Source organism: Salarias fasciatus, chromosome 4 (genome assembly GCF_902148845.1).
Source record: "Salarias fasciatus chromosome 4, fSalaFa1.1, whole genome shotgun sequence".
Taxonomy (NCBI): Eukaryota; Metazoa; Chordata; class Actinopteri; order Blenniiformes; family Blenniidae; genus Salarias; species Salarias fasciatus.
The window spans coordinates 6438009-6576595 of record NC_043748.1 but is presented as its reverse complement, the minus strand read 5'-3'; the positions used below and the strand labels follow the sequence as shown (position 1 = coordinate 6576595).

General features: G+C 46.5%; 12 protein-coding genes and 1 non-coding gene across 22 annotated transcripts in view; 6 read left to right on the top strand and 7 right to left on the bottom strand.

The window, feature by feature from the left end:
- arhgap44a (Rho GTPase activating protein 44a) overlaps nucleotides 1–2017 on the top strand; it is a 21137-nt gene extending 19120 nt beyond the window's left edge. For 3 of the 4 annotated variants that reach the window (XM_030090660.1, XM_030090663.1, XM_030090659.1), the window contains one exon: nucleotides 1663–2017. In XM_030090660.1, the coding sequence (XP_029946520.1) occupies nucleotides 1663–1817 (155 nt within the window). In that variant the 3' untranslated portion in view covers nucleotides 1818–2017. Of the gene's footprint in view, nucleotides 1–551; nucleotides 604–1662 lie in introns of all 4 variants that reach the window. The other variant, XM_030090661.1, reaches the window with a different exon arrangement.
- A 3648-nt stretch (nucleotides 2018–5665) lies between these two features.
- LOC115387800 (RING finger protein 222) lies at nucleotides 5666–7161 on the bottom strand. The gene has a single exon (XM_030090669.1). The coding sequence runs from the start codon at nucleotides 6826–6828 to the stop codon at nucleotides 6202–6204; it is 627 nt and encodes a 208-aa protein (XP_029946529.1). The 5' UTR covers nucleotides 6829–7161; the 3' UTR covers nucleotides 5666–6201.
- Nucleotides 7162–10893: 3732 nt separating this feature from the next.
- On the top strand, nucleotides 10894–18194 carry ndel1b (nudE neurodevelopment protein 1-like 1b). The gene is made up of 9 exons (XM_030090668.1): nucleotides 10894–11006; nucleotides 12721–12817; nucleotides 14459–14612; nucleotides 15294–15442; nucleotides 15560–15696; nucleotides 15809–15976; nucleotides 16105–16196; nucleotides 16495–16640; nucleotides 16743–18194. The coding sequence occupies exons 2-9, from the start codon at nucleotides 12732–12734 to the stop codon at nucleotides 16831–16833; spliced, it is 1023 nt and encodes a 340-aa protein (XP_029946528.1). The 5' UTR covers nucleotides 10894–11006; nucleotides 12721–12731; the 3' UTR covers nucleotides 16834–18194.
- Nucleotides 18195–18283: 89 nt separating this feature from the next.
- LOC115387798 (acyl-CoA synthetase family member 2, mitochondrial-like) lies at nucleotides 18284–26495 on the bottom strand. 4 transcript variants are annotated; one of them, XM_030090666.1, is made up of 20 exons: nucleotides 26364–26495; nucleotides 24510–25141; nucleotides 24365–24390; nucleotides 23895–24222; nucleotides 22759–22902; nucleotides 22175–22370; nucleotides 21844–21972; nucleotides 20918–20971; nucleotides 20629–20747; nucleotides 20374–20536; nucleotides 20183–20278; nucleotides 19946–20097; nucleotides 19775–19866; nucleotides 19623–19699; nucleotides 19426–19533; nucleotides 19197–19348; nucleotides 18972–19113; nucleotides 18756–18866; nucleotides 18598–18666; nucleotides 18284–18520 (listed from the first exon to the last, which is right to left on the bottom strand). In XM_030090666.1, exons 5-20 carry the CDS (start codon nucleotides 22878–22880, stop codon nucleotides 18470–18472), a joined length of 1833 nt encoding a protein of 610 aa, XP_029946526.1. In that variant the 5' UTR covers nucleotides 22881–22902; nucleotides 23895–24222; nucleotides 24365–24390; nucleotides 24510–25141; nucleotides 26364–26495; the 3' UTR covers nucleotides 18284–18469. The 4 variants fall into 4 exon arrangements, with proteins under 4 accessions (XP_029946526.1, XP_029946527.1, XP_029946525.1 ...); XM_030090667.1 differs by having other exon boundaries at nucleotides 23895–24042; XM_030090665.1 differs by having other exon boundaries at nucleotides 23895–24042; nucleotides 24143–25141.
- A 9379-nt stretch (nucleotides 26496–35874) lies between these two features.
- Nucleotides 35875–42163, bottom strand: metrnla (meteorin like, glial cell differentiation regulator a). Its single transcript, XM_030090454.1, has 4 exons — nucleotides 41847–42163; nucleotides 40073–40461; nucleotides 36710–36769; nucleotides 35875–36577 (listed from the first exon to the last, which is right to left on the bottom strand). The coding sequence occupies exons 1-4, from the start codon at nucleotides 41948–41950 to the stop codon at nucleotides 36264–36266; spliced, it is 867 nt and encodes a 288-aa protein (XP_029946314.1). The 5' UTR covers nucleotides 41951–42163; the 3' UTR covers nucleotides 35875–36263.
- A 23021-nt stretch (nucleotides 42164–65184) lies between these two features.
- Nucleotides 65185–85088, bottom strand: tbcd (tubulin folding cofactor D). Its single transcript, XM_030090110.1, has 39 exons — nucleotides 84905–85088; nucleotides 84771–84821; nucleotides 84584–84681; nucleotides 84337–84438; nucleotides 84052–84198; nucleotides 83629–83684; nucleotides 82463–82595; nucleotides 81757–81802; nucleotides 81435–81567; nucleotides 80823–80953; nucleotides 80677–80737; nucleotides 80497–80571; nucleotides 80202–80296; nucleotides 75604–75760; nucleotides 73511–73568; nucleotides 73394–73423; nucleotides 73011–73096; nucleotides 72203–72283; nucleotides 72040–72113; nucleotides 71823–71940; nucleotides 71547–71607; nucleotides 71433–71455; nucleotides 71311–71342; nucleotides 71164–71226; nucleotides 71002–71078; nucleotides 70686–70767; nucleotides 70454–70572; nucleotides 70262–70350; nucleotides 69896–70036; nucleotides 69364–69447; nucleotides 68887–69045; nucleotides 68656–68794; nucleotides 67079–67200; nucleotides 66837–66914; nucleotides 66671–66757; nucleotides 66493–66580; nucleotides 65589–65698; nucleotides 65434–65518; nucleotides 65185–65336 (listed from the first exon to the last, which is right to left on the bottom strand). The coding sequence occupies exons 1-39, from the start codon at nucleotides 85086–85088 to the stop codon at nucleotides 65325–65327; spliced, it is 3567 nt and encodes a 1188-aa protein (XP_029945970.1). The 3' UTR covers nucleotides 65185–65324.
- znf750 (zinc finger protein 750) lies at nucleotides 76401–80141 on the top strand. The gene is made up of 3 exons (XM_030090111.1): nucleotides 76401–76537; nucleotides 77948–79201; nucleotides 79293–80141. Exons 2-3 carry the CDS (start codon nucleotides 77964–77966, stop codon nucleotides 79825–79827), a joined length of 1773 nt encoding a protein of 590 aa, XP_029945971.1. The 5' UTR covers nucleotides 76401–76537; nucleotides 77948–77963; the 3' UTR covers nucleotides 79828–80141.
- Nucleotides 85089–102039: 16951 nt separating the features above from the next.
- trnaf-gaa (transfer RNA phenylalanine (anticodon GAA)) lies at nucleotides 102040–102112 on the top strand. The gene has a single exon. It is a non-coding gene; the product is annotated as a tRNA-Phe (tRNA).
- Nucleotides 102113–111634: 9522 nt separating this feature from the next.
- fn3krp (fructosamine 3 kinase related protein) lies at nucleotides 111635–113746 on the bottom strand. The gene is made up of 6 exons (XM_030089772.1): nucleotides 113556–113746; nucleotides 113162–113313; nucleotides 112994–113085; nucleotides 112761–112843; nucleotides 112550–112672; nucleotides 111635–112437 (listed from the first exon to the last, which is right to left on the bottom strand). The coding sequence occupies exons 1-6, from the start codon at nucleotides 113694–113696 to the stop codon at nucleotides 112099–112101; spliced, it is 930 nt and encodes a 309-aa protein (XP_029945632.1). The 5' UTR covers nucleotides 113697–113746; the 3' UTR covers nucleotides 111635–112098.
- Nucleotides 113747–113957: 211 nt separating this feature from the next.
- On the top strand, nucleotides 113958–115720 carry arl16 (ADP-ribosylation factor-like 16). Its single transcript, XM_030090067.1, has 6 exons — nucleotides 113958–114085; nucleotides 114640–114695; nucleotides 114772–114888; nucleotides 114985–115100; nucleotides 115271–115438; nucleotides 115474–115720. The coding sequence occupies exons 1-5, from the start codon at nucleotides 114010–114012 to the stop codon at nucleotides 115434–115436; spliced, it is 531 nt and encodes a 176-aa protein (XP_029945927.1). The 5' UTR covers nucleotides 113958–114009; the 3' UTR covers nucleotides 115437–115438; nucleotides 115474–115720.
- Nucleotides 115721–116298: 578 nt separating this feature from the next.
- Nucleotides 116299–125953, bottom strand: epn3a (epsin 3a). Of its 4 annotated transcripts, none has more exons than XM_030089955.1 (11): nucleotides 125668–125953; nucleotides 123140–123895; nucleotides 121000–121118; nucleotides 120273–120350; nucleotides 119794–119886; nucleotides 118664–118747; nucleotides 118406–118535; nucleotides 118142–118303; nucleotides 117964–118047; nucleotides 117648–117884; nucleotides 116300–117529 (listed from the first exon to the last, which is right to left on the bottom strand). In XM_030089955.1, exons 2-11 carry the CDS (start codon nucleotides 123723–123725, stop codon nucleotides 117252–117254), a joined length of 1851 nt encoding a protein of 616 aa, XP_029945815.1. In that variant the 5' UTR covers nucleotides 123726–123895; nucleotides 125668–125953; the 3' UTR covers nucleotides 116300–117251. The 4 variants fall into 4 exon arrangements, with proteins under 4 accessions (XP_029945817.1, XP_029945815.1, XP_029945816.1 ...); XM_030089956.1 differs by having other exon boundaries at nucleotides 121000–121094; XM_030089957.1 differs by lacking the exon at nucleotides 120273–120350 and having other exon boundaries at nucleotides 116299–117529.
- A 3894-nt stretch (nucleotides 125954–129847) lies between these two features.
- Nucleotides 129848–131089, top strand: rasd2a (RASD family member 2a). The gene is made up of 2 exons (XM_030090114.1): nucleotides 129848–130392; nucleotides 130503–131089. Exons 1-2 carry the CDS (start codon nucleotides 129891–129893, stop codon nucleotides 131006–131008), a joined length of 1008 nt encoding a protein of 335 aa, XP_029945974.1. The 5' UTR covers nucleotides 129848–129890; the 3' UTR covers nucleotides 131009–131089.
- A 512-nt stretch (nucleotides 131090–131601) lies between these two features.
- rsad1 (radical S-adenosyl methionine domain containing 1) lies at nucleotides 131602–134877 on the bottom strand. The gene is made up of 9 exons (XM_030089863.1): nucleotides 134585–134877; nucleotides 134364–134497; nucleotides 134084–134288; nucleotides 133654–134019; nucleotides 133519–133582; nucleotides 133302–133449; nucleotides 132947–133001; nucleotides 132666–132769; nucleotides 131602–132560 (listed from the first exon to the last, which is right to left on the bottom strand). The coding sequence occupies exons 1-9, from the start codon at nucleotides 134714–134716 to the stop codon at nucleotides 132407–132409; spliced, it is 1362 nt and encodes a 453-aa protein (XP_029945723.1). The 5' UTR covers nucleotides 134717–134877; the 3' UTR covers nucleotides 131602–132406.
- Nucleotides 134878–138587: the final 3710 nt, after the last annotated feature.

Sequence of the window (138587 nt, the reverse complement as noted above, 5' to 3'; positions counted from 1 at the left end):
GGAGACGGTGGACGAGTGTAGGACTCTGTAGGACTTGTCACTCTAGACATAAAACAATACCTCTCCCCTTTATGACCGTCCCCAAACTAATTCCCGAATGAATAAAAGTTGCCTTTTAGACACAGATGCCTGAAAATGACCCGATGTAAACAGAAACATTTCTGCGCTCCCGCAGTTGAGTAGACCTCCTGACCTATGTACTCATTGCTTGTGTTATGTGATGATGTTTCTGGGTAATGTGTGGAAACATCAGAGAAGCATAGCTCGTCCTGCTTGTATGGAAGTTGCCATTAGATTCATCATGTGCTCTCTGTTTATCTGTGTTACCCAGACCCCCAGTCGGCAGAGGTAGGTCAGAGGCTTGCACAGTTCACACCAGTCTCGTACTGCGTAGCAGGCGTGGGGAAAGTAGCCAGACAAGCCCCCGCATTGTATCTTCCAGTATGATGTTCTGATGATGAGGTGTTCTGTCAATATATACCAGTCCTTCTGTCACTTTGTTATATTTATCATTCTCTTGTTCCCCCCTGCTACTATTGTGTACCTTGCAGCTGTGTGAGGCCAGAGATTCAGTGTGGGCTAAGTGTGAGGGGGACTTTTAGGGTAAGCCAGACCGCCCCCGCCCCATGCACTCCATCTCACTGCCTGGCCTCGTACTGTGGATGCCTCTGGGGTCTCCTGCAGCCTGCCTCAAATGCACCGACCCATATCTCTCGATCGGGATGCGCTCCCTATTCCCTCTCCGGGCGAGGCGACATAACTGTCCCTCCGCGCTGTGTTGCAGCCCAACCAAAGATGCACGGCGGCTTAAGGATTTCCCAGAGTGCACCACACTGAGCTCACATTGCAGACGTCATCGCTTACAAAGGTCCATCTTAAAAGGCCCCGTTCTTTCGTTCCCCATTTCAGCCCTATACTGGCAGACATCTCCCTCCAATGCCCTTCCCATCAGTATGGAGGGGCTACAGGTAACCCCCCCCCCACACTCTTTCTTTGCCAGGTCCATGGCTTTTTATAACCTCCGCTTCCTCTTACTACACTGCCACGCTCCATCTCATTCCTACACAGGAGTAGCACTCAGTCTCCGCTGCTTCCAGCAAATGAGCGGCACAGAGAAAGACCTGTACTGGTAGCGAATCCTCTACCCAGTCCTCATGAGACCTCCATTGTTACTTTAAGCCCACTTGGTGTCTTGGTGCCATTTCTTCCACAGAGTTCCACACACATCTTGTTGCCTCTGTGTTGGTTTTACCTGACCAGTGTTGTAAACGTGTACTGTGTCATCGTGCAGTCATTCTTGACCTGTTATTGTATTTTATCTGACAAAGTATCTGTTGTTTGTTGTCTGAAAAGACAAAGAAAAGCTGTGACATACAACAGTAGTCGGCGGTGTGACTCGAAGCCACACTGGAAATATCCCTGTGTAGAATGTGAAGCACATGTAATGTACCGATTCCTTCAGGGTAGACATCAAATGGCACTTACCAGGAGTTCAGACTCAAAACGATTAATATTATTTCTGCTCTCTTCCATCTTTTTTTACACCTCATTATCATCATCATCGTCATCTTATGCCCTCTTCTCTTCCTCTTGTTGCTCATCGTTGCCATCTCCACTATTCTGCTCATCATACTCACTTTTTCCCATCACGCTCACCATTAGATATCTTCAATTATGAAATCCCCTCCATCAATGTCAATCTGGACAGCCTCATCGATGAGTTCAGCGGTGCCCCCTGCAGGAGGTCCCTGGCAGTGACAGACTCTCCGGAGGGGGACGCTGTGCCTGAGGAGGAGCCCCAGAGCACCACTCTATGACCTATGACCCCAAGGCATCAGTTACCAGCACCCTCCGCGGTTGTACATATTCTAAAACTGTCGCCACCAAGGCCTAACGGAAACACAAACCGGCCGCGCCAATGCCCGCCCGAAACCAGAACACGAACACGAACCCTCCCTCACATCCGCTGCAGGCTGCAAAAATGTCTCACCTCTTACGACTGCTCGCTAGTTCATTAACGTGACTACAAAAAGAAAACACCAAATGCCATTGAGGATGAACAGTTGCCTTTTGGAGGAAAGACTGGATTATAAATGAGTATTCCATTGAAATATTTTTTTTTCTCCTGCTTTGTACATCTTTGTTGTTTAATGCTGTGGTTCTCTATTTTTATGTCTTTTTTTTTTTTCCAATTGATTTATTTATTTTGTTTTGCCTTATTAGAACATGCAATCAAATTGCAATATGATATTCACAAGTTGTGCAACTTCTTTGCTTAGGGAAACTCAGAGCCTGACGAGGTGAAGGAGCAGAGCCCGTCCTCAGGGTGAAACCGAGACACGGAGTGAGAGTGCAGTCTGGTTGTGTTGCTCACAGGGTAATCTAGCTTTGTGCACATTAGGAGCATGCCGAGCCCCAGAGGGAGGCTTTGCATGCAGGACGATAGATTTTAATGCAGTTTTCTTCTTAGCGTCACCCGCCCCGCCGCCATCTTTGCTTCCTCTCGTCTGTCACCGGCTACAACCGTAGTTCTTTATCTGACATTTTACCTTCGTGTAGGTAAGCTCACTTTAACTCACTTTATACCAGCACAGTATGAGAAGAATGTTACTGTATTTCAAGTTTTTTGTACCTGCATCTGCTATCCAGTTTGGAAGAAAGCACCATGACGTGTTTTGCATGACCAAGCCAATAGGACCGACCTGCTTCTAATCAAAGGCCTCTGAACGGCAGTGTTTTATTTAGTGTGAGTGTTACTGTAGGTGAATTTAGGCCCCGCCCCCCTCGTGCTGTTACACTTTGATAACAACGGATGGATGACTACACTGCCTTTAAGTTCATACGATTCTCTCTCTTAAACTTTGTTTCAAGTGCTTCAGGTTCAGTGAACTTTGACCCAAATGTAAATACGGAGACTGTACATACAAATTATGTATATAAAGCTGAGAGGAAAAGTATATGTAAAATGCATATCTTGAATATATAATAACAATAATAATAATGTTTGTGCTGATATTTATCGTGTAGAAAATGTAATGATGAAAATTTGATGTTATTTTTGTCCCCTGCACACGATGAACAGGTTTACTGTAGATTCATATTTTTTTTTCCCACATTATCACCAGGTAACTACGATGCTGCAGCAGATACACAGAAATATTCATTTTTTAGCTTTGACTTTAGACATCCCAGAGCACTGAAGATTAAAACACTAATGCCATATCTCCTTATTATTGTTAAACTATTTCTCAGCGTTTCAGAATAAATAAGTTTGAGCCCACTTTGACCATTTAAATTGATCCTAATGAAAATGAATGCCGTCCTGAAATCTTTATTATTAAACTGATGAAAACATGCGACCAACTTCTCTAAATTCACAAAAAAAGTTTTTCGTGTCCTTTGCTGGTATCCCCACTCTGAACAATTAATCAAGAGATAAATTCCTCATATGCCAGATGCTGCAGTGTCACTTCTTTCATTTCAGAGAAAATCTCTTAGGACAATAATTTTGTCAATTAAAGTGCAATTACAGTGTTCACTGATCCACCTCAGTTCAAAAGTGGTCAAAGTCACCTTCTCCCCCCCACCCCCCCCAAACCTACTGAAAACAAGCCATTAATTTCATTGCAAAGCAATTGTTCAGTTTGTTTAATGTGTGAGTTAAAATGCTGACTAAATGAGTTCTTCAGTAATCTTTCTTTCCAAAAGTGATCCGTGGTATGCCTCGGTGTGTGTGTGTGTTTTCAATGGACTATGTTTATAAAGATTTTGGTGATGTTGATTATATTGATAGTTGTGGTAATTATATGACAACAATTGCAAGTGCCCTCACACTGGCTGTTATTTTGGAACTATAGGCATAATTAATGTGTGTTGGAGGCTTTTTTTTTTTTCTTTTCTGTGCTGGACCCATTAATTTATACCAGGAGGCAGGAGTTTCTCTGAATGTGACCGACTTCGATTTCCCACGGTAGGCATAGAAAAGTTAGCATTTGAAGAAAAAAAAAAAAAAAAAGAAAATGTTAACTGGGGCTTGTAGGCATGTGTTTTTACTAGTACAGCACAGTGTTACTGTAATTATTTTTATTCACCTTGACTGGAACTTAGCGCCACTTTAAAGCATGCACTCATGTTCATTATAGGTGTGATTATTATGCTGCTAAAGAAGACAAAAAAAAGGTGTCTGTACTCCCCCATAACACAAGTCATAACTTCATTTCTCATTTTAATCATTAGAATTGATTTTTGTGCACAAAATGGTACATATGACCTTTTTTTTTTTAAATCAAGCTTTGTAATATTCCCTATTTTACTTTTATCTGACTCACCTCATCACCAAATATATTGGTCAGTGCTAATGTCAAGCTTGTTTACATTTTTGTGTGTAAGGGAGGGGGGGGGTCAATTGAAAAAAAAAAAAAAGTTAAGATAAAAAAAGAGCCATGCATGCGCTTAGATAGTCTTTTGATAATCCATGTTTTGTGTCAATCACTGTCTTTTTAGGGATTGTAAAGAAGGGTAATGAATACAATGAAGAGATGGATTCTCCAGAATGTGGATCGCGCTGAGCGGTCCTTTGTGGGGTTTTGAGCAATACGGTGGAGGAGTGGAAGTTGCCTGTGGACGTACTGCCTCCTTCTGCTTTCACTGATGTGCAAACTGAAACCTGCCGCTTTTCGAGCCTACCATGCCCACCCCTCTCCTCCTCTGCTTCTCTGCATATCAAGTGGAACACAGTGTGTACTGTGAAGCCTACCTGCAATCCTAATCAGAATGTCAGAAATAAATATATAAATATATATATTAAACTCTACATTTGTAATAACTTCATCTGGATAGTGTTGGTTTTATTTCGGCGTTTTTTCAAAGCTTCTTTTGCTGAGTAACCAGCTTGAAAGTTTGCATGTTCGAAATATTTCCATCTTTACTGATAGATCTTAAATATAACAGCATGGAACATCTCTCCACAACACATCTGTTTAGGCTGAATGAGTGATGCTGTTTAAGTCTAATCCCTCTAATATGTACGCAGTGGCTTGTCTGAACTTGTGTTGCTGAATAACCGGATTTTTCTTTCATTCTTCATACTGTCATAACTGAAGCACGTCTATTTCTTTGCTGACTTGGAAGCTGGAAGGTATGTCAGTGAATCAGGTAAGAGCAAACAAACGGACACCTCAGGTGGAACCTGTGGGACTGGCTCAGCAGGATGGCTGACGGTTCTGCCACCGCAGGAAACTGGGAGTGTACACACGTAGTATAACGTAGAGTTCTGACCTGATGAACCCTGATGTGTAAACAGCTCCTCAGTTTCACCTAAATCCCTTTAAAGTGTCAGTTTGGTTTACATGCGTATGCAAGTTTTTGTGTGCTGGAATTAACGCAAGTCTGTTATCCTCATTAAATCTGATTTCTGTAAGAGTTAGTGGTGAACTAACGCAGCATCTCTCATTACAGCAATTAACCAGAGACAGCTCTTATCTCCTTCAGACTGCTGGCTGCATCACTTACGTATTTCTCCCTGGCAGTTTTAAAGGCAGCTCTTCTTACACTGTCTACAAAAGCATTACCAAGGGAGTTTAACACTACCTCTAATTCACTTCAACTATTTATACTGGAAGTGTTTCCACGTTGGATTGTTTCAGTGTGAGAGAGGAAGTCACTGAACCAAACTCACTTCAGATGAAACATGGTCATGTTCTTGACAGGAGAAAAGCAGACAAACTATTTGGAGAGTGGGGTAGAGGTTGTTGCTCCGTGGCTGTGTTCCAAGTTATTGTCTCCTGCTTGGAAACAGGGATTTTAATGATAATATTAACACAACTTCAACAATAATGTATTTCATTTCACAGCTTCTTTTTTCTTTCTTTGAACATTCAAAGTATTAAAGTCTTTAATTCTACATTCAGTGTGGTCACTTTCGACTGCTTATCTTTTTACATTTCTGAACATAAACTTCTCACAAAAACCAGTCCAACATGTCACAGACAGGAATGTCAAACAAAGAGCCTCAGTTGCTTGGTGATGCCAATAAATGACACGAACATGGATGTAAATCCACATTCTGTCCTTAAAACACAGTTAATATCATAAAAGTAGTCTGAATAGTTTCATTCTTCAGAATACTCCTTAAAGTTAGTCAAATTGAGAAGATTTTAAAAGTCACTTGTTTGTTCCCCACTCGAATTTTGTTCCACTTTGTCACGCCAGCAGAATCCAGGGTAAGATCACAGCCACCAGAGCCAGGATGGTGAACGCTGAGAGCAGCACCAGCAGGCACTGCGCGGTGGAGCACACCCTGCGCCTCCGCCGGCGCTGCGGGTGAACCACGGTCATCACCACGCTGAACGAGTCCTCCTCGGCCATCGGCCTCCCCTGGGCGCTTATGATGAAGATCTGCGACGCGTTGTGCCCGGGACTGACCAGCCTCTGCCTGCGGACCCGCTGGGAGATGCCTCTGAGGCAGCGGGGGATCCAGCTGAGTCCGTTCCTGCGGGGGTTCCCGGAGGCGCGCCGCGCGCCCTGGAGCTGCTCCGGCGGCAGAGGGACGGGCACCTCCAGGGTCTGGCCTTCACCCGCATCCTTCTCCGCAACGAGGGACAGAAGAGACTCCTTCTGCCGCTTGATGAAGGTGAGGTGTCGGCAGATGGGGCAGGCGATCGTCTCCCGGATGTTCCCATCGCTGTGGATCCCCACCAGGGTCTTCACCAGGCAGTCGTGGCAGAAAACGTGTCCGCAGCTCAGCGTGCGCTCGGTTCCCTGGAGGCTCTCGTAGCACACGGGACACTCGTGCGCGTCCTGGTGGTTCTCATCCTGGTACATTTCCATGCGTCAGAAAAGTTGGTAAAAGTTGATCCTGACTTGTGTTTTTCGTCTGGAGTCGTCTCTAAGCGGCTGTGACTGTCTCCGGGCTGTGGGTGGAGGCTCCGCTCCGCTGCCTGGTTCAACAGGGTCTTCCACCTGCAGCAGGTACTGATCCCCTAATCCACCGCAGACAGCTCCAACTCTGAACAACTGGAAACTGTCCCCGGAACGAAAAGTTCTGTCAAAAATAGTTTGTTTCCATTTAAATCTTCAGTGATTTGTCAATATATGTCGTCCTCCATCCAGACAGAATAAGGCATCTCAAAGTAAAATCAGTCAGGTCAGCTGGACTTACTCAAATGTCTTGGGAGATTTCTAAAGCTTGCTGTAATGTCTCTTACATTTATATAGTTCCACTATTGATATGAAGTAACAACAGTGATTCAATCTCATCACCTGTTATCTTCTGTATAATCATATCGATATACTCTAAGTCTTTAAATCATTAAATATGAACATTTTATAGCATTTTTGTGATGACAGAATTTTCCATGAATAAAGTCTCCTTTATGCTTTTTTGTCTTTCGAAGTCAGTTAATATGTGATTTGATGAATAACTTCGTCTATTTCTGATTTATGTTCCCTGGTGATGATGATGATAATGATGATGATGATGATGATTATTATTATTATTATTATTATTATTATTATTATTATTATTATTATTATTATTATTATTATTATTATTATTAGTGATGATAAGTCATAAGTGAACATGATCTGGAAAAAAATGTTAAATCCGGTATTCTTTGCGTCACATACCCAACTTGAAGTGTGCTTTTTGTGGCTCTATCATCACGCCACCTTGTGGCCCTTATTGTCATTGCAAACAATATATTCCAAACAATTTGCTCGGATTGGAATCATTTTGAAACACGTATAATTGGAGTATTAGAAATATCAAGAAAGTATTTTTACACTAAACTTGATTACCTATTTTGTATGCTTCTTTATACAATATATATATTGTTTAAATAGTATCTGTTCTTTTACACTTTAGGAAATAGGAGGCTTTAAACAGAATTTCACCAGAAATAACAGTTGTATTGAATATTTTTATATTTTAATTGTTATTCAGTGTTTTGATCTCCATCACCAGTGCAGCAACAGGAAAAGTCTCAGCTGGCACTAGAAGCTGATGTTCAGACTTCTCTACGATTTAAAGCGGGCGGTAAAACATGACCACAAATGCAAACAATGGCACACAAGCAGCAGCATGCTATTCTTTATTCTTTATATTGATATTATTTAATTTGGGTAATTTAAGACAAAGTGTCCGTGATATAAAGAGATTTGTGCCTTATGGAAAACCTGTCTCCAATAACTTCAAACTTCAATGTGTTGATGAGCTGACTTACTATTCAAATGTTTTTAACCACTATTTTCCTCATTCCCAAATGTTTTTTGTTTTGTTTTGTAAGAAGTCTGTGGTCTACGACATTCAGCTAAAATCCAGTTTATAATCTAACGAGATTGTTACTCAGCAGTCTTTTCTGACCTTTATTGTTGTTCGGAACTTTCATTCTCTTTTTTCTGCATTTTCCCTGTAACACACTTACAACTTTACACGAGGTGATCAAATTTAACCAGAGTGATTGTTTTATCAGTTTTACTGCAGTATGTTGTACAAAAAGTGCTTCCTTATGTTATTCTTCCTGCTGGACCAGTCTGAGTATCACTGAACATTCAGCTTTAGAAATTTTGAACTGAAAAAAAAAGGATAAAAATCTCAATTGGCAAAGATGTATGGGTAAATTAAAGTCTTATTAAGGATGCTCACCAGGACAACATTCAGGAACATTGACCTGATTTACGCTGATAGTGGGATTGTCCTCACTGGCACACTGGAAACAGAACAGAGATGTGATGTCATGGTGCCATCAGTCCACCAAGTGGCAGGATTTACTGTGTCTGTCTGTGAGTCAGCTGAGGTGGGGTTTGCAAAGTTAACATGATCCTGTGGAAAGTCTGGAACACTGAGTTGGTTAACAGTGGTTGAAGATTACATGAGATAAAGAAATTATTGAAGCACTGAACCTGGTTACACACAGCACCTGCTGAAATGTGTTAAAAGAGATCAGTGCAGCACTTAGTGGGCATTTTACCATAAAACGATAAACTGCATCTGGAATGTGAACAAGAATAAAGGTCACTCGGTATTCTATGGATTAATGCAATGAATGCTGCTACTGAAATAAACATTAGGAGTGAATACACCTTTAAAACTTTTTAAACCTTATTTGTGTTAAAATGGGATCAACACATGTCAGAAGAATTATCCGTTCACATTAAGGTGTAGTAGTTTTACGGTGAGAATACCCCCAGTTGGAGTTTGAGTTGTGCTTGTATTTTTTTTCTTTGTGGAGTTTGAATGGTGTGTGCATAGGTACTTTGGTTTTCTCAAACTGCCAAAAAAAAACATGCATTTGAGGCTGATTATTGACTCAATCTGGCCTTAGTGTTAATATAAAAGTGTGTGTGTTGTCGTCTGTCTCTTTGTGTAAGCCTTATGTAGACCAGCGACCTGTCCAGAGTTTCACACACAGTCATCTGGGATCGGCTAATGCACCGCATTTTAACAACCTGAATAAAGTGGTGTGGAAAATGGCTCAACAAGAGTCCATTAGGCAAATTAAATTTTCAGGTTAATGTCACATCTAATTATCTGATTTGGTATCTGTGTCCTGCCTCAAGTCCATTATTATCCTGACAGATTCACCAGAACTGAATGCCACTATATGAAATAGGGGTAGTTTTTTTGAGTTGGCAGACAGATGCTTAAAGACGATCATGACTCAGTGAAAACCCTCCCCGGATGCATCTGAAAACATCTACTGCTCAGTTCAGACAATGCTGTACGCAGCTGGGATACAGAAACTAAATTACTTACAAATTTAAAAATGATGAAGCATCAATAACTATCACCAATTGTGGTGATCTTGGTTGTTAGTCTTTGTTCATTTGCACTGTGACAGGAGCAGCTCTCCAGTGTTGTTGTACACTTTATAAAAATATCACAACAATGAAGTCTTTCTATTTCTGTTTCTGTTATAGGTCTCAGGAATAAAAAAAAAAGTGAAATAAGGCATACAATTTAATCTACTGTTACTCTACAAACATGCATTTTTCTGTATAAATTCATTAATAGTTGAAAACACCTTCCAGAAACATTTCATGTTTACTGCCTATCATCAGATATTCACAATGACCCTTTAAGAAACCCAACAAACTTTCCCTCAAATTTTGTGGCCCACAACTGTGGCTTACTCTATGGGAAGTAATTGCTTTCCTTTCCGGACCTATATAAAGCTAAATTATTTATTCATGTCATGTCCAAATATATCAGACTAAGGAATGAGGGCGAGCTAAGAAAGACAAAAATATTAACAAAGCTGTAAATGAAATGATATGCAATGAATATATTGGAAAATCATGTTTCCTCCATAATCCCCCTAATTCTGACTTGATATGTTGCATGGTTTAAGTAACTGTTTTTTTGTTTGTTTGTTGTTTTTTTTTTACTCCTATTTAAATTTTCTCTTCTTGTTGTTCCTTGATCATTTTTTTATTTTTATTCTTATTACTGTAATGCTTATTGATTTTGCGCATTTCCCAAAATGCCCTCTCTTTCTTCTCATGGACAGTCAGGTTTTTTGTCAGGGAATTATAGAAGCAAATTTGTCGTTTGCTAAAGAAGCAAAGTGTACAAAGGAAAGAACACTTTTTTTTTTATTAAGAATAATATTTCAAAGAATCTATCCCCTCCAATTTTTTAAACTTAAAACAAACTTGAGGTCTTTAATACTGTCACACATATGGGCAGATAATTTAAAAAATAACTATATATTTTCGAAATTTCCTCTTATTTTTTGGGAATTCTATTTATTCCTGCGGTCCCTGTGGTCGCCATGGAAACCATTGTGCCGTAAACAGCCAGAAAGGTGTGGCGGCTCCGCCTCTGCCTGGCTCTGACGTTCTCCAGGGCTGACGTCAGCACGTACGTCCATGTCTGGATTGACGTTGGTTCCGGGAGACACGTTGGCTCTGGTCTCTCAGTATCACCGAGGCCCGGGACCGGGAGGCTGCGCGTCGCATTACACCGAGACGAGAGGACACCTCGGCCCCTTCTTCCACAGTTACAGGTACCGAATAAACAGCGAAAACGTTACAATTCCGCGTGTTTAATCAGTCATTTGATGGTACAAATACGCCGCCGTGTCAAGCTGAAGCTCTTTTGTGGCTACAAACGTTACGAGGATGACAGCTCGGTTTTCGGTCTGTACAGGCGTCTGTAGCTTTTGACAACAACAATCATGTCGTTCCAGATTTTGCATTTTTCACTGTCTATTTCACAGTAAGACGTTTAAATAAGCTGCAGCCGCTTTTAAACCAGCTGCTATAAAACCACAGCACGTGACTTTACAGCTAAATTAGATATCAGTATGAATTTTAATTATTTCCGTTTATTAATTCCTGAAATGTCATGTAGAGGCTGTTAGATAATTTGGTATTAATTGATACTGTAAAGCTTTTACCTGATTTTATTAACCTCAGAGAACACTGAGAATACTTTAGGAGAGAGAATAATATGAGTAATTCTTCTCATCCCTCTCTAAGGCCCCATCTCTAAAGATGTGGCTCCATCACTGTGTTCACTGAAATCTATTAGTAAGCACAGTGTCATCCGCTCCAAAAGAGGATGTCCGGAGAAGAGTGTGAAAGGCAGCCGTTTCTCTCTTCTTTTGCCCTCTATTTTCAGTGTTCACATTGATCCATCTATGTTGGCTTTCGGCCATGGCCAGCACACACATGAGACCAGGGACGCTGACACCACACTAAAGGTTGCTGAAATAATGAATATCTACCAGTGAGTCTCGGCACATTATGATTCTGATGCTCAGATTTTCTGTCACTGGAGCATCAGATGGATCAGGCTTTCCTTCAGTACAGGGTTGGTTTCTGTGTGTGTGTGATACACAGGACCAGCAACAGCTTGGGAAAATTTCTATCTCCACCCCACTTTTTTGTAATGTTTTGGTCTCCGGCTCCCTTTCAGGAGCAGTGCTCCCACACGTGAGGGTCCTGTAGTCTGTCGATGACGCGATGTCGGAGGAATGTTTGCAGGGAAAAGCGGGCGGCCTTGACTCAAAATCACCATCCTGCTGAGTCCAGACCTCTTTCGAAAAATAGTATTCTCTTCGAGTCATGACGCATCGATCATGCTTTCAGTATCACACCCAGTGGACTCCATTTTAAGCATAGATTAAGAGACATATATATAAAATTCAATAATTTACTGTCTAAAATCCACAGACTGTTCAGTTTGTTGGGGTTTCCTCTCGTATGTCCTGTGGGTGCCCGACCCATCTGCAGGAAATCCTTGTGAACTCAGATCAGATTGTAAATGCTTCTGGAGCTACAGAAGTGGGAGGCAGCTGCTGTATCCCCCTAAACACACACACACACAGACCACACCACACCCAGCTGCTCCAAGCCACAGCTTCTACCAGATGTATTTATTTCCTGAAAACAGTCTTTTTGACTCTGCATACAACAAAGAATGGCACTGATAAAGTGCTGTAGTTTGTTTATAATATTTCACATGTACCTGAAGAGGAGCTCACAATGACAGGCTTTTTTTTTTTTGAACAACCAGACATTCAGATCTTGATTTTGTTTGTCGCGCAGTCATGAGATAAGAAGGGAATGCACCGGGCCGGATTCTACATGCCAGAATCAGAAAAGAGGAAATGTGCTCTCCTGCTTTTGATATAACAACTATTTTGGGTTTCTCTGTAAAGTCTCACTGTTATATATCTCCAGGAAGCTCAATGCCAGTATCTCTGTAATTTCCAGGGTGCCCTGACATGGAAACAGAGATGATTCCCAAATTTTCGTCAAAGGATGAGGAGGTTGACTACTGGAAGTCTCAGGCCCTCAAATATAAGAAAAGGTAGGAAAAGTTTGTCTGACACATGTCTGGATTTGTTTGTTGTATGAACTGAACGGTTTAACAGATTTGACAGTACACGGGCAGCATTATGTTAAGGGACAACTCACTGCTTTTAGTAAGCTGTGTCTTGTTTTTTGTGTTTTTCTTTCCAAAATTGTATATCTAATAATACGTGTGGTCTGTCTTCCAAGAACTTTAAACCAAATATCTTGGTACAGTAATTCCAGCACGCAGTAGACAGATCATTATTTGTGGATTTGATTCTGTCTGTAGTCCTGAAAGTCCTTGTTACATAATCTCTTCGTCATCTTCAGCCAAATGTTTTCGACATGTTTGGAAATGTGAAGTCAATGACCGGGCCGACTTGCTCCCACAAACCCGCTGACCAGCTCAGTGTCTACATCTTGGCCTTCTCAGGCAGAGACCGCGAGGAAATGTTGAGACAAAACAGCGGAGGAGCTTAAGAGTGCAGCATGAGCGGTTACGGCATTCTTCCTGCCTGTCTTTTCTATTTGTGGACTTGGGGCTCGGTGTGTTTCCGGAGGGAGGTCGAGACTGCACAGGAGGGGTTAAAGTCCCCGCGGTTTTCTAGGAAATGCCTGCTGAAGGTACATTTAGGAAAATAAACCACACTGTGGAAAAAGTAACTGAGTAGTTGGTTCACCATGGCTCCTCCGTGTGCCGGAGCAGCACCATGTCTATAAATTACCCTCATTAAAAGCTATTTTTCTGAAGCTTGAGGTTTTTTTTTTTTTTTTTTTTTTTTTTTTTTTTTTTTTTTTTATCATTTTGCCGTGACTGCCTTAAAGGACTTTATTTCCAGCTTTGAAGATTTGAGCTATTTCTGTGTGGTCATTTTAAACAATGAAAGTCCGGGGCTGGACAAACATAAATCACAGGGCCCTGCGCGCCGATCAGACGGCCTCTTTGACTCTGGTATGTGTGGAACGACCCGACACAACAACCGATTCAAAGATTCCTCTGTGAGAGCGGTCATTATCCCAGCACGAGTCAGCTGAGCTCAGAACCTCGCTCTTATCTCGACGGTGAAAGACAGTGAGGACGGATGTTAATTACATAAATCCGGAGATTGTTTCTTGCTGCTGGCCTCAGATTAATTACTGAAACGATTGTGTGTTAAGCCGGGTCAGCCCGGTGCAGTGTGTGTACACACACATACTGTGTCTTCGTCCTTATCCCTGTCCTGTTTGTTTACCCTCTCAGTTTCTCTTTACTCTTGACCTCTGACCTCCTCCATAGCTGAAGACACATGGCTGCCGGCCTGTTTTTCTCCCGAGCTTCCTCTAAAGCGCCTACTGTCACAGCTGGCTCTACAGAGACGTATATTTAGAACGCTTAGCTCGAAAGTGCCGAGTCCACGGCTTCCTGTAAACTGAAGGTTAAAAATAAAAACCCTGCAAATCCCTGACCAGGTGTTTCATCGGGATTTATTTCTGGCCATCAGAAAAAGAAAGCTGCCAGAACGTACCTGAGCAAAGTCCGGGACAAAAGCCTGTCGCTTTTCTAGAGTTCATGCCCACCGTCATTCAGCCGGACAATGGTGGGCAGCAAACAGGGCCGCTTTTATCTGACAATGAGCGTTAATGCTGTTCCCTCATTGTGTGTGTGTGTGTCATCCAGTTGCCATGAGGCCCAGGAGGAGCTGCAGGAGTTCCAGGAGGGGAGTCGGGAGCTGGAGGCTGAGCTGGAGGCGCAGCTCGGCCAGGCCGAACACCGACTCCGAGACCTGCAGACCGAAAACGAGAGGCTGAAGAACGAAGTGGCCAACCTCAAAGTCAGTGGACTCGGGAACCTCCGGTGTCCCTACTTTTGGAGCTCACCTTCTTTTATCGTCTCCAGATTAGGACGCTGATAGAGTGAACGTGTTGTTACTTAATAGCTTATCTGCTCTCTGGACCCAGAGCACAAGGTGCAGTGACATCCTGGCACAGTGAAGCCGTGCTTTGAGGTAATCCCGCAGCACCTCTTAATTGGATGTCAGGATGAAGAGGAAGGAAATAGAAATCTAAACGGACAAGGCGGCTTGTTAACATGAAGACTGCTCAGAAGTGTGACTGTTTACATCTTCGGTTGTGTGTCCTGTCACTGTGCCTCCGGGACCACAGTCATACAGTACTGTGAAGAACTAATCAGACGTCCGGAATGACAAAGGATCAAAAAGATCTTTTGAAAGTCAGATGTGGCAGAAAAAACATCTTGACTGCATCATGATTCAGCACTTTTTTCCTCTTTTGTTGTTTCTGACAAATAGTATCTTCTCACAACGTTCCTCAGTAAACAGTTGGCCTTCAGTTACCAGTTAGGCTGTTGTTAATTATGCTCTTCAAAATGTTTTTGATCGTCATCGGGCCTCACTCTGTCATCTGAAATTGGCTCTATGAAGTAACTGCTGAAGAAATCTTTATTTTCCTCATTTACTCAACCTTTATTCTGTTCTTCACTGTGTCCACTTCAGGAGAAGCTCGAGCAGCAGTACGCCCAGAGTTATAAACAGATTTCGATGCTGGAGGACGACCTGGGCCAGACGCGCAGCATCAAGGAGCAGCTCCACAAATACGTCCGCGAGCTGGAACAGGCCAACGACGACCTGGAGAGAGCCAAAAGGTCAGAATGCGATTCGATCATGCATCATGAATCCTGTGTGTTATCTGGCAGATTTTGTTCCACCTGCTGCAGAAATTGGAGTTTTTTTGTTTGTTTGTTTGTTTACTTTAAATCTAGAGCCACAATAGTGTCTCTGGAAGACTTTGAGGGCCGTTTAAACCAGGCCATCGAGAGAAACGCTTTCCTGGAGAGCGAGCTAGATGAGAAGGAGTCTCTGCTCGTGTCTGTGCAGCGGCTGAAAGATGAAGCACGAGGTGAGGACGGAGCGCAGCGTGACCTCTTCTATCTTTTGCATGCAATTTGCAGCCCGTACGAGCTGGTAAGTGGTAAGCTTTCCTTTTGTAAGCGTTTCGTTCTGCTCCGCAGACCTGAGGCAGGAGTTGGCAGTCCGGGAACGGACGACCGACAGGATGTCTGCTCCCAGCTCGCCCACCTTGGACATTGACAAGATGGACTCTGCCGTCCAGGCCTCTTTATCTCTCCCCGCAACCCCCGTAGGGAAGAGCATCGAGCATGCTTTCATCAGCTCGAAAGGTTGGAACTAATCCTTGTACTTCTGGACTAGAACAGTGACGTGCTGTTCTCACATGGACGTACAGTCGTTGACTGAGTGTGTTGATTTTTTTTTTTCTTTTTTTTTTTTTTCAACGTTTGTTTTTCAGCTTTGACCAATGGCTGTGGGAACTCGTCCCTCACACCTTCGGCTAGAATCTCAGCTCTCAACATTGTTGGTGACCTGCTGCGAAAAGTCGGGGTAGGGGTTGTTTTTTGTTATGCTGTTTTCTATCACAGAGCAGATTTCTAGGTTGTTTTCAGATATGAGCACAATTAGACGACCATATAACCAACTTCCTGAAGTTGTTATTGAATGGAGGATCACTCTGTAACTGCCTGAAACAAAATATAACTCCAGTCCTGTCCCATGTGTCATTGTTGATTGTGAAAACACGCCGCAAGCAGTGACTCTAAATAGGCCGCAGCAACAACGTGTTCTTTTCACCAAGATGCTTTTTTTGACTGTACGTTGAAAGTGTTTCTTGTTTTCTTGCTAGGCTTTGGAATCCAAACTCGCCGCCTGCAGGAACTTTGCCAAAGATCAGGCAGCGAGGAAAAATTACTCCACAGACAACGGCGCACTCATCAACAGCAACGCCACCAAGTTCTCCCACCCCATACACACCACTTACTTCGACAAAACGTGAGTGTTCCTTCATCCTAAAGAGAACGGCCGGCGCGTGGTTCTCCTCACCGCACTCGCTTGAGTAACTCGTGTGTGTGTGCGTTGTCGTTGCGCCCGCAGCACCGTTAACGGACTGGACCCCAGCTGTCTGACCTCCAAGACGACGTCCAGAACCGTGTCGCCGCCGGGCATGCTGCCTCTGAGCGTGTGAGGGATCCGCCCGCCACGCTAACGTCTGCCGGGACGCCGACTCGCCGAACACAGTGTGGGAACAAAGAGGACACTCGTGAGTGCACGAGGGAGTTAGACAGAACGAGCGGTGTGTGTGTGTGTGTGTGTGTTTGCGTGCGCGCTTGGCCGTTTGGAGTGTGTGTTTTGGAGCGGTGAAGGCTCAGGCTGGCCTGGAGTGTACAGCTCGGTGTCAGTGCACAGCTCTGCAGGTTGACGGTCCCGCCTCACACTAGCGCATGAGCCTGAAGCTGCCCCGTCCTCCGCCTGTACGAACGTCGCGGCGCCGCGCCGCTCTCCAGTCGTCACCTCTCCGAGTGGCACAGCTACTAGGATTCCTCTGTAAACTGCTCCCCCTGACAAAAGGTCCGCAGCGGACCACAGCTTCTTGTCCCTCCGTCTGCCTCTCCTTGCGTGTCGACTCTATAATTGCACAATTGAAACGAGTTTTTTTTTTTTTCTTAGAATGTATTATATTTAAAAAAGGGATATGTTCCTACTTGGTAATTTATATTTCACAGTATGCTTTAAATTGCTGTTTTCCTGCACGGGTGCATATGTGAGGAGTGTTTGGAGGAGTCTGTGTGACCGAAGTGAATGTCTGTCTGACGCCACGTCGCCGCCGTTCCGTCGTCCCTCTCTTCACCGGCTGGAATCCTCCAGGAATTATCAGCCGACTGTCTTTTCTTAGCGAAAGCTGCACATAAACTCACTGCTCCTCTTTCATTTGTGCAGCAGTTCAGAATATACCTCAGTGGGATATCCACTGTCATTTTCACCATAACATTTCGCCTTTATGTAAATGTTATGTTGTTTTTGCCTTTTTACATGTGTATTTATCTCATTGTGACACGCTGTTGATTATTTATATGAAATATGTATATGAGATGATTTTGGTTTCAGAAACATCCCCATCCTCACACAAGAGGGCAACATGTCGAGACTTGACCCCTGATGTCTGAGTTTATTTTGCGTTGTGGCCTTTGTGTTGTGCTCCACCGTCACTGTTTGTTTAATGCGTTGCTAATTTGGAATGACTGATCTTTAACAGGTTTGATATTCATTCAACAGCTAGTATTAGTTATTATTTCATGATATGCGATGTCACTTTGGGCACAGTAGAAGCCTGTTACTGAAATGTTTTTTCTACAGTCCGTGTATATAGAAGTGTAATTTTGCCTACCAAATTGTACATACTGACATTTGGCATTACGGTCTATTTATTTCAGATTCTGTATGGCATGTGATCAGAGTTCTACTGTCATACAGTGGTTAAAGCCATTGTGTTAAGATTTAAGATTGTTTGTCAGAGCTGTTTAAATAAAGATTGAGATGATAAATGTGTTTCGGTCATGTGGTGTTATTGAAAAAGACAAAAAAACATGCTCTTTTCCAAGTTTTTCATGTTCACCATCAGCGGTATTTCACGCTCAAGATGTATTTTATTGCTACAGGAAAATCTTCAGAAACTATAAAATTATTTCAAAAGGTGACAGATGAAATATATCAAGATACAGTAAAACGTTGGAGTGATAAAATCCAGAGTAAAAAAATAAAATCCAGTTGCAGTCATGTAGTCTTGGTGCGAAGCACATCAAAGTCCAGCAGAGGCTGCATGTTTAAAGACCTAATTTCTTCTCCATTGCTTCCTTTAATTCATTCTTCTTGATCTAGAAAAAAGAAAACAAAGATCAGTTTTACTTCAGCAGTTTGACAACTAATATGTGCTGTTTTGAAGAGAGTCTACCTTTCCCGAAACAGTCAGAGGGTAGCTGTCTACAAACATCACGTACTGCGGGATCTTAAAATGAGAAATCTGCAAAATGAAAAAGGGAACAAAACGTCACTTCACCGGCCGTACAGCTGAGCTCCGAGCTGACGGCGGTATGTGTGATCCGGTCTCACCTGGCCTTTGCAGAACGCCCTTATCTCCTCGGTGCTGGAGGTTTGGCCGTCTTTCAGCCTGATGCAGGCGCACACCTGCTCACCCAGGCGCTCGTCTTTCACCCCAACCACCTGGAAGCAGAGACGGCTCAGCCATTTCCACGCTCACCGTCACCACACACACACTTTGATATCGGCGGCAGGGGGGAGAACAGAGCGCAGACGGCCGGCGCTCACCTGCACCTCCTGCACTTTGGGATGCTTATAGAGAAACTCCTCTATCTCCGCAGGGTAGATGTTCTCCCCTCCGCGGATGATCATGTCCTTCATGCGCCCCTCGATGCGGCAGTATCCCAGATCGTTGAGGCTGGCGGTGTCCCTGAAGGCGGAAACGCTCCTCTGCTGTTTCATCCATTCATTCACATCAGCGGAACAATGTCTCAGGTGTCGAATGGATCTTACCCGGTGCTGTACCACAGGTCCTGGGAGATGACGTCCCTGGTTTTCTGGGGCTCGTCCCAGTATCCCAGCATCACGCAGGGGCCCCGGATCAGCAGCTCGCCGGAGGCCCCCAGGGGGACCGTCTCCCCCGTGGCGGGGTCCACCACTTTCGCCTTGAGGTCGGACAGAATCACGGGCTGAGAGCGGAGCCGGTTTCTCGGCGAAGGCGTGCGAGGAGAGAAGAGCGTACCTCAGTGTGAGGCATGATGCACCCCACAGTGTTCACCTTCAGCTCCTCGTTATCGTTCGGAAATCCCAGAAATGTAACAGGGCTGTTTTCAGTGGTTCCATAACCGATCTGTTTGAACGTGACACAACACATACGCCGCTTCTCTTATAAATGTCACTGAGTTACCTGAAAAAGGAACAGAAATGCTAGAAACTCACGGTCATTTCTTCAAATTTCATAACTGTTTTTATTTTTCTCATGATTGCTGGAGGACACGGGGATCCTGCCATGACGCCTGAAACAAAACAGGAAGTCTCAGAATGACAGAACATACCATAATACACAATCTGGTAGTCTCCACTCCTCCTACCTGCTTCAAGCGATGACAGATCATACCGGTTTGCTTCTTGTTGGCCCAGCATGTCGGTGAACATGGTGGGAGTGCCGTAGACCACAGTGCACCTGAAACGAAAAACACATTAAATGTCCCATAAAGTGAAGTGTGCAGGGTGAAATATTAAAGAGGTGCGGAGTGCCGTACTTTTCGTTCTGAATGGCCTCTAAGCTGCGGCGGCCGTCGAAGCCTGGCGAGGGGAACACCAGCGTGACGCCGTGCACCGCCATGCACAGGCCTCCCAGCACAGAGCCGAAGCAGTGGTACATCGGCACAGACAGACACACTCGCACCTCCGGCTGACGGACGCAAAAAGTACAGTTACTCTCATTTCACTGTTGTCTTTGGTTTTCAAAACACAAAACAAACCAAAACAATACTCACCCTCTTGTCAAAACCCATTCGAAGGCCCACGAAATACGCATTATTTACAATGTTGAGGTGAGAGAGAGTGGCTCCCTTCGGTTTCCCAGTGGTGCCCTGACACAAACACACATCCACCAAGCTTCATTCAGATCCGGGCTGCATGGCCCTGCTGCCTCCAGCTGTATGTCTGGCGCCGTGCTGCAGCTTACTGATGTGAACTGGATGTTGATGGGGTCGCCGGCGGTCAGCTTGCTCTGGAGCTCCTGCAGCTCCTTGACGTGCCGACTCTCTCCCGCCTGCAGCACGTCGTCGATGTGGAGCATCCCCGGCTGTCGGCTGTCCGTCACGATCACCATCCGCAGGTCTGGCAGCCTTCAAAGAGAAAAAAGCGCTTATCTCTGCACTGCCTTCAGACCGGCATCAGATCTGCAAAGTGAAAGCACCTCTGGGTTGTTGAGTCATACCTGGAGCTCTGGATCAGGCCTCCGGCCGCCGTGCTGATCTCTGGGCAGATTTCCCTCAGCATCTCGCAATAATTCTGGGTTTTAAAGCTCGTGGGACACAGGACGGCTTTACACTGGATCTAGACGCAATTGAAATATCTAAATATATGAAGTGTGTAATATCAATGACATATTGTTGAGAAACACATCCTCATAAGATAATGACTATTCACTGTGAAGATATTGCAAGGAAACAACCTTAAACCTCAGGATTAAACACTCATACTTGCAGTACGAGGTCTGCCGTTACCTTCTGCAGAGTAAACTCCACTTCGTTCAGCTGATAGGCTGGATTCAACGACACCTGCAGAGTGGAAAGACAGATATCTATCACAGCTCTTCACTGGAATTGTTTCAGATTTACACATTTTGCATGAAACATTGTGTATCTTTTGTGTTTTAGAGATGCTTCATGTTTCGATGCATTTTATTAAACTTGTAAATATTTCAAAAATCACTACAAATATTAAAATGGCACTCTTTTTTAGATTATTTCGCTCTGCACAAAAGCATGCTCTGCACACAACAAAATAAGTTTATATAGTGTTATTGCAGACAGCATGCAGTGAGTCGAGTAGATCCTGAAAATTCCTGAATGAGTGATTTTAGTAGTATCAGCTCTGTTGTAAGAACCGCGCACCAGTTTTATGGAGTGTATTTTGCCCTCCGACATTGCTGCAGAAGAAGAAACGAATTTGCAGTTTGATGGTTTTGAGCTTTTTTTTTTTTTTTTTTTGTTCGGCAGGTTTCGCTGTAATGTTTTACAGCCGATCTCGATCGTCACACTGAACCACTTCTGTTCTCCAGAGGACAGATCAAACTCACGTTTGAGGTGCTTTAGCTCTGAGACGTTCACGGTATGTGTATGTTCAAAAATGACTAATTATTACTGACAAAACAAACTAAATTCATCAGTAAACTGAGAAGATTGAGCAGCTGATAAAAGCCTGAGTAGGAAAAGCACACGTGTCAGTCTGGCACATCCTTGAATTCTGCAACAGTCTAACAGTAAAACTTTAAACATGATTTTAAAAACAACAATAAGAAAGTTCCTCAGTGTCTCCCTGGAAGGTTCATTGTCCTTTTTCAATCAAACGCCCGATGAGAGAGCGTTTGATAAGGATAACACAATGCCACACTGTGACTTTCAGATGCACTCGTACTCTGTTTGCTCACCATAATGATTCCAGCCTTGGCTGTTGCAAACTGAAAGAGGATCCATTCATAGATATTCGGCCCCCAAATCCCCAGTCGATCACCTTTCTCCAGTCCCAGAGCCAGAAGACCTGCAGCTACCTGGTCAACCTGTAAAGAAAAGAATTTAAAAAAAAAAAACACTGCGTTTTTCACTGCATTCAGACCAATTCTTTTGATTTTTGCACAAACATATTCCGACAAACGTTCAGATTTCTTAAGGCAAGCATTGCAAATGTATTGATTTCCTCCAAAATCAACAAACAATCTTGCAATCAGTGAGAGGACTGAAGATGGGACGTCTTAGACGCACATCTCGCTGAAACTGTGCAAAGGTTTTCCTGATGCCGTCCTGCTGCAGGACGAGGGCTTCCCGGTCGGGCCAGCGCTGCACCGTGGCGTCCAGACACTGGGACATGGTCAGGGGGAGCAAGGGGGTGGAGGACGTCCCGTTCACATAACTGGTGGTCAGCGAGGGCTGGTGAGGTGGGCTGTCCACATGAAGGGGCCTGGCAAAGGAAAAGGATGTTCAGCAAAAACATACAAGGGTCAGCGTGAGTTATTCATTCACGGCAGCTTTTCAAAGGGCTGAAGATAAGGAGCACATGTAATTCAGGGTGACTTCTCAGAGGAGGCATGAGGCTCTTTAAAGCCTCTCATGGAAATCATGCAGAAATAGCCGGGATCATTGTCAGTCTGAGAACCGAAGCATGAAGCAAGTGGAATAATGAATGAAGAAAAAAAGCATAGTTTCAATTAAAAAAAAATAACTTATTGTGTAAAAGAAATATCAGTTGCTCACTTTCTTTACAGATAAAACCAGTGAGAGCCAAACACAAGCATTCAAACTATTTTCTCCTTAAATTACCAAAACCTTGTAGTATTTTTGTTACTCACCGGCATTTCGTTAGTGACACTGTATAACATAACTTCCACGTTTTGCTGAGTCTGAGTCCATTAAAAGATCTGAGCGTGCGTCCGCAGGACCTCAGGACCGTGGAAGACATCAGCATCGACATCGGTCCCTCGCCGTCACGCAATCTGAACACAGGAGGTGTGAGAGTAGGAAGCACTGAGGCCTTATCATCATATGAGTGTGTTATATACCAAGAAACTGAGGGGGTTAATGTTTAACCCCCACTGGTCCTGATTGGCCCACAATGCACCTGTCTCCATCTGATGGTTTGTCTTTGAGTGTGTGGGGGATCCTCCCACCACAAAAAAACCTTTGTCCAGACTGTGGCGATATGATTTAATGAACAACGACCACTTGGAGCTACTGTTCTGTTGTGCCTGTTGCCATCGGCTGCAGCGTCAGATCCTCTTGGTTAAAGTTGTAAATCATACCGTATCGCTCTCGCTCTCACTCCTGCAAAGACTTCTGGGACTTTATTGCCATGGCCTTGGAATACCCCGAGATTACAAAGCCAAAAAAATACACTATAATGCCTCGCTGAGAGTCCCTGTTACAGCGTAGACGAAGAAAGAATTATTTAAATGTCTTCCCCTTTGCCTCCTTCAACTCTTTGTTCTTGACCTATAAAAAAATATCAGTTTCTCATCTATGAAATCACATCGATCTTAGATGATACCTTTCCAACTCCACAAATATCACATAATGTGAATATATTTGAATAAAAATGAAGCGATACAGCTGACCTCTGATTCCCAGTACTTTGGACCTTGGTGATTGTATCAATGATTGAATATCACATTCCCCTGTCAAAATGCTCTTATCTATTAGTGGACCTTTAACCTAATGCAAGCTCAATTCTGCTCACACAACTTATTTCTTTCCCTGGAAGCAGCGAGAGCAGAACTCAGCACGAACGTCACAGCAGCAGCCATGCATCAATACATTCATCATTCCAAAATCAGGTGGCTAAAAGTTGGACAGAGCAATAAATAAATGAAAGGAAAAAAAAAACAAAACAGGCTGGTATTAGAAACATTACAAAAAAAAGGAAGTAAAATTCTTTGCCATCACCGGTTAGGTGAATCCTTGCTGCCCTCTAATGGTGCCACACTCTCACCTGAACTTCCTGCACTTTGGGAAACTTCTAGAACAGATCGCCAGCAGGACAGATGAAGAGATATTGATCTATCTCAGCAGGACTGATTATCACTCCTGTTACGTGTCCCTCATTGAAGGAATACCTCAGACTGAGGCTGACGGTGTCACTGTGAAAATAACCATTGTCAAAGAAGGGAATGGAAATTAGTATTTGATTACAGGTTCTTCTTACATATTTAAAGTTTATTGAGTCATTGAGAAAATTACCTTCAATTATTTCTTTCAATAAGGGCATAATAGACAGCTGCTGTGACACATTGCCGACTCATTAAGTCCTCCACACGCACCTGTTTTTAGCATAAAATCATTTCCAGTTGTGGAATGATCTGCGCCAGTGGCTGTCGGACTTATTGATCTGTATCGGCTTAGTCATGCACATTTATGAACCCAGATTTAAACAGAAACTAATAAGAGCGAAACTATTTTCACCTGCAGAAATCAGCATCAGGCCTGATCTGAAAGAATCAAATGTAACGTAAATTCACGAGAAGAAGACAGCTGAAAAACTGACATGCAAACACCGACAGTAAGATTTTATTGAGGTGTTGAACGTTTACTTAGAGGCATATATCACCTTTCACCCTGCTGCCAGATCAGGATTAATGAGGCTTTGAGACAAAACTTGTCTAGCAGGAAGGCTTGAGCCCAACCGGGAAGGACAGAGAGACAAGAACTCCGCTTTCACCTGCAGCCCGTAACACTGGCTACGTGTAAACCAATGTAGGCAAATCATTGGATCAGATTTAGTCGCTTTACAAAGCCCAGAAGGCAAGGTGTAGAAGGAACTGGTTCCAGAGAACAGAAGAATGTAGTCTAATTGTGTGGCAAAAAAAACCAAAAAAAAAAACCGCTAAGACATTCTTCAAATTTCACCTAGAGAATTACTTGTCCAACAAAAGGCACAGTTTGTTTGCTCCTAAGAAGGAGGAGACGTGGTTTCAACTCTTAAAAAGACATCTTTTTTAATTAATTAAATAATATTTTGCTCAAAAGGAAACACTAATTAAAATGCCACACATTAAGGGGGGTCGTGGATGGACGAGATCTGTTGCAGGAGAGGCATCCACCAAGAGAACAGAAATGAACTTAAACCATGCAAACAGACACTCTCAGTCAAATGACCCCACTCCCAAGAAGACAGCGGACAGAGCGGGAGGACGCCACCACCAGGTCACCAGCAGCACCGCCACCACCGGCCTCCAGCGCCTACAAGGGAAGAGAAATTAGACGTTTAGTGGATTCCAAAATAACAGATAAATGAACCAAAACCTAATGAAAATATGCCAGTAAACACATCAACACCCCTACACTAACATGTAACACACACTTTGGCACATTCTCAAGCTGTTGAGACACAGCAGCACCTTGAGTGAGGAAAAAAAAAATCTGATTTAAACTTAAGGTGAGGACCACACCGTGAGGACCACGCTTTATAGCGACGCAACAGGCGTATGATTTAAATAATTTCTTCAAATGTCAGTCTTAGAAACCAAGTGATCAAGATAAGTAATATTTTAGTTGAAATAACATTTAATTTTATTTATTGATTTGTTAAAAAAAAAAAAAAAAAAATTATAAATGACATGTAGTTATCTTACTATTATAAAAATCATGGTCCTTTGACTGTGAACCGACAGGTGGCGCTGTCCACTCCAGCTGCCCACAGAAAAAAGCGCGGTCCTCACGGTGCGGTCCTGACAGCGCTGCAGACACATATCACTGGACACTCCAAAAACTGAAGATGAAAGTGAAGTGATGCCGCCTCCATCTCAGTTAACGTGTGGTTAAAGTGAACCAACAGCTACTTAAAACAAGTCAACAAACATGATCTAAACGTGCCTGATCTCACTGAATAAGCTTCCTAAAAGTCTGGCATTAAAGGATCTGGGAACCACTGCAGATTAGACTGTCAATCACGTTTCCTTGCTCCCCAATTAAGAAAGTTTTAACACTTTATATACAATATGATGTTGAGTGATCTTCAGATAGACTGCCTGATCTAAATCAAAATACTTCTGATTTTTTTTCTTTTTAGTTCACAACAATGACTTGAGGCTTTATATTTGTTCTTGTAACAACTTGATTTATTCCCAGTCAGTCCTCTTGTCTGTACATGTTTACTCAAAGAAAAGTCTGACAAGAAAAGATGATCCCAGTTTATCATCACTAATTCCACAAGGTTTTAGCTTGTTAAACTGTAAGTGGACTTAATTTAGTTATTTAAAAACCAATCAAACCCAGACTGGATCAGTTGAAATTAAAATGCTAATAAGAGAACCCTGGGCCACACTGAACTGAACACTGTGTACCTGCACGCGCTCGCCCTGAGGGGAAAGAGAGAGAAGACTTTACCTGTGGAATAAAAAAAAAGAAGATGGTCCACCTGGCAGCATCCACAACCCCGTAAAGAGAGACAGAGGACACCTACCGCAGCCTGTCCCGGAGCAGCACGCCAACAAAACACCACCCTGACTGAAACCGACGACCGGCGGGGGCGAGGCGCGTGCAGCCACACCTGCCCGCCAGACGGCCCTCAGCCCGGAAGTGACGCTCCGGTGATAACTGGGGTGTCGAAATGAAACTGGTGGGAGATGCACACCTGAGGAGTCAAACGGAGTGAAATGGTCCAGTTACTGTTGTATTTATAGGAGTTAAATGTGATGAATGAAGGCTTTTCAGACCTTAGATTAATGACTCATAAATAATTTGGACTTACATAACCTCAGCAGGGTTTGTTTTCATTTTAAAGGTTACACATAACACCATTTCAGAGGAAGTGAGACAGAGGGTGATGAGCAGTTTAGAGGACCTTAGTTCTGATGAAGACAGGAAGTGAAGTGACTTTTTGCGTCAGTGCAGATTGTGTGTCCGTGTGGCATTAATGCTGTTTCTTTCCCTCTCTCTGCTCAGGTTCTGAGCTCAGATGCAGACGTGTAAACTGGTTTAAAAATCCACAACAGACAATGAGGTTAAAAAGTGCAATTTTGTTCAGGCTTAGTTCCACTTAGACAAATCCTGGTTAGACGAATGTGGAATTTTCCAGGAGCGTCGATGGGTCACAATGATGATGAGCACAATAGATGATTTTGCAACAAGAGTGCTTATCATGCACCCAAATACTAGCAACTTCCTTTTACAGTTGCATAAGGACCTTTGATTTCATCACTTTCCGATCACAGCATGCTGTGCTTTTCTTCTGTACTCCCATGAAACACGTCTTAGGTCTGGAAGCGTTGACTCATCTTATTACCACCAATGAAGGAGGAAAGACTCTGCTGTTGTCAGATTGATAATCCAGTCACTTCAGCAGGATGTACTCTGCCTTCACCAAATACTGAGCCGGTGGGATGAAACAGCGGACCAAACTGATCGACACAATTCAGTTGATTATTAAACTTAACATTCAACATGAGCTAAATAAAGAGGGGACGGTGCACATCTCATCTCTCCTGTCTTCTGAAAGCACCAAGTTTATTTGCTATATTTACCATGAACAAGAATAAAATTAGGTTTTTAACTCCATCTTTTGCAGCAGGCATAGAGCTCTGCCCAGACAGTCAGTCTGTTCTGTCACTGTTTAGCAGAAGTGGGACCAAGTCATTGATTTATAAATCACAAGAAAGTCTCAAGTCTTCGCCCTCAAGTCCAAAGTCAGGTCTCAAGTCCTACGCTTTGAATTTTGAATCCTTTCAAGTCATTTTAACAACAAAGCAATGATACATTTAATTTAAACAGTACATGTATACTTTTAAAATCTATATTTGCTGAAACAAATGTGATAAACAATTGCATTGAGTAGCTGTTGCTGATCTTGTATTTACCTCAGCTCAGTGTGTGTGTGTGTGTGTGTGTGTGTGTGTGTGTGTGTGTGTGTGTGTGTGTGTGTGCGTGCGTGTGTGTCTGAGAGAAAGAGAGCGGGTGAAACATAAATACATGAACGTAACACTGAACAGGTTTGTACATTAACTGTTATTTAAGTGTCCTACGTTGCATTGCATTTGCAAAAGGCCACATGGGGATGAGTTTAGGGGACGTACCGGTGTTTGATATTGTGCAATAAACATTTTTTTTTATTTCATTTGACTGTTTTTATTGATTTTGACAAAATTATTCCATAAAATGCAACAGAGTACGGAATACGCTTTTCGACAACAGAAAATGTTCTTTCAAATGTTATTTTAGAAGAAACTATCACACTCTCAACTTTTTACGAATATAAATAGCGGCTGTGTGTTGAGCCTGAGGAAAATATTGGCCTGAGGACCAAGAATGAAAATACTCAGTCAAGCTTTGATTGTTTTCCTTCAAGCACTCAACAGTTCATCAGATTAAAAGCAAAATACAAAAGATATTTTTGAAATAACCCTGTACACATCTTATTGATACACAGAACAAATAGATAGCCAATCCTTTTGGAGGGTTGAAGCATTTAACCACTTCAAGAGAAATTCCAGAAGAAGAAGGTTGCTGGAGCAATTCCTGACCTGTCATTTAGCTGTGGGAATTCCAGCCTGTCACCAACAGGTGTCACTGTTGATGCTCGCGTATGTTAAAATTCCAGTTCTTTATTCCTGCATTCAGAACGTGAAACAGAGAAATTCTAACAACAAAACATCATCATCATCATCTTTGCCAGATTTTCTTATGAACTTTTATGCCGTTTAAAAAAAATTCAAATATTAACTTCATAATTTGTCCTGAAGTTACAGAACACCTGAGCTGGCATGAGGAAGGCTGCTTTGTCAGAAACGTGATCTCCTTCCACCAGATGACGAGCGAAGACTTGAATAAGACTTTCCCAGAAGCAGAACTGGACCACCAGGAAGCATCCGACCAGGAAACACAAACCCATTTTTGTAGGGGATTTTTTTTTTTCCCCACTACATCTGTGAAAGTCTTTGTTTTTTTGGCAGCTGCTGAAAATATTGTTTACATTTTGACAACTGAATAAATGAGTCAAAACGAAAACTGGTACAGTCTTCTAGGTGTTTCGTGACCCATGAAACAGGTCAAAGGTCATCAGTATTCACAATCCCTACACAAACACCCTCGCAGATCCCTCGCAGGCCAATAACTGTTATTCTATTACCAAGTTTCTTCTCATGCGTCTGAACTGAATCTGATCTCTCGGTCGTTGTTTTCTTTCTAAATTTGGTTTGAATCGGCCTCCAGCAGTCGGAGGAGATTCTGCCCGTTGTGGATTCACTGATGGGTTTTTAAGCACACGCCGGGCCGGGCCGCGGGGTCGGTGTTGTGTTTGGGAAAACCTAAATGACTCGTTTTCTCCTCTTCACACACGCTTGAACGAACACAGGCGGTCTCCAGTTACACGGGACACGTTCAGAATCAGTGAGAATGTCCTTTATCGAGTCTCGTTCAGGTTCTGTTATGACTGCAGAGTAAACCTACGTGTGACCACAGCTGGAAATATGAGCAGTCTCTCTGGGATCGGGGAGAAACTGTAAATACAGAGGCTGCTTTCTGTGCTCGCACTATTATTATGGCTTTTGGTTTGCGGGTTAATACTGCGCATAACCTCGTCCGCCGACCCAGACAGAATGATGATCATGACAGGAATTTACCCAAGATTCAACAAAGTCATTCACTCTTCATTTTGTGACTCGAACTGTTGCTGGAATATACTTTTCTCCTGCAGGGGGCAGCATTTGAGCAGTCAGGAGTCTCTTCCTCACCGCAGAGTCATTTGGAGATTATGAACCACTTTTTGACAGTGTGGAGCCCATTTTACTAAAAATATCAACTATTTTCTATCATTGCCAAACCAGTGTATTGATCAGAGTCCACCTGGAGTGCATCAGAAGACACGTTCAAGATGAAAAAAACAGATTTCTAAACGACATTCCAGGTCCACATCACTGAGTAGTTTTGACTGATTGAACTCTGACCTCCAGGTTCCACAATGCTCCAAACTGTGAGTCATTTGTCCTGACCTCTATAATAGGGATGTGAAACTGTTTGTGGTGCTGCCAGAGAAAATCCCCACAACCAGAAGACTAAAATGTGAAAGAACGCATCAGACTCAAAGATCTAAGGCTAACTAACTTTTTTTTTCTTTTTTTTTAATCTAATTTCAAACAAAATAAATGCATTTGATATTTCATAACTATTGAAAGTCCATTAAATTACATGTATGTATGTGTAGCTGTATGCGTGTTTGGACCAAAAGATATCATTAAAATTGGCTTCATGTTGAGATTATAGTTATTTTCTGTAGTAACGGTTATTGTGGCATGATTTTACTGATCCGGCACACTCAAGGCTCAAGGCCGTATGTGACCTGAAATGTGTTTGACGCTCCTGATCTAAAAGGCCGTCAGTGTTTTGCCCTGTCTTGCAGCCGACCTTAAAAATTATATAGTCACCCCAGAACACACTTCAGAGAACTAACTGTAATTATTCAGCTGGCAGGAAAAAAGTGTTCTGAAAGTAGCAATCCAAGGCCAGACTGTAAAAGTAAAACTCATTACATTACATTATGAAGGGAAAATAATAAAGCAAATCAATTTTTTTATCCTTCAGTCTAACAGTCAATACAAAACAAAGTGCATAAAAATACTGCTAAATGAATGGCTTCGGTGTGAAACTACGTCGGCAAATATACCAACTTCCAAATGCCAAGAAGCACAATAAACCCTGTGCTGTAACTCCACAGTATAATATCCGAGCAAGAAAAACACTCGAGTGTTTCTGGAATAACAGAAGTAGGTGTGGAGACATAGGAAAAATGTGAGTCTTTCAGCCAGCTTCTCTTTTTTTTTTTTTTTCTCAGTAAGACCAGGGAGAAAATATCACTGTCAGCACTCTTGTGAGGCTCCTGCACCCTCTGCAGCCCTCCCTCCCTCCCTCCCTCCCTCCCTCACTCTCTCTGAGATTTCCCCACATTGACATGTTGTGCATTCCACAGCAGAGCTGCAGTAATCCCCCCAGGATCTGCAGGTTATGTCACACCGATGACCACTTGTCTCTTCTCTGTGTGAACTGGACGCGGCTGCGGTGCAGCGTGAGCGCATGCAGCGCAGCATTACTGCTTTCTGCTGAGCCTCACAGTCAGTTGCTTTACAGCGACTTTCGCTTTTCCCCGGTCCCCAGCAGGTCCCTCGCCCCCGACGGAGGGTCACTGGCCGCCACCTGACCCCCGGCCCGGGCGCACGCAGGGTGAGTGCCTGACCCCCCGCGGCTCTGCTTTCCCCTGCCTCAGCCGTTCTGCCCCCAGCTGACCATTCAGCTGTCGCCAACACTTGTCCTCTTGATAACGGCTGCCAGGCCTCAGCGGACTGTTTAACGGCCAGTAATGATTTTCCTCAGGTCCGTCTGCCCCGGTTCAACATTAACGGTTCTCAGTTAGCAGCTTTGTCTTTTTTTTTTTTTTTTGTATTTACTTCTTGCAAATAATTACCAAATCTAAACTTTTCCTCTCTGTTGAACTGACGTCACAGATCTGGAGAATAAGTGATGTTTTGAAGGCGCCGCATGATATTAGACTTTCCTCTTAAGAATCAAGTCCACAATAGAAAACAGGAGGATTCATCTATTCCCCGTTTTCCTCATTTCCCCCCCCCACCTCAGGAATCGATCCATCATCCTCTGTCCCCAAAGCAAACAGCCCACATCCGCTCCTGTGTGAAAACCTAAGCGTTGGCTTCCTACCTATCCGTCACCCGGCCTATTATCCCCCTCATTTAGACATCCATCAAACGTCATATGTTCAATTACACAATATATCACGCTCCGCGCTCGTCCCGCCGCTGGCCGACGATCTTTGTCACACAACAAATCCCTGAAGATGCGTGTTTCCTTTGGAGGCCAGGGGTTAAGGCCTGGACGACTCCACATTCTAATGGCTGAACTTAGACAGGAACCATTTTTTTTTCCCCTCTCACCCGAAAAGGCCGCAACCCAGGTCAGAGGTCACGAGGGGGCCGGGCCGGTTGCCAAGGAGGAGTCAACCGGCGACGCAAAGCCACTGGTGCTCATTGGACTGTGCAAACACGCAGCTCTGCCCCTGCGCCTGTGAATCTGACAGGCCTGAGAGCGGCGGAGCCGGCGCCGATCGCATTGTCCCAAACAGACAAGGAGCAAGTGTTGATGAGTGACGGCTGGAATTGAGCACATAACAACGCCGCCTTTCAGCCGCAGGATTAAGTCAAGATAGGTGCTGAGACCGGAGAAGCTTTTCTTATTCAGATTTGGGAATATGTCTCCAGTCCTGTCCGTTCAGTATTAATAATACGTGGAATGAATCTTCACGTTCTGATTCTCCCAGTGAGTCAAGTGAGCGCCGATAACTCAAAAAGCGCTTCATCAACTCTCCGTGGCGTGGTGACATCATGAGAAAGTCGTACCCCCGTTGACAGGGCCCGCTGTTGCCATGGGGCCGTGGAGACGGCGCCGCGGCTCCCAGTAAATGAAGCTTGTTGGGGGAGGGGACGCAAAGGCGAGTAAATAAAAGTGCCATTTGCTGCGTGTTTGCTCGGCGTCCTCCGAGCCAAATTCTGCCTCCGTTATTGGGCCGCCGGGCGCTGGGGGAGCTCCCAGCGGCTCGCCGCCACCACCACGGACCCCCCACTCTGGAAGACACTGGCGTGTTTGCCGAGGGAACAGAGCGCCCTGACGCCGCCTCCGGGAGCCATGCGAGCCAACGGCGCCCGCACACATTCACCGATTGAGAAAAAGGACGACACCGGACAAAAGGGAGAGGGAGGCGGTCTTGTCGGGGCAGACTTCAGCGGCCGATCGCCATTCACTGGCAAGAAATAATCAGTCGTAACACAGACATCAGCAAAGAGAAAAGGAACAGGGTGATGTGTTCCATCACATGCATGGACTCCATTTTCATCAACAGGCCAAACGTCTCGGTCCACTTTAGACAGAAACATGTCTCTGCTCCCCGATCGTCTCTGATACCCAGTATTAAGACACACCGTGACCCCGGCCGTCGCATTTTGCGGGAGACACCCAACACCCTGGTCCTTGATCCCGCCGTGCTGCTTTGTTGCGGGGAGGCGGGGCGAGTCGGGGGGCTGCGAGGCATTTCTCCACTGGGAAACTCATGACCCACCGGGGATTAACGGCCCAATCTGGGAGGCTCCTCCGCTCCGCGGCTCGTTGACCCTTTCCTTCTGATGTGTTCATCTCTGGCTGTAGTGGGGATGAAATCACACATGAACACTAAAACATCAACATCGTGAATGCGTTTTATTAAAGGAAACTTAGATCAAGACGACTATCTGAAATTTTCAGGCCTGAAAATGTTTAAATTTGATTTTCAAATGTGTCACTATCGTGTATTAAAAGAAGATATTGTGCAAAATACACAATAAGAACTATTAGATATCAAAGTACTGTGATTTTGGTAGGTTTTGCCATTTTATAAAGTTTCAAAAAATAAATTTCTCTTCTAACACAAACAAGTTTAAAGTGTTTTAGATGCAACACTGGTGTTTTTGTGCAGCTTTTCAAAATAATACCATGAAAGATTCATTTTTGCTCAGTCTGGTGAAGAAACAAAGGCCTTTCTTGTGCCTCTGATTTAGCACTGAGGTTCTCTGAGCGAAGTGTGGCCTCAGTGGACGAACACACAGATTGAGTTTAACGATTAAACGCCGGCGGAGAAGGGAGGAAATGACCCTGACGAATCACAGCGACCCGCTCAGTGTTCAGGTGAATCCGATTCGAGGCCAGAAGAGGACGTGAAAAAAAAAAAGTGACTATTTTTCCATCCTCTCCCACTTTGGACGCCACAGAACAAGTTTGAAAGAAATGTTTAACGAGGACAAGCAAGAAGGAGAGCAGCAAATCGCCTGGAGCACGGAGCAGCTGAAAAAAGTCATTTATCTGGACAAGAAAAACATCTTTCCTCAGGTTTGTGACAGATTGGTGTCGCCCATGTGACACGAACAAACTCTTTCAGCTAATGTGGAGGAATAAAGCATAGTTTACAGAGTCCACTGAGAAAAACACCACATTAACCAGAACTACTGTAATTTTGTTGGACTTGGGGACTTTTTTGTTTGGAGTTTGCATGTTCTTGCTGTATAAGTTTTCTCTAAAATCATCCAAAACCATTTATTGCCCATAATTGTGGATTCAGTCTTTCGGTCTTATCATTTATAGGCGTGTTTGTTTGGCTTTACTCTTGACGGAGGGGGCAAACATGTCAGATATTAAATGGAATTTCTTACAATGTGTCCCGAGAATGCGTCCCAGCGGCGTGTCAGATGGAGGCAGTGGCGCTGCAGCGTGGGTGGCGGCTATCTGGCTGCTGGGGCGGTGTGTTTATGTGTGCTGGAGTTAGGGCCACGCGCACAGTGCAGGCACACACACACACACACACACACACACAGAGAAAAAAAACCACAGAGACTCTATTGATTCCGGCTAATCAAGGCGGCGGTGTGTGCAGGGAAGAGCCGCACGCGCATGTGTGTGAAGTCAACACATTCCCCGCATTCCTGCACTTCCCAAAGAGCCATAAAATATCAGCCACCGCACTGAGCCGGGAGGCCTCCCCTCACCGCCGGGGTCCCGCTGCCCTTCTGTCTCTGCCAAGTGACTTCGCACTTTGTCATGGCCGAAGACTCCTGCACAAGTTTTCTTTTTCTTTTTTTTTTCATTTCTTTCTCACTTCAGCCCTTCTTAATTCCACCCACCAGATGACCATGCAGTGACTTCTGCCTGAATCGCACAGACAAAACAAAGACTTTATGTATTTGTGTCCGACTTCATCTGATCCCTCTGAGCCATTAATACAATATATCAACACATTCACTTTCTGCTGACTGCTTAAAGAATCTTTTAATGTCTATTTCATGTCATTTGTTGGAAATGCAACATCAGTGGCTGCAAGAAGTTGGACGGCCTGCCTCGGCCTCCCGGACTGAGTTTGACGTCAGCGATGTCCAGTGTCGTTATATGAGAGGTCTTTGTGTCCACAGGCGCTGAAGTGCAAACAGACCAAAATGACTGGCAAAGGACGCTCCAACAGCCGGGACAGCTGGACCGGTGAGGGAGCCGGCGGCCAAGCGGCACCCATTGACGCTCCTCTCCATCCTACGCCTCCACCTCCGAGGAGGCTCCTGGTTATAAAGCCGGAGCGAGAAGGTTCGCAGTTAGGCATCGTCGCCATAGAAACTCTGTTTGGATTTCCCAGTGAGCAATTCCAGGACCTCTGGCTTTTCAGCTGGAATTCAGACAGTCAATTGAATGCAGAGTGCCGTCTGGGGGGACGATTGTCTGTGTGGGGCAACCCGCTGAAAGACACTGAAGGTGCATTTCCGTTTAAGAGAAAAGACACAAAAAGAAAAAGAGAGAGAGAGAGAGCGCGCGAGAGAGCCTTACCACAAGCTGGCTGCCTTTTACAGCATCACAACAGCTTGAACCATTCCTCATGTTGAATTTGAGTCAGCGAGGATTCAAAGGTTTCATTTCGTCTACCTGCCAATCAAGCCGAGCCTGGGTTTTGGGGAGCGCTCCTCTCTGCTACGTGCCTGCACCGCACAGGGCTGCATTCACTCCTCTTGCTCCCTCTCATGCGCTGGAACAAAGAGGCCTTTCACATTGACCTTGACACACGGCCACCCCATCACCACAGGAACCGGCGCAGAGGAATCCGCCCCGACGCTCCGATATCAATCTCAATCTCTCTGGGTGCCGCTGGCAGACAGTCCCAGCTCCGCAGAGGTGAGGAGGCTAATGCTCATCATATGACTCGCCTTAGTATCCAACAGAGAATACCGGGGGAAAAAACTGATATTTTCTCTTTATGTGGAATCAGATTTTGTTTCTGAAATGTCAACATTTGAACTTTTTTTTTCTCAAGGGAAAAACATTTATTTATTTTTTTTGGTTCACTTTTTTCTTTTTTACAATTGTACAACCTGAAAAAAAAAAAACACATTCAGGCATTAAATTGCAAATCCTTTTTTAAACAAAATAAGAACCTTTCACTTTATACACTTCGCTCGTAAGAAATTCAAAACTGTACATCAAGTTTTTCTTTGTTTTTGTTTTTCCTTTACAACACACGGCTTCTGTACAAATATTCATTCACATTTTATACAAATAAAAAAAAAGGAACATGGCGTCTGCTACATTTGAAACCTTGCAGCTCCTCGTGTGGGAGGAAGGCGGTTCGGACACACGCCGCGCCGCGTCCCGACTCCGTGTGCTGCTGGGAAATATCCAGGAGCTCCATCCTGCGTCTCCGAGGCTTTGAACCCGAGCCAGTCTGTTCTCCGCTCGCGGTCCAGCTCTGCTCCCGACTCAGGGAGGACGTGGTTTTCCTTCTAAGCGCGGGGCGGCGAGCCGCTCAGTCCGTGTCCATGTGGCAGGGGTTCGTCCCCCGCCGCTCCGCTTCGCGGTACAGCCGCAGGAAGTCTTTGTAGCGCGGCGCGCAGCCCATCCAGGCCTCGCCGAACCTCACCGAGCCGGTGAAGAGGAACTCCCCCTCGCCGGCCCTCGCCCCGCACTGAGCGGGCATCTTGATGTGGCCCGTCCAGCTCCGGGCCCTCACTCCGCCCGACACGAACACCTGGGTCTTCTGCCTGTGGAGGCGGCTGATCGCCACGGTGACCGACGAGTGCTCCTCTCGCTGCTCCACCTTGGTGATGCTGCCCCGCGCCACTGCAGAAGATAAGCACAAACATCCAAAAAAGTGAGATTCCCAGACTAGTAATAATTATCTGTTTCATTTAAGCACCAAGTGGAATAAATCCAGTCACTCTGCAGAAGCAGGAAAAATAAAACATCACTTACCGAAGTCATTGGTGCAAACTGCGAGGAGCATGTCGGCGTCGCTGCAGGGCTGGCAGGGCGCTGAGGAAAAACACAGAGAGAGGTTGATAAGTTAGGAGGAAAACGCAAACTGGAAACGTGTGGGATTTCTTTGGCGCTCGTCGGCGCAGATAGAAATATTGGTTGACGGGTCCGCCGCTCTCCAGTTAAGAAAAACACACCACTGTGGCCCAAGACAGCCACGTTTCTGACACACACACACACAGAGCTGGGGTCACACTGATCTCCCTCACCACACATCTCTGTTTATTTACGAACGGCCGAGCAGGATTCAGCCGTCAGGAATTTTACAGCAAACAGAGGTGAAAATGCTGCCGAGGATAAAAAAAAAAAAAAAACAGTCAAACATCAGTCGTACGGACTGGAAAACGCTTCAAATGTTTTCTTAACCTGCTGCTCAGAATTAAATAGAGGCTCAACATCCCCGAAGTGTAAGCATACACGCCAAATTCTGTCAAAAGGAACAAGAGGTTTTGAATGTGGATCAGGGGAGCAGTTTGCACCTATATATCTCACAGATGTGTGGCGGTTAACGCTCCGGCCTCACAGCCAGGACACGTTCGCCTTGAGTTCAGGTCTTTCTGCAGTTTGCATGTATTTGCATGTAGGTGGGTTTTCCTAAAGGTACGCTGCTTTCTTTCCACAGTCCAAACTAATCAATAACAAGAACTGGTGACTCTAAGGCCACGTTTATACATATTTACAAAAAACTGCACAAAAACCATTAAAAATTTTTACTTTTTCTTCTTGGCAGTAAAGAAAAATGCAAACAAACTCTGATAAAGTTGAATCAATGTCTCAGGTATTATGAAGAAAAGTGAAAAAGTCTTCCCTAAGCATCTATCTTCGTCACAGATGTCACCGAGGTTGCTAAACCTCAGATTGTGTGTGTTTATGGCCCGTGGGGGCCGGTCGGTGAGCTTTCACATCACAGCAGGAGGCCATTCACTCCCCGTGACAAACAAGCAGCAGATGAACGGGACGAGGAGGGCGGCGAGCCGGAGAGGCCTCCTCTCTGACCCGAGCTGCTGCCGCCGCTGCTGCTCCGGGCCTGCTGGGAAATCCACCGAGCAGGAGCGTCAGCCCGAGCAGATAAGGGAGAAAAGTGTGCCTCTTGTCGTGTCCGTCCGGCTCGCGTTACACGGCTCAGAGGATTTGAACCTAATGACTGAAGGGGAAATTATTCAGTTTAAATGAATGGGCCTCAGCCTGAGGCCACATTTCACCTCTGACTGCAGGACGGAGAGCCGTCCCGCTCCCCTCCTGTTTTACAGCCGGAGAACGGGCCCTAAATAAGAGCAGTGAAGGCCTTGATGAGTTGACTCAGGTGGTCCTGAGACCAGGGCGGCTTTATTAGGCTGGAGCCTGCTGAGGCGCTGCTCGGTGAGGGAGCGGCTCCAGCAGCAGGTGGGCGGAGGGAGAGTGATCGGTCAGCAGCGGGGGACGGAGTGGTCATCTAACCAAAAGCATTCACTCAGGTGGAGCTGCAGCTCTGGAAACCCCCAAACTTCACACGACAGGTCAGGAATCCAAACACCGACTGGCTAATCTGATTCCTATCTTCAACCTTTCTCGGTCACGTCCGAATTATTTATAACTGAAACGGAGGCGTCAGCGCCGAGCGTGCTCTCAGGTCAGAGAGTGGAGCAACACGAGGCGCTGCCGCGTCGGCGGAGGGGTCGGGGGTCAAACCGCCACAAGCCCGGATGGCTTAGGAACAGCTGGAGAGTCGGGACACTTCAGAGAGGCCGACCTCGCCCAGCGCCCCGAGCACAGCGCCGCTCGCTTTGAAGCGAGCCGGCGTGCCGCCGCCACACCGGCCCAGGCCGGCAGACACGGACCCGAGTTCATTTCTTCTTCTTCTATACTTTTATCTGAAAGCTGAGCAGGAGCTCACGTGTCCAACATGAAACAGAACCGCAGGAAGGGAGCGAGAGCCGAGTCAGCAGCCGTCTCCTGGCCCGAGCGCACCGATCAGAACCACTTCACAGGAGCAGAGGAGGGCGAGGACTGGAGGGATGGTGGGGGGGGGACATCGAAGCGTCCCGGCAACATCTGGGTCCAGAGACATTCCTCTGGAACGGAGCGCGACTCTCTAATATCGCTCAGCACAGGCGAAAACCACTTCAAACCAGCAGGGAGAGCGAGGGCTGATTTATGGAGGGGGGGGGGACGACAAGGAAAATACTAGAATGATAAATAGACAAGAGAGAAATTAAGAGGTAGGAAATAGTGAGGCTGAGCGAGGGCTGGAAGAAAGGGAGAATAATTTAAGTGAGCTGAAAGGGAGGCTGAGGGAGTGACAGCAAGAGGAGGAGGAGTGGGGGGGGGGGGATAAGCTTATGTGCTTCTACAAGTTCCTCCCAACATCTGGTGCGAGACGCATTCCAGCTCGGTGGTGAGCAACTCAATCCCAGCTCAGCGGGTCGGGGAGAAGAGGGGAAAAGGAAGGAATTAAAAAAAAAAAAAAAAGAAAAGAAAGAAGAAGAAGATGAAACCAGTCGATCCACAAGTTCAGACGACACGAGACCACTGTCTCTGTGAATCACCCCAGCGCTATCTCAGCCCCGGATTACAGAGCGGGACGGAGCCCGACACACTCATGTGGTCAAAACAGCTTCACGCTCGCACCTCTACGTTCAACTCTCCCTCTCTCTCTCTCTCTCTCTCTCTCTCCCTCTCTGCCAGATGATGACGCAGGATGTGGATATGCGAGGCCAGAGAGCCATTAAAACAGATGTGGGCCCTGATACTGCTCATATTTTGCTTTTAGATGGAAAAACACAAGAGTTGCACAGCTTGAAGAATGTGCAGGTTTGGCAGGTACGCAGCGTGAAAATAGACGGCTGTTTTTCATGGGAGGCCCTGCGCCCGGCGGCGCCCCTCCACACACAAGCCGTCCAGAAGAAGAAAACAATTAAAGCTCGGAGCATTCTGCAGGCGGACCAAGCGGTGAAAACAGATATTAACATTTGATCCCACAAAACTGTCTGGTGAAGCATTAGAGGCTTCGCATTTTGATGTTTCAATGCTCGCAGTGAGCGTCTGACGTGAAGTGTGTCTTTCCAAAAACCCAAATGTACAGACAAAGCAACCAGGAAAAAACGGCCTCTGGCTTCGGTGGAGGCAGCAAACCGCTCAGTTTCCTACTATTAGAGTCCAACTTAATAAAAGTTTCCGCCAGTAGATGGCTGCATTTAGTGCGCACAGCACACACACACCACAGGAGCAAAGCACAAAGAGGGAACAGATCACACACACACACACACACACACACACATCCACAAAGAGACACAAGCAGAGGAGCGGAAGGACGGATCTTACCAGCAGGTGAGAGCGCCTCTGCTCCGAACTTATTGTTGACCAGCTCGTACTGGAAGGCCGTAATCCGCCGGCTGATGTCCGAGCGCGGGACGGCCTCGATGAAGAGCGCCCCCTCCTGGATGCTGAAGCAGTGCACCCGCCCCTGAGCCTGGTCCTGCTCGCGCAGCAGCAGGCGCAGCCGGCCGTTGCGGTCCAGGTAGACGTTGGTGCCGCTGGAGTCCGGCGAGGGCTTGATGCAGACGGAGAGGCGGGCGGCGGCCGGAGAGACCGTGTTGGGTCGGAGGTTGACGATGATGGCGCCGGTGGGATACAGCCACTCCAGGGAGCCCTGCGAGCAGCGCAGGTACACCTGCTCCACGTCACGGGTGTGGCCTTCATGGGTCAGGCCGCTGGAGGTGCAGAGGCAGAGGAGAAGTCAGCTCACGGTTTCATCTCCCGGCTGCACAACGCACAAAGTCTGACTCACTGATCTCCAGATGATTTTTCTGGTCATTTACAGCCTGAATGAAGTGACCGAAGTGAAGCCTTCTGGCAGCGCGTTAAGACATCAGACCACATTCCTCCGAAAGCATTAAGGCCGTGTGCAAGACTGGCTGCATGACCAGTCACGAGCCGGAGCAGCCAAAATGACCTCAGCTCCAACACACACACACACACACACACACACACACACACACACACTCCCCACACCACATTGTTCCACCCGGAGCTTTGGCAAAACGCACCACTGGCAGGCTGCCCTTGGGAAGAGTTTGGAGGCAGAAGTGGATGAATGGAGGGACACAGGGGCTTCTGGGCAGACAACAGCAGCAACAGTAGCCGGGCCTGCTGCATGCAAGTGCAAATGCAGGTCACGCACCGAACCTCCCCTTGCTTTCAAGCCACCAAAGAGACTGGAAGAGACTTGTCCGGGCAGCACTTCGGACTCTGGCGCCAGCATGACCAAATGACTCCCTCCAGAACTTAATGCCTGGTCAGGGTTTGAAAACTAGAGTCTGTCAGTCATTCTGTGGCAAAGCCAGCGGCAGGAAGCCATCAGCAGTCCACCAGCATGCGCATGCCAAGCTGGCGGTTTGACTCTGGAGAAGAAACGCCCGGTTTTCCTGAAAATCAGATGCTGAAATTCAAATTCGCCATAGATCTTAAAGTAACCTCACAGCACATGCTGAGCATCTGCAGCCAGAGCCCCATAACCAGGCTCTCCTCAGCACGCCTCTAATTAAGTCCTTTTCTAACTTCATCACTCCTGCATGCAATTAAAGGAGATTAGCCAAGGGGCTCACTAATGAACAACAGATTATTGGTGGAGAGCTCAGAACCACCCCTCCTGACTGGAGGATGAAAAACAAAACCGCACTATTGGAGGCTTCAGCTCTCAAGTGCAGAGAGACTTCAGCAGATGTTGGATGGAAGGTTTAAAAAAAAAATCCAGTTTGAGCTGCCTGAGGAACCACAATTTGTTCAAAACGTATATATCGACTGTGTGCGCGCGCGTGTGTGTGGACTTTAATCCCAAGAGCAAAACAAAAAGTGCTGTTAAATTTGCAAATAAAGTTGAGATTAAAAAACACATCTTACTGCAATAACATGCATTAAGTGTAATAACACTATAGTAGTAAACAAAACATGTTTAGTTAACGATCGCACGTGCCTCTTCGGTTAGATTATCACATAACAGATTCCATCAGGCAGTGGGGTTAATAATCTGCAGTTTTTGCGGTTTTCGCTCGCGCTCGAGCTTCAGGTCCGGGCTGCAGCAGAAGCAGAGTCTCACCTGCCCTTCCAGCTGCACTGGTCGCTGGAGTACTGGCACAGAGAGGTCCGGCAGAGGAGCAGCAGCGGCAGCAGCGAGGCCAGCAGCAGCGTCGGGGTGAGCATGTTTATCTCGCCTCACTTCTCCTCTCCAGAGAAACCGCGTTCGAGTCCGCCGCCGTCCCTCCGGCTACATGGCGTTTCCATGAGCTCGCGCCGCTCCCCGCCGATTCTTCTTTTACTCTCGAGAGGTTTTTTCAGATTAATAAATAACTTTTTTTCCCCCCTCCACCTCCTTCCAAAGTCCTCGCGCGGCGCTCGGTCCTGACAGCGGCGCTCCGTAGACTGCAGTGAGTTCAGGCTCGCGCTCCACGTCACACCCCATCCACTGGTGCGTTCACGTGCACCGCTCAGGCTCAGACCCGCGAGCTTCACTCGTTCAACCCTGCACGTTTCACTTCAGCTTTGTGCAAAGCACTTCATGAAAAGTCAATAAAAATGTATGGTGCTGTATGCATTCTGCCATGGAAATCACGTGTCTGAACCGCTTCACATTTAAAAATATGTATTGCCTTTAAAGGTGAGCTTTGCAAGTTTAGATGTTCAGGAAGTATCACAGAGTCAGTATCCTTGAAGGAACTCTCACTTTCAAAACTGAAGGTAGCTTCTGTCATAAAATAGCCATGTCTTGACAAAAACTTTACCATTTTAGAAAGTAGGTACATTTTATTAAAGAAACTTGATTTTTTTAAAATGAAAACTGCCTTTCTGTTGACATTGTTCTTGTGACGTTGATGCTCTTGTTAAGGTACACCACTGTTGCCAGATGTTAATGAACTGCGTTTTTTTGAGTCTGTCATTCCAATACATCCTGCATGAGGTGTTACTGCTGCAGGGTTTTACCACTGAACACGCATTAAATGAAACAATAACTGTGATTTGTGTTCAATAGCTTTGTTAGTCCGCTGAGGTGGGGGTAGAGTTGCCCAATATCAGTGAAAGTTCCGATAGTTCTTGAACGCATCATGAAAGTTGAAGGGAACTTTAATCGTCAATATTTAGTGCTGGAATTTTATTTACATCGTTTTAGCAACTTGCGTCTTAATTACTGGACTTGATAATTTCTGGGGGACCTTTTCTTTGCAACAATTTTTTTAAGTTGTACATTTTCCTTTCGTTATTGATTTGGCATTCATTAAAATGAATAATGGATAAAAAATATGCTACTGACAGTGCTCTATTCAACAAAAAGTGCACAGACAGAGTTAACTATCAGTTTATCACTGTTTGCATGTTGATGCACCTCATGTATTCCCAGTGTTGTTTTATTTATTTATTTATTTTTACTGCATTCAAATCACAGCCAACAATAACAAATTTCATCTGCAGGATTAATCTTAAGCCCTTCTCTTATACGTGATTACCACACTTGTTTTTGAGTTTGAATCAATTGTGTGATATGTTGAAAAATGAAGTGGCACAAAGGGCTGAGTAGAGATGGTGGTTTGACGTTTTGGCTGCAGCCCCAGACATCAGCGAATACTGGCCGAGTGGAGGGAAAGAAATGAGGCCCCTGGTCCAGTACATGCACATTGCTGTTTCATGTGAAGCAGTGTAATGATATGCTTGGACGTATAACGCTGTGTGATTTAAGCTCGATCTGCAATAGATCAAACCTCTAATCTCACAGTCACTGTAGATTTCCACTGAAAGCATTTCAACCCTTCAGTAATTCATCCATTCATCTTCCAGGCCTGCTTGGAGCCGTGGTGGAATTATATTATTACTCTAATGTTGTTATGTTTTTATCATCTATAATGTAATAAAGCAAAAGTTCAAGTGATCAGGTTTGAAGCCACCTCAGAGTTTATGAGTTCAACTAAAGCTGCTTGGATTTACGTAGCGGTGCGGATCCGTTACTGCAGAACCTTCGGGTAAACACGCTTCTCACTCATGGAGTCGTCTGATGTCTCAGGAAGAAGATGTTTGTTGTGTGGAAGCTGCTTCGCCTGGGAAAGAAACCCGTCTGACGAGGAGCGCTCCAGCAGTTGGTAACTGCTACTCCTAATCTCTGGTTTCCAAGAACGCAGGCATCAGTCGGAGCTGGCTGGCGATCGCCCCGCTCTGCGTCTCCGACCCGACACGCAGGGTGCGTGTACGGGCCTGGGCCCCTGCCACCCAAAGGCAGCACGGTTGACAGTTAGGTGAAACTGCACAAGCCCCCCCCCCCCTCCTCCTCCCCCGAGCCGTCTTGTGCAACTTTTCCGTCTTGTTTATGTAATCTGGATTAGCTCTCTTCGAACTGCAAGTGGTCCAGCAAGATCTTACTGATGTCGTGCTTTTCGTAATTAAGATCACTGAAAAAGATTGCTATTTTGAGTTTGAGATTGTTGCAGATAAAATATTTCATCTGAAAAAGTCACTGTTGGCCTCCAGGGAGCCGTGCTCAACTTTTCCACATTCTCTGTCATTTTTCAGCCCAAACAAGCGACAACAACATGTGATCCAGAAATGAACGTCACAAAAATACTAATTATGGCGCACTGGCCTACAGAGGCACAGCTCCGCTGCAGTGGCTCGTCTTGTTATTGCAGTTGCTCGATCGCTGGCCGTGTTTGTTGTTTTCCCACTTGTTGAAGCGTAAAAGGAGCAGGTTGGGCTCTCACTCTTCACCTGTCAGAAGACCCAGGGTGTTGTTGTGGGGGAGGGACGGACCTGTGACACTTTACAGGAGGCTGGAAAACAGAGAGTTAATCAGCGGGCGCTCTGAGAAAAGCCCCGGGAGGCAGTGAGGTGAAGCTTGTATGAGAGGATTGGGTCCATTTTGTCGACATGTGAAGATGTCAGCGGAGTTTAATTTAGTGGAGGGAGGTGCTGGAGGTGTTGGGGGAGGGCAGATCGGAGCTGTTGTCCCAAACTCTGGCTGAGAGCGAGACGCTTTCATGCCGGAAGCTGAGCTCCAGGTGAAAAAGCAGTCGTAAAGTTGACAGGACGTGATTTTTATGTGTTTACATTCGAGGTGTCCTCATCGCCACGTCTCTTAACCCCCCCCCCCCATCTCTTGTATTTGCCTTTTATATTAGTTTCTCAGTGTCGAGTCAGACTCCAGGTTTTTACTATGATTTCATGTTTTTGTAGCTTACTGAACAAACCTATTGTTCAACGCACGCCGTACAACGAAAACAAATCTCAGCCGAGCCATTGTTCGCTGCGGCATGTTCCTCTCCTCTGGGTTTATTTATCCATTTGGCTGGAGTTAATTTCTCAACAACTCCCCCCCCCCCCCCCCCCCCCTCCCCCTCCCCGCCCCCGACGTTAAACCTCCTGCTCAGTCAAAGAACCAGTTCGATGAATAAGCAGCGAGTCTTTCTCTCTTTTGTTTTTTTTTTTCCCCCTCCAGAGCCAGTCTCGGCCTGTTTCTTTAAGGCGAGTATCTCAAGGAGATAAACTATAAACTGCAGTCACACAAGCATGTCCGATATCTGGTGGTATGCGCAGGCAGATTGGAAGGCGCTGATACCATCGAGAGGGCGTCTGCCTGTCATCATCATCCCTCTCTGGCTCCTCTCCAGACTGTCAGAAATGCAGCTGAGCTCAAACCTCCATCACATTCCTGCCGGTAAACAGGAACCCTGTCATTATCAAGCGCCGGCCGTATCTGAAGACAGTCGTGGTGTTCGTATCTCCCCCTCTACACCTTCAGCAGTGTTTTTCCTCTGTGTGCCTGACCAACACGGCGACGAGCGACCCGGGCGATCTCCAGTGTGGAAATATGCCGGAGGAAAGTGACATATTTGAAATATGCAGCAACTGGAGCATCTCACTCAAAATTCCCTGAAGTTTTTGCGGGCCGGCGAAGACAAAGGCCGTCTTTTGTTTTAGGCCCGATGGTGATGTTATGACTTATGTGTGTGCGCTTGTGCAAAGAGAGGAGAGCGCACCGGAACACAGGGCCAGAAAACAGCGTAGCTGTGGAGGTCACGGTGGTTTTTGGTGACGATTCACCAAGGGCCATACTGGAAGCCATCGTTCTGCCGCCACAGACGGGACGACTTCCGCTCTCCAGATTAGCCTCGGAGATCGGATTCTCATGGCTTCCTCTGGCCCGCGTCCCTCCTTCGTCTCCGTGGCCCGGTGACATGGGAGCTTCCTTGATGGGTCCTCTTATTCTTTGATTTGCTCGATTAGTCCGGGATGCCGTCCACAAAAAGCCTCAGCCATTCGGCCGGCTGATACCGGCTGACAGCCATGATAGACTCAGAGGCCGAGGGGGCGGGAGGGAAGGGGCAGGAGTGCCTTCTTTTGTTGGATTGTTCGCGTTCTTTGGCTCGCACAAGGAGATCGGCGCTCTGTCTGTCCACATACGCCGGCAAAACCTCAGCTTCGAGCATCGTCAAGGCTCCGGCAGAACGTCTGAGCATGAAAAATGTTGCTTCCACCGCCGCCGTTTGTTCTTTTTATAGGTTAAAATTAAGTTTTCTGCAACGTCAATATAAATGAAAAGCATTATGATGAAATTTTAACATTGCAAGGCTTTTTTTTGACTGTGGTCAGACATCTGACAGTAAAGATGAATCTCTTCAGACTCTCAGGGTATCTTCAATTGATGGTTTTAATTATGAACTTCTTTATAGTTGGAATTAAAAAAAAAAGATCTTTGTACTCATGGCATTTCCCATGTGGTTCTGGGTGAAAAGAGAATGGAAACATCTAACCATAAGCACATTTGTTGATCTGCGTTTTGACGTTATATATAAACAAAAATAAGACGGCTGCAGCCGCGGCGGTGGAAATGATTACGCACAGACGAGCAAGTGATGCTGTTTGGATGCACTTTACAACAACACGTCTGTTTTCTGATAAAGTGTGAAACAAATCCCAACATTTAAGAGGAAGGTGGGGACGAGTGTGTGATTCAAACTAATGTAACTGGCTGTGATGGAGGAATGTGTGTTTCTTTCACATTTGATTTCCATCTTTTAGGTAAAATCTCATCTCATTAGTAGAGGAAATGCCAGTCTGTTGTTGTTTTTCCACGTGCAGATTTTTTATATTAGCGCACAGTTTGCCTGGAGAAAGCCGCCATCGCACTATTTAGAACCAACAATCGGTCTTGTCTGGGTTCAAACAAAGCAGGATGGCTGTTTATGGAGATTTTTCACCCAGTGGTCTCGTTCCTGCAGCGATACAGAGGGGGCTTTAAGATCCCCTCGCTCTCCGCTGAATGGATCTCATTCTGCGTGTAGCGAGGAGAGCCAGGGCCTGACGCCGCCGCCGCCGCGGTTCTGCTTCAAAGGTGACACTTGCGTGGAGGTGATTGGTACTAACACACATGAAAGGAGATAAGAAGCTTGTATTCATTACGTTTTACGACTCTGGCTTCAAACAGAGGGGAACGCCGTATATTATCACACAGCATGAACGTGACGTGCAGCCTGGTTTGGCAGTACGTCGTTCAGTTCCTTCAGATGGACAAAAGCAAACCTATGGCGGCTGCAGAACTCCAGAGAGGAGATGAAAAGGCCTTTACAGAAGCAGCGTTTGGCTTTTTTCTTTTAGGAGCCAATGCAGGAACACGGCGGCGCAACAAGGGAGCCTCTGTATATAATTATGAAAGCTCATTTCTATTTATATCAACGCTCCTCCCTAAATCGTACAAATTGCTCCTTTGAAGTGAATCAAAATGCTTCGTCTCCGTCCACATCACTGCAGTCCGTCGTACATTCCTGGACAACACTGTTGCACATTCTGTCGATGATCACTGAGTCTTTGAAACGTGCCACACGTCACTTCTGTTTCCCAAAGAGAAAGGTCAACAAACGCCTTCTGTTACCTAAAAAGGTAGTCTATCCCCTCTGAGCAGGCTAAATATGGAGAATATTATGCCTGGTGTCTCCTTTAGGTGCAGGATTCAGTTCTTCTTTTCATCGCCAAAACTGAAACTTTATCCGATGCCACTAAAATCAAAAGTGTTAAAAGGAAATACATATTTTCTGCATTTCCTCCTCTGCAGATGCTGGTTGTCACCTCGTGTTGCTCTATTTGTTCCATCAGTTTGGTTTGGCAACACTCAAATCGCTGTTAAATAACACGACTGCCCGTAAAGTCGAGTGAGGATGACGACGCAGACACATCCAGACACGCAGTGTGGCCTTGATATGAAGCACGGAACAAAAACACAGATAACCAGTTGGGTCTGTGCGCCGCTGTGATCGCCCTGAGGTTTCCTCCGGCGAAAGAGTCCGTGGCCAAATCAAGAGAGTAAATACAAAGTGGATGAAATCCACGGTTAAAGAAGCGGAATATCGCTACACTTTGAAGGAGTGCGAGGCCGAGCCGAGCGGCTCCATCCACGTCAAAGAAGCAGGTGGTTGGAGAAAGTAATAATCTCTGTCTTTAATAACCTGGATGGAGTTGAAAGTAGCCGGCGTGCTGAGTGAGTGGAACAAGCAGGCCGCCGGTGCCAGATCAGCTGCGGGATCAGCTGAGGGATCATGGGAGCCGAGCATGGAAGCTGCGCTCTGTGATCTTATTATTGTGCTTTGTGGTAGTCTGCAGTCCGCTCCGCCGAGCAGCTCGGGGTCTGACACACACACACACACACACACACACACACACACACAAAACGTCTTCCACGCAGGTTTGAATCAGCAAGCCGTCAGGCCGGTTTGCAGGGCTGACGCACGACGCAGTACAGACATTGCCTCACATGTACCTGAGGCCGCCACACTCCACACACACTCCGGAGGTCACATGACACGGCGAGAGTCATGCAAAACCGCGAGTGGAAACATTTCAGACATTCTCATTCAAATCTATGAAGTTATGCGATGGCAGAGCATTCTTCTGATCAGAGTCACTCCAGCGGCAAACGTTTGTGTCATTACAAACAAGGTTAACAAGTTTAGAGATTTTCTAAAAATAATTCTGCTTTAGGTTTGTGCAAAGGAAAAAAAAAAAAAAAACACTAAGAAGCGCCCCTATGAAGGCTCGACAGTGTGTTGCTTCACCTCACTGAACAAGACGCCGAGTTATTGTACGAACAGACACCTGTTGAAACACTGGAGGCTCTGTCATGATGAGACATGTGTTGATGCAGGTGAATTACAGGCGGCTAAAAGAGTGGTGGCAGGTGATACAGCTGCAGGCCTGAACACACACCACACACACACGCGCGCGCTCTCACACACACTGTCACAAAGGCAGCATGAGCAGCGAGCTGGATGAGCTGTACGCCACATCTGAAACGACGAAGAGTCTGGTCTTATGAGCTTTGTGGTTTTACATATACTCAGCAGTATTAACACACTTTACGTGATCGGTCACATTCAGCCGTGCTGCTTGTTTGTTCCGGTCATTCGAACTCTGTAAACTGGGAAAAATCCCCGACTGGTAGGTTCCCAGCTGTATGAGCGCAGCAAAATTTCCAGTCCATGTCAGAAAAACTGCTGACAATGACTGCAGGAGTTTCCACACCAATAAACAGAGGATTCAGGTCATTTAGGAGTCCATCGTTTATCCCATAAATCACTGAAATTACAGATCAAAGTTCAGAAAACCAGTCGCATCAGCTGAGTCACGAGCAATCGCTTCAGTTCTACACCTCGAAGTTGAAATCTGATTGATGAAAGGTACAGAATTAAAAAAAAAACAAATGCTTTTTCTTTTACAGAACTTCCCCTGTTGGAATAAACATATATATTTGCGCCTGACGTTGTCCAGCTGAGACCACAAGCAAAGCTGGGCGGCTTTGAGCCGCATCCACTGCAACCATATGATCAAAAATTTCAGGACATGTCTGCAAACAAAGCCGGCGATTCAGCGGCGGGCTCCACTCCGCACCTCGGCCCCGTCCCGCTCTCGTCCCGCCAAGCCTCAGATCCACCGGCGGCCCGGAGAGCTACACATCACACAATGGGCCCATTGTGAGAGCCGAGGTAACGCCGTAATTGTGACAATCTTCCCATTCAGGTGAAAGGCACACCCACTTTTGACTCCCCGTGACATTTTGAGAGGTTTGCGGCTTTTCGGCGATGTAGCATTCATCAGATACAACGAGGGAGAACGTGGGTGGCTCGCTCACCTCGGGCTGCGGCTGGGGCCCAAACTGAGCCGCCGCTTCTATTTTGGTGCGCGCCCGCCTGCGTCCAGACCACAAGGTCTGCAGAGCTGGAGTGGCAGACTAATAACATCCTGATATTTCCATGAGGTGCATCAGCGATCTGTGATGAAAGACCGGCCTGTTGGAGAGCTTTATTAATTCCTTGCTGCCAGTCTCAAGCCCCAAACGAGAAAGTATTTTTCCACGTGGATGATATTGCCCCTAAAGCAGAGCGGAACAACGAAGCATAAATAAACGTGGCGAGGAGGAAACATTCTCCCTGATTGTGTTTCACTCCTTCGGTTTTTAATAATCTGCTTTATCCTCTTCCTCCACTTTCTCTTATCCGATGACTGACGACGGGGATGTCGGCGTCTCCGCTCTCCCCACGAGCCGGACGCTTCCCGGGGAAATAAATCAGAACTATGGGCCTGGCGGTGGGAGGGGGTCTGCGAGGGAAGCGGTATGGAGGCCTGGGTGGTTCAAGCTGGGCGGCTTCCAGCTCTTAGTTGAGTCTAACGCGGCTCTGTTAGGAGCTTCCCTGCCTTTCATCCGTTTAGGAAACATCTGGAATCATCTGCCGGTCGAATTAAAGCATGCACGTGTGTGTGTGTGTCTTCCAGGAGGATTGCCAGGAATGTTATCATTGTGTCAAGATTAACCTTGCTGTCCAGAAAATAAATTAAGGAAACTCGCTGGTGAATTGCCAATACGTGTTTGGGCTTTGACATCATCCCCAGTGAGCGAATTCCTGCTGAACATAAACAAGTAGTTTACCATCAGTCTCCTCCTCGTTACTCCCTGGAAGGGCGGCGTGCCGCAGAACTTCAGCATATCTGCTGCAGAAAGCAGAGCACAGAATACACACTTTGTATTTTTTTTTTTTTTGTCCAATCACCACATTTCCCGCAGCTGTTAACTCATCAGTGGAAAAGCCTCGGAGCTGCGCTGCAGGAGTGTTGCCGCTCAACAGAAAGGATATTGTATCCACGCGAGCAGGTGAGCAGACAAAGCCCGTGGTGCCGCGACAAGTCTCCCCATGCCCGGGCCGGGGCGCCGGGCCTCGCCGTGTTGACACGTACAGAGAGGAGGAGGGGGGCGGGGGTCAGAGGTCACACCTGCGGGATAAAGCGCGCCTTTCTCTGCGCACGCCGCAAACACCAGGCGCAGCCTCAACCCCGACAGGCAACGCATGCCGTCTGTGCTGAGTAATGCCGGATCAGATAGGTGAAATGGACTGATTTCTGTTTAATTTTGTACTTTTTTTTCTCATTTTGAAGTTAAATGTAAAAGTATTAAGGTGATAAAAGGATTTCAAACAGCCTCCATCCAATAATTTATGCTATATGCTGCTTTATGCAGCTCTAATTATGAGTTAGGGCATCATATGTCCTGCAAAGGTCACCAGAGGTCACTCTGAGGCTTCCAGCCTGGACTCACTGGATTTAATTAAGTACTGTTTTGGAAATACTTGAATTTCAAGTGTGTAATATTGATCAAACTTGTCATATTGTTATTCAGTTACACTACTTTCAAAATGATAAATCATCATGGAGCACACCCAGAAACTGGAATTCATCTGTTTTCCCCCTAGTTTTTATTGCCAACAAGTAGTTTTTTTCCAACTTGCTTAAAAAAAAAAAAAAATCCCTGTTTTCTATCTGCATTGCTCATCATTGAGTCATTTCATATAAATACAGTCTAAAAAAACATCTTCATCTGAGAAATCGGCGTCGTTTGAGGATATTTTACAGTTAAATTCGATCACATGCTTGTAAATGGTAACTCAATTCAATTCAGTTAAAAAGCAACCGATACTCTGAACCATTTTCTCAGAGTTCACTCATGAGAGAGGAGTGAAGCAATGTGACCGTAATAATCCATGTTTTCTGGTTTCCATGTGAGCGGTGTGTAAAAAGATACGCCCTGCCGATCAGATTCCTCCTGCTGTGTTATTATTCGCACACGGGGTGCCGAGGGAAGAGGGCTGCTGTGTTTGGAGCGCAGAGAGGATGTTCAGGTCTGGCTGAAGCCACATTGTGGGGTGGGGTGGGGGGTGGGGGTGGGGGTCGTCTGATTTTTGGGAGTACTGCAGAGGATGTTTTGCCTCCTGTGTGGTGACTCCTGACCCCCCCCATCCTCCCTCTACGTGCCTCACCTCTGCTCCATTGTAGCTTTTTATCAAACGGTGAAACGCCGTACATACGTTCGGTCTCCGGCTCACATCAGATTTCGTTCTCATGATTGTTCGGTGCGCCCTTTGACCCCGTACCTACACAAGTCTGTCCCCTCACTGTATGCGTGGATTTATAGCCTCCTGCTGCAAAACAAAAACTGTCGAGTCAGACCTAAACGTCCATCTGTTTACTTGCTGATTCCGCCGGTTTCTTGTTGGCGGGCTCCTCGGCGCACCTCGGCTCCCGTTGTTTGGGCGTCCTGTCAGTGCTGCGTGACTGCCCCGCCGGCTAAAACAACACGGCGTCGTCCTGAGGGTCCACCGTGGCCCCTGCTGAGCACACTCGCTTCTCATCTCCGCTAACGCGCAGTGACACGGCCCTTTGATGTGCTGGGCCCGGTGCGAGCCCAACAAAAGCAATCTGATCCTCGGGCCGATGCGTCCGAGCCCGCGCCGCGGCCCCCGCCACAATGAGCCGGGGGACAGCGGGGGCCCCCGCTCTGCAGCCTCAGTGCCGACCCAAGAATAGACCTGCATGCCGTCTGCGCCGAGGCTGACATGTGAAAGATCAGATGAGGGGAGGAGCCGACTTGGAGCCGCGGAATAACAGATTTGATCCGACCAGGAACGTTAGAAGGAATTTAAAGAAACTGCGGCATAAAAAGAGGATGTGGCTGATTCAGAGCAAAGACCTGCTGAATTCAGGATGACGTGTTTCTATAACTAAGAGTGATTTTAGGGTGGGTTGTCTCTCAAAAACTATCTCATGGTTTAAATGTTGTGAGTCGATCTGACCCGTTACAAAAATTCACAGAAGAAGTATAAATCTCTTCCCAGGCTTTCCGACTAGGATCTGAATATCTGTTATGTTTCAGGCCCTCGGCTGTGGCCTGGATTTGACATGTATCTTAAAATCTCTGCACACTTACTTGGAAACGATACATATGGTAAGTTCACCCGCGAACCGTGTTTGCATTTAAAACAACAGAGAAACCACTGAGAGTGTGTGTGTGTGTGTGTGTGTGTGTGTGTGTGTGTGTGTGTGTGAAACAGTATCTTCCCCATGTTTACACTGACTGATAAAGCGTGCGTGGAGCAGGTTAGGACAGCCGAGGCTCAGCTGGAGGTCTGGATCTGGGCTCCAGGTCTCTGGCGTCGTAGCACCTGAGGAAAGAGGCCCTGATGATAACGGAGATCGACGTCCAGAGAACTTTTCCAACATATTCTCCAAGAAAAGCTTAATTTCTGCCCGACGCTATTGGATCGTGCCGTTTGATAATCTCAGATGACTGAAGGCCGCTGGCTTCAGGAGTGGAAACTCTGTGAGGTTAAAGATGGAAAGCAAAGAGAAATCGTAGTTGAGACTTTCACAATTCATCATCTTCCACACCGGCCCTCAGATAAGCCATTTTTCAAGTGTCCCACAGTGCTGTGCGGTGTTTGAGATTGGCAGGTTTTTGGACGTCGGGAGGGCCTGGCAGGGAGCAGGACAGTAAATCGATTCTGGCGATGAACGACTGAAAACCTAAACCTGCTGCTCGTATCTCCACCTCGAACGGGCCGCCGCCGGCGTGTACGGGGGGGGGGAACAGATGTGCTCTCTTGTTTAATTCTTACACCTTTAACGTCTTTTAACACCTGCAGGAAGCCGTTCCTCAGTTTGCTCTTCAAAGTTTACGTCGAAATGCGGCGTGGAAATTATATAGCGCTGCAGAAACAGAGGATTACCTCAGTGCGGAGCCACGCAGCGCGTCCCGTCCAGTACATCTGCTTCACTTTAGCTGCAGCATCAACAAGTGCTTCCACCACCGCTGTGCTGCTGCTCGCTCCCCTCTCTCTCTCTCTCTCACACACACACACACACACACACACACACACACACACACACACACATATAAATCATGTAGGATGATGTGCGACAAAGCTGTGCAGATCAGTGTGAAAGCGCTGCCACTGATGTATATTTCATGAGGCATTAGATGCAGTATTATTCATGATGCTGGACTCTGCTGTTTTGTTGCGCAGACAGACAGCCGGATAATGGATTCATGGCGAATGCCGGTGGAGTGTCAGAACGCGCCGGGGTCCACAAAAGCCCACAGCCAGGCTTCATTCACTGGAGGAGTCCATTCATAATTGTATTAAGTGATTTTCTGTGGAAGAATTCATATTAATCATCCAGTGGAATTTCCAGACATTGAAAAATGGTTTGGAGAAGATTAGAGTCGGGAGCTGCTGGGAGATAAAAAGTTTTCATGGCGGAGCACCATGCGGTTGGAGGGGGAATCAGACTTCCTGCGCAGACCTCGACGTGACGGATAATCATCTCTCGACATCTGAAACGGGTCTGGAGCTCACTAGCGACAAGCTCCGCGAGGCAGCTTTACACGCCGGGCGAGTTCAGAAGAAAAGCGCCGCATTCAGGCGGCCACCTTAACATTGACCTAACCTCATCCATAAACCTGCTTCCACCACTCTCTCCCCGTCCCCAACAACGCCGCCTTTGTTCCCCCGAGCGAGGGCTGGGGAGCGGAGGAGTCTGTGGTCCCGTGCTGTAAATCATTCCAAACAGACGGGGGTAGGTTGGGGTTGGGGTTGGGGGGGGGGTTACAGGTTTGGGGTTGTAGTTTTATAGCGGCTCTGCTCACCGAGCAGTCGGCAATCAGGAGCGACGGCCACGAGGCCGGCGGCCGGGCCGGACGCGGGCCGCCTGGCGGGGAGCGCACGCCCGGCCCCGCGGCACGTCAGAGGCGTTTATCTGAACACACTAAGCAGCTCTCTGCTGAGGACTCCGGGCGAAACGTGAGGACAAACTGTATATTTTGGATATTTTTTTAATATTTATTCGCCCTCAACATGACTTTAATAAACGTACTAAAAGGACAGTAACTTGTGTCGAATGGCGGATTATCAGAGAATCTCAGATCAGAGCAGAAAAAAATGACTTTAAGAAGAGCAACAGGCAGAGAGAGAGAGAGAGAGAGAGAGAGAGAGAGAGAGAGAAAAAAATCAATGTGAGCGCCGGAGACAAAGTGAGCAAATCCAATTTAGCCATATGTGATCCCATCTCCACAGCAACTCTTTGTGTCAGCGCCGAGCAGTTTGTGAGCTTTGGCAGCGGGCGGCTCGTCTCCTTCCTAACGACCGTCCCCGAAAAGACGGACGGAGGGACGGACGGAGGGGACGGGATCGAGAAGGAGGAGAATGGGGGAGACAGTGGAAGAGGGGAGGAAAAATAAAGAGCGAGCGGGGGATCTGGAGGTGATGAAGTGAGCGGAGGACTTGAGAGGGGGAGTCGGAGGACATTCCTGAGCCAGCTGTGGGTTGGAGGGGGAATTCTCACTGAATGCCTGACAAATAAAACAAGACACGGGCTATTTCAGTATTCCAGAAACCCACTGGCACATCGCGGCGCGCCGAGGGGGGAAAAAAGAGATCTTGGCAGGAGAAAGAGTGGAAGGCTAATGAGGGAACCAGCAGGCTGCACGGTCCGGTAAGGCCGGCCTGGAACCGCGGCGGTCCAGCGGTTAACCTTTCGCTGCCTCTCCCTCGCCCGTCTCCTCCGAGATGGAGGCAGAGAACCTGGCAGCGGGAGCGGGGGGGAACGGTTTCCACACATTCCTCTTCCACAGACAGGTGGTGGCGGGGATGTTTAATAAATACAGGATTTGGCGGAGGGGGTCATGCGAGGAGGGGAGGAGTCAAAGGCCGCGGCGGACGGTAAACAGCAGAGTTCAGTCGCCATATTACGGCTACTGCTTTTTCGGGAGATACAAAACTCACTCAAAACTCCTTAACAGTTCCAGTTAAACCCCGGCCGAACATCTCTAGAGTATATTGTTCCTTTGAAATGACTCCCTACACACAGTTCACCTTAATAAACACCGTCTCTGGCTCAGTCAGAACCATGAGAGCCGTTTCACCAAACAAGGGTTTAACCACCGAGATAAGAAGTAATGAAGAAAGGCTGTGCCAAAACCAGGGGTCATGCTTGACTTCTTCTCCTGTAATTCAGTCCAGAAGGACAGTAAATTATATTTCAGTTCCCCTCATGAGATACTTCCTATCACCTACACTTTCACACTGACTCATCCGGTTGTTTTTCCCATTTCCTGCTTTCATTTCAGTCACTTTAATCTTATTTTTTTTTCCTTTTTCCCTATTTATTTCTGCTTTCTTGTCCTTTGTCTTGTGTTTTTATCACTTTGGAATATACATGCTTCTCACTTTGTGATGCTGTCTAACTTCAGGGAAGCAAACGCTCGGATGTCAAAGTTTATCCCGAAAACGAGGGTGAAAAGCCACCAAAAGCCAGGAGGACCACACATGAGAGTGTTTGTATTTTCCTCTTCACGGATTTCTCACCATCATAACAAACACTGTCAACGCAGCCGTTGTTCCACTCGCATGCAGCGACTTGCCTCCTCACCGCAGCCGAGGCCGAGCGCGTCGGCGTGAGCAGGACGGCTTAAGCCGACGGCTTTAGGACCAGAAAGCCACAGCGGCATGTGACAGGCCCGCTGCACCTCAACAGCAGCTGGGACGGGACCGATTCAGAGGAGGGACAGTTTAATTAGTGGTTACAGCACACACCGTGTGTGTGTGTGTGTGTGTGATTTATATCAACACCATCTGAATGCCGCCTTTTGATTCCACTCTAGAGGTTAATTGTAGCTCCTGGAAATTACATGTAAATGTCATTTGTCAGGATTGAGCTTGTTGCCGTTTCACTGACTTTTGGAAAAGTTTTGTGGTTTCATTTCATGTCTGGAGGGATTGGACGATCAATCGAGAAATAATCAATAGTTTTGCCATTTGGAAGCCAACATTACTGAATATTACGCTCTGCTAAAGAAAGAAACTCTTTATTTGCATTGCCTGAAATATGAGCAGAAATATCCAATCCTGCAAAATGTCACAAATTAAACTGTTTAATTATTTAAATTGTTGAAAAAATAAATAAATATGGAGTTACATCATTTAAAAGAGCAACACTGAAATGATAAAAACCCCAAGAAAACCCCAGGAAACACAGTACAACATTTAAAAAAACAAGTTAAGAAAAAGCGTAGTCTAAGATGCTCGGTTTTCTTTTTTCTCCTCAAAATCTTTGACATGAAAAATATTTTGATTATTGGTCTCGAACTGATGGAACGGCTTTTTTTTTTTCTTTAAGAAACAGGGAACTGAGTCTCCATTTAGGGACCAGTTAATCATTTAAACAAGACACGGTTCAATAAAGTCAAAAACACTACTGAAAGAGGAAGAAGTCACAGAAAACGTTCTTAATTCTGGCTCCTTAATCTGATAAAAGTGACATAAACTGTATAGTAGACTCAAAATGGCGAGGATGTTTAGAGGCTTCTTGTCATAAAGGTCAAAGACCTCTTCTCTGGTTTTCCATAAAGTGACGGAGGCTGCCGCTGTGTGTGTAGCTTCATTTGTTTCAGAGGAGGAGCGCGCACACACGCACACACACACGCGGCTCTAGGAGGACTGGGGATTTCCGGCCGAGCAGCGCGGAGCTGTTACCACTCAGAGCCGTGACGGTCCACATGTGCATCGGGCCGCCACATCAGAGCCAGACTCCCTGTGATCTTCCCAGTGGCGTGCGTGCTCGCCCGTGCTGCGGCGCACGCTCTTTCCTCCCTCTGCTCCCCCCCAGTTAACCACACACACACGAGACGACACGCAGGAAAGAGGAGGATCGTTTCATGGAGGAGGGGGGGAGGAGGAGGGAATCCCACATCCTGCAATTTTATCTTTTTTCTCTTTCAGAGAAGCAACCCTGGAAAAAAAATAAAAAATAAAGACGTTAGCAGGAGGGGTAAAGAAGACATCAGTCAGGCAGAAGAAGGAAGACGCTGATAGATAAACTGCTGGGTGAGGAGCAGTGAGCACACTTCCTCTCCTCCGGACTGAGTGTCAGAAGCCACTTCCTGGAGTTGAGTCACTCGTTCAGGACGACAGCTGCTGGTCGACCACCGCCACCGCCACCGCATCCACCGTCCCTTCCTCCTCTGCTCGTCTCTTCTTCGGCACTAAAATTAGCCCCATGCAGAGATCTCCATGAAAATATAAGAGGACTCTAATGATGACATCGCTGATGGCGGCGATTTGGTACGTGGGACTGTAATTCCACCCCCAGAGGCGGCTGGTTCACGTGTGAATTCCCCTGATTGGAACCGTTTCTTATTAGAATGATGACTGGCTGTAGCCACAGCGGCTCGTCATCTCTGACTCAGAGGCCTCGCTAAAACTCCCGCTTCTTCGCACTGAAACTTTAAAAGAGAGAAATGTGAAAATACGCCGACGGACTCACACTCTCAGCTCTGACTGAGCTGACTGCAAACACACGAAAAGCCCAGACTTCCCCCGCCGTCACGCAGGAAAACAGAAGAAAAATGGAAAAGTTAGATTCTAAATTGAGAACGACTGATGCTCACGGACAGTTCAAAGAAGAACAGAGGTGCTGAAAGAGAATGAAAAATCACTTCAAGCCACCAAACGTAAACTCGAGGTTTCTGCAAAGGTCGTCTGTTGGGTCAGATTTGCGTTCGGATCGAGGCTCTGATGGTACAGTGCAGCAGATGCATCCAACCACAAAGAAAAAAAACCTTTAACTCATGTCTGAAACGGCTTTGATCCGCCCTGCGGCTCCACCTCGCTGCGCTGCGGCCACGTCTGACCGGCTGCAGACAGAAATGAGAGAAACAGCTTTCACCTGGCGCCGCCCTGAAGTGCTGCTTCACGAAACTCCTCAGCAGCAAGATGGCGGCCGCCTCCTCGCGTCACATGACGGACGAGTCCCACTGTGAAGAATGTTGCCAGCATGACATAAAAAAAGGCTTTAACAGCCTCCATATCATCTGATCCGGCGGTCCTGTGACGACGGCGGCGCCCCGCAGCGTCACAAGTTCACGACCAGCCGCGGGTTCGCGGGCCGGCCCGGAGAGCCCGGCTGCTGCTGCTGCTGCGTCACATGCTCCCAGCAGCAAACAAGCATGTGCCTATGACTGCTTTCACACTCTGAATTCATAAAAATAGTAAAGTTACTGCAAGCGTGGCGTTCCTCCGCGCGACGAGGAGAGTAGCGGAGACCTCGGGGCTCTCCAGACACAGGACGCACGAACGGAAAGTGATTCATATCACCTGAAACTGAGAAACGCAGTTCCATGGAACTGACCTTATCTGATGTGATTCATCAGCCTCGCTAATAATTATCTCTTTCCCACAGCAGCGGCATGTTGAGAAATATTTTCTGTTTGTGCTTGGACTTCAGATGAACTCATTCTGACCAGGTATTCTCAGTGTTTCGAGTGTCTGACCTCTGCGTGGAGCAGCCAGAAGCTCCGATGGTCCAGATCTGACCTGCGGGATCAAAATAAGACCCTCCAGGCCAGATGGTTCTGATTGCTTTTTTTCTTTTTCAAACCACAACCTGAAAACACACCAAATCATCTCCCAGGCAAACACCTCTCCCCCCGCCGCTCGCATGAAATCCCAAACCGTGCAGAAAGGACAACTACTTGAGGACGAGGCTGGCGCCCCGGCGGAGCGCCCGCCTTCCTGTGGGCGTCACGTCCATCTGATCCGAGCAGAGGGTGGAGAAAGTCCCGTCGTAACCGTCAGGAAAACACTGATCACATCGAGCATAATGAAGTCCAAATGGTGAAAGAGGGCGGAGGAGGTGGGGGGTGGGGGTGGGGGGGGGGTGGGGGGATGCTGAAGGCCAGGGCGGCGAGCAGAGATCAGGAGGAGGAGATATGACTCCCTCTCAGCTTCTGACCTCTGGCTGCCCTCGCGCTCGTGCGCTCCGCCGCAGATTGAGACCAGATTGAGAGTGTTGGACGACGGAGTGACGGAGTCCGGCACACTGCACCCCCCTGCCCGGCCTGGGGGCCGCCGCTCGGGGCCCGCCGATATCTTATATGCCCCAGAGATCTCTCAGTCATGCCGATGGGACCGATAACGCAGCACTTGGCAGGTATGAACGCCGCACGAGTAGCAGTTCGCCGAAGAGAAAACTCCCCCCCCCCCCCCCCCCCCGAACGCAAGAACCTCATCAGCATTTATCTCCGGTGGAAGTAGCCGGATGAATAACGGCTTGTGAGCCGTCCTCCCCTCCGTTCCCAGGACGCGCCGGGCGCTCCACAAAGATCCGGAGATCTGAGGGGCCGAGGGCTTAGCGCGAGAGCAGAAACAACAGAACCGCACAAAAAAACAAAACACAAGTCGTCGTGGTGGCTCCGACTGGAGGACCACCCCTGAGAGCTGACCCCGCCGTGACCCCCGGCGCTCAGCGCTGGCGTGTGTCCAGAACAAACTGGGCCCCTCCGCGGGGACCGGCGCGGGCCCGAGGCCGTGCCGCCGAGCGGGCGCCGGGCTGCCGGTGGTCAGTCCTCAGCGTCGCGCTCGGGGTAATCCTCGCACCCGGCCGCCGCGCCAGGTGAAGAGGTCGGGGGGAGAGAGCGGCGCTGCAGCGGGATGAGCTCATTCTGGCCGGAGTCCAGACCCCCGACGTCTGGGCCGTCTCCATGAAGTCACTCCGAAAGCACACGCTCACAAAGGGCCCCGGCGGCGGCGGCCTTCTGCTCATAAACACTGTCATGGAGGTTCATCCGAGGCCAGAGCGATGACAGGAAGAGGACGAACGGCGTGAAGAAGCGAGGGGATTTCACACCCATGAGGGAGGACAGGGGGGTTAACACGAAGAAACCGGCTCGTCTGACTCCTTCCTGTCCTGCTTCAGCGGCTCGTCAGGCAGGTGTCGGTGCACGGCGAGCACGAGCGCGCTCAGAGATCCATCAGACGTGAAAGAGGAATCCGGGAGGCGCCGTGGCGATAGCGGCTGTCGGCCTCCTCCAGAATAGCAGAGATAAGGCGGAAAAGGATGATCGGGCGCCGCGGACTCTCTAACAAGGTAAAGGAAGTTTTCACAGTCAGGCCAGGAAGAAAAAAATCCACTTTCATTTATCTAATCTCTGCTGGTTCTCTTCAAAAGAAACACGAGTGCTGCTCTGCTTCCCAGCAGGGAATGAAAATAACACCCCTTCGTCCAATTAGCCGCATAATCTCAATGCGATTGTCGCTGATATGAAAGTGAGCCGACCAATAACCTGCGGTCTCTAAAAGGACGCAGGGCTCCGCAATTAACCCACATTCCCAACTTATCCAGCTGCCTCCTCCGCCCAAATGACTATAATTTCAAACAACGTGGTGATTTCCGAGGCGCAGGCCTCATGGCCTGGTGTGCTTCTGATTATGGCTTTTTGGAGACTTATAGAGACTGTGGTTTCCTGGAGGAAGACCACATCAGCTGTCATATTCATAATTATAGCATCTCTGCTATTTCTATCAATCATATAATTATTGTATCTCTGCTATTTCGATCAGTCGTGTGATTTTCATTTCGGGCCGTTTTCTGGCTCTCGCGGCTGTTTTTTTGGCGAACGTCGAGCGGATTACGCGACGCCGTGCTTTTTATCCATTTCTTCTTATTTTGGGCGCATTTCGCTTTGATAGTGACGGATGTGAATCAGATCTTTGAGGACTGTAAAACTTCAGGAAAAAAGTTGTCAGAAGTCGTGAACAGAAAGCCAGCTAAGCTGCAGCAGCTGGACTTCACCGCCTCCAACTCAATAAATGTAGGACAATTAAGGCCTGAGCTTCGCTAATGAAGCTGAGTAATGAGGAGGAGGAGGAGGAGGAGGAGGAGGAGGAAGAGGGCAGCCGCTCCAGCACCAGGTGTCCAGACCGTGAACAGGAAGTCCCAGCAGGAGTCACACCTGGGAATAATAAAGCCTCCATCCAGACATCGGCTCCAGCTCTGGGCCTGAACACAAGCAAAACACACACAGTAATGAAGATAAATACCTCGGCCCGCTCACTTTAACCACAACTGGGTTAGAATACCGGGAACAACTGATTTTTTTTTTAAATGGTGGAACGATGCCTGTTCTCTCTTCCTGCACCGGAGCGGCGACGCTTTCCAACTGCTTCAGCAGCTTTCTCATATGGACTCTGACCATCTTCTAGCCCCGATAAAATAATAAAATAAAAAAGTTGTGTGCATGAGGAGACGAGATGAATAAACAAAAGGTTGTCCGGAGGGCAAAGAATGTAACATCTGCCTATGTGTGTGTGTGTGTGTGTGTGTGTGTGTGTGTGTGTGTGTGTGTGTGTGTGTGTGCGTGCGCCACAGTCGAGTCATTGATGGCGAAAAGGGAAATGATTTCGATTAAATGTGCTTCAGTCATGTTGATAGCAATCACCGGATCATGAGGGAAAATTAGAAGCACACAGTTTTTTCTCTGAACAATAACAGAGCCCCACTTCATTTACAGTGAAGCTGCACGCTGTCCTGCAGGCGGGCCGCGCGGCGTGACACACAACGCAAGGCCGGACTATAATGGAAATCATTCTCCCCACATTATTCCCTAATCTGCTGTGTGCTGTTGGATGAACGCTGCCATCATCCAGCACTGATTCTTTCTTTTTTTTAAGCTTTCTTCTTAATGCTTGAAAAGAAATCATTAAAAAATAGAACAAAGCTGCTGATTATCCCATCAAAATATATTTTAGAAGTGAACTTAATGTAAGTGGAATAGAAAATAAAGAAATTACAGAATAAGCTCTCATCCACAAACATGAGTCTAAGTGTCTGTAAACAAGGACTTATCAGATATTACAAATTAAGCATATAAATAGGATGAAAAGAGTTTTCTTTTTCTCCTTTGAATCCCAGTGATATGTTCCAACCTGAGAGACATCGGGACTGAGGAGGAGGAGGAGAAAGTGATTCTCAGAGGCCGGCTGCTCTTCCCAGAACAGACGTCTGCAACCTTTAAGAGCAAAAGAGTCGCGTCTGATTCGTTCCACCAATCAGTGAAAAACACATTCAACCTTTACCACAGAGAATAAAGTAGTTTATATTGATTAGGTGCAAATAAACACGGAACCAGTGTTGAATCTATAAAGTTGCATAACTACGCTGTAGATTGTTTTTGCTGTTTCAGCAACTTTCTTCCTTTTTTGACCTTTTCAGATATTCCTACTCTCAACCTTTACGCTTTCAGTCTGTCTTTTAGTTCTTCCTCTTCCTGCTGAAGCACTTTCTTTCTTCTTTAATTGGATTGAATCAGGCCTGTCTTAAAACCATTCAGCCGAAGTGGAACAGAGCGTTGGGTTCTGACAGTTTGGGGTCCAAATAAAACGCCTTTTTAGCGTGAGTTTTGAAAACAAGCCGTGAGAGTTTGCAGGAGCTGCTACAGGAAGCTCCATGTGAAACCTCTTCTTCTTCCTTGATCTGGGCAAACGAAATGTTCAGAAGGACAAAAATCAACTTGTTACTGTTGAGTATTTAAAGAAAAAGGAAGCAACTTTATGTTTTTGCAATTCGATTCCACTAATACAGTGTGAAGGGGAGTGTTTCCCACTCAGGTTATTCTGGTTTACCATGACACTTGATTTTTGTGTCTTAACATGCTGTGTTTTTTTATCCTTAAATATCAGTTCAAACTGCACTTTATTTCCATCTGAAGGAAGGCAGGACATGCAGCCTGCCGGCGTTCGGATCCCGTCCCTCTGCCAAGCTGCTCCTCGTCCTCCTTTAAACCATCAACTTGGGCAAACTTGCTCTCAGCCCCACTTAAGCCTATAATAACCAGAACAGTGGAAAGAGCAAGGAGGTCTTTCCTAATATCACACCAAACCGAGGAGCAGCCGCCCCCCCCTCCCCTCTGCAAACCTCCAAAAAGGCCACCATTGTGCGTGCAGAATCGCCATGGATACTGCCGGCGAACTGTAAGCCTTTTAGAATTATTAGCATTCCTCCCGACCCCGAGCACTGTAGCAAAGCCGCTCGCTTCACCATCAATCCGCCTTAAGAGAAACACACCGTCTCTTTCATTAGCGGCTACAGGAATTTCCATCTGGCTGGGAATTAATTAAAGTCGAATTATGGGCCGCTGCAATATTTGAGGAGCCCGGACGAATTCACAACACCTACGGCGAGCGGGGGGGTGAATGCGGCCTTGTGGATGAGCAGAGGAGAGGACAGGCCATCCTCGACACAGCAACGAAACAAAACATGGCTCCATGATTTCTAAAAAAAAAATAAAAAAATAAGTGTTGCAAAAAATATGACAAGTGAGGGAAGCGCGCCATGTTTACACAACTTCCAGAGACTTTAGATCGAGTTACATTCATTTCCTGCAGACTTATTTTAAAGTCAGCCGTAACTGCTGGCCGGGCCGTAACCTCAGAGCGCGTCTTCACCTCAGAATGTCACCGATTCCTTCAGACTGTCCTGACCGAGGCCACACACACACACACACACACGCATGCACAGCTGTGTTGTTTTATCACTTCAGTGTACTGTGCATCAACTTAGTCATTTCCTGCAGATTTACGCTCTCTCACCATCGTTAACCACACACACACACTGCAAACACCAACACTTCTTTGTTACACACATTTACGTCTCTCTATAGGAAAAGACAATCTAGTTACATTAATTATATTAAACTGTGCAGAGAAATGTAATGTAATATAGTGATTAGCAGCTCGGGGAGTTTCTGACATGTTTGAGTAGCAAACAACGCCACCTAATTGTGAAATAATGAGACAATCGGATCTTTGTCAGTCAAGCCGTCTGAGACAATGCGGCCACTATCGTCCTCTAATGAGAGTCTGGACTCACGGCGACACACCCGGCTGTGTTTCCCGGGGCCTCCGGAGACTCCTCCGTCCTCTGGCACCTCCACCCATGCAGAGAAAGTAGGTCTGTGCGGGTACGGCGGGGGCGGGGGGGCGGGGGGGGGGTGGGGGGTGGGGGGGGGGACCGGGCCTCGGCCGGCATTCCACGCCGTGTGCCAGAACCGCTAAGTGGCGAGCCATTTCCCCGGAGAGTCCGCAGGCTGAAGTTTGAGTTTCACCTATCGGAGATGTTCAGGTTACGAGTAAACAGCCTGAATGGAGCGAGTTCGAGAGTGTCACCCGACTGTGACCTGAATGGAAGGGAAAGGCCGGAAAAGAAGAGAAGCGGTTAACGACGCTGCAAGGTTCTGCAGTAACGAGAAAACAGGTCAAAACACCGATTTAGCTGAACCTTTTATTTTCATTTAAAGTGACAACGCTTTGACAACCGTCAAACGCCTTGATGGAAGCATTAACCTCCGAACAATCCACCTCTGTCTTTAACGGCAGGTTTTCACTTCTGATCAGGAAACCTGCTGAAAAGGAAGAAAGAAGCAAAGAAACACCCGTTAAAAAAAAAAAAAAAAAAAAAGACTTTGACTGTATCTTTATCAAATCAGCAGCAGCGTTTACCTTGTTAGCCGGCTGAGGCGTGGGGACTCCTAACCATTCACACAGCTGGTTCCTGTGTGTGCGCACTGCGGCCAGGTCGTCCTCCCTGCAGAGCGGAGGAGTAGGACTGTCAGCTCTTCAGCGGCGTTCTGTTGCTCTGCGGCGCCGCCACTCACCAGTTGGTGTCGCTCAGGGACGCCATCACGTCCTCCAGCACGTCCGGGTCGGCCACGTCGTCGTAGGTCAGGAACATCTCATACATCTCGCTGGCCGCCGTCTTCCTCACCTGCGGAGACGGAGCGCCTGCGGTTCAGTCTCCGTTCAGGCCCGCCGCCGCGTCCGCCGGCGCCGGGCCTGACGTTAAGCAGGTGTGTTTACCGTGCGCGCTCATGCTAGTAATAAACAAGAGGGGAAAGCCGTGCCTGGTGGGAACGTCGCGGGATTTGCTGGTATAAACAGAGGATTAGAGTCATTACGTCTTCATGACAGCGTTAAAACAAAAAGTCAGGATGGTAAAAGTCAAGCTTGTAGTGTAAATGTCGAGAGCAAAGCCTTTATGAATCCATCCAATAACTGCAGAGCCACTGCAGCGCTTCCAGAACACACCGCAAGCAGAGGGAATGAATTTAAATATTTGTTTTATGTGATGTAGGGTGAAACTGAGAGCTTTAAAAGGTGCCTATAAATATAATTTCAGACCGACGGAGACTTTAAAGAAGTCGAGGAAGCTGAAGTTTCTAAACACCACTGCATCGTTATTACCATATTGATCTAATTTTATATGTTAAACTAATATCATTCTTTTCATGAGAAGTAGAATGTGATTGTGGGTCTGGAGCAGCCACTGTGGCCCTTGAGGGCCGTACAGTCCCCGCTCTGCTGCAGCGCTTTAGGACGATCCACACAAATTGTGTGGAAAATCTGCGGAGCCGATCCTGACGTCTTTCCACCTGAATTAAAGTGGTGGACTGGAGAACGGGAGCGGCTAAAAAGCTAATTTGAGCATTCTGAGAGCGGTTATTTTCCAGAGGAGTCGAGGAGGGGCTGCAGACTTGTGGCGCGGGCCGGTGCGTTTCTTACCGCGCAGTATGAGTGGCAGAGCAGCAGCAGCAGCTGGGACAAGACCTTCTTCCTCACGTCGCCTTGAAACTGGACCAGGCCGCAAAACCTGGGAGACATGAAGGCAGCGCAGTGGGCTCGACGGTTCCTTTCTGTGCTTCGCATCGCGCACACATTCATCGGCGAGGTGGAGACTCACACGGAGAGGCAGGCCTTCAGTTTGGGAAAGCTTTTGGACTTTTTGATCTCTTTGCAAAGAGCCAGCAGTTCCACACAGAGGGGATGACTTGGAAAACAGAGAGAGAAAAACATCAGTCTCCACAGAGATTCACATCTTTTTAAAGCTTAGCGGGGTTTACACTCACTCCTCCTGTGTGGTGAAGATTTCAAAGCAGTTGTTGGCGAGCATCTGACTGAGCATCTTCAGGAAGGGAATGGACACTCTGAAGGAAGAGAAACATCATGGAGGGGTTATGGGGAAAGGACAGCTCTCGGGCTGTACCGGAGCCTTCGACCCAGGGGCCTTATGTTTCACACCTTAGCTGACTGGAAATTAAAAAGCCCCAAAACAAAGTGAGCACATATCTGCAACAGGCTGAGGAAGTACCGGTCATTGCGAAGGTTCCCTCTGAGGATCCTCAGCAGCGTTTCTCCAAACTGTCCCAGAGCGGCGCCGTCCTCCTGGATGCTTTTCACATAGTTAAACAGGGAATGCGAGGAAAACTGGACCTGAATGGAAGACAATGAGACAAGAGGTTAAAATGGAAACGGGCTGGAGCTTCGGAATAAAAAAAAACAAGCATGCACGCAGCGTGAAGAAGGGTGTCAGCAATGACTGGATGATGGGAGAAAAAGCAACAATGTGGCTGTAAAATAAACTCCTGAGTGTTTATAGCCGACAGCGTGAGGCTGGGTGATAACAGATAAAAATACTTCACTGCAGGAAGTGTTAAACTTTGACACTTGGATCCTCGTAACACACCACTGCTACACCCGGTCCTATAAACATATCAGGTTGTGTACTAATATGTTGATATGCACTTTTGAGTTATTTCAATAAATGTAGCCAACTGCGTGTGTGTGTGAACTGATGCTGAGCTAATTCCTCCAGCGTTGGTAAACACTCCGTCTCTCTCCGGCCTGAGTGTGTGTGTGTGTGTGTGTGTGTATGCCTGTGGTGTGAGAACAGTAATGTTGGCCCGTGAAGCGATCCGCTCTTGGCTCCGGCTGCTTCATGCAACCCTGAACAAACATACGAGCGTTCCTCATCTCCGAGGACGGATCTGCAGCAGAGGAAGGCCGGAGCGCTGCGACTTGAAAGCGAGACCAGAGTTCGACCGTCTCAGAGGGAATGTGTCTCAAACCTCCGCTGGCAGCCGATCGCGGCTTTACTGGCCTCGCTGCTGCTGTTTCAGGCCTTCACATTATTTTCTTTATTGAACACTTTCAATACTAGAGGCTAAAAATAAGCTCGGCGGCTGAGACGCCTGGGAGCAGGTCCTCTTCTTAATGAGGGGGGTCAGGGCTCCAGTTTCGGGGCTCTTGGCTCGGAGTGACGCTGAGCAGAGTCAGGAGAGGAAAGGAGCAGGCGCAGGGTTCAGATAAGAGACTGAGCTACGCTGGGGAGTTCTGGTTAGCTGTTCCTGTGAAGAACTTCTGAGTACGTCTGAATCAGAGAGAGCGAACCCCGGCAGGGTGGAGCCGAGTTACCCAGGCTGACATTTTAACAGCTCACTGACTGGCAGGTGCTTTACACACACCGACAGATTGAAGTGCGTTTGACAGCCGACACATGGCTCCCTCTGCTGGTGATACACTGATAATCCAGTCCATCCATCTTCTGCACCAGTTTATCCAACAAAGGCCAGGGCAGGATACACCTCGGACACAAACTGATTCACACTAATGTGTCATTTAGAAACATCATGGGTTTTTTTTCTAAGGAAAAACAAGCCATGCAGGCACAGGGGAGGTTTAACATAACTGCACAACCAACACTAACCACTGAGCCAGAGAGGATCCCCACTGAACGAAAGACAAGTTATAAAAATACAAAACAAAACAGCCAGTGTTCTGTCCACTGCGGGTGTGTCTGGTCTTGATTTTCTGTGTTTTCCCTTCAAACTGTCATCAATCTGCACATCCCACCCCTGTGATTGGATCATATTTTAAAAGCGGACTCACTGTGGACTCGGTGACCCCCCCCACAGACACGGTGAGCCCCAGCAGGGTGTGGTACTGATACTCGGGCAGCCCCAGCAGCTGGGCGATGTGCGGGTAGGCTTGGGACGGCGCCGTCCAGTTCAGGCTGCCGGCCGATTCACTGAGACGCAGAACGAAGAGGAGCCAGACTGTGACTGAACCGCTGGCTCACGTCGATCCACAACATTCTCAATGCAATGGGAGAAGCCTCACACAGGGAAGATGCTCAGCAGCTCCTCCCGGTGGGGGATGTGCGGCACTGCAGGCTCCGAGCTGTGGAGCAGGCGCAGGAAGATGTTGCCGGCGTGCGCTCTGTATCGGTCGATCTTCTCCGCCGCCTGCTGAGCCAGGCAGCACATCATGGGCTTCACCCTGCACACACAGAGGTGAGAGGTCAAGAGAAGTGTCACGACCAGGGCCAGGCCTTGCTGTAAACAGTAGAACCTGACAGGATATCATGGTAATATTTTATAGGGATCCATTAAGCAACACGTCACATTTAGAGAAATGTTTTGCTTTATATGGCAAAAATGTGTGGTTTTTTTTTTTTTTTTTGTTAGTTTGACAAGTCAAATTGTTCACCAAACGGAGTCAAATGTGGAACAACCTCAAACTACACAAATCCTAAAGGTGACACTGGGTAATAAACTGTAGAACAACTATTCAACCATCAATCGCATCGATGCTCACAGGTCTGGTGAGAGAATCTCTGGAGCGCTGCCGGCCACCAGCAGAGTCACGTCCATCGCGCTGCTCATTGCAGCTTCTCTTATCCTGCAGGAAGACACAAAAGGAGAAGAGATTCCAACCTTTAACTCACAAAACAGGGACGTCAAGCAACGAAAAACTAGAGGAAAGTTACAGCCATTGTCGCACTGGCATTCAATTCAAATGAAGTGAAAAAAAAAAAAACAGATTTTAAAGCGAGAATGTAGGGAAGAAAAGGCGAGCAGTGTTTGAGCGGCGGCCCATCCCATGTTCGGAGGAGAAGTGACAAGCCGGGCGACATTCCTGGCGAGTCGGTAAGCATGGCCTGCAGCTACTACTGAGACAGGCATGTGTGTCATGTCCCCGTGCAGAGGGACGGAAAAACATCAGAGGCCTCAGGCGGGGGAGCATTCTTAATCCCTCAGGCAAGTCGAAAGACTGAGAAGTGCACGACGTTTGAGTGTGTGTTGTAAAAAAAAAACAAAAAAACAAAAAAAACAAGCCGTCCACTCACCAGGCCCCCACATCCCCCCTGCTGTCTGTGGTGTAGTCGTTCATGCCGCTGAGCAGCAGGTCGTACACCTCGCCGATGTTCTCCGGGCACAGCGTGGAGTCGGGGGAGCCGTGCGCGGCGACGCCGACCTTCACGCACACCCTGCAGGGGGACGAAAACGGGAGAGGGGAGAGAACAAAGGACAGAATCAAATCGGCGAGATGGACCGACGTGCCATTCAGGTCCTGCAGGTAGAGTCGGTCGACTGTTTATTTTAGCGAGGCTGCCCACACGGCGGGGAGCTTAGACCAACACACAGGACAAAGAACGAGGGGGGAGGGGGGGGCAGAGGGCGAGAGATCGAAAGTAGAGTATATAAAGTCTTACTGGGCCACTGCTTTCACGGCGTCCCTCCTCGCTTCAGGAAACTTCCCGTCCTGTGTGGGAGCGCACACCTGCTGGAGGGCTTGGAGAATCTAGCAGAGACACACAGACCGGTGAAGCGCCTGGAGCCTGAACGGCGAGGTGGGGGGCGGGGGGGGCGTGAAGCCGCTCAGAAAACGTCCACACGGTTCACACCTGCTTCAGTTTGCCGTGGATCATGAACGCCGGCAGACATCCGAGAGCGAGGGCCGAGCCGCACCGGGTCAGCATCTGTGGACTCTGCAGGCCTTCGATATACTGAGACACCAGGACGTCTACACACAAACACACACAAACACACACGTATATTTTCTGCTTCTAAATGGATTGTATTTTTTGCTGCTGGACAGTGAACTGTTGATGGAAACAGCTTCTTAATAAAACCCACCTTGCATCTGTGAGTCGGCCTGGCCGTCCGGGGTCTGGTAGAACTCCTCACACAGGACGGACAAGGCCGAGACCACGGCCAGCTGCACGGAAAGTAAGGAGTCCAGAAAAGATCAATCTTCTTTCTCAAAAGAGGGACGTCTTTAAGTTCTCAAGTAAACTATTATCTACACTTCAACTGTTTCTGCTCATTTTACTTTCCCTACAGTAGGTTTTGCATTTCCTCGTGGATGTGTAACACTCTAGAAGGGCTCAACAAAATGAAAATCAGATTCCTGGCGATGCTTTACTTTCACATAAAGAGCGACTGAGTTTACCATGATCCCATCCTTTGCTCCACTGGAAACCAGATGAAGGGTCTTTATGGTGTCGTCGATGATGCCCTGCCAGCCAGCTGAAACACATCCATCACTTTTAGCTCTGACACGACTCAACAAAAGAAAACAAATCAAGAGCAGCTGTTTAAAAGAGTCACTCACTGATCACAGGGTCGTTCTTAAAGGGCATCTTGGCCAGCGACAGCTTTTCTATCAGCCCACAAACTGCAAAAATCAACAAAATAAAACACCAAGTGATCATTCTCCACAGTCTTGTGGGTAAACAGCATCTTTTGCAGTCAGACTTACTCGCTGGTCTCATCAGCTCGCCACCCAAACCCCTGCACAAATAACACACACAAAGTTCAGCGTGAATATTAATTTATTTCAAAATCCTGCTAGAACAAAGCAAAGCGGTTATTTCTGCCTACCTGTACTGTTTTCTTTCCAGAAGCTGAGAAAGCATCGACAAACACAATTAGCAGGACTTCCTCGTCACTTTAATACTAAACATTTATTGACTCATTCTGTCATGCTCCACTTACGTTTTGGTGAATACCTTTCAAAGCTTCCACACATTCTGGAGAAATGAGCTCCATCACAGTCCTTTAGGGAAAATTATAACGTGCAGAATAGGGAAAAAAATTATTTATTTATAATACAAAAGTAGTTAAATTATAACTATTCATCATTTGAAATGATTTTGTTTATTATAATGGCCACATCTTAAGCTGTCATCATCACTGCCCATTGAGAGTATTTAGCTCTAATAGTGTGTGAGAAATGCAGACCACGCCCAGCCTGTGTTACCCATCATCCACCTGTCGGTCTGAAGGCCCACTTTGTACAGGGCGTGAGTAATCTCGCCACACGCCAGGATGGCTCCGTGTCGACCATGACGGTCCATCCCCACCGCCAACGGCAGCAGCTGAGGCAAGACTACAACCGCCGAGGGAGAAAGAGTGAAATGCGTGTGCGTGCTTGTTAATTACATGTTTCAGTCGCTGACTGGGGAACAGGAAAGGCGACATTGTTTACCTGTGGTTGCCATGTAATCGGGCGCTTGAGGCGTCAGGTTGTGCAGGGCTTTAGTGGCGAGCTCTCGAATCGCACTGCAGGACACGAAGTTTGATTTACTTTGCACGTGAGAAAAGTTTTTTTTTTTTTCCTTTTTTAAAAGCAGCATAATTAAAGCGCTCACCCATCCCAGTGGTTGATCTTGATGGCTACTAAATGGTCGATCATGGCTTTGGTGTACTCCGGGAAGCCAGCGATGTAGACACTTTGAGGGACAACGAAACGCTTTTTCAAAAACAGTCACGGCTTTAATCACATCTGCAGAATCACTCAAAAGTAGAGAATTGTTTTCAGGCAGCATCGATGAGGCCTCGCAGGTTCAGTATGCACTCGTACCCCGAGGCTATCATCTTCCCCGTGTCCTGCTTCACGCTCGGCTCTGCCGCATGCAGCACATTCATGTCAGAGATGACGATTGCTTCTCTTGCAGCTTTGAGTCTCACGTTTCAGATAAATATGACTCAGCAAAAACTTAAATATCATGAAATAAAAAATAAAACATCCTCGTTCACAAAATCTACTGGCAATTAACCAAAGGCTAGTTTATAGGAGAGAGTTGGGAGACTAAAGGTGCATAATTGGAAGGTACCGTAATATGTTTGCTTTAGGCTGCAGATGGCTTAGTTAAAAGAGAACAAAGTGCATTAATAAACTGTTCGATGAGCACAAAGCGCCTGTCTGGCTGGAATGTATTTTCCTCATTGACTGTTCCAACAAAAGAGACATGAGGTTTAACTTGTTTGCTTGTGTCTCAAACAATAAAGCAAAAATACGTTCTACCAGTGACATTTCATAACGATTTAGTGACGAAAACACAGAAAGATTACATTTGTTACTATAAAATCTCCACTTCAGTATTTCGTCTGTTGCTAAAAGGTTAGGAGTTGAACAAACCCTCAACGAATGAAAACACTGTGAAGACCGTTTCCCACCTGATGTTCAGATAGCAGTTGTTGAGATTTCCCACAGCGTAATAATCTGCTGCTGTCAAGATGTCAATGCCGTGAGGAAACGTTCCCTGTCCAGACAGGAGAGGAAATCTTTTCATCACACTGAAGCACAATCAGCATTTTTGAAGAATGAGAAAATAACCATGCTGCAAAAATATTGTGAATTAGTTCAAATTTCATTAAGGACTCAAAGTTTTGAAGGTCAGTTTGGCTAATTGGATATCAGCGCCATGAAGACTAATCCCTGTGCTTCAGCTTTCACTGACAAGGCAGGTCGCAGCACGACGTGCAGATTTGGCAACAAATAACCTTGAAATCACAGTAATTCCACTTGTGTTCAAGTCGTCAATACCGGAGTCACAAACCTGTCTGCCCACATTCTCCTGGAAGGCGGCCTGCGACGAAATGAGACATTAAATTAAACCCAGGTAACTGTATAACCTCGAGTACAGCGAGCACGATATGTTTACTGGAGAACTCACGGAAGCAGCTCGGCGGCAGTTGACGTTTCGGTCGAACACGGCAGTGATCAGCAAAGCTCTGCAAACAAAGCACACAGTATTGAGTCATCACTTCATTTATTTCAAGTACTTTTATGATTTGCATGTAAATCAGGGCATAAGGTCTTTCTTAAAGGTCTTGTTGCCACAGTATGTTTGACACTCAGTAATAGTCTCATTTGCCTGTGATCATCTCCAGTACCAACGCTGTCCTGCCTGTGTATTAACCTGATCAGAATCGGTGAGTCAGAATAGCAGCACCTGGGGTTGGTTTGCGGACCGAGGCCCGCAGGTTCGTCAGTGAAAGCGGCAAGACGATGATTAACCATGACTCCACCGCAGAGTGTGACTCCTCACACGTCAGCTACCACGAAAACAGGCCGGGGATGAACAGGCTACAGCTTCACACCACCAATATTAAGACTAAATTAATACAGTTTTTGAAAAGGGAGCCATTGAGGAACACTTAAATGAAAAACATGTTTTATCATTTCTGCAGGAAAACTCTTTATGGACTAACAGCTGCATGGTGTATATTTTTTTTACAGCTTTTTATTATTTGCTTACTCAGTATATTAATTATGTATCCACGTCAGCAGTGTGAAGAAAAACCTTTAGGGCATCATTTCCCAGCATGATTGTTCCTCTTCACAATGTCATCATGAGAAAAATAATGAAGGGGAAAACTACAATCAATGCATTTCAGAATCAGAAACAGGTTTACTGCCAAGTATTAAACTATACAAGGCGTTTGTTCTGGTGGAGGTGCAAACATAGACGAACGAAAGAACATATTTAGAAGGCACAAGTATAAAAGATAAATAGAGGGAATTAAGAGAGAAAGAAATGATGCACATGTAGCAAAAGAAAAGTTACTCTTTTAGCAGACTGATCCCATTATCATTAATGTCCTGTCGTGTTAGAAACATTAGGAAGTTCAACTTCATGCTCTTTGAGGGAGGAGTCTTCCTCTACATTTTGAATCTTATTCCAGAGTATCTATTTCAAATGAGGCCTATCTGCTAGCACGTGTTAATCATTTTTTACACTGCGCTACAAGGACTTGTTGTAAAACTTTAGAGAATCTTTTGCAGCTCCAGAGGAAATAAAGGTTTCTTTGATGCTGAAGGGTGAAGAGCTCTGAGCTCAGCAAGTGTGAAAGTGATGGAGAAATCATCACATCAGTCGACTGAAACTAAGCAATGCTCACTTTCTTCACTGTGAAGCTTTTTCAAACAGCATTAAGGAGCCATCCGGACTTACCAGCTGCTGTCACTAACTGAATTTTTCTCATTAACTTGAAAACAAAAACACTCGTGATTATTTTCTAAACAACACTGAAAAGCATTTTCTCACTTTTCTTCAACTGCTACACATAAAAAGCTGAGTGTTCGGTGTGTGTGCGTGTGTGTGCGTGTGTGTGCGTGTGTGTGCGTGTGTGTATGTGTGAGGTTGCGTGTGCCCTCAAGTCACTTTGTCCCAAAAGCACAAAAGTGAGCTTTCTGTAAATGTCGTCAAGCTGTGACGAACAGAGCAGGAACCAGCTTGTTTCTGCGCCTCTTGCCAAACGGCGACCGAAACCGACAGCAGCAGGCGAAACCCGGCGATCCTGCAGGCTGGGGAGAGGGAGGGTGTTGTCGCGACTGCCGGTGCTAATTTGCTGGGGTTCAAACTGACACTGCAGAGCTGGTCTGCACAGTTAGGAGCCACAGGTCCGTACACGCACGCTGGGAGGACACAAGCCTGGGATGAGGCAAACCGTTACTATTGAGAAAGACTGACGCACGCCACGGGATGATGGTGCACTTCTCTGCACAGGTTGCAGGTTAAGCTCGCTTTAACACGTTTCTTTTGACTTTAAGGTTTTCAGCATGGAGGGGAAAATAATTACTGGAATCCAGTGTCACACCTTTTAGAAGGAAAGTCCTTCTATAACAAAAAAAAAAAAAAAAAACCTCACTGAACTGTGATAAATTGTTTCCATGAACTGCAATTCACAACAGAAGTTTAACTATTTCAATATGAAAAGAACAGAAGTGTGTTCCTGATGAATTCTACATGCAGCGCAGTGTTACCTGGCAATCTCGCAGACAAACGGCTCGAGCTCCTTGGGTTCGTAGGCTCTGGCGAACGACCAGCACACGTAGCAGGCAGCATCACGCACGTTGGAACCCACGCTGCACGCTCCTCGCTTTTCCTCGTAGATCAGCGCCTTGATAATGAGCGGCACGACTGCAAACGGAGCAAACAGAGACATGAGTGGAATGAGATCAAGAGAGATTCTTACAAATACGATAAATCAAACATCTATGTGAATTAAATGCTGCAGTGCAGTTCATCGATTCAGAATTCATTTAATTTTTAATTTTATTGAAGTGGGTGTTTGAATCATAGTTTACTGAAAACTAAGAAAAACAGAAAATACGTTTGTGGAAAATTTCTAACTGTGAAATTATCTTTGAATGAAACTCCCATTTTTTTTAATATTATAAATCCTTGCAACAAACAAATCCTGAACACAAGATAGTGTCTGTCTATTTCTGCCCATTTGTAATATTTTGTTCCTGATTTCAAATCAATACAACATTTTGGAAGATAATAAACTGAAAAATAGTCACAAAAAAGTAATTTCATTAATTTTCATTTTATTTTGAAGACCAGTTTTCAATATTAAGATCAGCATGCACTGTGTTCAGAGAGGCAAGTCCAGGTCACAAAATACAAAAGATGGAGCCGCAAAGAGGAAGCGGGAGGCAGAGCCCCCCCCACAACCCCCCATGTAAATCATGGCTTGAGGCCTGACTAATATCGGGCACATCAACGTTGCCCGAGGGCGCTGCTGTTCGGGCTGAAGCCCCGCCCACTGGAGAGACAACACCTCAGAGAGAGGAACTCACCACACAAGTAACATCAGTCCCAAACTCAGAGTTCACACTGAGCCGGGCCACCTCGCGCTGACACTGGCAGTGAACCGGAGAGCTTTTTCCTGCAGGCCGAACACTGGAACAGGTAATGTTTTCTATTTCTGTTCTCATTTTTTTAGCACAGGAGCAAAATTCTGGTTTATTTATGTACTATAGATCACCTTTCAAGTGTTCCAGGATAAGATAATCGCAGAGGCGCTTATCACCGATCTGTTCAGTGTATTTTTGTGCAGGTGGAAGCGTCGTGCACCTGTCGCTGCTTAATGAGCTCCTGCTTAATCTCCTGAACTGAATTCTCAACAGTATCTATCTGGTCTCTGCTAAACACTTTCTCAACAAGATATTAACATTATGATTAAATGTCCGTCTGGAAATGAAAAGTCATAACTAATGTGATCGGTCCATGCCAAAACTGCTGAAACAAGCCAAAGTATTTTTTTGGGGGGAAAAAAAAGCTCTCTTTTTTTTTTTTTAAACAATAACTTGTTTTGAGAAAATGTTTTAAAAGAGAATTCCCCATCAGCATTTCGTGTTCTTAAGAAGGGAGTGGCTTCGCCTCGCTGCCACAGTTGGAGAGAAACTTGAGTGACAACTTCTTGCGACAGCACATGACAATCAGGTTCCTCCATGCACACCCAGAAACACAGCTTTAGGTGATATATCGTTTCAAAAGATGGGCCCGAGGCGTTTCAGACGCCATCCAGTCCTTCGGCCGAAACGGATCGTTTCGGCGGCGACGACTCAGCTCTTTCAGCCCCATGAGAATGGCGCTACTGGAATAATATCAAACAGTTACTTGTAGCATCTGTGTGTTTCGCTGGCCGGTGAGCTCATCAGATGATAAATGCATGCCGCAGGTGTAGTCATGGGAAGCAGGTGGCTGGTGGTTCCCACGCCGACAGCGCTGAGTTTAGTAAGGCTGAGGTGGAGAGCAAGTCCCTGCATGCCCTCCGGGGTCGGTGCGAGTGAGCGCACAAGTCCGCCTGCCGCCTCGGCGGTTCTTTTTAACTTCTCCGGGCAGATGAGCCGAGCGATACCGAGAACGGGCTGACAGGTGAACAAGCAAGCGGAGTGGGGGCGTCTGCAGCTCGGGATTAAACCGAGACTCCGCTGCACACATGCAAACCTGCAAGGGACGTTTTTTTTGCATACAGGTTTTCATATCTAAACACTTCTCTGTTTTGGTACGCAACGCTGTGTAAAGTAACAGTTGCAGAAATACATTAGCCTGAGGCTGTGGTGTTTTTGCAGCAAGGCATTTTTTGTTTGTTTTTTTCCCCTTTTGGGCCGAGCAGCTGAAGGAGACACTCGGAGACAAACCTTCCAATGAGAGTTGGTCTCGTCCTGAACCAGTCAGACGACTCTGAGCAGCCTCAGTACCTGCCAGCTCAGCGACAATCTCAAACAAAAAGTGCAATGATTCACAGGCTGCTCATGTCTTTCAGTTCAATTTAAACATTTACTAACATTTCACTTCGATGTCTTGCATTATCAGGAACCTTGACATTAGGATGGAAGCTGCTCAGGAACGCAAGCCCAAGAGGCCCCACTACATCCCCCGGCCGCCGGGCAAACCCTTCAAGTATCAGTGTTTCCAGTGTCCGTTCACCTGCAATGAGAAGTCCCACCTCTTCAACCACATGAAGTACAACCTGTGCGAAAACTCCATCTCTCTAATGTCGCAGAAGAACGGACAAACGGCTCGACAGGTCAAAGCTGTAGCTAAGGCGGCCTTGGTCAAGCCGAAGGACTGCGCAGACGCTTCCCCGGCAGCTCAGAACAACAGTCCAGAGAAACAAGAAGCAGCAGAGAACAAAGAGGACAGCCCAGATGACACAGAAGAGGTGGATGTCGGGCGTGACAGTCCGGCGAATAAGGACAATGAGAGTGTGGCAAAATCAAATACAGCGAAGGAGGGCGAGAACAGGGAGTGTGACGCCGACAAGGATCTGCCGCGCCCGTCTGCCTTCTCCCCTGTCACACCCAACCGTGACGGAGCAGACGCCTTCAAGCCGCCGGTGCCGCACACAGAGGACTCGCAGAACCCCGGCCCCGCTTTCAACCATCCGGGCTTCCCCTGGGGCCCCATTCCACCACCCGTTCCCTTGAAGCCCCTCCGCTCTCTCATGGTGTCCGAGTACCCTCCGTATCTCCTGCCTGACCGACCGCTGTATCCGCCGTACTACCTCCCAGGAAACCCCTCCATGAACGAGCCGAACTCCTCTTCTTACTCCCCCGAGTTTCTGAAGCATCAGAGGGCAGTGATCACGCCGTCTCACACCGCCCCGTTTCCCCCGTACCCATACAGGTACTACCATCCTCTTCACCCAGGAGCCCCTCTGCATTACACGCTATACAGACCCCACGAGCTTCCCCTGCCAATTGCAGAACCTAGATATCTTCCTGTGGATTTGTACGGCCCAACCCACAGCGCTAAGGACTACGAGCTGTACGTGCATTCACGTCCCGCTGAGCACCACCCACAGACTTCTCCACAGCAAGACAGCCACCATGGGCAGAGTGGGGACAAAGCCACCAGGCTGAGCCCTAAAGAGGGCTGCTCCGCTCTGGGGTCTCCCGACAGACCCAGTCAAGCACACGTCATCCAGAGAGACGCAGAAGCCCCCCAGTACACCCAGCTGGGTGAGACACACACCCCTCCTCAACAAGGACACACAGCGGTGCCAGCGGTCAGAAGTGACCCGAGAGAGGAGGCCTCTGTGGAAACCTCGCTGCAGGTGGATGGAGGGTACGTGAAATCATGAGTTCTATATCGCCGATTTAGTTCATCAGGCGTGTTTGGAGATTTTGTTTAACACTCTCTTATCGTTTCCTTTCAGGTCAAATGAGAACAGACAATACTCCTCGTCGGTTTCTGAATCAGGTGCTCATGCTCGATCACAACAAGACGACGTGGACAGCACAGACGACCCGGCCCCCCTCAACCTCTCAACAAGAAACCACGACCATACAAAACAAGCAGACCAGGCACTGAGGGGCTCTGACCCGGAGAGGCTGGAGGAGGACGAGGCGCCGCTGAACCTGAGCCTTCGAGCTTCTCACAGCAGCCCCGTGCGCAGCCCCGCCCGGAGCGAGGCAGGCAACGAGCTGGAGGAGGAACTGTGTGACCAGAGGCAAACCGCGGCTCTGGCACTCTGTCAGCTCGCCATCGCGAGCTCTGCGGCCGCTTCACTGCGGCCCCCGAGCGACGCTGCAAACACTGCCTCAGCGCCAGCCGCCAAGCAGAGCAGCAGGGTCAGGGGAGCGTGCGTGAAAAGAGCACGTAGTGGTCACGCTGACAGTAAGTACCACAAACCGAACAAGAGGGTGAAAGCACACGGGAGGGCTCTGCGGAAGAGGCCTCGCTGCTGCTAGCAGCTGCACTCTGACTGCTGTTTAGGACTGAATATCTGTTATCTTTACTGCTGCAAGCCTCAACATCAAAAGACTCCTGGCTGCCTTTTCTGAAGCACTGAAAGTCTCTGTTTTTCTATTAGAAGCTGATGTGACATGCCAACAGCACTGCCACAAGGATATATAGCAAATAAAATGTTTGTCATAGACCTGCTGCGACAAGTAAGTGCAGATAGCAGTGGAAACCAGATTTCCAACAAGTGTAAAAATGCTACTGTGGTGTAGAAAAGTTGTAGTGATTTATTGTAGATATGTATGTTGAATAAAAAAATTTACAGAACACAAGCCTTCTCTTATCTTATCTTATCTTATCTGTCACTTTTCACTGCACATACCGTCTTTGAGTCTGGAGGGCAGCAGCAGTCCTCTCCTGCCCAGTTCAGCCAGTGCCAGGCAGCCTCCATGCCAGGCATTATCTGTTTCCTGAAAGCTTCAAAAACAACACGCAGCGTGTCAGAGGAGACCCGGGCGCTGCACGGCCTGCAGGATACATGGAACTCTTTGGTTTTCTCCTCAACCGGGACACTTAATTGCTCGTAAGTTACACTGCAAGTAAAAAGCAGTAACTGAAAAAGAGCGCGGGAATACTGACACATAGAAAGCAGCAACAAGTCTCTAACATGAAACTACCTGAAGCAGTCCAGCACTGATCCAACCACCTCATCTGCCAGCTCCTTGGGAAGCCTCCCAGTCAACCTGCCAATGCTGAAGGGTTAGAAAAAAAAACACACACACAAATAAAAAAAATATGAGGATAAAAAGAAATACCAAAAACACGTAGTGACATGCAATAGTTTAACTGACTGTTACCCCTTCGCTGCAGACCAGCGCACAATGGTTTCCTTATCTTTCAGTCCCACCAGGAGGTGTTCTGTAAAAAAAAGGGGCATTAAAGTTTGTTTCTTTCAGAATGCTGTGCGAATGTTTTGTAATTTAGTTTAGAGACATAAACTGACCGATAACCGTCTCCACTTGCTCGGGAATGTCGTAGTCCTCCTCTTGTTCTTGTGTGTCCATGTCTGGACTCACAGCAGCCGACTGAGACATGGAGAGGTTCGCTGCAAGGGATCGGCTGCCTCTCTGGTACCTGGAAACACACAAGAAAACTGTTCTGACACACACACACACACACACAGCCCTGAAACTGCTGTCATTACAGTTACCACACATTTTAGGTAATCACACTACAGCTGGATGGAGCTGCAGCGGGTGCCGGCTGAAACACTGGTGCCCAAGCTGGGGTGTGAGACCCTTGAGAGGGACACCAGAGGTTTTTCCTCTACGAGGTTGTCAAGTAAGATTTGTGCACTTCAAAGAAGAGGACAGCAGAAAAAACTAACAGTCTAACAATAAAATGTTTATTTCAAAATTGATTGTTCATTTAACTGACCTTTAGTATAATGTCGAACTAAGTTTAAGTAAATCAATTAATGTTTTTTTCAAATTACTCAATTCAAAAATAATCAATAGAATACTCAAATACTAAAATAGCACAAGTTTTATGCCAAACTGTAATACTACTGCTAATCAAATTGGCTTTGCGTGTACAGCTGAGCGCGGTGTCTGACCTCCAGGCGGCCAGTCGCGGCTTCAGGAAGGTGAGTCCGAGCCTCTGGGTGAGTTTGATGCTGAGCTTCTTCAGCATGGCCTCACTGCTGTCAGACAGGCGTCTCTGCTCCAGACACTGAAGAACCGCTGCAGCTGGGAGAGCAAAATACGCTTCACATTAGTCATTCGCTTTTGGGAAAGTTTGTGGATAACACAGTGTATCAAGAATTAATAATCGACGCTACAGCAAACGGTTGCAGTTAAACTTGGTAAAACCGTAATTTAGCTGAATACAGACCGCAAATGACACAAACACAAAAACCAAGCAACAGAGGAGTCTACCATGTGGTGAGAGGTCGTCTCGTTTTCCATGCTTGAAAAGCTTTGCCTGTAAGAAATAATAAATATGGTAAATTTGTGACATCATGTTGATAACTGAGAACAAAAAGCATTTTATTCTCAGAAACCACGCCCTTTCTTGAGTTTGATTTTTCTGTCAGTGTCCTGAAGCACCGATGAAATGAACACACGGGGCTTGTTTTGAATGCCCTGAGCGACACATCGGTGCCAGGATCACATCCAAGACATCGGGCGAAAGAACACTTTTTAAACATGTTATTCGAGTTCATGTGCCAATATTAAGAGCATAATGTCCTTGCTCCAGGGCTGCATTACTTTACCTTAGATTACACAAAGCAAACAGAAAACATGCACTATCATTTACAAACATATGCAATTAGGGGCATTATGTGGAGCACATGTGTTTTATAAATAGACTACAAATCCTCCATATCATTTAGCATTTGAATAACTGATGTCAGTAACTTGAAGCAACAGATCCCACAAATGCAGCAGGTGCATAACACACCTGTTAAACTCCCATGGGGTGTTTTGTGAAGCATACCTGTCATGTCAGCTCTTGTAAACTCCACAAACTAACCTCTACAGGTTTCAATGCAACAGAGCCAACACACACATGCACACACACGCACACAAAGATGAGCATGCAAACAAGATCGCAGCATGACGCCTGGGTTTGTGTGTTTACCAGAGACTGCAGGGCACTTTCTAAGATTCTAACGTTTGTCCCTGAATCATCCTTCAGCTGGGATATCACACCGAGACTCCAGTCCAGAAAATCCCCCAGGCGCTTCTGTTGCACATCAGGGCGAGTCATGAACCTGTACAGTCATGCATAATGAGAATACCTTAAAATAATTAAGAAGACAAAAGCAAAGACATTCCAAAGGCAGTCATGCCCTCTATTGGCAGAAAGAACTAACTACAAGACAGTAACACCAGTGATTAAAAAGGTTTTGGGGCTGTGACAGATGTCAGATCACCTGGAAGAGGCCAACAGAAAGGCCTCAGACGCGATTCAAACCTAAGCCTACATGTTGTGAGGTAACACAGAACAAGTAACAACAGTATACTGCTATGGCGATTATACAGAAGACAAATTGCGTCCATTAATCTCTCCTGGAATTTCACTTAACCAGGGACATGGTCAGGGTATTTTTGTTTTTTTATAAACAAATAACAAAACGTGACATTAAATATTTTGGAGAGACTTTTTGGAGATCATAATAAATGATAAAGGTAAGTATGTATTTTATTTGTTATAGTTTAATTTGTATCATCGATCATGTCACCAAAATGAGAGTGGACAGTTAAAAAAAGACCTTTAGTATGAGTCCCAACTATGGTGCAAACTATGGTCAATTTTATGTATTTGCAATATGATCAATGTGGGAAATAATTCATCAAACAGCCAGCAAAAATAATCAAATTTGTCATAATTGAAACAGAGTTACACTTCAGTGTTTGTGCTTTGTCAAGTTTCTGCAGGGTATACGTCAACCCTTTAAAGTTCAGACATTACGCTTCTGTAGACTCAGCACACAACATGAAAAACCCAATGATAAAATGTAATATAACACACTAATTCTGTAAAACAACTTCAGTAACTGCAGACTCACCATGAGAACTGATTAATGCCACAACCTTTGTCCACATTTAGACACTACGTGGCTTAAAACTTATCACACATCATAAGAGCTAAAACTTTTGAATTACCAGATTTTTGAAATTATTGACTGAATTAGTTGCAAGTTGTATGAGACATTCTATATGTTACCTGTGTGCAAAGAAACACTGAGTTGACTGTGAATATTATATTGGTTTTCAATTTCAGTATGATATTTAAGTACTTACTTTGATACCAGCACTGAGGCAGCATATCTGGGAGTGTCACCCACGACAAGATAATCCTGTAAAAAACATTAAATCCACTGGATGAAAGCAGCTCTTCTGGAATATAGTGACACATATACAAACTGGTACAGAAGAACTCATCACAGACACTAAGGATAAATACAAAGCTGGTGTGTTAAATGACCTGATTTTTTTTTTTTTTTTGATCACCTCAGTTTAAACAGATTTGCAATACTGATAATTGTTTTGGATTTCTCAAAGTCACAACTTTGACAAAATTACAGTAATCAACTTTCTGGCCCAGGGGTCTTATGTTTGACAACCGTTTTAGACAGTTCTTTCATTTACTGCTCAAATGCAGACAAAAAAAAAACTTTTAAGACAGGAAGTGTGACCTATCAGAAACACTCACACCCAGCTTACCTTTGCAACAGTTAAAATACGGTCCATGGTTGAGTCCCTGGGCTTCCCGCTGTCGGACTCCATGCGACCGTCCAGACGAGACAGATCAAATGGAACAAGGCATGTCATGGAGAGCCATAACAACAGCATGTAACGAGTCTCCCAAGTCTGTAAAAAAACAAACCCGATGAAGAAGTCAAAATCTTACTTATATGCACTAAACTTGAATGATCAAGTTAAAAGGGAATGCAAATGGTTGACTTGAAGTGCTCCCCTACAGATGTAGGAGAGGGAAGGGGGGCTCACCTCAAGGTCATTGGGATCCTGTCTGGACAGAAGGTCCAAAACTGGTTGTAAGTCAGCCACCTCGTGAGGCAAAAGCTGCATGAAGACTTTATAACCTCTCACCTACACAAAAGTACATTAAAAACATACAATGTAATGGCAGGATTGTGATTGTAAGGCAGGGACATTGAGTAAGATGGACAATGTAAGTGAGCTGCAGGTTTTGCTGTATGAATTTGTTTTCCACGCTGGGTTACTGAACACTGACCTTACTAATGATGTACAGAAACTTGAACCCCAAATGTACCAATGAGGGTGGAGACTGCTCATTTCTAATGAAGTCCAGTATCAGGTTTAGCATCCATTCTGAATCAGGATCGACAGTTAAAAGATATTAAGTTAGAAATAAATAATGAAAAGCAGCTTATAACACATGCAGCACAGTTATTGTTTACCAAGGTGAGGATCGAGGAGTCGAGGCTGCTCCTGGTATCTGTTCAGAATCACTGTGGGGGCGAAACGGAGGACATGTCACACCAGCATCACGGATGATTAAACTGGTTTGTGGTTTTTGTACACGGTCTCTCACGTAAGAACTTCTGTGTGGCTATCTCGGTCTGCTTCTCGTCTCCGTGCGCCTCCGGCAGGCTGCAGATCAGAGCCCGGGTCTCCGCGCTCTCACTGAAGCCGTCCAACACACACGTCTTTACAATAGCGTCATTTTCATCTCCGTCGCCACCGGAGTACCCGTTTTCTGTCTCCGTCAAGGCCATCCCTGGTCACTTTTTAGACTCTCAAAAAGTGCTTCGGTTCCGGACGCAAACGTCCCTTTTTTCCCCAGTAAGTTCTGGCCGAGGGATGATGATGATGCTAATATTAGCATGTATGTCCCACAAAAACAGAGATCTGGAAGAGAAACTCAGAAAGTAACAACACTTAGCTGAGAAAGAGAGTCGATAAGATTGAACATCAGTTTCCAAAAATTTGAACAGTTAACTGAAATGAATAAAAACAGAAAGAAAACAGTCATGGATGTGTTCATGGAGCTAACGCCTGGACGTGCACCCCGCCCCGGTACGGAAGCTCGCGAGGACCACGGAGCGTCGGTCACGTGACACCTGACAACACAAATACTGGACTTGCTGTTAAATTCATCCCGCTAGTTATGCAGCTTTAGCAAACACAGTGTTTTGGTCTGCAGTCATGAACAGGGAAGAGAAAAAAAACCAAACAAAAAATAAATAAATAAATAAATGTTTTAGCCACATCAATTTAATTGCCAATTTTTTTATTTTTTAAAGGAATTTTATTAATCAGTGAATTAAAAAGGAACAGACAGTTCAAACAAAAATAACACGATGAACAAATTTGACAGAGTGTGTGTTCTCAATAGTAAATAAATAACTAAGCTTTGCAAAGTTCTTTACAGATATGAAGCTGACAAGAGAAACAGGGGGTGTGCTTGTTCTTTTGGGAATAGTTTTTCAAACAGTTTGCTAGTTTTGATACTTTCGTTTGTGTTTATACTTTTTTAATGTTTTATGTGTTCTTCAAATTCAACAACGAACTTAACAAAATTTGGATTCACCTTCACCAAATCTACATTTATGAATGTGAAACTTGCCAATTAGAAAGAGTAAATTAACTATGTATTTTAATTCTGTATTTTTATAATCAAAGCATGTAATTACACTTTTACAATCAATTCTGAAATTACTTTGTTTTACAAGAAAGAGTAAATTATGTAATCTATTTCTTTATTTTTATAATCAAAGCATGTAATTACACTTTTACAATCAATTCTGAAATTACTTTGTTTTACAAAAGAGATCGTTCTCAATTTTATTCTATAAGGTCAATGAATATAGGCAATCAAACAATAGATGGCTTATTAATTTTTATTGATACAGAAGGTCAGTTTATTTAAAATTTATAGAAATTTGGATGGATACGAAATAGTTACATATATCTTATGTAAAACAAATGTGAACTTGTTTAATTTCATTGTTGATACATACTTTGTAAGGAAACAGCCATGCTCTCAGCCAATATCTGTTAAATCACTATTCAAAAAAGCTTTTCGTCTGGGGCTTATTCTCCTTTTTTCATGGAAACAGTTTCTTATATGGATACTATTACATTTGTGATCCATGATGTCTATACCATTAATAAACAGCAGGGGTTCTATCCTCCTCAACGTCTTGACAGTGTAGGTGACTCCTCATCAGGTGAATTAGGGATTGTATTTATATTGCCAAAGTTTTATTGAAATAAATACCGTTGTCATATGTCACAAATGAGTCACACCTGAACCTCGTGAAGATTACTGGCCAAGTCCAGCAGCAAGCCAGATAACGAGCCTCATTGCAATCAGCTGTGTTGAAGCAGGGAGACATGGAAAACATGCAGGGCTGCGGCCCTCCAGGACCAACTTTGGACACCCCTGTATTAAAGGATAAGTTCGGTTTAAACAGTTTTCATGTTGTTTATAGAACGAACAATATACTCATATAGATGTTTATAGAAGATGTTTGCAGTGCAGAGATCTTCTTCTTTGGAGTGGGTGGCAGCAACTTTGGTGCACAGCGCCACCTATTGTGTCTCTTGGTGAATGTACTTCAGTTTACATCCACATCACCGTATTCACTTCAGAGATCTGTAAACCCACAACAACAGCATGTATTTTGTGACACCAGGCTGTGGTGGAGGAGAAGCGTGAGTGGACCATGAGGAAATATTGGTGAAACTAATGAGTTTTTGGAAGATTAAAGCCGTTTTGGGAGCCGGCGCCACACATGCCCTATTGGCTAACAGTATACAGATGTCTGCAGCTAGACCTTGGATTTAAATTTCTCCCAAAGCACTGTTGGGATCGGAAAAGCATTCGGGGTCAGTATATTGTTCTACTTTGTTCTATAAACAACGTGAAAACTGTTTAAACCGAACTTATCGTTTAAATCCCGTTGACAGCGCTGCCAGGTGTTCATCTTCCCATCCAACCACGAGACCCACTCCAGTACTAATACAAAGCCTTCCCAACAACTTATTATTATTGTTTTGTGTTCTCCAACATCAGTGATGGCAAGTAACGAAGTACAAATACTTCGTTACTGTACTTAAGTAAAAATTTCAGGTACTTTTTACTTTTAGAAGTATTTATTTTTCTGACAAGTTTTTACTTTTACGCCCTACATTTTGAATTTAAATATTGGTACTTTCTACTCCTTACATTTTCCCAAAAAGCTTGTTACTTCTTTGAATATATATTATTTATTTTAGGGCTGGGCACGTTAACGCACTGCTTCCATAAACGCCGGCAAACACAACGCGCTCCAGCTGAGCGTCAAAAAAACACACAGGCCACGGCGCTTTTAGTGGTGAAACACGGTCCATTCCTCATTATTTGCCATATTGAACCAGGCCGAATTCCTTCAACACACAATTTGGCTTAATAGCGGGAAGTATGAGGCACAATTCGGCGTGACTTACAGAATGTCTTACAGAATTCTTTTGAAAAAAAAACAAAAAAAAACCACAATCCCGTCCCTGGCTGGGGGCAGGATGATCATTACAGAGTATTTTTTTTTAATTAATTAACTATCTTTATTGGAAGCAATTTCAATACAACATATGATACAGTGTGATGGACAGAACTTCCAGAATATCATTTTTTCCAATATTTTTAAACATCCACCCATCCCCTACCCCACCCCAAAGGAGAGAGGTTCTCAATGAATGTGTATTGTCCCAATGTAAACAACACAGAATATACAACAAATACAAAAACAAAAGAAAAACAACAAAAAATAGCTAAATGGCATTAAAAAAAATCAAATTAATGAATCAAAATAAATAAATAAAACATAAAATGAAGGGAGGGCTCAGTCATCACGATCAGGCATGGATGACAATGATTCAATGTAATTTAAGAGAGGTCTCCAAGTCTTCTCAAACAAATTTGGGGAACCATGAAGAGAAAATCTAAGCTTTTCAAGCTTGATGGACAGTAACACCTCCTGTTGGAAATATTCTGTTTGATTATCATTGCTAAATGCATTCATTGTTAAATGTTGTCTTGAACTGCACAGGAAGCTTAAGTTGACTCAGCAGGATGAGTGACTTGCCTGCATTCTCCAGAATGCTGATTGAGAGCATCTTATCTATGCTGACAGAGTGCGTGCTACCCTTTTCCTGTTGCCAGTGCCACATTTTACCTAAACTACAAGAATTTTCTATTAATCCATCACCGCAAGTGAAAAATCTGGGTGTGATCTTCGATTCTGAGCTTAATTTTATCCAACACATTAAGAACATCAGCAGAGTTGGTTTTTATCGCTTAAAAAACATAGCCAGAGTCCGCCCTATTCTCTCTCGGGCCAACACAGAGACGCTAATGCGTGCTTTTATCACCAGTCATACTGACTATTGCAATGGCTTCTTTCTGGTCTTCCGAAGCAGAGCATTTAAGGTTTACAACTTTTACAAAATTCAGCAGCTCGTGTCCTGACGAGGACTAGAAAGCGGGCCCACATTACACCAGTTTTAAAATCGCTGCATTGGCTCCCCGTGTCTCTCAGGATCGATTTTAAGGTTCTCTTAATGGTTTTTAAGTGTCTTAATGGTCTTGGGCCTTCTTAGCTTTCAGATCTGCTTTTACCCTATCAGCCTCCACGGACCCTGCGCTCCTGTAGCAAGCGTCTCCTCCAAATACCTCAAGACTCAGGGTGAGGTATCTCTCAAGTTCTATGGTCCTAAACTCTGGAACGACTTGGCGCGAAAGCTCAGGGACGCGGAGAATGTTCACATTTTTAAGAGCAGGCTCAAGACCCACCTTTTTGGTCTAGCTTTTAACTGATATTTATTTTTAGTTTAGTCTTGATTTGGTATCATTTGTTACTTATTCATCTGTTTTATTTATCTTATTTATGCTGTATTTATTCATTATCCTATTAATATTTTATAATGCTTGTGCTCTACTCTATATTTTAGCCTCATTTAGCCTTTTTTAGTCTTAAGTTTTTATGTTTTTACCTATTGTTATTTTCAAGTGTTTCCTCTGAGGGAGCCCTCTGCGGGGCTCGCTTGTGGCTGCCAGACTACTGTGCTGTGGGTTCTTGGTGGAGATTTGGGGATCACTCCCCCGTCTCCTCTGGGTGTCCTGTGCAGGAGCCCTGGTTGCCATGGGCGACCTGCTGCTCTCGATGTAGATGGCTCCTGGGTGTGTTTCCTCTTCTAACTCATCTGTGCCCAGCCTTATATTCTATTTTAATACTCACTTCATTAGTTTATGGTGGAGGAAGGGGGGGGGGGGGGGGGAGGGGGATGGTCTGTGTTTTTGTGCTGTATCTTTGGTTTTGGAGAAAACGGATTGGTGGATGGAGTGGGTGGAGCGGGTTTGCTTTTAATCTGTGAAGCACTTTGTGTTGCAATTTTTATGTCTACATTCAAGGTTGTGAAGCTGGGTTGTTGGTGATGCAGGTTGAACCAACGGCACGGATGAGTCTTTGTATTTCATGTATCTACATACACACACACACACACACACACACACACACAGAGTTGTAGAATTTTCAAAACAAACTGAAAGCCTTCCTATTAAGGTGTTGGCTTAAAAGGTTCTTCAGACTCCTTTTCGATCATGGGAACATGCAAACTGCACTTTTCAAAGACACATTCTTCAACATTTTTTTTATTTTATTTTATTTTTTTTTACATTTTCATAATGAAGATAACAGTACATTAATCAATATATACAGAGGGGGGCTGCTGCTGTGGGCCTGAGGGGGGGCCTGAGGAGGGCTGCAACTGGGGGCCTGAGGGGGGCCTGAGAAGGGCTGCTGCTATTGGCCTGAGGGGCCTGAGGGGGGCCTGAGGAGGGCTGCTGCTGGGTGCCTGAGGAGGGCTGCTGCTGGGGGCCTGAGGTGGGCCTGAGGAGGACTGCTTCTGGGGGCCTGAGGAGGGCTGCTGCTGGGGGCATGAGGTGGGCCTGAGGAGGGCTGTTACTGGTGGCCTGAGGTGGGCCTGAGGAGGGCTGCTGCTGGGGGCCTTAGGTGGGCCTGAGGAGGGCTGCTGCTGGGGGCCTGAGGTGGGCCTGAGGAGGGCTGCTACTGGTGGCCTGAGGTGGGCCTGAGGAGGGCTGCTGCTGGGGGCCTGAGGTGGGCCTGAGGAGGGCTGCTGCTGGGGGCCTGAGGTGGGCCTGAGGAGGGCTGCTACTGGTGGCCTGAGGTGGGCCTGAGGAGGACTGCTGCTGGGGGCCTGAGGTGGGCCTGAGGATCGCTGCTACTGGTGGCCTGAGGTGGGCCTGAGGAGGGCTGCTACTGGTGGCCTGCGGTGGGCCTGAGGAGGGCTGCTGCTGGGGGCCTGAGGAGGGCTGCTTCTGGGGGCCTGAGGTGGGCCTGGGGAGGGCTGCTGCTGGGGGCCTGAGGTGGGCCTGAGGAGGGCTGCTACTGGTGGCCTGAGGTGGGCCTGAGGAGGGCTGCTGCTGGGGGCCTGAGGTGGGCCTGAGGAGGGATGCTGCTGGGGGCCTGAGTGGCCTGAGGAGGGCTGCTGTTGGGTGCCTGAGGAGGGCTGCTGCTGGGGGGCTGAGGTGGGCCTGAGGAGGGCTGCTTCTGGGGGCCTGAGGTGGGCCTGAGGAGGGCTGCTGCTGGGGGCTGAGTGGCCTGAGGAGGGCTGCTGCTGGGTGCCTGAGGGGGGCCTGAGGAGGGCTGCTGCTGGAGGCCTGAGGGGGGCCTGAGGGGCCTGAGGAGGGCTGCTGCTGGAGGCCTGAGGGGGGCCTGAGAGGGGCTGCTGCTACTGGCGTGAGGGGCCTGAAGGGGGCCTGAGGAGGGCTGCTACTGTGGGCCTGAGGGGGGCCTGAGGAGGGCTGCTGCTGGGGGCCTGAGGTGGGCCTGAGGAGGGCTGCTACTGGTGGCCTGAGGTGGGCCTGAGGAGGGCTGCTTCTGGGGGCCTGAGGTGGGCCTGAGGAGGGATGCTGCTGGGGGCCTGAGTGGCCTGAGGAGGGCTGCTATTGGGTGCCTGAGGAGGGCTGCTGCTGGGGGGCTGAGGTGGGCCTGAGGAGGGCTGCTACTGGGGGCCTGAGGTGGGCCTGAGGAGGGCTGCTGCTGGGGGCTGAGTGGCCTGAGGAGGGCTGCTGCTGGGTGCCTGAGGGGGGCCTGAGGAGGGCTGCTGCTGGAGGCCTGAGGGGGGCCTGAGGGGCGTGAGGAGGGCTGCTGCTGGAGGCCTGAGGGGGGCCTGAGAAGGGCTGCTGCTACTGGCGTGAGGGGCCTGAAGGGGGCCTGAGGAGGGCTGCTGCTGGGGGCCTGAGGGGCCTGAGGAGGGCTGCTGCTGGGGGCCTGAGGTGGGTCTGAGGAGGGCTGCTACTGGTGACCTGAGGTGGGCCTGAGGAGGGCTGCTGCTGGGGGCCTGAGGTGGGCCTGAGGAGGGCTGCTGCTGGGGGCCTGAAGTGGGCCTGAGGAGGGCTGCTGCTGGGGGCCTGAAGTGGGCCTGAGGAGGGCTGCTGCTGGGGGCTGAGTGGCCTGAGGAGGGCTTCTGTTGGGGGCTTGAGGGGGGCCTGAGAAGGGCTGCTGCTGGGTGCCTGAGGAGGGCTGCTGCTGGAGGCCTGAGAAGGGCTGCTGCTGGGTGCCTGAGGAGGGCTGCTGCTGGAGGCCTGAGGGGGGTCTGAGAAGGGCTGCTGCTACTGGCCTGAGGGGCCTGAAGGGGTCTGAGGAGGGCTGCTTCTGTGGGCCTGAGGAGTGCTGCTGCTGGGGGCCTGAGGAGGGCTGCTGCTGGGGGCCTCTGGGGAGGCTGCTGCTGGGTGCCTGAGGGGCCTGAGGAGGGCTGCTGCCGGGGGCCTGAGGGGGGCCTGAGTAGGGCTGCTGCTGGGGGCCTGAGTGGCCTGAGGAGGGCCTGAGGGGGGCTGCTGCTGGAGGCCTGAGGGGGGCCTGAGGAGGGCTGCTGCTGGGGGCCTGAGGGGCCTGAGGAGGGCTGCTGTTGTAGGCCTGAGGGGCTTGAGGAGGGCTGCTGCTACTGGCCTGAGGGGGGCCTGACGAGGGCTGCTGCTACTGGCCTGAGGGGGGCCTGACGAGGGCTGCTGCTGAGGGCCTAAGGGGCCTGAGGAGGGCTGCTGCTGGGGGCCTGAAGAGGGATGCTGCTGGGGGCCTCAGGGGCCTGAGGAGGGCTGCTAATGGAGGCCTAAGGGGACTGAGGAGGGCTGCTGCTACTGGCCTGAGGGGGGCCTGAGGAGGGCTGCTGCTGGAGGCATGAGGGGGGCCTGAGGAGGGCTGCTGCTGGGGGCCTGAGGGGGGCTACTGCTGGGGGCCTGAGTGGCCTGAGGGTGGCCGGAGGAGGGCTGCTACTGGGGGCCTGAGGGGCCTGAGGAGGGCTGCTGTTGGAGGCCTGATTGGGACTGCTTCTGGGGGCTGCACGGGGCTGCTGCTGGGGGCCTGGGGGGCCTGGGTGGGGCTGCTGGTGGGGGCTGAGGGCGGCTGCTGCTGGGGGCCTGGGTGAGGTTACTGCTTTGAGTCTGGGTGGGGCTTCTGGTGGGGGCACATGTAGAACTTATACCCTGGGCGCATGCGGGGCTGGTGCCGGGTATGTGCGTTGGGCTCCAGCTGGGGGCACATATTGTTTTTCAGCGGGGGGCCTGGGTGGGGCTTCTGCTGGGGCTCTGGCTGGTGTTCCTGCTGGGGTCCTGTGTGGAGCTTCTGCCGGGGGTGAACGTAGAGCTTGTAACCTCGGTGCATGCGGGGCTCTTGCCGGGAATGTGCCTGGGGCCCCAGCGGGTGGGGTTTCTGCTGGGTGCCTGGGTGTGGCTTCTGCTGGGGCCCTGGGTGGAGCTTCTGCTGGGGGTGAACGTCGGGCTCGTACCCTGGGTGCACACGGGGCTCTCGCTGGGAATGTGTCTAAGTATGGAGATAATTTTGTTTCTTTATTATTTAATCAATCAAAAACGGTTTTGCAAACGAAAAAGAGAGTTGAGACCAAAAACATAAAGTTGCAATTAAAAAATAAAAGTTCAATCAAATAGAATAGATCTGAGAACTAAATAATTTAAGTGGCAACCCCACCAAATATTTTTTTTTTTTTAGATCAAAACAGAAAAAAGCTTTGGTTTTGAATTCTAAAGTTTTGCTTGCGAATCTGACTGAACCCAATTGGCAGGGCCAACACTGGTGGAAGAGAGAAGAGATCCTATTGGTCGTTTTGACCTCGCTCCACCGCCTGTCTCCGCGCTGTTTCTGGCTGCTTCCGCATTCGGTAAAGGCCAGTACACATTACAGGCTTTTTTCAGTCTTCCCCGATTCAGAGACCACATACTAGACGACAACAGAGGACAGATCGCACCAGATCTTCTAGTGTGTGGAGTCGCTGTGGAACAGACTAGAAGATTCTTCATCAGAGAATCGGCTCCTCACTCTTACAAATCTCGCGGAGTCAAACTTGACTTTGAGCAGTTTTCCTTCAGTCCTGTGTTCACATTAATCTCCACTATTAATAATAGGTGAAGAGCTCATTCCCTCAGGTCATTCATTCATATCAGCATCGGCTTCGTTCTTTCAGAGCACACCCACCCACCACAAAATGATCTTTTATTCATGATTCATAATTTCTCCTATTGTTGTGTTATTTCTTCTCGTCTGGTTCTGGATATATTATCAAAAAAGCGATTGTTTGGGTACTGCACTTGAAAGGCAGTTTCAACCATTACATTCATAGTTAGAGCGAGTGTGAAAATGCTTATATTGTGTTATTTTATGACGAATAATTATAAGTTTATGTATCTGGGACTCCTGGCCGAGCGAAGTATTAGTTAAGCATGTTGTGTTTCGGAAGCGTTCAATGGAGATCCCGGTTGGTAAGTTTGGATTGTGCCGAGTGTTCGGGGAGTGGGTACTTAAAGGGAGGGGAAGGGTTTAGTTTCTTCTGTTTTTTTATGCTTGGTTTTATTTTAAGAGAGGCATTTTCTTCATGATTTTGCTGAGAGGCTATGAGGTATATTACTGTCAAACCACTTTTTTTTCTCATGAATAAGGTTGTAAAATTTGTCAGTTTTAATGTTAATGGTTTAAATGGGCCTGTCAAATGAAAAAGAGTGTTAACATACTTAAAAAAGATTAAAACTGATATAGCCTTTATTCAGGAGACTCACCTCACTATAGAAGAGCACAAAAAATTAAAGAGAGGGTGGATAGGCCAGGTTTTCTCCTCGTCTTTTAACTCCAAGGCAAGAGGAGTCGCTATTTTGATAAATAAAAATATTCTCATCACTATCCATGATACAATTACTGACCCATTAGGCCGCTACGTTTTGATAAATTGTCAACTTTACTCAGAACAATGGACTTTGCTAAATCATTATGCTCCAAACTATGATGGTGTTTCTTTTATCCAGGACATTTTTCAGGAGGTCATAAACATATTCTTATGGGAGGAGACTTCAACTTCTGTTTGGATCCAGTACTGGATAAATCTTCAATCTCCATTTCCAAAACAAACTCAGCCTTAACTACTTTGTCATTTATGAATGATTTAAATCTAGCAGACGTCTAGAGGCAGATGCAGCCCCAAAACATAGACTACTCATATTATTCGGGCCGTAATAATTCACATACAAGAATCAATTTTTTTCTTACTGTCAACACAGTTGAGTTACAGAGCATTAGAGTCCGAATATTTACCAAGGATTCTCTCTGATCGTTCCCCCCTTACTCTGTCTACAGAAATGCCAGAAAAAGGACCAACTTTAGACAGGTGGCCTTTGAATCCAACCCTCCTAAAGAAAACTGACTTCCGGACTTTTATCAGGGAAAAAAAATTAAACTATTTTGTGAAACAAATTGTGCCTCCTCACCAAATAGTTTCATATTATGGGATACATTAAAAACTTATTTAAGAGAACAGATCATTTCCTATACAAACAGACTTAAAAAAAAATGTTATACAGCAGAATTGGAAATTTTAGAGAGTGAAATTCTGAGCCTGGAGAAAAATTTTCAACATCATTAAGATAAAAAGACTTACAATTTATTGGTCAATAAAAAACTTAAGTATAACACATTAAGTACTTATAGAGCTGATAAGAATATTTTGAGAACAAAACAAAGGCTCTATGAATTTGGGGGAAAAGCTCAAAAGGTCCTGTCTTGGCAGTTAAAAAGGGAGGAAAGTTTAAAAACAATTAATCAAATTGAAAATGAATGTGGATGTATTACCCAAAATCCAAAAGAAATAAATGAAACCTTCGAAAACTTTTATGTTAATCTATATAAATTAGAATCGCCGGAAGATCTGTCTGCAGTAGATACATTTTTATCGCATCTAGGACAAGAGCGATCTAGATCTCCCATTTACTTTAAAAGAAATCCAGGAGGCTTTATCTTCTTTACAATCCAATAAATCACCAGGGGAAGATGGGTTTCCTCCTGAATTTTATAAAGAGTTTAAGGATTTGCTTGTGCCTCTTCTTATGGATGTAATAAATCTAGCATCCAGAACACAAAGACTTCCTGACTCCTTTTTTCGGCTATAATTACAGTGATCCCTAAAAAAAACAAAGATCCCCTAAAGCGCTCATCTTATAGACTGATCTCCCTTTTGAATACTGATTATAAAGTGATTTCTAAAGCTCTAGCAAATAGGCTGAGTAAATATTTACCAAAACTGATACACCCAGACCAGGTGGGTTTTATTCAGAAGAGATCCTCTGCCAATAATTTATGCAGGTTGTTTAATATTATTCATGAGGCAACATCCAGTGCTGAACCCAGTATAGCTGTCACTTTAGATGCTGAAAAAGCCTTTGACAGGCTTGAATGGCCTTATTTATTCAAGGTGTTATCTAAATTTGGATTTGGTTCTTATTCTATTAATTAGATTAATACACTTGATAGAAAACCACAAGCTAAAATTATTACTAACGGACAAATTTCCACTGTTTTCCCCCTGAACAGGTCGAGCCGACAAGGTTGCCCCTTATCCCCTGGCCTTTTTGTTATAGCCATCGAGCCTTTGGCCGAGTTAATCAGGCAAGATTCAGAGATAAAGGGGGTAAAAGTGGGTAGGACGACACATAAAGTTAATCTTACGGCAGGTGATATTATTCTGTATTTAACAAACCCGGTCAATTCTCTGGCTAAATTAGAATCAATTTTACATAATTTTGGGTTTGTTTCAGGATATAAAGTGAATTATGAAAAAAGTGAAATTCTTCCCCTCTCAGACTTTGATTATGTGGAATATCAACAGAGGAGCCCATTTAAATGGTCCCCAGAGGGGATAAGATACCTTGGAATAATGGTGGATAAAAATTTAAAGAATCTGCACAATCTTAATTATGTGACACTAATTAGTCAAATAACAGAGGATCTGAAAAAAATGGATAAATCTACCTATTACCTTGATTGGTCAGATAAATTGTATAAAAATGAACATATTGCCTAGACTGCAATACCTCTTTCAAGTCCTTACCGATTCCATTACCACTCAGTTTTTTTAAGAACCTTAATAAACATATTAGACAATTCACATGCAGTGGTAAACCTCCAAGGGTTTCAACTGAAAAACTTACCTGGGACTTTAAATTGGGGGGTCTTAAATTACCAAATCTGAAAAAACATTATTTGGCAGCCCAAATGCAACTTGTTTCTTTTCTTTTTGGTAGGGCAAATATCCCACCGTGGGTTTTAATTGGAATGCATGCACTCAAAGAACTGTTCCTGCGGATTTTGTTTATAAGTGGACGCCCAAAACTATTTCTATTAGAACTGACAACCCTGTATTAATACATGTCATCAAAACATGGTACGAAGTTCATAAAAATGTTGGACTGGAAAATAATTTGTTACCCAAAACACCTGTGAAACAGAATGGACTCATACCCATGTCACTGGACAATAAGACCTTGGAAATCTGGCACCAGAAAGGAGTCCGCTATCTGGAGGACTGTTACGAGAATGGATCTCTTATGTCTTTTGAGGACCTAAGGAGGAAGTATGATCTGTCCAGCATAAACTTCTTCTGTTACTTACAGTTAAGATCCTTTCGTAAAACTACTCTTGGACATCAAATGACTCTGCCTACACTCAGTGAGCTGGAGAGACTACTTCATGAGGGCAACGCACCTCGTCTTATTTCAAAAATTGTACTCTCTCCTGATGGAGGATACTCCAAAACCAGGTCTCCATAAGTCAAGGGAGAGATGGGAGTTGGACTTGAATATGTCAATTCGTCCAGAGCTCTGGTCTGACTTATGTCAAAAAAGTTTAACTACCACAATTAATTCCAGATACAGGCTGACCAAAGTATAACTTTCTCCATCAAACCTATATCACGCAAGAGAAGCTGCATAAATATAAATCTGAGATATCCAGCTTGTGCTTTTGATGTGGTATTGAAGAGGGCTCCTTCCTGCACTGCACATGGTCTTGCACTAAACTTAATACATTCTGGCATGATTTCTCAGACATTATAACAAGACTCCTGGGAGTACATCTCCCATCATGTCCTCAAATGTGCTTGTTAGGGGATTTAACAAATATTGAAGCTCATTTGAGAAGAACTCAAAAGAAGTTTCTGGCTTTGGCCTTACGTGTTGCCAGGAAGTGCGTAGCCACTACATGGAAGTCTATTCCATGTTTCCATGATTGATTGAATAATAAAGTAACAAAATTATCTCCATACCTGGGAACCCAGCGGGTGGGGTTTCTGCTGGGTGCCTGGGTGGGGCTCCTGCTGGAGGCATGTAGGAAGCTCCTGCAGGGGACATGGGTGGCGCTCCAGTCGGGGGTGAGAGTAGGGCTCATACCCCGGGTGCACGTGGGACTTTTGGCGGTCACGTGCGTGGGACCCCAGTTGGGGTCACGTCTGAGGCTCTCGATGAAGCCCACTCGGTGCAAACTGGTTCATCTTGGATGACTGCTGTAAATACATCGGTTCAAAACATGTTGCTTTCACAAATGTCCAATATACACCTGCCTCACACACACACGTCTGCTAAATCTAACAATATGAGCAAAATGAAACAGTGAAAGCCAGTAAAGTTGTTGTGGAGTGTTGCCAATTCAGAAAACGTTGGTGTAAAACACTTTTGTTGTTTATTTCCAGTAATAATGTGAAATATTGACTTGAAAACAAAGGTTCTTACATTTCTCAGTGAGCGGTTGGTTCTCCTGAGGGTTTGTCCTCCGTAAAACGCCCTGGAAAACTTGAATTCAGTAAGAACTGAAAGTCAGAAGCTCGCTCAGCAATTACAAGGGCAGTTTTATAATGGTTCGATCATAAAGGTCGACAGCAAGACGCTATGTCTGCACTGGAGGTCGCAAAAATTTAAAATAAATCTAGTTCAAACTGGCCTGCAGATTTGAATGGATCAAAGAGTTGCTATAGAAACGGAGTCGGACTCTGGTCACATGACTTGGAATCGAGTCAGACTCGGTTCATGATTCATGAATCGAGTCTGACTCGGTTCATGAATTTGATGATTCTGGAGTTGACGTACAACTTTGACTTGGACTTGAGTCGAGACTGCTTTCCCCCAAACACAGATTGAAAAAGAAAGTATGTGAACGTGTGTGTATGCGATGTGCGCGTGCATGCACGATACGATTAATGTACTGAAAGTCTACATTGAGCGAACATTAAACCCTACCGCCCAACCTGGGCTACGGCCGGGTTGTGAACCTGGCGGAGTGACGGCGGGGCGGGACGCAGCGCGGACAGGTCCGGTTCCGAGCTCACGTTCCGGGGTCAGGCTGAGCCGAGGAACCCCGCGCCGCACCCCCTCGCCGCCTGCTGCCCCAGTGACGGCCGTGAGAGTCTCCAGCAGACGAGGTGAGGAACCGGAGGCTGCAGCCGGAGATGGAGCGCTGTGGACCCTGGTCCTCGTTCTTCAAGCGGAGGAGCTGAGAGCAGTGGCGGTCCGAGCTGGTTTAGTGCCTCGGGCTGGAGCAGCCCAAGCTGCTTTGCGGGGTGGGGAGGGTGGGGTGGCTATGACTATGGGACTTTTAATTCTAAGAAAAAAACAAGTTAATTATGCTTTAAAATGACCATGAAAGCACCTGAAATCTTTATTTGGAATTAACCTGCCAGTTTATTCTAATTAATGAGCGGCTTTAATATGTCTCATATGTAAATAAGACATGACTTTATTCTGCCCATTCTGCACAGGCTTGTTCCCTCCAGACATTTATTTAAGGAGAGCCTCAGTAGAAATATATCATGAAGAGTGGATGGATTGAAGCATATCTATGCAGACATATTATACAGCTGTAGCATCAAAGTTAATGGAGAAAGAAAGAGAGAAAGCTCCAGCGCCAGGATCTGTTTACTTCCTATCCTGTTGCTCCTCTCTCGATTTTTTTTTTTATTCTTTTTTTCAAATGCAACCATTTAGAACAACAGGAACAATGATTATTTCTGATTACATTTCTGTGTACATATTGGGTGATGCAGGTTGAACCGACGGCACGGATGAGTCATTGTGTTTCATGTATCTCCACACACACACACACACACACACACACACACACACACACACACACACACACACACACACACACACACACACACACACACACACACACACACACACACGCACAGTCTTGTATTTCTATCCTTGTGGGGACCGTCCATTGACTCCCATTCATGTCTAGCCCCTAACCCTGACCCTTACCCTAACCCTAACCCACACCACAACAAAGCCTAACCCTAAAGAAATGTTTTTGCACTTTTACTTTTTTCAGTAACAACAACATGGTCAAGAAAACACTGTTTCTCCTACTTAGGACCGGAAAAAGGTCCCCACAAGGCACGTCGTTCCACGTTTTGCTATCCTTGTGGGGACATTTGGCCCCGACAAGGATAGAAATACAAGAACACACACACACACACACACACACACACACACACACACTCCACATCGCTGTCCATCACCACACAGCGTCCACACCTGCACCAATTTGTATTACTGTCAGTCTATTGATAACCTCTCCTCCTCTGAATCACTACCAGTGTTTGTTTTTTTTGTCTTGTAATTTCTTTCTCATGAGAAATTGTATGCATTACAGGTCTTTATCTCACTTTTCCATAGATCAGGAGTACTCTGTGTGTTTCTCTTCCCCTTTAACATCTACTTCTAATAACAATATGTAGTTTCTTGAGAAAGTTAACACTTATGTATTTCATCAAACATATATGTCAGTGTAAATTGCAACTTTGATTAGCAGAAAGAAATAACCATGATCCAATAATCAGCATAGGGCAGTATGAAGATTCTTATCAATATCTGTATGCATTTGTCCAGGTAAAGCTCTTGAAATGCCTCTGCTGTGTGGAAAGGAGTCATTGGCAGATACCGTTCAACCTGACTGCGGGCCTTCAAACTGATGCTGACATTAAATTCTGACAACTGATATTCTGAATTTCTGTAGTTTTCTCATCAGGCCACAAGTCAGCACTGTTTGTTTTAGTAATAACACCTCACACACATATGCATGCAGAAAACAATACACATTAAAGGTGCTGTAGGCAGGATTTTGCTAGTCATTGCTAATTTTTCTGTGTTTTCTTTGGATTAAATGTTAGAGTATCCATTGATAATCCTTTAGGAGTGTAGCATAATTGCGCTACCGTGAGGGCGCAGCATTTCCATCTGTCTCTGTTCTGAGCTGAAAAGGAATCTCCACAGCTCCAGGTATCTTTGACCAATCAGAAGAGCCCATGAGGCTCTAACCGTGATTGGTCGAGGAGCGTTCGTCACACGTTCTTGTGGGAGGGGCTTAACCTGCATAAGGGTGTGATGTCAGAGAAAACAGGACAGGATTGGCTGTGCTGGGCTGTGATGGCCATCTTAGATGGGTCAAATCGCCATCTTGCTTAGGTAACCCTAAGCAAGATGGCAGAGATGCGGAATCCTGCCTACAGCACCTTTAACAATGATAAGTACACAGATGTTTAGCCACCACTGTTGATATAGTCCATCTCCTCGCGCATGTGCAATAGTGCCAATAATTACGACAGCCATTCACAACCTTGGGGTCCCGACCCCAGTTGGAGACCAGAGGTGATTTCTTAGGGGCGCCAAATAATTTTGGAAAAACATAAATGTGCATAATTAATTTTGAATTACATTATTTTGGATAGGGAGCATTTTTTAAAGTGTAAGATAGCTGTCAATTAAAATTTGTATGCAGAAACGCAAATGTGCAAAGCCTGAAAGGCATTCCACTGCTTTCCTCCAATAAACCCAATGATGAGGCCAATCAGTGAATGTGTGAACACTGCCATTGTCAAACTGATAGCTTAAAGGCACCATACTCACATGTCATCGAAGAAACATTCCCTTTCAATAATCTGTTGTCTCCATAAACAAATGTCTTCATCAAGTTTTTTTTCTTTCAAAAGTTTCAATTTCAGGACAGAATAACTCCGATGGCCGGGGCTGGACTATCACACTTCTGGGTTTCAGAGCCAATCATATCGGTATGTGAGTTCCTGAGGTTGCCAAATAAGCAGTGCAGCAATCCATATTTTCTGACTGCGTACGCGCTACAATGGCAAAGCACCTGAACTCTCTAAACTCACTTAAACTCAAACTGTCAACCTGCGCGACGCCCTCCAGAGAGGAGGAGGGGAAGGAGTTACGTTACGTTATGTAGTATGTCGGAGTACGTTATATGACATAATATTACTTATTAGTGTACTTGCAAATCTACTGAGCCACAATCAAATTGAATTTTATGAGCAATTTGTGCCGAAATAGCTCATTTGGGAGAGTGTTAGACTGAAGTTCTAAAGGTCCCTGGTTAAATCCCGGGTTTTTGCAGGCTATAAGAACTTTGCAGTCACAGGGTACATCAGGTCTCTAAACTGTCTCTTTCCTACTGTGAAAGAACAATGGAACAGTTCCCAGTTTTTAGTGTTTCTGCCATTGCCATGTAAATGTTTCTGGAATGAAAACACAAAAGCATTGATCATCTTTCCTAAAAGAGCACGTCTCCATTCTAAAAACTTTGAAAATCAACTTCTTTTGAAGTTGAACCACAAACCACCACTTGCCAAGAGAACTGTCTGTCTTGTTAAATATTATGCCAGAATTGTAAATAATTCACAATTTTTTAGCTTGTAAAGCTTTTCTTTACAATGCTGTTTTCTAAATAAATTTGAGCAGACAGTGTTTTGCCTGGTTCTTATTTTGAATATTTACTACATTCACAATTCACATTCAATATTTTGCATTTTTTCATCAGAAATAAATATTTTTACTTTTTACTTGCAAAGTAAATTTTAAAGCAAGTTTTGTACTTTTACTGAAGTAAATTATTCCTTGGGTACTTTGACTTTTACTTAAGTATTTTTTTGCCTCAGTATCTGTACTTTTACTTAAGTAAACAAAATGAGTACTTCTTCCACCACTGTCCAACATTGTTGGGAAGTCAACCGACCTGTCGATAAGAGGAAACAATGAGAGACGATAGGGGGGATTTTTTTTTTCTTTTCCCTAGCCATATAACAACCTCCGTCCAGGACTGTCAGGATGTGAACTCCAAACTCTCCACCTGACACAGTTCGCCACAGAGCTCAGACACTTAATTTCTGATCTGTTTATGAGCGCCTCCTCTGGGCTGCGCTCTGATCTGGCGGTCTGCCTCTGTTCTCCACGGAGCTCAAACACGCTCGCTGTGTTTCCAACGGACGCGATGCGAATTTTTCGTGCGATGAGATTATATACAAAGTCAATGCAATGACGCGATTGTCGCTCAACCTCGAGCACCTCACCCTTTGCCGATGCTGACTCCTCCATGGCAAATACAGAGCAGCGATGGTGGCAGGCGGAGCCATCTCAGTCTCAATCTTTATTTGTAAAAGCACTTCTCATATTCATAAAAACACCAAGTGCTGAACAGTTAAAACAGTCATAAAAACAAAAAGAACAAAAACCGCACCATCGATCAGTATGCGCACACACACACACACACACACACACACACACACACACACACACAGCCAGGTGCACACAGGACTGTGGGACAATCATCAGAAGAATCCTGCCCACTGCTGTGCAGGGGACGGTGATGAGGAGGGTTGTGATGTTTCTGCAGGATGTTCTGTGTTGCATATTTGTACCAGCGTGAGGTGTCGCACGACTGAATTCACACACCAGCGATAAAACTCGTGCATCTAGCACAGTGAGGTGTCATTTGTCACGTGAATGCAGTCGCGTTAAATGCGTCCAGTGGAAACACAGCCTTAGAGGGAGGAACAATGACTGCAGCTCCACCGGTGCATGCTGCAGACCAGCACAGCTCACATGGAACCAATGACACGAACAGATCCTGCACCCAGCCATTCGTGAAATGTCCGTGCGCTTCCAGAGATTTCTTAATTTCGGAACTGCTCACACGTGTATGCGCTGACACCGTAAGCCAGGTAGTTTGTGATGTCCAGCGCCGGAGTCGGAGGCAGCAATGCAGTGTCGGAGCTCCAGTCTCTGGTTAACAAGCTCATATGGATCGATGTTTTTAATTGTGGACAATTTAGCCACACACTGGTCCCTGGCCAGTAATAAAAAAAGGTAATAAAATCACTGTGGTGCGGGCTCACTGCTTTGTTGTTTGCAAATACCAGGCCAGGAAAATGGCGCATGGGGGGGCGTGTCGCCAATTTGGTCACATGTCTGCAAAGGACCGATTCAGGAATATGCTTGCATTAAAAATGTCAGCTACTGGCCATCAGGATTTGTCATCCATCCTGATGCTCCTCTGGCTTGGATGATCTCCAGATGATGTCGTTTTTGATCCAACTGGGGCACCACCATTTGGGCTGGGGGGGTGGAATGCCCTAATGTGAAAAGCTACGCGGATTGTGGGTTCCTACACGTGCAGAATGGCGCCTTGCGCCTGAAGTCAGGTCATAGCTACTATTGGAAGGTGCAAGGCCAACTGCTTATCACCGGAATGCAGTGGAGTGATTTTGTGGTTTTTGCAGAGGAGGACCTTCTTGTACAGAGAATATATAAAGATGACACAGTGGCTATAATTATTAGAGACAAAGGGGATTATTTCTTTTTCTATCACTACTTGATCTGATCTTTAAAAGTACAATTTCCTTATTGTATATAGTGGTATATATCATAGTTCCTTATTAAATTGACCTGTTATGCCATCTCTTATTGTATATAGCGTGATATATCCTACTTCCTTATTAAATTCAACCTGTTACAATGTCATCTCTTGTTCCCTTTATTTTTCATTTCTAGTCAGTCTAAAACCAAAGCTAAGCCCCAGAAGATGAAGCTGTAATAGCGCAAATCACCTGTGTGTGGCAGCACTGCACTGAGTTGTGCCTAGTCTGCCAAAAAAAGAAGAAGAAGAAGAAGAAGAGGGGGGAGGTGCACACAGGCAGGCTCACCGTCAGGCAGGCAGCAGCACAGTTTGGGGTCCCTAAGTCCAGCCTGAGTGACCAAGTCAGTGGAAGGGTGGCGTCTGACTGCAAACATGGTCAGATGCCACTTCTCAGTACCATCGATGAGAGCGCCCTGGTAGAGTACTGTCTGTACTCTGCCAGCTACGGGTTTCCACTGACGAAGCCTCAGGTTAGCAATGCTTTCTTGAAATGTCAAGCTCTACTTATTGTCATTTGTGATATTTTAATCAAATATAAGTAGAGAAAATTAAGGCTTTTAGTATCCTATTGTAGGTCCTGGCCCACGCTCTGGCCATCTACAATCAGCGCCACCAAGAGGCTCCAAAGGTGGCACTTGGTCAGACGTGTTGGATTAACTTCAGAGAGCGACACCATCAGCGCCTCACCACTCAGACCCCAGACATTATTGACCATGGGAGGGCTGCCCATGTTAAGAGGGGGCCCAATCAGGAATATTTCAGACTGCTCCAAGCAACCATCGACTAGCATGGGCTGAGGGAGAAGCCGCAGCAAATCTACAACTGCGAAGAGACAGGTTTCCAGCTCGACAGTGTGAGGTGAAAAGTCATCGTGCCTCGGGGGACCAAACATGCATACAGGCAGGCCCCTGGCACAAGAGACCACACCACCGTCCTGGCCTGTTTTAATACGACTGGAGAGGATGTCCCCCCCCCTTTATCATTTACAAAGGAGGGTATCCAGGGGGGGCATACAACAGGGAGGGCATCCCCAATGCTCTCTATGGGAAGTCCCAGGCAGGGTACATCGATGGAGAGCTATTTTATAAATGGTTTACCACTCATTTTCTCCTCCACGCCACCAAGGAGTGTCCGCTGCTGCTCGTCATGGATGGCCACCAGTCCCACTAAGGGCCAGAGCTGGTTCGGGTGGCACAGAGGGAAGGAGTCATTCTTCTGTGCTTGCCACCACACACCTCACACATTCTGCAGCCTCTGGATGTGATCTGGATGTGTTTTTGGGACTCTTGAAGGCAGATTTCTCTAGCACAACGAGTGATCTGTCGGCTGTTAGCAAGGCCGGATTAACCATTAGGGCAACTGGGCAACTGCCCAAGGGCCCGACACCTACAGGGGCACACGGCAGTAGCCGCATATTCATATTGCAAACTTCCCTCCTGATTACCGTAAATCCTCTAATATTAACCTGTATTCCTTTAAATACCAGTCTCCTTTTATGATCGGGTGCGTCTTTGAATAAAGCTCATAAAAGCCGCCTAATATAAGCTTTTTTATGGTGTTTTTTTCTGTGAAGCGCTCCAGCGCTGGACTGACAGTGTGTGCGCCCCGTCCCTTTGCGTTCTTTCACGCGAACTACATCAGTCTGAAAAAATTTCAAAAATGGAGAAAGCGGGGATAAAGTTAAGTGGGAGCACTAAACGGAAAATTACAAAGGAAAGAGACATAAGGCAGAACAAAAACTTAAGGAATATACCAAAAATAGGTACGTTCTTCAGTTCGCTTACCAGCTTGACACAGGGAGACGATGAAGCAGACCTGGTTAGCCCTGCTGCTAGCATTATTAACGACTTGGTCAGCGGGAATCCCCAAGCCGCTTGCGACAACAGACCAACACCTGCTTCTACCACGCCGGCGCCCGTTGAGGTGGATGATGAGCCGCCCGTCACAACCAGTCTGCGCTCAGGGGCCTCACTGCAATTGTGTCCCGGGGATCCAGCACTTTGGGGACCCATCACGGAGCAACTCCGGGAAGAGGCGTTTGAGCGGGGTCCTGCTGCTTTCCAGAACCGTGCTGCCAAATATCCTTCATCAGCGACGGAGTCAGGACTCAGGTCCCGCACCCACTCTCACACCAACGATGTATTTCTTTGCCAGCTCCAAAACGGCCAGATCGTACAGAGGGAATGGCTCCTCTACTCGCCATCGGTTGGTTCGGTGTACTGTTACGCATGCAAACTTCTATCATCACAAAGGCATGCATTTATCAATGGATTCTGTGACTGGAAACACCCAGAGAGGATTTGTGATCACGAAAAGAGCGCAGAGCACAGACAGAACATGCTATCTTTATTGCAGAGGTCAAAACACACAGGCAGAGTGGATGCTTCTCTCTCCCGGCAATGTGAGGCCGAACAGCTGTATTGGAAAGAAGTTCTTCGACGTGTGGTTGCTGTCATCAAGTTTTTGGGAGCGAGAGGATTACCATTCCGCGGCGACAATGAACTGCTGGGCTCCATGCACAATGGGAACTTTTTAGGACTTCTTGAACTTATAGCAGAGTTTGACCCCTTTTTAAAGGAACATATTGAGAAGCACGGGAATAAGGGTAGAGGTAAGCCATCATACCTGTCATCAACTGTGTGTGAAGAATTTATATCATTAATGGGTAAGAAAACTAAACAAGTCATAGCAGAGGAAATCAAACAAGCCAAATATTTCTCTGTAATCGTTGATTCTACACCAGATTTAGCACATGTACATCAACTAACATTTGTTTTTCACTTTGTCAGTGGAAATGGCAAAGTTGTGGAACGATTTATGAGGTTTGAACCCATACACAGTCAGACAGGTATAAGTTTGGCAGATTGTGTTATTAAAATGTTGAGAGACTTGGGGTTGGACTTGTCTAACTGTCGTGGCCAAAGTTATGATAATGCCAGCAATATGTCTGGCAAATACAACGGGCCACAGGCGCACTTAAAAAAAGAGAACCCGCTGATCCATTATACACCTTGTGCTGCCCATTCACTGAATCTTGTAGGTGTAAATAGCATTGATAGTTGCTGCGAGGAAGTTGACAGCTTTTTTGAGCTGTTGCAGACTGTATTCATTTTGTATTCAACAGGGTTCCTCACAGGCTGCCTGTACGGCGTCAGGATGGTGCTGGGCCGTGACAGGCAGGGGGACCCACCATCACCGAGGAGGACGAAGCCGGCGGGAGGATACAGCTGCTCGGTGTAGATGGGGCTGTTCCTCAACACACGGGAGTCGTGGACCGAGCCAGGGTAACCCGCGAAGATGCCTAAAAATCTTCTTCGGTGATCACTCACTACCTGAAATTGCACCGAGTGGAACATCTTTCGGTTGAGGCAGCACTCGGCGTGCACTGCGGGGGGCTTTATTTTCACGTGGCAGCCATCTATTGCCCCCACGACCCTCCGAAAAGAGGCAGACCCACCCAACTGCTGGAAACCAGCACAAGTGTCTTCCAGTTCCTCTGCAGGAGGAACTGAGATCAGGCACCTCCGTATGCTGAGGATCTGGTCTGCCACCCGGTGGGCAACATCACAGACCGTGGACCGGGGGATGTCAAAGGCCCTCGCTACCACCCGGTAGGAAGTTCCACTGGCCAGCCAGAAGAGGAACACCAGGGTGTCCAGGTGCCTGCCCCAGCCCTGGTGATCTCTGGGCCAGAGCAGGTCAGTGAGGGCCGAGATGGTGGTGCGGTGTAGCCGGAAGTCCGGCCGGAGCTCTGAGTGGCCATCAAAGTACATGGCCAACAGGGGAACCTTCCTGTTGGCCATACAATACAGTGCCGGTGGTGTCTGGGGGGGGAAAAAAGGTAGGTTAGTTTGTTTCTGTGACTAACCTAGAACCACTTTGCACAGCTTTAAGCTCCTGAAAATGCAACTTCTCGTGGTAGCATTTCTGGGAGTTTAAAGCTGTGCACAGTGTTTCTATTTTCTTATTTTGTGGGTTTATTTTTTGCACTTCAATGTTATTATATGTCTTTCTTCTGTTGTTGCCTTAATAAAAACTAAAACACAAGGTTGGTGACTTCTCATGTGTTTTTTAAGGGCAAATGCTTTATTCACAGGTTGAAATCTGGATTTTCAGAGGATTTATTCCTGCCTGTATGTATTCCTGTTATCATAATTATGCAATATAGTTAACACATTACGTCAGAAAGGATGTTGTCAACGAAAAACTCGTTTTCCCAAATTATATGGTCATTTCATTTAGTTTGCCAGTTTATTGTAACAATCAGCTCATCTCAAATGGACTTACAAAAAGTGTTCACATGTTGAATAGCTGGTTTTTGGTAGCTACTGTAAGTAGCTGAAATGGGATATGTACTAGATCAAGTCCTACATTGATTCCTACTGATAAATGAGATAAGTTTTTAAAAGCAATAATTAAAAATGAGGACTATAATACTCTTAATTTTCCCCAGCAGATGGCATGATATTGCAATAAAAGGGAATTAACCTATTTACTTACGCTGTGTCTTGCCGAAGCAATGAGAGCCACTCTCATTCGCCGTCTCCTCCTCAAGGCCTCTCTCCTTTGTCTCCTCTCCTTAATTTGTGCCATTTTGGCCAGTAAAAGATGGACTAAAGACCACAAAAACACAGAAAAGTTGACGATGGGGGCCATTTCGCCAGTGGATGAGATTCCCGCGTCAGGTGAGTGGCGCGAACATCAAAGAACATAACGCATTAATATAATTTATAATAATTTAATTTAATTTAATAATATATTTTTATTTATTCTTCAATGATTAGAAACATGACTAGGAAAGCAAAATGCAGAATAGGAGCACATTTAAAATAAAATATTACGGGGCTGAGTGTCCGAATGGCCAACGGATTCAGGGCACTATGTAGTGCACTATGTAGTCCAGCACTATGTAGTGATTGAGGGGTTAGGGCATAGGATGCACATTCGGACACAGCCTAATGCAAACATCCCAGGATATAAACAGCAGAGGTGAAAAGGTGAGCTTCTGTTTTCGAACACAGCCTGTCCGACTCTGGGCAAGCCACACCTGAGCGAAATTGGCAAAGTTTGTGAGCTTTTATCCCGGCTACAAAAAATGTTTTGCAAAACAACCGGACAACTGGCACATTTTTGGAAAGACAACACAATGCATACTTTCGTTTTGCTGTAAAGGACGACAGCTAAATAATAGTGGAAAGCTTTGTTTTCAAGTTGAAGAGAAAAAAATAGAAAACAGCAGAAACCCTGACCGACTCAGGCCACTCGTAAGCTATAAATCTTGCACCCAGCCATTGGTAAAAAGTCCATGAGCCTTGAGGGATTTATAGTTTCGGAATTCTTCAAATGTATAAGCACTGACACTATTAACAAGATAGCAAATAATGTCCATATTTGTTGGAAGAAACAGGGCAGGATCAGTTGTCCATGCGTTAGCTGCTAGCTCATATGGATCTACATTACTAATAGAGGTCAGCTTTGCCAAATATCGGTCTCTAGCGTCCTTGTTGAGCTTCTCTCTGTTGGGCTTCTTCTCTGTCTTATTTTCAATATCTATTTTTTGAAAGGAATGATCAATTTGCAACACTCATCAACTGACTTCTTGCTGTTCTGATTGACAAGCTCTTCCGCGAACTTCCCAACATGGCGCCTGGGTGTGACATGGTCACCCATAAAGCCTACCAGTCATTAAAACCCATCTGATTACTCCAGTTGCTGTCATGTTTTTTGAAAAGTTGTCTGCCCTGCACACTCACACTGGGTCAAGGTTACTCACGGTTCTGGAGCCCACGGGCTGAGTTTGAAAAAAAAAAAAAGTTGCAGGCCTGTTTGATCCAAAAATATTACAAAAAAATACAATAAGAGCATTGAATATCACTGGCAAAACGTTGAGAGCGGTGTAATATATGTGTCCGGACGCCAGACTGCTTCAATGGATGCTAGCCCTAGCTTAGCATTAGCACGTGCGAACTTGCTCTCGCTTGCCTCCGTTCACTTCTTCTTCGGACCTTCGGACCCGCCGGCCGATTCCATGTTTGGTCCTCTGCTTCGACGCTCCACACGGCTCTACTGATGAACTTAACTTTCCTCTGGCGTCTAGCTTCTCGCTCATGGTCGTGAAGTCCGTATCGGTCCAACTCCGTCTCTTTACGCTCGACTGCACCCCTCTCTCCCACTAGAGGGCGCCAGTGCTACGATAATACCTCATATTGGTCTGGCTTGTTCAGAAATGACCTATGGCTTCCGAAAGGCATGCTTTCATTGTCTCAACCACATCAGGACCAGTCTGGACAGGATATGGGACATCACTGTGATCTGCTCTGCCTGAGGAAGGACAGAGCCTCCAGAGAGCCTTCACAGACACCGGCACAACGCTGCCGCCTTCCTGGCCGCTCAGAGACCAAAATGCCATAAATTACTTTAGTTAGTATGCTTTACTGTGCCTGCAGAGAGGCTGCTGCGTCCATTCATTAGTCTGTTCATATTTGTGTATGGATTAGTGTAACAGGGTCAATTGTAAAATGCAGATGTGAGACATGCGAGGTGTATTATGTACAGACCTTTGTGAATGTGCATTTTCTCTGGTGTTAAAGCTCTTATGGTTTATGTGCCCTCATGTATTCTTGTTCAATAAAGGAACATTATGTCACTCTGATTATTTTTTAAACTTATTTAGCTGGGAGGATTCTGCCACAAGGGGGCACTGCTGCAACACTCAACAGCTGTATGTGTAAAAATGTCTTAACCTAATTATTTGGTTTAGAGCTTGTGTTTGTGTAATATACTGATCATGTTTTGTAAAAATGCCTCAAGTTATTAATAGTGGCATTCAAAGCACATAAAGCACAGCCCCACCTGAAATATTTTTGAAGAGCTGCCACTGGTAGCAGTGCATCTCAAATTCCTTATGGTTGGGAGGTTGGCTGAACAAAATAAAACATACTGTAGTTATGAAGGAACAATGTAAAATGCATCTTCGGGTGCAACAGAAATTGAGAACGACATCATGAAATGTTGGTATGTAGTAAAAACAACAGGTAAAATAGCAAGATGATTTTGTTCTATAGGAATGTTATCAGATCACACTGGAATGCCTGCTGTACTGAATGACAGAAGAGGTATGAATGATTACATAATGTTATGCAAGACAAATATGTGGAGAAGACACTGCTGTTATAGAGAAAACACATTGGATCATCTATGGATTTATTGCTTAAGTTGTTGACAACAAGGCTCTGCAAATAAACATCTTGGAAGCATGTGCAGAAATGCATACACTGAAGAATCAACACCCTCCTCACAGCTGTTAAGTTTATTCAAGTCAGATGGACAGGGACAAAGTCACAACTTCTTTGTTCAGGTTTTATCCTTATGATCTTGTGTTTTATTGTGAAACTCCTTCATTTTTACAAAGTACCAGATTAGTAACAAAAACAGTGACTAAAATATAAGATTATTTTCTGCTAAAGCTGGATTTGGTGTAACTTGAGCGAGCAAGCAAGATAACACTGCTTTCACAAAAGTGATTTTGGATCAATGACACACTAGAGTAGACTACATTGTTAATATTATATTTGGTCTTCTCAGCACTTAGCTACAGTGCATTGTTGAATTTGTAATATATACATATGCATAATACTGTTTTTTGTTTTAAGACTGTAAAGTTTGCTTTTACTGATAATCAGCAAAGTTATTTCAGAAGGTTCTTCATAATTCTGACTGAAGAGCCTCTGTAGCCCCCACCAAAGTGGTTCCAGTGATTCAGGTAGTGGAATAGCTGGTAAAGCTGGTTCCTCTCTTCAAATCCTGGTGCTTTCGGGATCTTTGCATGATATGCAGAGTAAAAAGAGCTGTTGAATCCACCAAACATCCCAGCAATACCCAACTCATACTCTGAATGACCGTAGAAGCAAGCAGGATCAAAGATGACTGGGCCATCTGAGCACTCTGCCACGTTGCCTCCCCATAAGTCTCCATGGAGAAGTGCAGGGACGATGGAGACATCTTTGAATAACTGAGGGATTTTAAGCTGTAAATTACACAAAAACAACAACAACATGCATATTACATAATTTGATTAATGATACCAACCAAACAAATGGTCTACATGCATTTCTGACAGGGTAACAGAGTAGTCATACCTGTAGCTTGGACCATAATTCCCGAGCCTCCCTGTCTCCATAAGATTTTTCCACCATGTTAAGCTGGTGTTGCAGCCTCTGCTGGGAGTAAAATGTCACCCAGTCATTCTGCCACTCGTTTTCCTGGAAAGGTGCACAAAAAAAAAAGAGTATGCTGTGATATTCCAGAGGAATATTTATTTGTATTTATCTCCGATATTTACCTACGTACCTGTGGTAAATATCCACAACATGTAGTTACACTGAAGCCAAATTTTTCGACCACATCCACATCTGACTGACCACTTCCTTTTCCTGTAACCAAACAGAACTTGATGGTTAACTACCATCTAAAACAAAAGTGAATAACTACAATGTGTATCAATGACAATAATATATATATTTTTTTGCATTTGTACGTTATGTCACATTTCCATGCATTAATGTGAAGTCTAAATTAATTACCTACAGTCTGCTGCTCTTTATTGACTTTTTCCATTAATCTCTGGTTGTGGAGGTGTAGGTCTGCCAGCTGCTCTCCAAGGTGTTTTGAGTACCTGCTCAGAGGATTTAAACACTGAGTATTTCATTGAAAACACACAAAGAGGCTCCAGCTGACCTGCAGGCTCTTACTTGGTGAGACCTCTCATGTCCACATGCTCCATCACAAACACGCATCCGCCTGTGTCAAGCTCAATCACCTTAACGGGGCTGGGCACCTTGACAGTTTGTGTCTTAAGAATGGCGTCCAAACCGGCCATCTCCCCATCAAACATCAACTTGGCCTGGATTGAAAACAAAGATAAAGAAGAGCACAACAGGCCAAAAACGGCGTGGCGGAGTTGTAAAGTTAATGAGTTCAAACACACAATTGCATCACACTGTCTGCACAAAGTTCAATGACGGTCACTGCAGTGCAGAAGAAATGCCACTGAACGGAGACTGACGTTTGCACAGCTGCACTGAATAAAGCAACAACCCAGAGATAGTGCATTCTCCACATAGTGACACAAATGCTGAAAAATACCTCGCTCTTGTGATTTATCTTCACGAACACTCTCCCGGTGTCCGTATCATAACTCTGGCCCTCGCTGATGCATCCACCTCCAGAGTGACCGGTGGATTTAAGCAGGGTTGTCCCCAATTCCCTCTTTATTTTTGCTTCCATTAAGGTTTTTAAATATATATTTTCCCCCAAAGCACGCACTTCACAGACACACACCACCACCTTCAAGGGGGACGTGAACTCTGACAGCTTCCGCAACGGGAACCAATCAGATGTCTCGCTTCTGTTTGTCCTGACGTCAAATCTATTTGGCTCAAATCTAACGAATCAGATTGCAGTCTTATTTGATTGACGTGCATTTTACTCAATCGTTGTAGCGTACTGTGGTCACGTGAGTGTCACCATGGTACCGAGCGAGGCTCCTTATGCTAAAGGCTAACGTTAGCCTTCGGTATGTTTCTTTTGTAGAAGCAAAATGAGCAGAAAAGAAACGTGTTTACTTCTCGGAGCGACCGGCGTTGGAAAGACATTACTGCTCAAACGTTTACAAAATATCCTTTGCACACGTCTGATTGTTTAGAACGAGAACAGGAAAGAAGTAATCCGCACTAAGTAGCTGAATTGGATAGCTAATTTCCCCTTATGTACTGATGGTGAAAGCTAGTTAAGACAGTGTTAAGGTGCGATTTTGCTCCAATACGAGATGTGTCAATGTGGATATGAAGATTTGTATCCACTGTATGACACTGTTTGCAGTGGGGTATCCTTCGAAATCCCCCAAATGTTGCTTTTGACATTGATCCCTGGTTCACAGTGACCACAGTGGTCCCAAAAACTATCTCAAATATCTAAATTTAACGAAAAATGCTAAACTACCTCAAAGAAATGTATTTAATATGGCCAAAAGGATACAAAATTACTACACAATATTCTAAGATTGGCCAAAAATAGACATTTAACAACTGCAGAGACTGAGATGTCTAAAGCCACCATATAAAACTGACAAACACATCAATTTACTTTTTTTTTTTGTTTTTTGATCAGTCATATTTAAAAATAATAAGTTGAAGTTGTGGTTGTTTTTTTCCTCATGGATCGGATTCACAGTTCAGTTGGAGCAGTTCAGGTGAACTTGAGTCAACCCCTCCCACTCTGCCCACAGTAAGTAGGAGTGAATTTTATTTTCAATTTCAAGTTTTATGCTCAGTCATAACACCTCAGACATGTTTTGCCTCAGGTTGGAACCAATCTGACAGACCTGACATTGAAAAAGAAGAAGGTGACCGTGAGAGAACTGGGGGGCTGCATGGGCCCCATATGGCCGAGCTACTTCAAAGACTGCTCCTTTGTCATTGTAAGGCCTCTGTGTGTGTTCACTACTATTTTACCTTGGCACTGTAAGCAAAATGTTTTTGTTTATATTATCATCTCTATGTTTTGTGTTTTGTAGTTTGTGGTGGATTCAGCCAATACAGCTCAGATCTCCTCTTCGTGTATCCAGTTACTGTCCATCCTCTCTGCTGAGTCTCTGCACAACGCCCCAGTGCTTATTCTCTTCAACAAGAGGTGATGCTCTCAGCAAACACACTGTCTGTAATTTCCTTACTTTATGCACAAGAAGTGACAGTCGGTAGTTCTGCCTTGTCCCTAGTTTAATGTTTAAATCATTTCCCCACAGGTAATCCTTAATAATGAATATTTTCTGATATTTGTTTTTCATTGGAACTCTTTTTTAGGGACATGCCTTGTATTATGAGCCTGACAGAAATAAAGTCGCTGTTCAGGATGGACGATATCATCGCATCTGCCACTCAGCCTATCACAGTACTGGAAATGAGCGCCCGATCAGGAGAGGGACTGAAAGAGGTTATGAGCTGGTTGGAGTCTGTTGCAGTCAAATAATGTTTCCTAAAAATATTCCAAAAAAAAAAAAAAAAAAATTTCAAGCCTTCTGTTCATTTACATCAGTATTATCCATTGAGAAAAGGTTCACTCACTGTTTTCAAAGAATTTAATAGTGTGCTTAGTGTTGGAAAGTTTAACACTGTGGAAAAAAATGTGCCTATAATGAAACTGTATGAAAACTGATAACTGTTAAAGGTGCTGTAGGCAGGATTCAGCATCTCCGCCATCTTGCTTAGGTTTACCTAAGCAAGATGGCGATTTGACCCATCTAAGAAGGCGATTTGAAACCCAGCACAGCCAATCCTGTCCTGTTTTCTCTGATATCACGCCCTTACGCAAGTTAAGCCCCTCCCACAAGAACGTGTGACGAATGCCCCTTGACCAATCACGGTTAGAGCCTCAGGGGCTCTTCTGATTGGTCAAAGATACCTGGAGCTGTGGAGATTCCTTTTCAGCTCATAACAGAGACAGATGGAAACGCTGCGCCCTCGCGGTAGTGCAGTTATGCCCCACTCCTAAAGGATTATCAATGGATACTCTAACATTTAATCCAAAGAAAACACAGAAAAATTAGCATTGACTAGCAAAATCCTGCCTACAGCACCTTTAATTTGGGTGATTAGAGGAGATGTGAAAGCAGATATGGCTGGATGGATGAACGGTATGATGGTCTTTCATTAAAATATTATCATCCAAATTTATCGATCAAAGAACAAATAAGACATGACTTTCAGTTGAGAAAGTCAGAGTCCTAACTCTGTCAAAGTGATAAAATACCTCAGGAAACACGTTTTGACTGAAGCAGAATAAAGTTTACCTTGTAAAAATTGCATTTACACACTTCATTGTGAGATTTTTTTGAACAGAAAGATTCTGTATCATTTCTTAGAGTGAATTTGTGTAGGGCTGCACTGAAAGCAGAGCTAGTGACGACAGTGATTTATCACCAGCAGGGGGAAACATGCACGACAAACACAGGAACTGTTGCTGGGTGTGTGCCTCATTTGTGATGATTTCATATGAAACGTGAGAATACCAAGAGGAATGACAAAATGTGAAGAATGAAACAGTGTTATAATCATACCCTTGTATTTGATGAGAATCAGTGGTTCACAAGCAAGTAATAAAACTCATTCATTCATTTTGCAATGCCGCCTTGTTTCCTGTGAAATCAGAAGCATTTAACAGTCTCTCCAAACTGGAATTTCCTTCAGCAATTGATTTCATGATAGTAAAATTGCATATACGCTGATCTTGTTTTCATCAGTTCTGCTCCAATCGGGGCTCCGCATGGTTAACTGTGTTGATGCAGTCACGATTCAGGCACTGGACAGGTGTTTACTAGCTTTTTTTCCCTTTCACCTCCACAAACAAATTGTCTTTTCAGATACATTTCGCAAAGATTGGTCAACTGAGCCCATCACACATGCCTACTATCTATTGCTGAGTTTTTTGACGACAAAGTCTAATCTGTGCTTTTGTGTACTTTGTAGTGATTAGTTAACAGGTTATGGTCTTGAAGCGGATTTACATGACGGTAAAAGATTTAGGTAAAAATGTGTTATTTGTCTGACACATCATAACTGCGTTCGTTAAAATAGAAGCAGGATATGTTGTAGCTGTGAGGCGCAGAACCATCTAGAATCCATCTGTTACCGTATCGCACAACAATATAAAAACACCTAGGAATGGTTTATTGTACAAGTCCTGGGATGCTGCAGTTCGGCCCGCAGTTAAGAGTGACATTTCAATAACGTATAACATGACGGCGTTCCCCTTTTTAAAAGATGTCTGCTCCGATTCGGCTGGTCCTCACAAAAACGGGTTCTGACTGCTCTGTGCCGTCTGCGATCCCTGAGCGCTGGACGTGGAGAAGGGCAGCAGGGGCTCCGGGAGCGGCCCCGGCAGGTCCAGGCCGGGCTGCGTGGGGTGGGTGATCGACGACGGGAGGGTGGCGCCCTGGTGGCTCATCGGCAGGGGCAAGGAGGTGCTGTACGGTAAAGAGGAGGGCTGAGGGGCCATCTGATTCAGGCTGAGTTTTGGCTGCTCCGGTTGGAACGGGTTGATGGTTGAAGGGGCATTCAGGCCTCCTTTAAAGGAGAAAGACAAAAAAAATATTACACATAACGAAGCCTCCGTTAAATACAGAGCAGTTCCTGTTCTTTCCTGATTGGCTGTTGCATTTGGAATCCGTATTACAGTGATTACCTGATAAAAAGGGGTTCTTGGCCGTCGCCTGTGGATTCACCGGGATCAGAGTGTCCAGGTTCACCAAAGAGGCGGCCGTGGGGTCCAGGAAAGATTCGGGGGTCCGACACGTGCGAGGGACGGGGTCGGCCAGGGTTTCTCCGAGACGGGTCAGGTCGAAGAGTTCTGGGCTGTCGTCTCTGAGCCCGTTCATGTTCTGCATGCCGCCGTCCATGGCCTCATCGAACAGATCCCCGTCTGACAGCAGAGAGACATGCTTTGCTAACATCTGGCACGCACAAACACAGAGCGAAGATGTGACAGTGTAGTTATCCACCTGAGGGGCTTCCAGTTCGTGCAGCAGGTTCCCTGAAAGGCGTTCCTTCTGATGGAGCCGAGAACGGATCGACCCCTGAGGAAACTGTAACCACACATACCATCATTCAGCTGTTGCTGCTTCTGGAACTGCTGGTTTGACTCACTCCTGTAGCGTCGACACGCACACACACACACACCTGTGCTCGAGGCCCACACTCCGCCTGCAGAGTTGAGGCTGGAGACATTGTTTGGCGGTGCGTCCCAGGGGTTGGCCGGCGGCTCCCACGGCGGAGGAGGACTGTTCGAGGGCGGAGGTACCATCCAGGGAGAGTCCGCTCTTGGGACGAAGCCGCTTCCTTCTTTTATAGCAAAGCAGAAAAGCAGATTTTAATTCCGTACACTATATAGCTGTTTGTGTGTCTGACTAGTAATGAGTCCTAATCATGACACTCGAGGCTCACCCAACGAGTCCCAGGGGTCGGTGCCTCCAGCGGCAGCGGCTGCCGGCTGGGGAGTATTATTCCAGCGATGGTCACTCGGCGGCGGCTCCGTCGGCACTGCAAAAACATCTACCAGGTCCATAAAGGCCGTCTGAGCAGAGGAAGAAACGGTTACTTCAGTGTGTAGTTTCAACATATCTATATGTTGTCTATACAGGCAAAAAAATAATTGCATAACACATCGTTTTCCTCTGGAGTGTTTACGGAGATGTTCCCTACCCCGCCTTTCGACTGCATTTCTCGTTTGCTCTCCTCCAAAGCTTTCTGGAGCTGAGATTCATCTCCTTGGCGACTGAGTTGCTCCTGTCAACACAGAGGAGAGAGGCTCAAGACGCCGCCGGGCATAATGGCTTTTGGCTAAATTCACATACTGTCACATTATTCTTTTATTTACGACTGAGGGACAACGGATAGAGAGCAGTTAGCTTGTGTTCTTCCAACAGGCGATCTATATGCATGCAGTTGGCACAATCCAGAAAATTCTGGAAGTCAAAGAAAGGAGAGAGCAGAGCATCACTGCGATCTCTAACAGAGCAGTTCTTTTGTGCTACTGTATATTAGCATAAAGAGAAAAAAAGGGAGGGAAGAGACAATGTGCCAGAGTGCAACAGGAAGGGGAACACAAAGAGATAATACCACAAAAGGACGTTTATACAGCTTTTTTTGGGCAAAGAAAAGGGATGTTTTGTAAAGACAAAAAGCAAAAAAAACCAAAATGATAATGTAAATAAGAGAAGTGTGACTAAGAATACTACAAAAAAGTGTTATCACTGTTGCATTTAATTCTAAAATAACATTGACTGATCTTGGAGTAGAGAACAGATGATTGGTTGAAAAAAAACACCACGTCCTTCAAATTTTGTATGTAATCTCTGTGAAATACCAGTGATAATCTGAGCTGTTCCGTCAACCGCTCCCAAAACTTTGCCCAAAAAGTGTTTTCACTCTTTTAATGTCCTGCTACCGACATGATTTAGCACACACGCTTCTCATAACTATTCCACTGAGACGAGACAACATACAATATCTACAGTAACTATTAAAACAGAATAAAAAAACTGAAAAACAGACAATTTTTGCTTCAATATAAAGTTATAAAGTTGCTGCTAGAATAATAGTTTTCTCTCGACATAGAAAAGAATAGAATAGGTATCATTATAAGAGCTTAACAGTTGTTTAACAGCTTCTCCCTGGTTTTTTTTTATGTTTGTTATGGCTTCACACAGACATGAGTCAGCTATTCAGGTTTCAAGTGATGCACAATATACAGCTAAATCAGCAATCTGTCTGGAGCTGCTGCGTCTTGTTTTGTCGCGGTTCAAATCAAACAAGAACAAGGAGGACTCTACCTGCTGGTGCTCCTCCTTGCTGAGGCTCAGGGCCAACTGGAGCTGGGTGTCCTCGTCCATGTCCGCCGTGCCGGGTGCCGGACGTGGAGCTGGCTGCAAGAGTCCATCGGGTAAAGTCAATTAAGGTGGAAAAAAAAACATTCAGGTGTTCTCACACATGTAATTCTATAAAAACCAAAAGGAGTCAGTAACGGGTCGGTCGTTTCTGTGAGACGTCTACCTCATCCAACCAGGCTAAGAAGAGAAATCTCATGGTTAGTAAAAATGGAAGGATGAAGCCACAACCTGTTAATCTCTGGAGGAAGTTACGTGTTATTCTGCTGTTCCAAACGAGGAAAGTGAGTGAAACGTGCGTTTGTTTTTCAGAAGGGGAAAGAGATGGGGCTGCAAAAGTTAGTTTTGTTGCAGAGAGCGGGAGATGCGGCTGGAGGCCAAAGGAGCCAAAGGAAGGGTGGTTACTACTCCCAGCATACTGGTACCTTCTGGGCCTCCTCCTTGCTGAGGGTCATAGCGATCTGGAGCTGTGTCTGTTCGTCAATATCCACTGTAGTAGGCGGCTAGGGTCAAGCAGTAAGAGTCATGAGGAGGATTATGAGGAAGACCCCCAGAAGGGGACATTTTTGAAAAAGCGTGCTTGATTTTCCTGCACTGGAATTTTGAGACACATGAATCGAATCAGAACAAGTACGAATCAATTGGTCATGAAAATCACGGCTGAAACTGTGCTGTGGTGTGAAATTCCTGCAGTAACTGAAGGGGCAGCTCAGAGGACTGCAGCTGCCCTTGTCGCCGAGACGGGGGCAGGCCGAGGATGCACCGGAGCGGATCGATGAACCACATCCTGTCTGCCTCCTCGGCCTCTCAGCCGCAGCTTCCCCTGCTCCTCAGCTCGGCTCACGCCGATTGGTCGGAGCGCCGCCATCGATCGCGTCAGACGTGGAGTTGCATGATATCGCTTTCTGTTAACGGTTCTGGGAAGACACGGGAAGCGGCAGCCGCTTCGTCACGGTGACCAACAGCACCCCGGAAAATGTGCTCGGGACCCATTTGCTGTGTTTTACCGCCGCAGTGCATGTCAGCGGGCCGTGCAGCTGAGAAGCCTCTTCCTGTCGGGCCCATGCGCTGCAAGATGAGACGCTCTGTGCTCAGTGGGAGCGTGTGCATGTGTGTGTGTGTGCGTGTGCACGTTGTCTTCGTTAGAGGTACCTTTTCACTTTCTTCTCGGCTCATGGCCAGGGCCAGCTGCAGCTGCAGCTCCTCTTCTCCGCTGGTGGCGGGCCGAGCTTGTTCCAGGTCTGGAGCTAGTTGAGGAGAGGAGGAAGACGCTGCAGTGAGCAGAGAGGAGGCGGGTTTCCAGGGAGGAACGGGGAAAGAAACATCAACAGATGGAGGGAGATGGGAAAATAGAAAGAAAAGACTTTAGGCTGATTTTTAAGGTCAGAAAAAGAGCTGGCACTGTTGTGCATGTTAATTTTCCATTGCCTGTTGTTGGAGGCCTTCGCTGGCATGGCTCGCCACAGCCTGCCTTACCCGGCCGGCACCGAGAACAATGGCGCGGCTGTGTGGAGTTAGGTTGCTGGTGGGGGAGAGGAATTGACAGATTGGATTGGGGCCCACCTTATTACCCCGAATCCTCTAGAGGCATTGCAGGACTCAGGTCCAGGTTTGGGGAAGTGAAATTGGGGTGTTGAACCAATCTGTGAGTTAAAGGGAATAAAAGACTGGGAGGCGGGCTGGCGACAGGTCTCAGACGCCATCAATTCTCAGTATGTTGCCTCTGAAATACCCCATGATAGACACAGAATATTTTCCTCTGTTTGTCAGCATTTTGTTGAATCATCCTCAGGCTCCACTGTCCAGGAATCCCCGAGAGAAAAACCCTACCCTGCCCTCTTATCTCTGAAGTCACTTAGACCACAGGAAGTGAGCTGAGGCCATTAATGTGTGCAGTCAGGCCAACACACACACACACACACACACAGTGCAGATACTGACAGAAATATACCAATGCATACCCACATGAATTATTTAGTCATCTGCATTTTATCAGTGAAAAGCTTTCTTTTCATCTTGCGGAGCTTTCAGAAAACTTTTCCATCCAGAGAAATTACATGGTGTGACTCCTGGCGGGTGATACCACGAGAGCAGCGTGGTCCAGTGATTAGCTCCGGTATCTCAAGGCGAGGAGGTTCCAGCCTGCTGGCTAAACAGAGTTTGCATGTTCCTCATTAGCCTACGTGGGTTTTCGAACTCCAACGAAGATGGTGGGTACCGATATGAAACACGCCTTCATCTTATCCACCATCTGCTTTTATAAGCATTACTAAACCACAAATCCAGAGCTTAGAGCTGCTATCTGTCCACATGTTTCCACTGGCAGCTCGTTCAGAGCCCAGAAAAGCCTGAGCGCCATGCCTTTAAAGTGGAAAATGTTCCGGACAAAAGACTTTTTATTGAGTATTGATAATAAATCATCGAGATACCATCTGCGGCTGTAACTGTTTCTTCCATGAAGCACTCTGAAGAGATCAAAATATAACAGTCTTTTGTGTGCTGAAGGAACCTCATCTCTACGTCTGACACTCGGGATAAATCCCACAAAGACCACATCAAAGCTGAGGTGGCAGCAAGCGCCACCAAAACCGCCTTACAAACAAGGCACAGCTGCTTTATGTGCTTCCAAAATGTATTGTTTAGTTGAAATGAATCAAGGATTCTGCCGTATATCATCATGAATAGGGCATGGAGTGTTGCTGAAGTTTCATATTAGGGAGAACAACACAAAACAGGGCCTCCTCTCTTTTGTAAATCCAGTTCAGCTGACAGGACTGTAGAGGAGAATGAAAGGAATGCAGACATCCAGCCATCAAACGGCGGACAACTGAGACATTTTCCTCTTAAAACAAATATAAATAAACAGGGATTTTTTTTTTTGTTCCCACTAATTAATGTTTTGATGTCGGAAATTAAACTGCATGAGATCACAGATGAGAAGTAATCCAGCTTCAAATCACAAAAGAGGAGAGAAGGCAAAGTAGAGAAAGACAGCAAGACAAACTGTGTTGTTTTTCCACTTTTCTGTCACCTGAATATCTGGTGACCTACAGTGATAAGTTAATGAGTGATGTTGTACTGTCAGTATGAGATAGACTGTTTCTATCTGATAAAACTCATGACCTCTCATTCGTGTCGATCTGAGAACTGATGAGTCATGCATGACGAGGAAATATTACCGTCATTCAGCTCAGGAAACAAAATTACCTTCGTCTGAAGATACATGTGCTTGTTCTAAGGTAAAAGGAGCGTTCAGCGACTGGACGGAGCGTCGGGACTTCCTGCTACTCACGCTGGAATGAGGACGGCGAATCCCTGCACCTGCCGTACTCGTCGTACACCGACGAGCCTCCGGAGCTGCGTCCCGGGTACGGAGGGGGCATGGACGCCGAGCCGGCGCTGCTGGTGACCCCCGCCATGCGCGTCTTGGTCTTCAGGGCCTGGGTCCTCTCCTTCTTCAGCTTGTCGTCGTCCTTCAGCAGGGCCGCCAGCTGCTTGGCCTTCTCCCGGACGTTGATGCCCTGGTCGCGTCCGTCCCGGTCGATGTACTGGAAGTCTCTCAGTGTCTGAATGGTGAAGATGTTCTTGGTGCACTCCTGCGCCACGCGCTCCGAGCCCGTCTTGATCAGGTAGTCCAGGAGGGTGAGCGCCTTGTACACGTGGCGCCAGTTCTTCCCGTGGTCGTTGAGCCTCTTCCAGATCATTCCCATGACCTCGGTGAAGGCCACCACGTTGTAGGTCAGGTCCGCGATCTCGGACATGAGCGAGCTGGGCGGGCCCCAGTGGTCGTTGGAGGTGGCCTCGCGCACCTTGACCTCGGCCTCCGTGTAGTTGTTGACCATGTTTTTCATCTGCCGGCGGAGCGACGAGGTCTGCATGTTGGCGGCGGTGTTTTCACGGTCAGCGAGCGGAAAGTCTGGGAGCGGGGCTGCCCACTGCGTCGCCTCGGGCGAGATCGCTCGTTCAGATCGGTGAAAAAAAAAAAAAAAAAAAGCAATGAAGTGCAGGCCTCTTGGAGAATTCAATGACGTCCACAATAGTGTAGCAGCTGGAAACACACACACACAGTTCAGGTTAGGTTATTCCCACACAGCATATTATTAGAACACTTCGACATCACGCCTGTATAATTAATGACCACTGTTCAACCGTCACACACTTCATTCATTAAATGTACAGTTGCAGGAAAAGAGGAATAACTCAGCACCTCCAAGCAGTGAAACCAAACACCCGGGGCTCAGTTTTCCTCCAAGCAACTTCCAAGAGACCTGACTGAAGCCATACAGGGAACCTAAACAGCTGCTTTCTGAAATCAGTCCGGAAAAAGAATGTTTCCTTTGTTCAAAAAGAAAACGTTTGTCTTTGATTGAAATTGAAGGCAAGGTCCCTTTTCTAACCTGCTGTTGTAGGAATCTGTGTTTCACCTTTATCAGAAGAGGGAGGGGCTCAACCCCTCCGTGTTTTCCTGACCTGATTACGTCACCGCAAAGGCAGAAGGGTTTCAGAGCACTCAAAGCCCCTCAGAAATCTCGCTGCACAGTTAGATTTCACATAAAAACACAGTCATGACCCCACCGGTGGCTTTCTTTTGCCTTTTTGTAAACCATAACAGTTGGCATTTATATTTCTGCAGAGTGAACCAGTCGAGGTCGTGCCTCGGACTTTGCTCCGCTTTGTCTTGTGTGTTGTGTCACTCGACCTGATTACCATCACCTCTGCTTCACCCAGCGCCCACAGCTGCACGAACACGGAGGAGCCCGAGCCGTACCTTCAGAATCAATATGCTGTGTCATAAGGAAGCGCTTCCAACGTTTCATAACACGGATGAGACAACGGTCTGCTAAACGGGTTGCATCAAACCCGTTGAGTCAATGAATGAGACCAAATGCCTGTGAGACGTTTGTAACATTTCCTGAAGAACATTTATCAAACTTTAACCATGTACCCTGGAATACTAAGTCAAGGTGTACCTGTGGGTGCACCATTCTGTAACTGCACACACACACACACTGCAGGGTCCAGAGGATCACGGGCAGTGAGAGATCCAGCTATATTACGTCCTTCTTTAAGGTTCCTGACATTTCTCAACAGGAGGTGTTGTGAGGAAAAACCACACGCCGACTGAAACAGTTCTTCCTGTTGGAAGCAGCTACTTGAAAGTTGGGGAAGTGAAGAGAGGAGATTTAGTAAGGTAATAACAGGGAAAGCTGGGTTTTAACAGTCAGATCAAAGAGTCAGGAGAAATATCTCCCTCTGGCTAAAATTTTATTCTGAAAGGCTTTTTTATGAGCTCACACTAATAATTAAAAATAATGAAGACGGGGACACAGCCCTCTTTTCTTCTTGTTTTTTTTTTTAACTGCCATATGTTCACACAAAGCAAACACGTCTTTCTGGAGAGGTTTAACTTGTGACCTTGACTTATTTCTCCTCATTTACCCACCTGGTATGAATGTGCCAACCCGTGAAACAATCTATTACCACTAAAAACACACTGAAGCGTAATGATTTTAAAAGAAAAGGTGAACCGAAACAGCTGCAGATCAGAGTGTCTTTGTTTAAAGTGGCCCACAACATGAGTAAAGAAACACCGGAGGATCTGGTCAACTTGTTTCGCTCGTCCTCTGCGTCCCGGACCGGGACGACCGTCCGCCCGGAGCCATGATTGCGTCAAACCGGGATGGTCGGCTCGGTGGAAACACGCAGCCGTGACTCAGCTGCGTTTCCCAGTTTTCTTAAAAAAGTTAAAATCTCGACACTAGAAAAAGGAAACGCTAAATCGGGACGAGCGGCTGGATTCGTCCCACTCTCCGTTCTTACCTTCATGCCATGGCGCGTCAGGAGGAGTCCCAACTTGGGGTGGAAGAAGAAACGCCTCCGCCTCTCGACATATCCCGTGTGCGGAGAAGAAGAAGGAGAAGAAGTGTGGGGAGGTATTTCAAGCGCAAATGGAAAGCATCCGCCGGGAACCGTGCGTAATACTCAGGAACGAGCCGAAGCGAAAGCGCAGCGCCGCACTTTTGTGGTCAAACTAAAGTTGTGTGTGTGCATGTCCCAGATCCAGGCGCAGAGCCTGCAGATGGCTCAGCCCCCCTGAACACACACACACACAGTGAAAATGGATGGAGAGAAGGGAGGGAGGGAGGGAGGGAGGCCTGCTCGGTGCATGCAGAGTCAGACTTAACCCTTTCACTGCTGATCTCAGACCTTCAAAGCAGGTGGTCAAGTTTACAAACCCAGGAATCACAATTACGCACAGTTTATTCAGAGAACATGGGCAACTTTCTCATGTCCTATATCCTGAGGAACAATAGTGGTTCTCTTTTGAATTAAAATAAAACTGTTCACAAACCCCTGCAAGTAATATAACATCTCTAGATTGCAGAATATGCAGCATAATATCAATATAACCCAAAGATAGACAATATAATATGACATTATCTTCATTGTGAGACCAAACATGACAAGATATAAGGTAAATCTGTGCTGTAACATTTTCTGAGCTGGTTTGTTCCCACAGGAAGTCACTTCCTTTTCAACAGCTCCATCCCTGCGTCTCTGCTCTTGACTTATTTATCACTACTAATGGGATGTTGTCTGTAGTCACATCCTAATGGCTTATATCCTGACGAAATCTACTCTGTATTCAGACAGGCTCGGATTCAGAGGACTGGGGCCGTCTGTATGGGAGAGCACAGGGATCAGTGTCTGATCTGGAGTGAACAGCGATTACTTAACTGAAGCAGCAGGAGAGAACAATCTTGTGGTTGACCGAGCAGGATATACAGGAAATACCAGCTCCACCTTGAAACAACAAGTGCTCTCAAGAAGGCGACAAAAGAGGGCAAAGTGCACAGAAATCCAGAATCGATAAAAAGCAACTGGTTCTTAGGACCAGGCTGACATTTATCAGAAAGTTTGTGGTGTAAATTTCTGATTGTGGGAGTGTTGGCTTCTTCATTTTTCATCTGACTCTCACTGATCAGGTCATTCTTACCAGCTCCTCTGACCCTCCTCCTCCCGGTCTTGGCACCCTACGTTTTTATTTTTCCTGAAAACAGATGCCTGAGCATTCTTTGTTTCCCAACAAAGGCCTGATGAGGTCAGCGCTGGGGGGTCATGCAGGCCGGAGCCGGGAAAACAGAGGGAGGAGGAGGGGGGGGCGGCCTGGCCTACGCTCACATCACATCACAGAGAGGAAACCTGCATCGCGGTGTGTGTCTATGTTTGAGTTGAGTCATTTTTTTGAACAGAGTGTGTGGACATGTGCACTTTGAGGAAGGAATACTCCCAACACTTGGATTAGACACTTTTCACACAATTTACATAAATGTTCCGCCCTCCAGGAAGCTGAGCATGTGTTTGAGTTAATACTAAGGAAAAGAGAACAATAGAAAGACAATATAAATATGTGTTTACATTGTTTAGGTGTTCTGTCTAATTCATGTGTAATCGCTGATCAGATCTGTTTATTCAGGCACCAGCTGAGATAAACTTGATCTGTTCTGCTTTTCCTCACTGCCCTCTAGTGGTTTTATTAGTGCTCCACTGTTCAGCTGAGCTCACTGATCCATCCATCTCCTCCACTGCTCTGTCCTGGTCAGGGGTCAAAGGGCGCTGGAGCCAATCCTGGGCTAACTCTGGGTGAAGGCAGGGTTCATCCTGAACAGGTTAACAGTCCATCACAGGGCATGGAGATAGAAACACCACACTACACACACATTCACACCAAGAGGCCTTGCCACCCATCCTCGCTGATTCTATTCTTCATATCACAGTCTACCCAGCTCTAACATGATGGTCACTGACAGGTGAAGGAAAAACTGACTGCTGCTTTTAGAGCATGAGATATTTCAAGCAGCAAGCAACACTGTTTTCCTCAAAATTGATGTAATATAAAAAAAGAGGTGGATAAGGGGCAAACCGAGCTTGTAATGGTACGGCTATAGGCCATTTATTGTTACTTTATTTAAAATGATCAGTTATCAGATCTTTGTGATATTAACTGCTGATATTTTAACCTTTTCTAAATGTTTCCAGAGAGAGTCTGATGACTAAAACTGCAGCAACCCTCAATAGGTCAGAGATATTTCACCAAATGATGCTTAAAATGTTTCACTTTAACAATAATAATAAAAAAAAATCACAATAACATTATTTTCACATTAGCATTCGTGACAAATTTACACAGGTTGAAGACAAACAACACTTTTTGCAAATTTGATAAAAACGACATTGCAATCAAGGAGACTAAAAGCATGAGAGGGGCTGATGAAGGGAACATCAGAGTGTTTTGCAGAAAATTATCAAAAGCAAAGTGAGACAGCTCAGAAGGGGCCGTGGCATTCACAGGTCCACACATCCAGCTTTGTTTACTGGGGGACATAAAAGCAGCTTCATCTCAGGTACAGATGGAGAAAACAGTGTTCCAATCAAAGGTTGTGAACGTTAGCAGAGGGCTGTCTGGTGGAGGTTTCATCTTCAGAATGTCTGAATCACTTCCCCGTCTTCCCGTCTCTGTAGGTGGGACAGCTGTATCATCTAGCATCATCACATAGTGCTGGAGCCTGTAAAGGCGGGGCACAACAGAAAACCAAGAGTCGGTGGGAGAAAACCTGCAGAAAGGTTATGCAAATACACAGAAAACAGACTGGTACCCGTGTTTGAACCCAGGATTTTTCACTGTGAATGACTCACTACGTCCCTGCACTATACTGTCCTCAAAACTGCTCCTGAGAAGGTGAAATAAGTTGAAATAAAGACACACAGGCTTTTCACACAAGAAGAGAGAAACAGCTTTGTGCATTACTGTTCTGATATCTGTTTGCTGATTCTACATTTTAGGTAAAAACAAAATGCAGATGTCTCCGTCATGATCTCCATCTTTCCAGTGGATGTGAAACTGCTCTCTCCATGGCAATCAGCCAGCCCTTTATGTATGACTGCGCACCAGATTCTTCTGGTTTCCATGAAGAAAACACTACAGTATGTGGGCTGGGTGCCCTTGGTTTTTTTTTTTTTTTTTTTTTTTTTTTTTTTGAATAGAAGAGTTTGCTGCTTGTGTTTGCCTCCACTGCAGACCAGCAAAGCACAGGCTGTTCAGCAGCAGCACTTGGCATGTCCTTGTGCTTTCTCTCCGCTTTCTTGCTACACATTCGCTGAAAAATTGCCATAACCTTCTTGGCTGAACATTTTTTGATTGCTGATCGTACATCGCTGTACACCACTGCTATGCTGTACATTGAGGTTGGAGGTACAGCAGAGAACCCATCCCTGATGAGCTCTGTGAATCATAGTGCAGAGGGTTCGATTACTGAATAAGTCGTGAGCGCTGCACAAAATGAAGGGGGGCTTGTTGTATGCAAGCAGAGTTCGTTCAAGCTTCATGAATATTACATTTTCTAAATGGACTGAGTCAGGCTGGCTGAGTGGTGGTTTGTTTTTTTAAGTGGCTTTTGTCCTCAAAGAAAGCAATGTGTGATCATTAAAAGCATAACAAGGAGAAACTGAAGATAGAGGGGTAAGTCTTGTCACCATGGCAGCCCTGCAGGAGGGAAAAATCAGCATAATTAATAGTATTTGCATCTCACAGCTCACTCATTAGCGATTTGTGCAATTATCTGGACTCCCACCAAACACCTGCAGACTATTACTAAAAATAGAGTGGTGTATATGAATAGATTTCTTTCTCTTTCTATGTCTTTTTCTCTATCTTATTTTTTTAACATAAGGTGTTCCTAAAAGTAAAGTGAGTTCTGCTTTGGATCAACTTGAAAATATCAGAATAAAGAGTTTTGCTCTGATCACCATTTATTTCCAGAATCATCTCTGGCACATTTCAGATTACACTCCACGTCCTTCCAGCAGAGACGAGTGGGGTCTTCACGTTTCTATAAAAGGACTGTATTCTGATCAGGCTCGTGACGCACAGACTGGTTTCACGGTCAGACTATAAAAGATGATCCTCGGCTGTTTCTGTTCACACGCCGCGAAGCAAATGGGCTGATTCTGATCGCCTTGGAGACGTTTGAAAGAACTCAGAGATGAACACAACTGAGAAGTTTTACCTTCCCGTTGATGGCATCTTGGAAATGTTCAACTCTCTCGCCGGGCATCAGCAGCCGAGCTTTACGCACGAGCAGCAGCACCCCAACATACCCAAGACAGGCATGGGGATTATCAAAACCGTCAAACGGTGCTGGAAGCAACAAGATAAGAAAGTGGTGGAAAGCAGATCGTCGAGCTCCGGCAACAGGCAGCAATCGACGGATCGCCTGTCGAAGAGGTCCGTGGACCACCTGGAGCTGGGTCTGACCAAGCCCAGGAACTGCCACAGAATAGTCGTGCTCGGCGCTCCCAGAGTGGGTAAAACCAACATCCTGCGGCGGTTCTTGGGTAAAGAATTTGAAGAAGACTACGAGCCCACGACGGAGGACTTCCACCGGAAACTGTTCCACGTCGGAGGAGAGACGTTCCAGATAGACCTGCTGGACGCGGCAAGTGAGAGAGACTTCCCTGCAAAGCGGAGGCTAACCATCCTGACAGGTAACTAAAGTTACTTTAGTAAATATAACTCAAGAGACTTATTGATAATATGCAAAATGTTTGGCAATCTCTTATATTTAATTCTCTTTTTCATTCTTATTTCTTCTCAGGTGATATTTTTCTGCTCGTCTTCAGTTTGGATGACAAGGAGTCACTGGATGAAGTCCGCGAAATACTCAACGAAATCAAAGCCGCAAAGGCAAAGTTGCACAAACTGAAACAGCCAGCGGGAGTTCCCGTCGTGATATGCGGGAATAAAGCGGACCTGGCCCCTCAGCGGGAGGTGGGACTCTCCGAACCGGGCCGGATCCTCGGCGAGGCGCTCCCGGTCTTCGAAACCTCCGCGAAAACCGGCTCCGGGCTGGAGGCTCTGTTCAGAGCCGTGGCCTCTCTGGGGGGGCTCCCCGACGAGACCAGCCCGTCGCGGCACCAGACCGTCCCCATCCTCACCTACCAGTCGCTGTGCGTCGAGCGGCGCGGCCGGAGGAGCGGGCGCGCGCCCTGCTGCGCCGCCGTGGACCCGCTGGCGCGCCGGCCCAGCTTCAACAGCGACCTGCGGATGGTGCTTGGATCAAGCACCAAACCAGCAAAACCCGAGAAGTGTCAGATTCAATGAATCGTGACACTTCCCGACGAAACAAATTGTAGTAGTATGCTGCAATATGATACAAGTAAAGAGTTATACTCTGCAGCACCTGGCTGGTCCGGTGCGCTCTTATTTTGTATTTCTGTCATTTTCCTGTAATAAAAGACGAATATTTCTAATACTCATTTATTTCTTGTCATTATTTATCCTACTGACCACCTTTTTAATAAAAAGAAAGAAAAAAAACACTATTCCTTTAAACACCAAGGACACAGTTACAGTCAGATTACGCGCGCGGACGTAAGCAGCCCGTCGATGAAGATGATGATGATGATGATGATGATGTAAAAATCCGGACCGATCAGTGTGTGGGAGGAAGCCGAGAGACACGAGGAGGATGACTCAGACACCGACCTTTATTCAGCATCTTACTCCTATTGTCAGACACGACTGATTGTTCATGTTTCTGAGGAGAAATGATGAGGAGGAGCAGGGAGGGGGTTGAGTGTGTGTGTGTGTGTGTGTGGGGGGGGGGGGGGGGGGGGGGGGGGGGGGCTGATACAAGCAGCTCTACAGTCTGAATACTCTCATCACCATGGTAAGCGTCTATTTTGAGCAAGCAAGCAACAAAAAAAAAAAGACAACATCAATTATGAAAGAGGAGGGAGGAGAGAGACAGGAAGAAATCAGCACCATGGAGAGAGCCCAGTCATTCTGAAAATTGCCTGTTTACCATTACGGTACTATGACACAGAGGCTATGTTTAGACTTAATCTAGAAAAATGACACAGAAACACTCACAGTGAAAACCTTTTGAGACTGATGTAAGCAATTTGTCAAAGATTTATCACTGAAATCCAAAAATCCAATCAGGTCCGTGCAGGAAATGAATAACCAGAGTGTGTAACTCAGTCGGTTGAGACTGAATGTGGTCAGATTAATAAAGACATATTTTAAAAAGCCTGCATGTGACAGATCGGATCGGCGCAAAGAAAAAAAAATTCATTTACAAGGCAGCTCATGACTCAATATGCTCTCACAATAGTCAAACTATTTCCTCTGTAATGACAGTATAATATCTATGTTTTTATGATGGTGTGTAGGAGTGTCATTACCTTTTTTTTGGGGTTACCAGTAACTCCATCAGTTTGTCTGGAGGGTTTTAAAACTATATATTCCAGATTTCATCCAGAAAACAAGACTGAATGACAATGCAGAGTGTTTTATTTCAGTTACAGCTGGTGAGGAACTTTTGTTGAGCACGTTGGGTTAACGTCAGGGTGAAAGATCAACTTTAACACTGCAATGAAAAGAAAACGGTGTGCAAAGATATGCAGGAGTATAAAATTAGACTTGTGGATGAGTGCTGATGCTCCTGCAGATATCCACTGATTTTTCCACGTTTTATCGGTCCAATAAAACTGGCCGTCATCGAGGGCTCCAGGTCCTCTGTGTGCGTCCGTCACTATAACCACGATGGCCTCCGTCTGGATCTGGAAACACTTGTTTTTCCAGCTCTACCAGCAGAGTTGGAAGTAAACTGTCCAGGATGGCCAGTCCATCCCAGGAGCAGCGCAGGCCCCTGTGAAGAGAAGTAAAACTAATATGAGACATCAAGATGTAATGACTGTTTAAGGTAGATTTTTTTTCACCAGAAAGAAGACGAAACGTTTAAATGATCCGTCACCTGTCATCAAGAACCAGCTGACCGCTCCTTATGAACTCCTTCACATCAGAAGATCCACCAAACACTTGATGGAGGTTCATTTGAGGGCTGAACAGCTTCCAGTGCTGGAAAAACATAAAAAAGATGAACAAACATCGGCACGTGTAGTGAAGACAATTAGACAATTAGACATGAAAAACCATGCTCTGTAAAAAAAAAAAAAAAAACAAAGGTTGCATAAAGTGAACAAAATGTTCTCGATTAGTGTTTTTCAAATAAAAGGCCGACTGTGTTTGTTTCACCTCGTGATTAATGCCCTCGGTCATTCTCATCCCCATCACCAACACCTCCTCCAATCTGTCAAATGAACATTTCGCGTTAATGGAGTTCACATGGATGAGACATTTAAAAGAACAGGAACAGAGTGAGGGTCTGATCGCCGCGTCTCTCAAGGACAGAATGTCTGAAAGAACAAACACGTGAGCGGCGTTACTCATTCTGTGCTGGACGGCGCTCTGAGGACTCGCACTCTGTTGCCAGATCTCACATGCTGGGACATTCGCTGGCCACTAAAGCCGCCTCCCTGTGGAATTACCATATGTGCTCGTCACACAAGCACACACGGCGCCGCCAAAGCCTGGAAGTGCAAACGCTCACAGTTCGAGGCGGCCGAGCGGAATCCGCCTCCGTGTGCCGTGTCCCCTCTGCCGGACTTCACGGATCCACACGTCAGGCTCCAGGGTCTGGGTCCGGGCCTCCCGGACGACGGCCCCCTCCGCCAGGGGAACAAAGCGTCCGTGTGCTCCTTCAAAAGACACGACGAAATGACGACTTCATCCACAGCCGAGGATTAGAAAGTTGCAGAGAATCTCACCTGGACCGACGCCGATGTACTGCTTTCCCTTCCAGTAGTTCAGATTGTGAAGACTCACTGAATCCTGCATTAAAAAAATAACAATCAGTGTTGTTCCCACCCTCCCAAATGTAATACATCCGGCCGCCGACTTACATGGCGTGCGAAATTCGACACCTCGTACTGCAGGAAGCCCCACCGCTGGAGGGCGGTCCTGGCACGGCGGTACATCTCCGCCGTCTCGTCCTCGCTGGGCAGGGCGACCCGGCCGCTCTGCACCTGCCCGAACAGCTGGGTGCCTCGCTCCAGAGTCAGCTGGTACAGCGACACGTGGTCGTCGCACGCCCCCAGCAGCCCGTCCAGCTCGCTCTCCCAGGATTCCACGGTCTGGCCGGGCCGCCCGAACATCGCGTCCACCGACACCTGGCCGGGACGCAGCCGGCGAGCCTCCTCCACCGTCCGCAAGGCGTCGTCACAGCTGTGGTCTCTGCCCAGGATCTTCAGGTCCTCGTCCTGCAGGGACTGAGGAGAGGACAAGGTCACTTTAAAGTCTCCTCACGGTGAGAACTGGATGGACTGAACCGACCTGAACGCCGATGGAGAAGCGGTTGACCCCGGCGCTGCAGTAATCCTCCAGCTTGGACCTCCCGGCGGGGGTCGGGTTGACCTCCAGCGTGACCTCCGCCTCGCCCGGGAGTCGTGCACACCTGGAAATCGTCTCGAGGACGGCGGCGATGGTGGAGGGGTGAGCCAAGCTGGGGGTCCCCCCGCCGAAAAACACCGAGGTGACGCTGCGGATGGAACGGGCCACTTGTTAAAATCTGTAAAGTGGAACAGGGAGGTGGATTCAGGGGAGGAGAGAGCACCTGGAGACCTGACTGAGCCGCAGCAGCGTCTCAGCCTCCCGCTGCAGGCTCGTGGTCATCACGTGGTCTTTGTTTTCCTTGGGGATGTACTTGTTGAAGTTACAGTAGGAGCACCTCCTCAGACAGTACGGCCACTGCAGGGGGACAGAGGAACGTCACTCTTTAACTGCTCATTTCCGCACATCCCGACACAGTAAGTGGAGATAATGAACCCAGCTCACGTGCACATAGACAGACGCCTGCTCCGTGAGGCCAGCGGCAGCTCGTGCCCATTCAGATCCATGTTCTGTGAGCTCGCGGGTAGAGAAGCAGCGCACGCGACCGAGCGCAGCACGGAGCGGCACTTTGATCATTCTCGGTGACACTTAACGCAGGTTTATCAGCGCGTGGGAGTGAAGGTCCGAGCTCCACGTGAACACCCGTGGATGCACGCGCCTGTTCCCATCGTGAAAACGGTTAAAAAGAGAGAACACGAGGCAAAGTTAACCTAGAAGTCATGACATGTTTACAGTGGCTGAGGCGTCTCTCCTAACAGGAAACACTTTGTGTGATTTCCGCTTTGTGTGTCCGTCCACACGGGGGCGCTGTTTAGTTACCTTACAACAACAATAACACGTGTATAAAATAAACAACACTTTTCCAGTGGATGTATTTAATTGTATAAATTGTGTTAGAAAAAAAAAAAATAAAATCATCAAAATTATGCAAAATCTGAATACATGTGACGATAAATATATTTAAAAGTGCTTTTCTTTCTTTCTTTCACTCGCATGCCTTTAGTCCCATTTGTCTTACACGTTCAAACTGAATAGAATAGAGTAGAATAGAATAGAATAGAATAGAATAGAATAGAATAGAATAGAGAAATTTTAAAATTAAAGGTGTTTAGCAGCTCACAAAATACTGATGATGAGAAAAACAACTTTTTAAAATGAAATAATTTTAGGGTTGAAACCCCCTATGAGAAGAAAAAGAACAAAGGTCGTTACGTCGCCCGGTATGGCGCAGCCGGGGCCCCACCCTGGAGCCAGGCCTGGGGTTGGGGCTCGTAAGCGAGCGCCTGGTGGCCGGGTCTTTGCCCACGGGGCCCGGCCGGGCTCAGCCCGAAGGGACGACGTGGGCCTGACCTCCGGTGGGCTCACCACCCACCGAGGGAACCGTAGGGGCCGGGTGCAGTGTGGATTGGGTGGCAGCCGACGGCAGGGTGCCCGGCGACCCGATCCCCGGACACAGAGACTGGCTCTAGGGACATGGAATGTCACCTCGTTGGCGGGGAAGGAGCCCGAGCTTGTGAGGGAGGTTGAGAGGTACCGGCTAGATATAGTCGGGCTCACCTCCACACATAGCCTGGGCTCTGGAACCCAACCTCTCGAGAAGGGCTGGACTCTCCACTTCTCTGGCGTTGCCCGCAGTGAGAGGCGGCGGGCTGGTGTGGGTTTGCTTGTAGCCCCACAGCTCAGCCGCCATGTGTTGGAGTTCACCCCAGTGAACGAGAGGGTTGCATCCCTGCGCCTTCGGGTCGGGGATAGGTGCCTCACTGTTGTCTCGGCTTACGGGCCGAACAGCAGTGCAGAGTACCCGGCCTTCTTGGAGTCCCTGGGAGGGGTGCTGGACAGTGCTCCGACTGGGGACTCCATTGTTCTACTGGGGGACTTCAACGCCCACGTGGGCAGCGACAGTGAGACCTGGAAGGGGGTGATTGGATCGCACGGCCTCCCCGATCTGAACCCGAGTGGTGTTCTGTTATTGGACTTCTGTGCTAGTCACAGTTTGTCCATAACGAACACCATGTTCGAGCACAGGGGTGTCCATAAGTGCACTTGGCACCAGGACACCCTAGGTCGGAGGTCGATGATCGACTTTGTTGTCGTGTCATCTGACCTCCGGCCGCGTGTTTTGGACACTCGGGTGAAGAGAGGGGCAGAGCTGTCGACCGATCACCACCTGGTGGTGAGTTGGATTCGCTGGCGGAAGAGGAAACCGGACAGACTTGGCAGACCCAAACGTGTTGTGAGGGTCTGCTGGGAACGTCTGGCGGAACCCTCTGTCAGCATGGCTTTCAACTCCCACCTCCGGGAGAGCTTCTCTCATGTCCCGAGGGAGGCTGGGGACATTGAGTCCGAGTGGACCATGTTCTCCACCTCCATTGTCGAAGCAGCTGCTCGGAGCTGTGGTCGTAAGGTCTCCGGTGCCTGTCGTGGCGGCAACCCCCGAACCCGGTGGTGGACACCGGAAGTAAGGGCTGCCGTCAAGCTGAAGAAGGAGTCCTATCGAGCCTTGCTGGCTCATGGGACTCCCGAAGCAGCTGACGGGTACCGGCAGGCCAAGCGAACTGCAGCCCGAGCAGTTGTGGAGGCAAAAACTCGGGTCTGGGAGGAGTTCGGGGAGGCCATGGAGGAGGACTATCGGTCGGCCTCGAAGAAATTCTGGCAAACCGTCCGGCGCCTCAGGAGGGGAAAGCAGGTCTCCGCCAACACTGTTTACAGTGGAGGTGGGGAGCTGCTGACCTCAACTGGGGATATTGTTGGACGGTGGAAGGAATACTTCGAGGACCTCCTCAATCCCGTCGCCACGTCTTCCGTGGAGGAAGCAGAGGCTGAGGTCTCAGAGGTGGACTCGTCCATCACCCAAGCTGAAGTCACTGAGGTGGTTGGCAAGCTCCTCGGTGGCAAGGCACCGGGGGTGGACGAGATTCGGCCTGAGTACCTTAAGTCTCTGGATGTGCAGGGACTGTCTTGGTTGACACGTCTCTGCAACATCGCGTGGCTGTCGGGGACGGTGCCTCTGGATTGGCAGACCGGGGTGGTGGTCCCCCTGTTTAAAAAGGGGGACCGGAGGGTGTGCTCCAACTATAGGGGGATTACACTCCTCAGCCTCCCCGGGAAAGTCTATTCCAGGGTACTGGAGAGGAGGATCCGACCGATAGTCGAACCTCGGATCCAGGAGGAACAATGCGGTTTTCGTCCTGGCCGTGGAACAGTGGACCAGCTCTATACCCTCCATAGGGTGCTCGAGGGTTCGTGGGAGTTTGCCCAACCAGTCCACATGTGTTTTGTGGATTTGGAGAAGGCATTCGACCGTGTCCCTCGTGGTGTCTTGTGGGGGGTGCTCCGGGAATACGGAGTCCGGGGCCCCTTGTTAAGGGCCGTCCGGTCTTTGTATGACCGGAGTAGGAGTCTGGTCCGCATTGCCGGCAGTAAGTCGGACCTGTTCCCGGTGCATGTTGGACTCCGGCAGGGCTGCCCTTTGTCACCGGTTCTGTTCATAATCTTCATGGACAGAATTTCTAGGTGCAGCCAGGGGCCGGAGGGGTTCCGGTTCGGGAACCACAGGATTTCATCTCTGCTTTTTGCAGATGATGTTGTCCTGTTGGCTTCATCGAACCCGGACCTACAGCATGCACTGGGGCGGTTCGCAGCCGAGTGTGAAGCGGCAGGGATGAGGATTAGCACCTCCAAATCCGAGGCCATGGTCCTCGACCGGAGGAAGGTGGCTTGCCCCCTCCAGGTTGGTGGAGAGACCCTAGCCCAAGTGGAGGAGTTCAAGTATCTTGGGGTCTTGTTCACGAGTGGGGGACGGATGGAGCGTGAGATTGACAGGCGGATCGGTGCAGCGGCTGCAGTGATGCGGTCGTTGTATCGGTCCGTCGTGGTGAAGAAGGAGCTGAGCCGAAAGGCGAAGCTCTCGATTTACCGGTCAATCTACGTTCCCACCCTCACCTATGGTCATGAGCTTTGGGTCATGACCGAAAGGACAAGATCCCGGATACAAGCGGCCGAAATGAGCTTCCTCCGTAGGGTGGCTGGGCGCTCCCTTAGAGATAGGGTGAGGAGCTCAGTCACCAGGGAGGAGCTCGGAGTAGAGCCGCTACTCCTCCACATCGAGAGGAACCAGCTGAGGTGGCTCGGACATCTGTTTAGGATGCCTCCTGGACGCCTCCCTCGGGAGGTGTTCCGGGCATGTCCCACTGGGAGGAGACCCCGGGGAAGACCCAGGACACGCTGGAGAGACTATGTCTCTCGGCTGGCCTGGGAACGCCTCGGGATCCTCCCAGAGGAGCTGGAGGAAGTGTCTGGGGACAGGGAAGTCTGGGCATCCCTGCTGAGACTGCTGCCCCCGCGACCCGGTCCCGGATAAGCGGTAGAAAATGGATGGATGGATGGATGGAAATTTTTTTTGGGGGGTGGGGCAGTGTTTTTAATGTATTTATTTTGATCATGTGGG

Coding starts and splice junctions, on each gene's coding strand:
- fn3krp (XM_030089772.1), bottom strand. CDS start 113,696: ATGGAAGCAAAAATAAAGAGGGAATTGGGGACAACCCTGCTTAAATCC. Junction 112,844..112,993: donor TAAAGAGCAGCAGACTGTAG/GTAATTAATTTA, acceptor GTTTGGTTACAG/GAAAAGGAAGTGGTCAGTCA. Junction 112,673..112,760: donor GTTGTGGATATTTACCACAG/GTACGTAGGTAA, acceptor GCACCTTTCCAG/GAAAACGAGTGGCAGAATGA.
- arl16 (XM_030090067.1), top strand. CDS start 114,010: ATGAGCAGAAAAGAAACGTGTTTACTTCTCGGAGCGACCGGCGTTGGA. Junction 114,889..114,984: donor AAGACTGCTCCTTTGTCATT/GTAAGGCCTCTG, acceptor TGTGTTTTGTAG/TTTGTGGTGGATTCAGCCAA. Junction 115,101..115,270: donor CTTATTCTCTTCAACAAGAG/GTGATGCTCTCA, acceptor ACTCTTTTTTAG/GGACATGCCTTGTATTATGA.
- rsad1 (XM_030089863.1), bottom strand. CDS start 134,716: ATGATCAAAGTGCCGCTCCGTGCTGCGCTCGGTCGCGTGCGCTGCTTC. Junction 134,498..134,584: donor AGGCGTCTGTCTATGTGCAC/GTGAGCTGGGTT, acceptor GTCCCCCTGCAG/TGGCCGTACTGTCTGAGGAG. Junction 133,002..133,301: donor CCGCTCGGCCGCCTCGAACT/GTGAGCGTTTGC, acceptor TTCATTTGACAG/ATTGGAGGAGGTGTTGGTGA.
- epn3a (XM_030089955.1), bottom strand. CDS start 123,725: ATGCAGACCTCGTCGCTCCGCCGGCAGATGAAAAACATGGTCAACAAC. Junction 118,304..118,405: donor CGACCCCTGGGACTCGTTGG/GTGAGCCTCGAG, acceptor TTGCTATAAAAG/AAGGAAGCGGCTTCGTCCCA. Junction 117,885..117,963: donor ACGAACTGGAAGCCCCTCAG/GTGGATAACTAC, acceptor CTCTGCTGTCAG/ACGGGGATCTGTTCGATGAG.
- rasd2a (XM_030090114.1), top strand. CDS start 129,891: ATGAACACAACTGAGAAGTTTTACCTTCCCGTTGATGGCATCTTGGAA. Junction 130,393..130,502: donor GAGGCTAACCATCCTGACAG/GTAACTAAAGTT, acceptor ATTTCTTCTCAG/GTGATATTTTTCTGCTCGTC.
- znf750 (XM_030090111.1), top strand. CDS start 77,964: ATGGAAGCTGCTCAGGAACGCAAGCCCAAGAGGCCCCACTACATCCCC. Junction 79,202..79,292: donor TCGCTGCAGGTGGATGGAGG/GTACGTGAAATC, acceptor GTTTCCTTTCAG/GTCAAATGAGAACAGACAAT.
- metrnla (XM_030090454.1), bottom strand. CDS start 41,950: ATGCTCACCCCGACGCTGCTGCTGGCCTCGCTGCTGCCGCTGCTGCTC. Junction 40,462..41,846: donor CAGTGCAGCTGGAAGGGCAG/GTGAGACTCTGC, acceptor CTGCACCTCCAG/CGGCCTGACCCATGAAGGCC. Junction 36,578..36,709: donor AGTTTGCACCAATGACTTCG/GTAAGTGATGTT, acceptor TATCTTCTGCAG/TGGCGCGGGGCAGCATCACC.
- tbcd (XM_030090110.1), bottom strand. CDS start 85,088: ATGGCCTTGACGGAGACAGAAAACGGGTACTCCGGTGGCGACGGAGAT. Junction 83,685..84,051: donor GTATTTTAACTGTTGCAAAG/GTAAGCTGGGTG, acceptor TGTTTTTTACAG/GATTATCTTGTCGTGGGTGA. Junction 72,114..72,202: donor AAGATCAACCACTGGGATGG/GTGAGCGCTTTA, acceptor CGTGTCCTGCAG/TGCGATTCGAGAGCTCGCCA.
- LOC115387800 (XM_030090669.1), bottom strand. CDS start 6,828: ATGGAAATGTACCAGGATGAGAACCACCAGGACGCGCACGAGTGTCCC.
- LOC115387798 (XM_030090664.1), bottom strand. CDS start 22,880: ATGTCGATGCTGATGTCTTCCACGGTCCTGAGGTCCTGCGGACGCACG. Junction 20,972..21,843: donor CCAAGGCTGGAATCATTATG/GTGAGCAAACAG, acceptor TCCACTCTGCAG/GTGTCGTTGAATCCAGCCTA. Junction 19,534..19,622: donor TGAAATTTGAAGAAATGACC/GTGAGTTTCTAG, acceptor ACGTTCAAACAG/ATCGGTTATGGAACCACTGA.
- ndel1b (XM_030090668.1), top strand. CDS start 12,732: ATGGAAACAGAGATGATTCCCAAATTTTCGTCAAAGGATGAGGAGGTT. Junction 15,443..15,559: donor GACCTGGAGAGAGCCAAAAG/GTCAGAATGCGA, acceptor CTTTAAATCTAG/AGCCACAATAGTGTCTCTGG. Junction 15,697..15,808: donor GCTGAAAGATGAAGCACGAG/GTGAGGACGGAG, acceptor TCTGCTCCGCAG/ACCTGAGGCAGGAGTTGGCA.